Here is a 105,219-nt window from a genome sequence, read left to right as displayed (position 1 = left end):
CCCTGCCCCTCCACGATAATTTCTTTTTTAAGCATTCAATAGTGATCTTAAAAGCAACACCTCAGAGCTTGTTGTATACATCATGGTTCTCTCTAGCCCTGACCTCAGCTGCGTCACTTCCTGCTGCAGGATTTGGGAGACGGGTGCAGAGGTCTTTCCCTGCCTTTCTTCTCTCCTCCCTTCACCTCCCTCATGCCAAGCATGGAGGAACTTGGAAGACATGCTAGAAGTATAAAATACGGGCCTTCTCGAGATCTACTGAGCTAGAACCCGCACTGAGTGAGGAGAGACCACAGTGACCCCTCCTCTCGACAGCTGGACCCTCAGTGGTGATGGGTGTGCGTGGTGGGAGAGACCACGACCAGTGACCCCTCCTCTCAGCAGTTAGAGTCTCAGAGAAAGAATTGAAGAGGGTTGGATGGAGGTCGGCAAAGGTGTGGGCTGAGAGAAGAAGCGAAGGCTGGTAGGGAGCTGGCAGGGAAGTCAGTGACCACGTTAGCAACTGGCTGGGATGGTGTGTGCAAACAGAGGCCGTTAGCACCAGTGTCGTCTCCTTGGACTCTGTGACCCTCAAGCCACAGGTGAGTGTCTCTTCATCCACTCTGAGCAGCAACCGCTAGAAACAAGCACCTCGTGCACGCTCAGACAGAGAGAGACCTACCTTCCCCCCTGCTGGACCAGTCGCCATGGCGATCAAACAGGCTCACCTCCCCGCCTGAAATGGAGGCTATCTTGTGTGCCAGGACTCCCATGAGATCCAGCCACCCCTTGTCAAACTGAGAACATACCCTTGCTCCACGCCTCCTGTTATCCACGCACACCCTCCTCTTGGAAGCACCTGCCCACATGCTTCAGGAATCCAGATGTAGGACTTTGATTGACACTCAAACATTCCAGGACACAAAGCAAACAAACAAATACAAGAACTGTCATAACAGTAGTCATTTCTTACATTGTCAGATCATAGGGGAATAAAACTAGAAAACAACAGCAAAAGAAAGTACCCAAACGCACAGGAATTCAACCGCTCACTTGAGTGATTAACAGGTCACTGAAGAAAGCATATAAACGGGGTGGAAATGATAGCAAAAGCTCGAGTTTTTGTTACAGCAAAGAAGAAAGTTTACAACTAGGAATGCTTCGGTTTAAAAAAATCAGGGCTGGGGCTGGAGAAACAGTGCACAGTGGTTAAGGACACTTGTTCTTGAAGAGTCAGGTTGATTCCCAGCACCAAATGGTGGCTCACAGCTCTCTGTAACTCCCTTCCAAGGAACGGGATGCTGTCTTCTGGCCTCCAAGAGCAACAGACAATACATGGCTCACAGACATACCTGCTTGCAGTACACACCCCCATAAAATAGATAAACCATTTTTTAAAAAAAACCTTTTTAGCAGGGCTAGAGAAAGAGCTTAGTGGTTAAGGGCATTAGCTGCTCTTTCAGAGAACATAGGTACAGTTCCCAGTATCCAAGACAGCTCACAATCACCTGTAACTCCAGCTCCAGGAAACCCAACACCCTCTTGTGGCCTCCTCAGGCACATCCCCCCCTCCACATAAATAAAAGCAAAAGAATATTTTCTTTCAAAAATCAAAGAAGTCCCAAATAACTTAGTGAACGCACCTCAATATTTTTTCGTGAATGAGCCCAACTCCAAATCAGTAGATGAACATAATAAAGATCAGGGCAGAAGCCAGCGAGACTGAGACTGAAGGAGCAATACAAAGAGCCAAAGAGTTGGTTATTTCCAAACATAAAGGAGTTGCGCAAATCCTAAGCAAAAGCAGTCAGAGGAGAGAGGAATCCCAAGTTAATAAAGTTAAGAGGTGGAAAGAGGAAGGCCACAGTAAAGTCAGCCGGACACGGGATTGTCATGGAACACTTTGGAAATCTGCCTTCCGAAGTGCTGAGGAACCGAGTATCCTGAACGGCTAGGACGACAGACATACACAGCTATTTGACTGTCTTTGACCTGATAAAACTTTTTTTTTTTTAATTATGTATGAGTGTGCTGGCTAGTTTTATGTCAATTTGATACAAGCTAGGGTCATCAGAGAGGAGAGAGCTTCAGTTGAGAAAATGTCTCTATAACATTGGGCTGTAGGAAAGCCCGTACAGCATTTTCTTAATTAGTGATTGAGAGGGCAGGGCCTGCTCTATTGTGGATGGTGCCATCCCTGGCTAGAAGGTCCTGGGTTCTGTAAGAAAGCAGGCCGAGCAAGCTGTGGGAGCAAGCCAGAAAGCAGTATTCCGCTCTCGCCTTTGTTATCAACTGCCTCCAGGCTCCTGCCCTGTTTGAGTTCCTGTCCTGAATGTACATGGCCAAACAAAGTTCAATAGAAATGGTATAAACAATACATGTCTATATTGAACAAGGAAGGCAAAGGGGTAATAAAGTGTCTCCCGGTAAAGGAAACCCAGGACCAGACAGATTCACCACTGAATTCTATCAGCTCTTTAAAAAGAGACTAAGATAGCCAGGTGTGGTGGTACACACCTTTAATCACAGCACTCAGGAGGCAGAGGCAGGGGGATCTCTGTGAGCTCAGAGGTCAGCCTGGTCTACAGAGCAAGTTTCAGGACAGCCAAAGCTACACAGAGAAAACCTTTAGAGAAAGAGAGGGGGGGCTAAATAAATATTCCTCAAACTGTTGCATGACATAGAAACTGAAGGAACACTGGCCAAACTCTATGAGACCAGTAATATGATGATAACAATAAATTATCAGCAAAATATTTGCAAACTGAATTCAACAACCCAATTTTTTAAAGTATGTACCATTTTCAATTCAGCCTCATTCCAAGGCTGCTGGCACACTCTGACCACATAGATGAATAACATGCAATGAAGCACAAGCAGAGGCTCCACACAGACCAGGGAGGAGCTTAGAATTCCTGGGCGCCTTCCTTATTGTTGTTTTTGTTTGTAGGTCTGTTTGTTTTAGTTGGGCTTTTGGTTTGTTTGGTTCTAAGATAAGTAAGGTCTAGCCACTAACCCAAGGCTAACTCAAACTGCAACCTTCCTGCTTTGGCCTTCCAGTGTGTTCCAATTATGGCCATGTACCACCATGCCAAATGTCCCTTATTTGAGGATTGGCTAATTCCTTATTCCTTCTGCTCACTCCTTTTTATTTCTGTCCCCTCCCCGTCTTTTAGTGATATGCATGAAGCGGTTGCCATTGGAACTCACATCCAAAATGCTCTGGGTCCTTGTTTGAAATAGACTGCAATTATTTTTCCTTTTAGGACCCTTTGGAAGTCTTCCCAGAGAGAGGAAGGGGCTTCTCCCACCTCCCCCAGTGCTAGCCAGTCCAGGACTCTAGAAGCCAACTTGACCTCTGGGAGAGCCAGGGGTTCTGCTGGGAGGACTCTGCTTGGAAGGAGAATGTCAGAAATCTCATGGTCTTGAGAGAACAGAGTTCATTGCAGTAGTGTCCTGGAATGACTGGGTGTGCCTAGTCCTAAGCCCAGGGGATGGAGGAGAAACAGTAGGAAATAACCAAAATAAAAAATAAAGTAGCTTTAAAAAAAAAAAAAAAAAAAAACTTCTTTCCCCAACTATTTTCCAAATTCTAATTTCCTCCAAGACAGAGACTGAACAAACCACCTAACTCAAGGGGTAGGCAAGGGCCAGAAATAACAGTTTGGGCAGTTGCTCACCAGCTTTGTCAGACATGAAACTCTATTCTGCATTCACTAGCCATATTTACTAATCCCTTTCCTTTGTGTGTGTGCAGATATAGGTCAACTGTCAAGCACTGCGTTTTTGACGCAGGGTCTTTCCCTGGGACCTGTGCAGGCAGGCTGGCAAACAAATCCCACAGGAGTCCCTGTTTCTACTTCCCCAGAACTGGGATTACAACTGCACACCACTACAGCTGTTGGTTGCCACACACACACTGCTGGCAACCGAACTCAGGCCCTTATGCTTGCTTGGCAAGCACTGTGCCGACTGAACCCTCTCCCCAACCCTCCCTTTGTTGTTTTTTTGTCTCCAAGATACAACCCTGCTATCTAGCCCAGGCTGGCCTAGAACTCACGATGCTGGTCTTGAACTCCTGATCCTCCTTTGCTCAGGCTCCTGTTTGCAGGCATGACCCACCACAACTTGTAAACCGAGGTACTGATATTTTGCGTACCAGCTCCAAAAAGGTACCGAACCAAAGCTACAAAGAACCCAAGCCAGGAAACTTGGTGGTGGATGGGCTGAGGAGCTAAGACAGAGGGATTTTTCAGAAGCACTCGGACAACGTTGCTGCCCTGGCTGGGGTCTGAGTGGGTCAGCCCGTGCAAACCTGAGCTGCACCCCCCCCTCGTCTGTTCCTGCAGGAGCAGTGCTACGAAGACAGACATGGGGTCCGGTGCTGCCCCTGGCTGCAGTCAGGAAGCCTTTTGACTGAGGCTCCCTTACCGTTCCCCGCCCCCAGCCCCGCACACACAGTTTCTATTCTCCACACTAGGTCATTCAAGTCTGGAGTCACCAGAAAAAAAGAGGTCGCTGTTTGGGGGGATGGCAGATGATCAAGAGCTCAGACAGCTGCGATGAACGATTAGCTGTGGTCCCTTCTCACAGCCTCTCTACAGACTGCGTTGCCATCCCGTGTTCAAACACTATTAAAGGAGAATGTTTTCTCTGGCACCCAGCCATCTTCTCCCCACAGTTTAAGTATTGAATCTTTTTTTTTTTTTTAACCGAAGTAGCTTTGGTTTGCAGCTCACATTTAAAACTTAAAAAAAAAAAAAAAAAAAAAGTTATTTCCATAAAAGTTGGCAGAAAGCAGCCACTGTTTATTCCCCCAGTGGCTATAATAAACCTTTGCCCACTGACAACCTAACAGATCTTTTTCTGTTTGCCACTGGGTTGGGTTCAATAAAATTTTTGTGCTTAAAATTCCCTTAATAAGGGTTCCTAAGAGCAACGGTTTCCTTCCTAAGGCAGCCTTTGTGGGTAATGTTCCCAGCAGCAATCCTGGATCCCGAAGGTGAGTGGAACCCAGCTAGTGGCCATCAGAGTGCCTTTAACTCAGGAAGGTACTCGGGTACTGAACTTAGGGGTCTGCGCTGGGACATAGCTCACTGGTGGAGTGTTTGCCTAACATGCACAGGGCCCTACCTTCAATCCCCGTCACTGCAGCTCACCACAACCCCACCTGTCTTACCACCCCAGAGGTCCTTTTACTCCAAGGATGATGGCTCATACCTGTAAGCCCAGCACTTGGGAGGGCAGTCAGGAGGATCAGGAGTTCAAGGTCCTCTTCAGCTAACTAAGCTTTCTGAGGTTTGCCTGGGATACATAAAGAAGAAGGAGGAGGAGGAGGTGGAGGAGAAATAGTCTGGCATGTTGGCTCCCACCTTTAATCCCAGCACTCAGGAGGCACAGACAGGTGACTTTGGGGCCAGCCTGGTCTATATGATAAATTTTAGGCTAGGTAGGGTTGTGTAGTGAGACCCTGTCTCAACAAGAAGTAAGTTTGGCTCTGGTAGGCTGCTGGTCATCCTCACATACCTGTGTGTACACTCACTCTTCACGACACTTCTCCTCTCTGGAAGTCAAGTCTCACACTGGTTATGGGACTTATGCCCGTCATCCCAACGCTTGGCGGGGCTGGAAGAGGAGGGTTGTCTTGAGTTCGAGACCAGCCTGGGCTATAAAGCCAGGCTCTAGGTCTTAAAAACCAGCATCAGATTACACGATGACCGCAGTGATAGCACTCAGACTGCTGGAGTCCCTAGACTTGGACAGATGTCCCACTGTGATGGGGGTCACTCCGGGATGGTCATCGCTCCAAGCTGATGGGTAGAGGATAAATAGGGCATCTCAGAGGAGGCACGGAAACCCCCATAAACTTACATTGCATGCCTTACAGGAAAACTTTTTCCCCCCAAAGGCTAGAGCAAGCTGATGCTGACCCCATGGAATGCAGAGACTGTCTAGGCGCTTCCAAGAATCAGAGGCAGGAGGAAGGCGTTAGCTGAAGCCACTGAGCAATGGCATGGTAGATAAGAAGGAACAGGTTCACTTTATTTATTTATTTTTTTAAGAGAGAAGATTTGGTTTCCTTTGAAATAAAATCACTGAATCTGGTTGTGCCTGCCTGTCATCCCCCACGGTCAGAATGCTGAGGCGAGAAGACTGTAACTTTCCAGACCAGCCAGAGCTGTGCAGCAAGTTCCAAGCCAGCCCGAGTTACATGGTGATACCAGGCCTCAAATAAACAAGCCAAAGTTAGCAATTCAACTCACAGCATTGCCAGCCTCAATCATATATTGTCACCCGTAAGGGGGATGAGAAACCTACCTGTAAAGGTCGCAGACAAGGACCAGGTGGCTGCTTTTAGGGCCACAGAGACAGGTGAGCGCCCATAGATGTCACCTGTATCTCAGGGCTGGTAAGAAGGCTATAGCCTCAAGGCAAATTCGGCAACCACCAGGTCCTCCGGAGGCAGCATCTAGCCTGTGCCCTGCAGTATCTCCTTCCTGCCTCGAGACCCTAATCCCAGTTCTCTGAACAAAGCTTCTCTGGTGGAATAAGGTGTGGGGCTCTGCCGGATAAGGTTAAATTCAGGAGTCTCTGAATTTAGCTATTTATCCAGGCTGGGTCAGCAGGGTGCTAACAGTCTCCCCGGATCTGGGTAATACCAGGTCTAGTAAGGAGTATCACATAGCCCTGAGGGAAGGCCAGGCCCTTCCCTGATAAGGAAACTGCTCTAGCAAGCATCTAGGAATTCTTAGAAATGACCCACCCTGAAAAGCATCCTCATCCAGGAATGACCTTCAATTGTACCAGGAGATCCTCCCCCCATCCCCCCATAGGATAATTAAGTATTGTATTTTCCTTCTTGTGATAGGATCATTAGGTATCCCTGACCCCAGCGAATCAAACACGTTCACCCTCAAAATCCCTCCCTCCACCCCCTGTTCATATTGCTCTTGATTTCACACAAATAAAGGTAAGTGCTTTCTCACTTCAAGACTGTGTGAGATTTGTCATTTATCCTCTACCTGGCCCTAACTCAGGGGGCGTGCCCTCTGCCCACTGGGCCTGGGCCTCACCAGGCCTGTGTCTTGGCTGCAAGCCTACTAGGCCTAGGCTTTGGCCCACACCTTTGCCCTGCTGGGCACAGCAGCTTAACCAAGAGCTTCAACACTTTGGTATCGCCACAGGCTTTGGAACACTCGAGCTTCCATTGCCACCAGCGACCTCATGCTTTAACACTCTGGGAAACCTCGGAATCATGCCCCCCTTCTCTGTCTGGAGGCTGAGCTCCAGGCCCCCACCGACCAGAGGAGGACAGCAAGGCCAGGAAGGAGACCCCACCCTTCTGTGGTGCTCCAGTTTCCTTTCCCTTGCTGCAATAAAACACTTGGATCAAGCAAAACTTAACAGGAAGAAAAGGTTATTCCAACTTACAGGTTATGGCCCGTCCTTGATGGCAGTCAGGGCAGGAACCCTGAAGGCAGGACTCACTGAGGAATGCGGCTTCCAGCTCACCCTCCAGCTCAGGCTTTCTTATCCAGCCCGGGAAACGGCTCCACCCAGAGTGGACTGGGCCCCTCTACACCAATTAAAATAATCAAGGCAATCCTTCAGGACACGAGAGATGGCTCAGCAGTCAAGAGCACTGGCTGCTGGTCCTGAGGACCCAAGTTCTGGTCCCAGTCACCCATGTGGTGGCTCACAACTGTCCGTAACTCCAGATCCAGGGGACCTTCTGGCCTCCTCAGGTACTAGATAGCACACTACACACAGACATACAAATAAACCCTAAAAAAAACCAACCAACCAAACAAACAAACAAGAGGCCATTCTTCACAGCCTTCCCAGGTGATGCTGTCTGCGTCAGCCCGGCAGCTAACACCAACTAGGACCCCTCTGCCCTACCGGGAGTCACTGCTCACTGGGGAAGAGGGGACTGAATGGCAAGGATGCTGGGGTCACCTGTATCTCAGAGTGACACCTACCCCTTGCCCAGAGAGTCCCCTTGGGGTACAAACACCGCCTCCATGGGGTAGCTCAGCCTAAGAGGGAGGGGCGGGAGACTGGGCTGGGGTATGTACCCTTGATGAGAGCCCACTGTGGGGACCAACGCACAGGTGAAAGAAGGCAAGGGGACGGGGTGAGGATCCCTGACGTTACACCCTTGATGATGCAGCAGAGACTGGATGTTCTCCAGTCTCCAAGAAAAGGTGTCCTGGGGCATAAAAGAGAAGCCTGGAAAAACGTGTGTGTGTGTGTGTGTGTACGCACATGGGTAGACCAAAGGACAACCTCATGTGACATTCCTCAGTTCCTATTTAATTTGTTTTTTTGAGGGCCACAGAGATGGCTCAGAGGTTAAGAGCACTTGGCTGTTCTTCCAAAGGTCCTAAGTTCAATTCCCAGCAATGAGATCTGGTGCCCTCTTTTGGCCTGCAGGTGTACATGCAGACAGAACACTGTATACATTTGGTGCATTTGTTTAATCCCAGCTCTCAGGGGCCAGAGGCAGGCGGGCTTCTCTAAGTTTAAAGCCAGTCTGGCCTGCATAGCAAGTTCCGGGCCAGCCAGGGCCTCTGTGGTGAGATTCTGCCTCTGAAACAACAACAAAAATTCTGTTTTGAGAAAGGATCTCTCATTGGCCTAAAAGTCATCAAGTAGGCGAGACTGGCTTGCTTCAAGCCCACTACCATGCTCCGCTTCTGTCTTGAACATCTTTAGTGTGTGTGTGTGTGTGTGTGTGTGTGTGTGTGTGGTCAGGTCGTCAGGCTTAGTGGCAGCCGCTGGCAGCTATCTTGCCGGCTGCTGCTGCTGTTTTAAGATGGGCTCTGGGGGCTGAGAGTCAGGTCTCCACGCTTCTAAGGCAAGCACCTGAGCTACCCTGGCCACCCGATCACCGTGATACCAAGACCTTTTCGTGTGTGCTCAGTCAGCAATGGGACGTCATCTCCCAAATACTGTGCCTGCTTCTACTCCTACAAGGTCCCAACTAGACAAATAGCTCCAACTTAGAATAAAGAAGGCTCAAGTTCCCGGACCCCACACCCTCCTGGCCTTCTCCGGCCCAGGCCTAGCTCCCCCGGGCTTTTCTCATTTCTTAGAGAGCCCTGCGTTCTGTCCTTGGCTCCCCATGGCCGCCTGTCATTACACACATCTGTGTCACCCGATGGCTTGGCCTGCTGGACGCTCAGTCAGTGGATCTCCCAATCCCTCACAGGACCACAGAACCCCAGGCATGCTGGCTACGGCAAGCCTGTGGCTTCTCTTCAGGAGAGTGGTCCTCTGCAGGAGTCACTAGCTCTTCCAGGTGGTCAGCAAGCGCCTGAGAGAGGCAGTCCCAGAGGTCCTTGAGGGTCCCCCATAAGAAACCATCAGTGGGGCTAGCGGGCAGTGGGTAAAGAATTTGCCTCCTAACATGAGGAGCTGAGTTCAAAACCAAAGTCACCGGCTGATCGATGGTGGCGCACACCTTTAATCTTGGCACTACGGAAGGCAGTGGCAGGTGGATCTTTGTGAGTTCGAGACCAACCTGGTCTACAGAGTGAGTCCAGGACAGCCAAGGCTATACAGAGAAACCCTGTCTCAACACCCCCCCCCCGAAAAAAACCCTAGAGTCCCGTCTGTAAGCCTGACACTCCTACAGTGAAAAAGGCGGCAGAGGCAGAACAAGCCTGGGCCAGCAAGCCTGGACGACGTAGCAGTGAACAAGGTGGCCATTGAGGACGGCACCCAAGGTGGCCCTTTGACCTTCACTCGCTTGTGTGCGCACCCAAGTCCGAACAGACTAAGAAGAAAAACTATGTGTGCCTGGAACCCTGCCTCAGGCTCTGCCCTCTGAAGATTCCAATTTTATGTGCAGCCCAACTCCTCAGACCGACCTCAGGCCACCAGCTCTGAGACAGATCCCTCCCCCGCCCACTGGTGCCATTAGTCACTTCCCTGTGGCTGTGACCAAACACCTGACAGGAAGCAAGTTAGGAGAGGACCGGTTTGTTCCAGCTTACAGTTCGGGAGACACATCCCACTGTGGGAAAACGTCACGGCCGCTGGTCACTTCAGCCATCTCAGGAAGCAGGGAGACGAATGATGGTGCCCGGCACACTTTCTCCTCTTCGGGCCAGGACCCCGGCCAAGGAGAATGGCTGTGGGGTCGGCGTGGGTCTTTCTACCTCAGTTTACCCACAGAAACTGCCTCACAGGCATAACTGGAGGCTTGTCCCCTAGTCCATTCGAAATCCTGTTGAGTTGTCAACATTAGAATCTCAGCATCTCACCGATGGCAGAGTGTCGTCCTTCCCAAAGTTCAGGTCCAATTCCTTGAGCTCTCTCCTCTCACATCACACACACACACACACACACACACACACACACCCTATTGTCAACTCCCAGAGCTGTGCTTTCAAATTCCATCTAGAATCTGCCACTTCCGGGTATTGCCCTGTTACAGGCCCTGCGGCAGCTGAGCTCCCAGCACTGTGAAGCCAGCAGACACTCCTCTATGTAGCCTGCCATGTCCCCACCCTTCAGCACAAGCCGAAGGCCTGACTGTCAGGACCCGGGCCATCGTGTCAGTCCACACGCCTGCCAGGCCATCCCAGGCCCTGCCTCTCTGCAGCAACCCAAACTACACCAACTGCGTGCCCTTCCTTACGGGCACTCTGCCCCAGTTCCTTCTTGGATCCGGAAAGCTACACCCTGAGACCCGACTCCCCAAGGTCAGGGTTACCTTCTCAGTCAGCCTGATCTCACTTCACACTCATCCCAACTCCTGCTCTTCCCTGCTGTTTTTCTCCAGTCAGCAGCCTACACCTAGCCTACACCTATAAACCACAAGCACCTCTCTTCCTGCCGATTCTAAGCTGTGAGGGCAGTGCAGTGGTCCACATCTAAGAACTTGCCAGGGCCCAGAATCCCCCAAGACATAAGCTTCTGGGCCAGAGAGAGATCGAGAGCGAGGTCCTAGATTACCTTATCTGAGGCGGGAAAGCCACCCTAATGCAGCATCCAAAGGAGAAAATGAGCTGAGCATTCTTCTACTTCCTAACTACAACCCTGACAGGACCAACTATCAAGTTCCTGCCACCATTACTTCCATCCACCCTCAGCTGTGAGCCCAATTAAGCCCTTCCTTAAGCTGTCGGGCATGGTCACAGCTACCGACCAGGAACTAACACGAGGAGGTATTTCTTTTCCTTTGCTCATTCTGCTCCGGACCTCCACTGCCAGCCGATTGCTAACGCGGAACAGGAACTCAGCAACACTTAGGCCCCTGCCCCGGCCTGCATCCACTTCCAGCTGAGACCTATAGCTGGGTATCCTCCTCAGGTGAGGCTGTTCCCTCTTACGGGCTGACAGGTGTGGGTGCTCTGCGCAGCTAATTTGTTTCTCAGCGGTGCAGGGCGTGGCTCAGGTCAAGCCAAGGGAAGACTATGCTGAGGCCAGACCAGCCTTTGTCTTCCATCACCCTTCTCCCGTTAATGAGTCAACTAAAGAAGACAAGAGGCTGGAAGGGCAGAGAGCCCCAAGGAGTTCTTCAAATATATTTATTATCTTTTAGTGTTTTCCTTTCTTAAGAAATAATACTGATTTCCTTCGGGGATTAAAAAATAAAATAAAAATAACAGGCCACAGAGACTGTCTTTTTGAACATGAGGGAGACACATGGGGTCTGAGGGAGGACAGACGGGGTGACGGGAAGGCAGGTGTGAACAAGAGGAAGCGGGATTGAAGACATGCGACCATGGAGACAAGTGTGAATACAGAGAAGCAGGTGGGAAGGCGGGTAGACGGGCGTGAGCACAGGGAAGGCAGGCTTGCCCCTGGTCCCGTGTAGTGGAGAGACGGCGGCTTCCCTTTCTCCTTAGGAAGGGGAGGCTTTGAGGTATCAAGAACCCAGGCCCTTGAAGGAGGCACACGAAGAGAAGGCTTTCTCGTTGCGGTGGACTAGCCAGACTCCTCTATCTCCAACAGGTCATCCACGTACTCCACAACCTCTCCCTGGAAGGCGGCGGACACCTCAGTTAGGCAGGCCACAGGACAGGAAAGCCATCAGAGTCTTCGAGAGGCCACCACTGGCTGTCTGCTCGGGCTGAAGCACGCTCCCCAGCTAGCCTGGCACCCAGATGACCTGATTTCTCTCTCCGTAGGAGCAAAGCCTCATCTTCTGCCCCATGGGACCTCAGCGTCGAGCAACCCGCCACCCCACAGACGCCCTGTGCCATGTAGGTGGCCTAGCCACCTCCCTGAAGGCCTCACATGGTTCCCTGCTCTGGGCATCCCTCCCTCTCCTGATCCCTCAGTGCTGCCTCAGAAACACATCCCTCTGGTACTTTCTACCTTGACCTCTACCTTGACCACTACAGCTATGTAGATATGTCGGTGTGCTAGGGACCAGCCCTAACTGCGTCCCTGGGACCCTCTTCAATGAGACCCAACCCAGGGTGCAGGCCTGACCATCACTTACTTATTGGTTTATTTGGCAGCCCTGGGGACCGAACCCAGGGCTTTTTGCATGGCAGGTAAGTGCTATCCCACTGAGCTATACCCCCAGCCCCCGCTTCCTCACTTGCGCAGCACTTTCATACCCGACTCTCACAGCTTATGGTCACTGCTATTTCCTAAGAGGCTGATGCTTTCTCCCTCAGTGGGGGTGACACACCATTCGAATCAGCATGCTGAAACCTCCCCGACCAAGTCTTACTCAGAGGTGCTTCTTCCAGAACCGGGTGGTAGGAAGAGTGGGTTGGGGAGGGGTGGCTTCGCACCTCTGGGTCTGCCTGGGCATCTCTGGGGACTTCCCACCCTCCAGGCTCCCCAGGCTGTGACCAAGCTCCCACATCCCTTCCGGCTCCACACACAGCAAGCCCCCAGCTCCCTTACAAACACATCTCTCTAAACAAGTGACAAGGGTGTCTACTGATGGCTTCCCCGTGGCCTGGCTGCCCCTCCACAGAATGACCATTCCGCTCCCGGTCACGACGAGGTCCGGAAATACCTACCGTACAGACGATAGAGCTCATGTCCGGCATGTGCCAAGCCTTAAGCTGATACCCAGTATCCGACTAAACTGGCTGTGGTGGGGCATTTCCCTAATGCCAGCGCTTGAGACAGCCCAGCGGGAGAATCGTTACAGGCTGGAGGGCAGCCTGAGCTACATGAGACATTGTCTCAAAAGACCAAAACACCCCAACACACAAACAAAAAAAAAGGGGGGGAAGGGTTGGCTAAGGGAGATCTAGTCAGGAAAGTGGATCCAGAAAAGGAGGAGCTGCTGGAAGCAAGGACATAATTTGTACCCATAAAATTATAATAACCTGGTATGAAAATGGGGTGGGATTCCTAAGTGTCTCCAGAGGGCAGAACTCCAAACACATCCCCTCACCCCGCCCTACAGGAGAAGTATGGGTCCAGCCTGGGCTTCCTAGAAAGCTGCTTTTTCCACACCGGAGCCCTGGCTTTCATTAAACCCTCCACAGCAGCAGCTGTCTCCTCAAGGGCCGTCTGTTTCTTATTTGAGGGAGGAGCCGGCCTCCAAGTGACTGGAGCGGAGACATGAGTCAGGCTTTCTCTCGGGCAGACGTGTGCCGAGCACGGAGGCTTACCTCATCGTCGTCCATTAGGTGTTCCCGAGCGAAGTCGTACAGTTCTTTCTGGAGCGTGGTCACGTTGAAGAACTGAACGGCTTCCTGCTCACACAGAGAGAACAGTCGGGCGGGCAGACCGAGCCGGCCGCAGGCTGGCACGGCGTACCCCGTTTCATTCAAGGGATGGAGGCGTTTCCAAGGGTACAGTGGGTTGCCCAACTGTGGCGTACCCCGCAGCCACTCCGCTGCGCAGATACGAGGGTGAATCGCAGATATGCGAACCAGCCCACGGTTCTTAAAGGAGAGGGAGGGATTCTGGGCTATGGCTGTGGCTATCACAAGCCACAGGGACGCTTCCCAAACACAGCATTAAGCCAAGCGTGGCGGTGTGATCCTGGACTTTGGAAGGCGGAGGCAGGAGAAGCTCAAGGTCATCCTTCATAGCAAGTTCAAGGCCAGCCTGGGCTACATGAGACCCTGTCTCAAGCAAAACAAAAACCCACTGGGAGTGCGGCTTGGTGGAGGAGCACTTGACCGGCCGCATGCAGTCCTGGGGTCTATCCTTACAACAACAACAACAAAAAGGTAGCAACTAAGTAAATGTGTGCATGGAATTGAGAGATGGAAGACTTATTTATAAAAAACCTTGGACAGCATACAAAAATTCTAAAGAAAACACCAAAAAACAAAACAAAACAAAAAAACTGGGTTTCTGTTTTATTGGGACAGGGTGTTGCTTTGTAGCCCAGGCTAGCCTCAAGCTTCATGATCATCCTCTTGGGTCTGCTTCCAGAGGGCCAGAATGACAGCCATAGGCCACTGTGTCCAACAGTAGCGAAAAGTTTTTGAAAGTCACACATAATTAACTCCTGACAATAGGCACAAAGCCTCCCATTTATCTGTCAAAGGAAGTAAGTGATGTTTCATTCATAAAAGTCTATGGCTTGGGAGTCAGAGTCAGGAGGATGACAAACTTAAGATCAGCCTGGGCGGGATCGCAAAGCCCTATCTCTCAGGGGCTGAAGGTCGCTCAGGTGGAGCACCTGCCTCGGGTGTGAGAGTGCCTGGCTTCTCATGCCATGAAACGGGGAGGGGACACAAAGTAAGTTACAAAAACAGCATGTGAAACACAACCCTATTTTTGTAAAAATAAATGCTGGCTGTGTGCATAAGTAAATACAATCATTCGATGAAGGAATTAAAAGGCTGTGGGATGGGGGTGGGGGTGGGGGTGGGGGCGGGGGCGGGGATGGCTTAGTGGCTAAAGGTGCTTGCCACCAAGCCCGACCACTTGAGCTCAATCTCTGGTACCCACAGAGAAGGAGAGAACTGACTCTCACAAGTTGTTCTCTGACCCCCACGTGCATGCTATCGTATGTGCAGGAGGAGGAACACACACACACACACCACACACACACAGTAAATAAGCAAAAACATAAGGAAAAAAATTAAGCAGCGTGTGATGGCATACGCCTATGGTCCCAGCATTCAGGAGGCAGAGCAAAGCCGGGTAGCTTTGAGTTCAAGGCCAGCCTGGTCTACACAGTGACTTCAGGGTCAACAGGGGCCACAGAGTCAGGGCCTGATTCAACAGGGGCAAGAGGAGCCAACAGGAACCAGAAACAGTGGCACTCCTCCGCGCCAGAATCGACTCTCTCTGAAGGGCGAAGCAACCTCCGGAAGGCGGGGAGAGAGGAGGGCCCAGGGAGGGGAGCCGGGCGGGACACTCACCGGCCTGGGCTGGAAGTGCTCATCTGACAGGCCCCACTTGTCCCTGTGGTACTGATAGTAGACCAGGTTCTGCTGCATGACCTTGTCGTTCTGGTCGAAGAGCAGGTAGCTGACGGCACAGGGGGCCGCGTTCTTGAGATCATTCACTGGAACCAGAGGGAAGAGGCCAGGCAGGTGAGTAAGCCAGGTCCCGAGGCTGCCCGACAGCCACGCCAGGAAGCTCCGAGCTTGACCTTCCTTCAGGAAAAGACCATGCCTAAGGCTTTTCCTCCAGCCCCTCCTCTAGAAAGCCCTTTGACCTCAGAAAGTGGCCAAGGCACTGTCTAGGTCCCATGGCAGCCTAAAGGATGGCAGAAGCCACGGACCACCCGAAGCCAGGACCACCCTCCGGCTGCGGTGAATCAGCTGGCTTCAGACAATCAGAGGCGGTCAGAGGAGGTGGCAGGTCTCAATAAATAACGTAACACAAATGAGGACTCCACACGACAGGAACCAACAAGATAAATCATGGTGGGCCTCAGGATTAGAAGTGTTAAAGGTTACCTTGTCCTGCCATCTTGTGGGGTCAGGGGTCCCCTGCTCCAGCCTCTCTTTTTAGAACTGTACCCCCCCCACACACACACAGACATCACCATCAACACAGGGATTCTGCATTTGTCATGGGAGGCAGGGGAGGCAGGCAAAGAAAAAAAATGAGGCACAAGCCCCAAGGCATTTAGTCTGGTACCGTCCACAGCTGCTTCTAAAAGCAGACACTTGTATTATGTAACAAAACGCCCCTTGGCAGGAATGACCCAGCGGAAGGTTATTCAATTCTGCCATCTAGTGGCTGTTTCCTAGAATGGCGACTTTAAAATTCTTCCTGCGCAGTTTGTGCAGCTCCTGTGAAGGTGCTAGGTTTCACTTACACTATTTATCTACATCCTGGGAAAGCAAAAATCTCCCAGGGAGCAGCAGGCAAAACCCAGTTTCAAGCTCAGCAGTGTAGCTCAGGGTCTCTGCTTGAATCAAGAGGCCCCGAGGCCTGTCCATGCACAGCATGTATGTGGCCTGGTGGCCTTCTCAGCCGTCGTAGGAAAGCAGGGAAGTCCTGGGACCTCATCCAACGCCCTGAGGGTTACTTACACTTGTAGTAAGCAAACTGCAAATAGTGGTACATGATGGCCACAAACTTCTCCACAGGAAAGCCTCCGATGACCGGAGTGAGGCTCTCCTCACACCAGACCTTGCACTCCAGAACCTCTATATAATGATCTGAAAAACAGAGATGAATTCTCAGAACAGTCTCTCTGGGAGAAAATCTCGCAGGCGGAGGATCTCTGTGAGTTCAAGGCCAGCCTGTCTACAGAGTGAGTTCCGGCCAGGACTACACAGAGAAACCCTATCTGGAAAACAAACAAACAAACAAACAAACAAATAAATGGGCTACCATCTTACCATCTTTAATATTCAAACTGGCTTAAGAAAACGGCAAACATCTATCAAAAAAATGGCCAAAGGGGCTGTTAAGACGGCCCAGCATGTAAAAAAGCCTGCCAACCCAAGTTCAATGCTCAGGACCCACACAGTGGGCGGAGAAGACCGACAGCCACAAGCTGTCCTCTGACCACACGTGAGAATGGCACAGCTTTCCTCCCTCATGCATACACAGAATAAATAAAAAAATAATTTAAAACGTTTTAATGGCCAAAGAACGTTAATATAAATTGATATGAAGAGCAATCTTGCAGGGTCGAGATGCTATACCTCTCCTGCAGTGTAACAGCATCGCTTTCCCAACAGTTCAAACTGGAGGTTGGGAGCTGAGCTCAATGGCAGATGGCCTGTCTGACACACATGTGGCCCTGGGTTTGGTCTCCGGCACCACAATGACAATAACACAACAAATTAGTTATCAGGTTGGTAGGAAGAAAAAATCCGACAGGGTCTCACGTAGCCCAGGCAGGCTTCAAACCCCTAGGTACCCGAGGATGACCTTGATCTCCTGATCTTCCTGGCTCTACCTTGTGATTCCCAAGTGCTGGGAAAACAGGCGAGGACTACCTGCTAATGCAGATGACACAGAGCTGGACACTGAACCCACGGCCTTGTGCAAGCTAGGTAAGTCCTATGGATGAATTTGAATTTGGATATGCAAAATGGAAGAAAACCAAATCCAGGAGAGAATGTAACACATGATGCCTCTTTCATCAGAAACAAGCACACAAAACATGGGGGAAAAAACTTACGCAGGAGTAACTTTTAGAGAAAACAAGGATAGCGGCAAGAATTCTCAAGGGGTGAAGCTGAGACTAAGAAGCGTGGGGGGGGGACATGAAGTCCCTAGCGTCTTGCTGTTAACATATAACCAGTCAGGAGACCTGTCAGCCCTGTCCCCAAGCAGTTAAAGTTAAACACTTTAACTAAATGCTTAAAAATTAACAGCACCGGGCTAGGGAAGGGGCGTAGGGATTAAACATTTATGGGGCCCTAGGTTCAATCCCCAGCATTGTAACAAAAAATAAAACAAGATAAAATAACAGCACCTTCTACAAGAAAATCACAGACATCACACATGTCTAGATGTGATACCCTGAAGCCACTTCTAGTTGATTCAGCCCAAAATGGACACTCTGTGACTGTCCGAAACCAAATAAGAAAATCTCATCTGTTTTTGTTGTTCTTGATAAAAGGTCTCACACGTTGCTCTGGTTGTCCTGGAAGTCACAGGGATCCTCCTGCCTCTGCCTCCCTACTGCTGGGATTAAAAGTGAGTGGCCCTGTGCCCAGGCCAAATGAGAAATACTTACAAAGTGGCTTACATGTCTTAAAGTGCTGGAGGTGGCACCAATGGTGTTAGGGCATGGAAGCTGCTGGAGGTGGCAGCCTCCAGAGACGCAGATGGCAGCGGGGAGCCTTTCTTTTAAAACTGTGCTTTCGGGTTAGCAAGACAGTTCACTGGATAAAGGCGCACTTGCTGAAAGCCCGACACTCTGAGTGTGATCCCTGGGACCCACGTGGCAAAGGACAGGACTGGTTCCATGAATTGTCCTCTGACCTCTACATGTACATGATGGCACATGTGTGCAAGCATGTACACACACAAAGAAACAAACAAACAAATCAGACATAAAAGCCAGCAAACTAGCTCAACACTGGTAAAGGCACCTGCAGCCGGACCTGGCCACCTGAGTTTGATGCCCAGGCCCACAAGGCAGGGGGAAAAAAAAACCGAGTCCCACAAAGCCTCCTCTGACCTCCACATATGTGTCATGACAGATAGGCACACACACACACACACACACACACACTAATAGATAAATGGGAAAGCGTCGTAGAATTTTGTTTAACAGACTTTTGAGAAAAAGTCTGGAACAGGTGCAATGAAACAGGCACTTGAATTTCTCCTGTGTGTGCAGTAATGGAGAGTGAGTCCTCGGGTGCAGGATGCCCTCTGAGAAGAGCCCCAAGTGCAACTAGAGAGGGCAGAACACAAAGAACACGGGAAAGCAAGGCTGGCCTGAAGCCTCCAATTGACCCTGAAGCCTCCAATTGACCCCGATCCTCAACTGCCGAGTCCCAAGCTAACGGAATGGTTACAACACTGAACAAAAAATTCAGACATCTCCTAGAAATGAGCAGTGACTGAAGAGACAAGTGGGTGAATGGGGCAAGGAAATCAGTTCAGGATGTTGATAAGAAAGTTGGCAAGCTGGGTAGTGGTAGTGCATGCCTTTCATCCCAGTGCTTGGAGGCAGAGGCAGATGATCTCTGAGTTCAAGGCCAGCCTGGTCTACAGGGGGAGTCAGGACAGTCAGGGCTACACAGAGAAAGGAAGGAAGGAAGGAAGGAAGGAAGGAAGGAAGGAAGGAAGGAAGGAAGGAATTTAGGAAGAAAGGCAGCAGCATAGATGAGAAATTCACAAGGAAAGAGAGATGGCAGAAATGCTAGAAATAAAAAACTGAATGAATTACAAACACAATGAAGTCATCACCAATAGACTAGATCAAGCAGAAGATAAAACACTGGGGACAGAAAGCAAGATTGAGGAAATACTCCCTGAAGATACCAATGGGAGCAAAAAAAAAAAAAAAAAAAAAGCACAAACCCCACTTCTAAGAACTCCACCAGAATCAAAACCAAATCTAAATTGGGTGTTCTGGTGCACACCTTCAATCTCAGCACTCACGAGGCAGAGGCAGAAAGATTTCTGTGAGTTTGAGACCTACTTGGTCTACACAACCAGGCCGGCCTGGGCTATACAGTGAGAACCTGTCAAAAAGAGAAAGCAAATTCCTTTCCCATCTGAAATAAAAGCGTTCCTCAGATGCCAGTCAAGGCACCTGGAGCACCGGCTCCACCCACAACCAACCTGCTACAGACAGGTAGAAGTCCTTGAAGTCCTTGATCTCCCTGGAGCCCTCGCAGGCAGCCAGGCATTCGTAAAAGGCCTTGAAGAAGTCAGGAAGGGCCAGCTCCATGTCCGTAATGGATGTCCTCCAGTTCTCCCCATTGTAGGCCCTCACGGCACGGACAAACAGGCTCTGCAAGGCAAGGGGACGAGGTGACGCTCCATCTGGAGACATGCCTGTTCCCCACGGGAGAACCGTGACCCTGACTAAGCCGTGCTTCTTAGTCCCAGGTGGCCCTTGCCTACTTCTCAGTCCCGGGTGGCCCTTGCCTAGACGCAACCCGAGCACGGCCGCGTGTGGGTCTAGGTTTACCTCCGATGTTCACACAGGTACATTTATTTTAAAAAGACGGAGTCTCGGCAGCCCAAGCTGATTACAAATTCCCCATGTAGCTGAGGATGACCCCTTTTGAAAATTTTATTTTTACAGGCTGGAGAGATGGCTCTGCGGTTAAGAGCTCACATCTGTCTGTCATTGTGGATATAAACATGGTTTTGTTTTGTTCCCAGGTGTGGGATGTGGGACTGACTCAGTCGCACACGGAGGCAGAACAGCACATTTAAAAAATTAGTTTTACATTCTCTTTATTTACTGTGTGGGGCACACTTGCAGAGGTCAGATGACAACTCAGGACTCAGTTCTCTCTTACCACCCTGGGAGTCCTGGGAGTCAAACTGAGGCCAATCCCCAGGCTTGGCAGCAACTACCTCTACGCCCTGAGCTGTCCTGGCAGCCCGACCCTGATCTCCTGAGTGCTGGACTCACGGGCGTGCACCACTGTGCAACCCAGTTTTACACAGCGCTGGGGACTGGACCCAGGGCCTTGTGCCTCCCTCCACACACATACTCTACCACTGAGCTGTACCCCTGACCCAAGGACTGTTTTCCTTCTCTAGTTCAACTAAACATATAGCAAGTACTTGACAATAAAATCAAATTCAGATCAAGGAAAAAGTGAAAGAAATCTTATTCCCAGAGTCAGGGACGGGGGTGGCAGCCTGACTGCAAAGGGGCAGGAGGGGACGTGTCAGGCTGGGTGATAAAAAGGCCTCGCCATGGTCCTTGTAGCTGTCAGGGAACTTGCCACAGATCACTGAATTATTGTAAAGCCACCATGCACAATTTGCTGATTTTCCTTCTTCAAGAAGGTACCCACCACCAAGCCTGACAGCCTGAGTTCAATCCTCCAGGCCCACAGGGTCAAAACAGAACTGCAAACTGTCCCCTGACCTCTATACAAGTGCTGTCACTCCTACACACTAAGGAGGGTGTAATTGTTTAAAAAAGACGTCAGTTGTTCCCAGAGATATGCTTCCTTAACAAATCCCCTTGCACAGGGGCAGGGTGAAGCCAGGGTACCTCGTACGACTTGGTTTCCAGGTCTTTAATGTGGTCCTCGGCTCCAGGCAAGCTCTTGTAATACGCCATGTTTCTCTTCATCATCTCATCGTCAGGATGCTTCAGAAGATAGGTGTGAGCCGCAGCGATGGCCTTCGGGAGGTCGTTGGCCTAAGTACAGTGGGAGGCAGAGGCAGCAGATCGCTGTGAGGCTAGCCTGGTCTACCAAGCTAGTCCAGGACAAACAAGGCTACACAGAGAAACCCTGTCTTAAGAAAACAGAGAGAGAGAGAGAGAGAGAGAAGCCAGACTTTGATGGTGAATGCCTTTAATCCCAGCACTTGGGAGGCAGAGCAGGTAAATCTCTGAGTTCAAGGCCAGCCCGGTCTACAGCGCAAGTTCCAGGACAGACAGCCAGGGCTGCACAGTTCTCTGTCTCAAAAAAAAACAAAACAAAAACCACACATACACACACAAAAACCCTAGACGCTATAAATAAATAAACAAACAAACAAATAAATAAATAAGCAAGTGAGCAGAGAATGTGAGCTAAGCAGCAGCCTCCATCTCTCCACGTCCTGACTGGGTACAATGTGACCAGGGCCCTCCTGCTCCTGCCCTCACTTCCCCTCCATGATGGACTGTGCCCTCAAACTGTGAGCCAAAATAAGCCCTCCTTCCTCCAGCTGGCTCGGGTGGGTGCTTTGTCACAGTTCCTAGAAAAGTAGCCAACACAGGCAGGCACATGGTGACACACCAGCCTCCCTGTGGGGACTCACGCCAACAACCTGAGGCCCCCACGGTGACAGAACCTGCACAATCCGGCAGAGAAGGGTCTCCACCACGCAAGCGTCTAAGGCCTCCTTCAGCCTTCCCAGAGGGACACTCTGAGGGAAGGATGGCGCTTAGGTTTAAAGAGAAAGAGAGAGACAGAACATACGAGACACGTCAAGTTGCGTTATATATAATAATGCGTTACGGGGGGGGGGGGACATCCAGCTGTACCAGAATGCCCCTAAATTTGAGGCAAGTCATCTGGAGACAGTGGTGGTTTCCATGTGGAGAAGGGGTGGGTGGAGAGGGGCCAGGCTCCCAGGCCTCAAGGCTAGAGAATGACAGTAGGTGGCCTGTGGTTGGCAGGACTGAGGGGAAGGCCTGGCTGGCAGCTAGAGAGAAGGGAAGGCTGTGAATGCAGCCAAGGACCTAAGGAAGAGCATCAGGAAGAGGCGTCCAAGGCCAGCAAGATGGCCCAGCGGGTAAAGGCGTTTGCCACCAAGGCGGATGACTAAGTTTGATGCCTGGAAGCCACATGCTAGGAAAGCAGACTCCCACAAGCCGTCCTGTGACCTTCACACATGCAGTGTGTGCACCCCCCCACAAACTGAACAATGAATAAAAGAAAGAAAAATAAATAAATAAAACAAGTCTTAACCAGAAAAACTAGAAACGGAGTTTTGAGAACTCTCTCTCTGCCAAGGCCTGTGAAGGCCCAATAGGCTGATGACCTTGCTGTCTAGCAACAGAACCAGGACTTAGGGGGCAGGCAACTGCAATTTGTGGCTATTTTTAGCGAGCAATTGCAGCCATAAAGAAGAGGCAGTGAAGTATGCGTGTTAAATTCCTGATGACAGGGCAGAGATGAGCCCAGTGAATCACGGTGCCCACTTCCCTGAACAGAGAGGACTCTGCCCACAAAGAGAGGCCACGTCTCGGAAGCCCTCTTTCCAGTCCCCGGTTCACTGCTGGGGGCCATCCTGGGCATGTTTGCTATCTCAGCACAGGTTGCAACAGTTTTCACAGGAGCTGGGAGGGGTGGAGCACACGGGAGAGACGCAGGCAGGAGGAGAATGAATTCACCATCGGCCTCAGCTGCAGCTTGCGCAACACGTCTGAAGCCAGCCCAGGTTGCATGCGACCATGTCTCAAAAAAGGAAAAAGAATTTTCACGCTTAAGATGAAGGGGGAAGGGCAGGATTTGGAGAGCTTTGGCAGAGCTGTGTGGCAGAACCTGGGTGAAGGGGACTAGAGCCGTAGGAAGGCACTTCCTGTTCTGCCTGAGGCCCCAAGGACCTTTCCATTAGCGCCTCTAATTCCGGCTCCGGGGGATCTTCTGCCCTCTTCTGGCCTCCAAGGCATTCACACACTATGGCATGGTATACACACGCAGACACCCACATACAAGTACACACGCGTGCCCCCACGCACACACACAAAAATATAACTGAAAGAAAAAATTCAAAGGATAAATGAATGATACCAAAGGTTGAGGGGCAGGGCTGGTCCTTGGGCCTGGTGGGGCTAGCGCTAGAGGCCCAGTATGGGGGGCTGTTAGTGGGTGCCTGAGGGAGGGTGATGTTGGGGGGGAGTAGGGGGTAAGGGGTAGAATGTGTAGGCCCCGTCGGGGGACCGGGAGCTCTGATGGGCGGAGTTTGGGCACAGGCGGCAGCTGGGCGTGGCCGCGGGGCGTGGCTCCGCGCTCGGGAGGGCGGGGCTCGGGCGCGGCGAGCGCACCTACCTTGAAGTAGGCGAACTGCAGGAACTTGTAGGGCTCCCGCTGCTCAAAGTCGGCCAGCACGGCGCGGCTGGGCTGCGACTGGCGGAAGGCGGGCAGGCCCTGCTTGCAGCGCTTGAGGCACTGCGCGCGGCGCAGCACGCTGCCAAAGAGGCGCAGCTCGGCGTGGCTGGCGGGGCCGGCGGGAGCCGGGGCGGGCGTGGCCGTGCTGCAGTTGCGGTGGCAGAAGGCCTCGCTGTCGCGCAGCAGACGGTGCAGCCGCAGGCTCACCTCCAGGTAGCCCACGCTCTCGGCCCAGTGCTCGCCGCTGTACTGGTCGAGCGCGTGGCGGTAGGCCGACTCGAGCGGCATCAGCTCGTCCCGCGGGAAGCTGCGGAAGCTGTAGCGCTCGAACTGCGCGCGCCCCGGGGGCAGCGCGCCCCCGGCGCACAGCAGCACCAGCAACGCGGCCGCGGGGCTGCGGGGCCCCATCGCGCGTGGCCCGATGGCTCGAGGCCCGAGCGGAGGACGCGCGACGCGGCAGGCCCGGGAGCGGAGGAGGGGACGCCGGCCTTGGCCCGCCCCGTCCGGCAGACCTCCCCGCCCGGGGACCGAGATGGGCGTGCCTGGGGGAGGCGCTCAGCTCTTCCGTCTGCGACGAATTCCAGGCCGGCCTGGGGTGCATGGGACCCCATCTCTGAGAGGAAAGAAAGCTTATAATCAGTTGAAGGATTATGAATGGGCCTCGCTCTCCCACTTTCTAGTTCAGCACATCCCGGTTGGGGTGCATTTTCTCGCCCTCCCCCACCTGGTCTTGGCTGTAGCCCAGGCTAGCCTTAAACTCACTGTATTGACTTCAAATTTGTGGCAGTTCTCCAGCCTCTCCACTGCAGGGAGTCACAGACATTTGCCATCAAACCTGCCGTAAACAACTGAGGCCGCGTGTTTACAGACCACATTGGAACAACAATGCTATTGACGTAGGTTTTAGAGGATTTTGCACACACCGTTGATCCCAGCAGGTGGATCGCTGTGAGTTGGAGGCGAGCCTGGTCTACAAAGCGAGTCCAGACAGCCAAAGCTACGCAGCGAAACCTTGTCTCAGATAGATAGATAGATAGATAGATAGATAGATAAGATAGATAGATAGATAAAGTTAGTAAGAACGCCAGTAGCTCTTTGTAAATCCCGTGACTTCTCAAGTCAAGGATGCATTGCGCCTTAGGACGGAGCATGCTGGAGATATTCATGAGCAATGATGAAAACAAGATTTTTTTTTTTTAATCTTTACACTTCTGAAATAACTTACAGCAAAGTTGTAGGAAAGTGCCTACATATGCCCCTTCATGAAAACTTACAAGTATACTGACACCTTTGATCCCAGCACTTAGGAAGCATCTGTGTGACTCTGAGTTCCAGGGCTCACAGTGTAGCCCAGGCTACAAAATGAGACCTTGTCTAAAGCAAACAAAAACAAAAATGTAGTTAGATCTTCCAGATTAGTGGCCGAGGGCACTCGTTACCGAGCCCGAAGACCTGAGTTCAATCCGGGGACACACGTTGGGAAACAATGGGCTCCTCCAGCTCATCCTTTAACCTCCACTCACGTGATGAGCGTGTGGTTCTGAGTCAGTGGGGCCAGAAAAAAACCTTCTTCCCGAGAGTCCTGTAAAAGACTGATTATGACAAAAATTCCTCATTCCTTCTCGATTCCATATTCACTATGCTATTGGATAGACAGATGGCCTGTGTTTGGGATTAAGATTAGATGGCTATTCGATTAGAATCGGAGGGGTCAGAAATCTGACTACGTCGGTCACAATCCTGGGTGAATGCTACCAACCCAGTTTGCCACACCCTATCTCAAATACTAATTAACAGCGGCAACAATGAAGAGGCCGCCCAGAGGGCTCAGCGTTAAGAACTGGCTTGCCTTTCAGCCATACTAGGCTTGAGTCTCAGCTCTCACCTGGCGGCTCACAAGCTTCTGGAACTCTGTCCCCAGGGCATCGGATTTCCTCTCCAGGCCTCTGTGGCCATCGGGCACATGCACTTATGCGCTAGGTGCACCATACAAGCAACACATCCATACACATAAACTTAAAAAGAAACCACTAGACAGGGGTGTCACACACCTTTGATTCCAGCACTCGGGAGGAGGCAGGCAGATCTCTGAGTTCATGGCCAGCCTGATTTACAGGGTGAGTTCCAGGGCAGCCGGGTCTACACAACAAAACTCTGCCTCAAAAAAACAAACGAAAACAATACAAGAAATAAATTTTAAAAAGTGTTCAGTGGTTGAGGGCTTACCTAAAATGAGGTCCTAGGTTTAGTTCTCAGAGCTAAGGGGGGAAGGTCTTTTTCTTACTTAGTTTACGTTGCTGTGTTAAAGCATCATGACCAAAAGCAACTTGGAAATAAAAGTTTATTTGGCTTGAAGGTCACAGTTCCTCGTCAAAAGCCAAGGCCGGAACTTGGCGGCAGGAGCTGAAGCACAGCCATAGATGAATGCTGCTTACTCGCTTGCTCGGCAGGACTTTCTCAGCCTGTTTTTTTATACTACCCAGGACCACATACTCAGGTGGCACTGCCCACAGTGGGCTCAGACCTCCCTCATCAATCGTTAGTCAAGAAAATGCCCCCACAGGCTTGCCAAACAGGCCAATCTGGTCTCTCTTCCCAGATGACTGGTTTTATCACGGCTGTGATAAAACACTGGACAAAAGCAACTTAGAGAGGAAAGTGTGTGTTTGGCCTTGACTTCCCGGTCATGACCATCATTGAGGGAAGTCAGGGCAGGAACTCCAGGCAGGAACGATGGAAGAATACTGCTTTTCTGCTCCTCACTCAAGCTCATGCTTAGCTGGCATTCTTTTACTTTTAAATATGTTTATTTTTGTTTTGTTTTATTTTTAGAAAAGGTATTACTCTATCGCCCTGGCTAGCCTGGAACTCACTCTGGAGACCAGGCTGCCTAAAGCTCACAGAGATCCACCTGCCTCTCCCAGGTGGGCTAAAAGGCGAGGGCCACCATGCCCGGCTTAGCTAGTTTTCTCATACAGCTCAGGACCCCCAAGGAATGGTGCTGCTCACAGTAGGCCAGATCCTCCTGTATCCATTAATAAGCAATACACTGCCTCACAGCCGTGCACACAGGCCAGCCTGGTCTAGACAGTTCTTCAGCTGATCGCTCAGATCACTCTAGGCTGTGTCAAGTGGACAAACCTAACCAGGACACGGCCTCCCAGAACTTAATGTCTGACATGCTGTTACTCCCCGGGTCTTTGGGCCTGGTGTGGCCAGACCTTCTGATCTTTTAAAGAGAACTAGAAACACATTACGGCACCCTCTGGTTGTGTCGACAACTATCGAAACTAAACTTGAGACGCTAGTGGGCTAACAAGTCACATGCTGATTAATAGCTCTTTGGGCCACATCTGGTTATAACGTTTGATCTATGTAGGAAACCACTGCGATGATTCAGAGACTGATTAATACTACCGCTGCAGATGTGGCTAGGGTAAACCTAGGGCACCTCCCGGAAGAAGAAACAGCAGGACATGGAGACGGAACAAATGTACCAGAACCTTAAAGACTCAGCCGGATGGTACCAGGAAGCACATCCTCCCTGCAGACTAGAAGATAGAAAGAAACCTGGGAAGAAGACTAATTGCAGTAATCGGTTGTTTTTGTTTTTGTGTGTTGTCCATCCGCTGGGACTCCGGAAAGGACAAACGTGGATGAAGATCTCCCAGAAGCCCTAGCTGCCGAATGCACAAACTGATTCCTGACACACAGCCATCAACTTTTTTGTGTGCTGCTTATTTCACAATTTCATCTTTCCGTTGCTTTATAACTAAGCAGCTTGTTTGGATGCACAACTTAACCACAACATGTGGAGTTCAGGACTTTCTGTGTCAGAAGTGAGAAAGAACTGCCTTCACCTCTGAGCCGTCTCTCCTGCCCTGTGTACGCTTGTTTTCAACACCTCATTTTACAGTTGGGGCCGGCCTTAAACTTGCAGGCAGTCCCCTCACTGCAGCCCTCCAAGCCCTGGGAGTGCAGGTGTGAATCACCGTGCTTGGCTTGGTTATGTTTACCTTTTAAGTAACTTTTAATGTTAATGTTGTGTATGTGTGCCTCTGTGTGTGTGTGTGTACTTATGTGTATCTGTTTGTGGAGTTCAGAAGTTGACATCGAGTGTCTTATTCAATCTCTCACCACCTTATTTGTTGTCTTTTGAACATGAAGCTCACTGATTTGCTAAGATTTTCTTGCCCAGGGGCCCTCTGGTGTCTTCCCCATGGCCTGGAATTATAAGAGTACTGCTCTACCCAACTGGTTTTTTTGTTTGTTTGTTTTTGTTTTTGTCATGATTTCTAAGCACTCAAATTCAGAAAGTCCTCATCATGCACTTTACTGACTTTCAGTTTTTCTATGAGTTCCAGGATATCTTGTGGGAGGCTGAAGCAGGATTGTCATGTAACTCCCTCTGTAGAGCAGGCTGGCCTTGAAAAGAGATCCACCTGCCTCTGCTTCCTAGTGCTGGGATTAAAGGCCTGCGCCACCATCACCCACCCGGAAAAAAATATATATTTTTTTTTAAAGACAAGATCTCATGTACCACAGACTGGCCTTGAATTCAACTGTAACCAAGCATGGTCCTTAACTTCTGGAGGGAAGGGAGAGGGAATCGGGGAGGGGGAGAGGGAGGGAGGGAGGAAGAGAGAGAGCACTGACTCTGAGGTATGGTGTTATCTAATCTATGAGTCTAATTCTGGCTGCACAGCCCTCCCTCCACACCTTGCACTTGGCAGCCTTCCAGACACCCATCCCTCCCGTGACTACCTTCATGACCTAGTGAGCTTCATGGTCTAACCTCTGTTTCACCAGTGTATGATCTGAGGCTTGGAGAGAGCTTCTGTCCTTGCCCAGACACAGAGTCAATGGCAGGGCCGGGAGCTCTGACCATGCCTGAGATTCAAGCTACTGCACTCTCTGACACACCGGTTGCATGCAGTCTTGAGGATGCTAGAGGACATAGGGAGTGAGGGGGGCTGGTCAGGAGCTGGGACCTGAGCGATGGAGCTTTTGTGGGTCGCCCACCATGTGGGAGTGGCTCTTTGTCATGGTGCGGCCGCTGATGAGTAACTCACTCATGCTTCTCCGTGTAACCCTAGTAAGCTCAGGTCAGCATGCACTTGGGTGGAATCATTTCTGTGTGCTGCCACCATGTCTGGGGTGAACTTGTCCACATCTCCTGCAGAGGAAATGAGACAATAAATCTGTACCCACAAAGCAACACAACAAAGAAACAAAGACAGGTCTGAGTGGAGCCATTTCATCATCCCTGCTACAGAGTGGCAACAAGGAAAGCAGAGCCCTCTGGAGGTGGAATGTCTGGGAGAGAAATCCTGACAAAGCCATCTGGTTGCACGTGGGGAGACAAGCAACCCAAGCCAAGGTTTCTACCCACAGGAAGATGCAAGGTGACGCCAGGCAGATGGGTGATCCTTGGCAGAGGTTCCAGAGGGGCCATCTTCCTCTGTGTGATGGAGGGTGGTGTATCTTCTTAATGAATTCTGGCCACCTAGTGAGGGAGCAAGACAGGGGCAAATGCAGGCCACTGTGAGGTTAGCTCCGAGACCTGGCAACTAAAATGACTGCCTTGTGGACTGCACTGGACCATTCCTTGGACTTCCTTAGACTGTCTCTTGGATTGTACAGACACACCCACCCACTCCCTTCCTCCCACCCCCCCCACCCTGTCCAACAAACTGGAAAAAAATCTGGCCATAAATGAGGAAGTAAAACCCAATAGGAATTCAACATGCATGTACACTAAAAAAAAAAAAAAAAAAAATATGTTGTCCCCAAGTGACCTTTGGACATCGAAAACCACTTAAGAAGTAATGTATATGGGATGCATTCATCATGTGACTATAACAGAGAGGATCATGGAATGGTGCATGTTGCCAGTCATCTATGTCAGTCAAAGAAAAGTCCATGTCTTCAGGGATCAGCCCCCCCTTCACTTTTGTAATTCAAAGCCTGTCAGCTTAAGCAAGAAAGTGAGGACAGAGCTGCCCCGCCCCCATATAGCTGGCAGATTAGATTGCACTCAGGTTCCAGATGTGGCTCATGTGCCACAGGATTGTAAGGCAGCCAGGCAGCAGTCACATGGCCAGCTACGATAATAGTCAGAGCCTATCAAGAAGAAAAGAGGAAGAGGAAGAAGAAGACCGGAAAGAGAGAGAGAGAAAGAAAGAAAGAAAGAAAGAAAGAAAGAAAGAAAGAAAAGAAAAAAGAAAAAAATGAGGGACTAGAGAAAAGCACTGGATCTGGGTTTGATTCCCAGCACCCTCCTGGTGGTTCACACCCACCTTTAACTCTAGTTCCAGAGGATCCAGCGTCCTCTGCTGGCCTCCACGGGCTCTGGGCACATCCAGGGTGCTGACTGAGCCCTCTCAGCCAGGTTTTGTGAACCAAGGGGAGGGAGTGAGGACTGAGAAAAGAAAGACAAGAGCTAGAGACCAGGAAGTTCACAGCAAATGCTGAAGTGAACTTTATGTTCTTCAGTTCTCTCTTTATACCCAACAGCCCTTGCATGAGCTTCTTGTAGGCATGTAATTAATACAATTAGTGAAGCCTAAGCAAGGTGAAAAGTGCGTAAGTGCATACAGAAAATTAACCAACTTTCTTATCGAGCTTCCCTGTGACCCATCTTAAAGTTCATGGGACGCTCACTCTACTTTCTCGGGCACCGAATAGGCCAAGAATCAATCTCCTCACACGTAGACACTGGCAGACATGCAAGCCATTAATCTCAGCCTTAGGCAACTCTCATATTGTTTAAACAGCTCCCAACATGGCACACACACACACACACCTAAATACATAAATAAAATAATAATAATAAAATTAGGGAAAAAAAGAAAGATGAAAGAGAGAGAGGGAAAAAGGAAGAAAGTGAATTCAACAGGGGTCTGGAGACGTATAGGTGAGCTTTGCCGAGACCCATCGTGGAGCCTCACATTTACTAGCTAAGAAAGGCTTTGGCAGATCTGAACGACTTGGACCAGCAAACACGTCCAGTTTATGAAACGGTGAAGCAATCAAAGCGAGGATAAGAGAAGGAAAGAGCAGATAAGGATCCTTCTTCTGGCCTCTGTAGGTACCAGACACACACAAGAGATACACAGACACACATGCAGGCAAAACACTGGTACACATAAAAGAAAACTGTCTGTAAAAAGTAAGGAAAGGTGCTCCCAGAAACCACAGAGATGGTAGGTGAAAACTCCGGTAACGGGAGGATTTCCTCCTTCTGAATTGCTGGCTACGAAGGTCTCCGAGGACCTGTATTAAATGCTCCTTGCCACTGAAGATGGCTGCACACCAGCACTGATGACTAATCTTCAAACACTACATTCTCTGGTTACAGGGCACAGAGACATCAAGCTGGGCAGAGCTGGAGGCCTCCCTCCTGACGGCTGGCATAAATCCTACCAGAAGGCACTGTGCAGGCTGCTGAAAAAGGATTGTTGTCGCCAGTCCTGTTCAGCTGGATCCCACTTGCCACATGACCAATACGTAGGCAAGATTGTCACTCAACTTGCACTAGCGCTGTGACAGTTAAGGGTACAACCAACTGCTCTTCTGATCGGATTTCAGGCCCCGCCCAGAAGTGGAAACTTAGGTTTGGTATCGCGCATCAGGGGAAAACCTTGCGGCTGGCACCGGCAGGACGGGATATGCAGAAGACTGCGGCTCTTCAGCTGAGGTCCAGGGTAGCTCTCTTCTGGTGTGGGTGGAGGTTACTTCGGAGATTCATAACCAGTCAAACTGGTGTGAAGAAGCAGCTGTGGTTTGGGTGTAGAGTTCCAGTATTAGAAAAGAACCCTATCTATACCGCCCCGTCAAAGGCTGAACGTGGCCGAAGAGGTGGTAGAAAGAATTTAAGCGCTGGAGGAAGGGGTGGGACATCGCGGTGTCGCCATTTCCTTTTCGAATGAGGACGCAGAAGTTGCTGAGGGGACCAGACAGTACTTGGGTCTTGCAGCCATAGAACAAAATCATTGAACTTTGCACAAAGCAGAGCATTGACAGCTAAGTGGAATAGTGAAAGTCACGTGTCTGGGGAGGGGGTTGGCCAGACCCTCACCTGGGATTCGTGCCACCACTCCTCCCTGAACCCTAACTGATCCCATGATCTCGGTCCTGGGGAATGCTGAGTGTGCAGGAAGTAGAAGGTTGACAGCGGGTCAAGACTGGGTGACACGTTCCTCATCCATGCGTGGGTGGTACGTGTCTCTAACAGCTATTTTTCAGGCAGTCACCCAGGCTCCTGTAATTAGCCCCCTTAAACGTGATGGTCTACCAAGCTGGACTTGGATGGAGCCATTTCTTTCTGTGGGTCATCAGGTTTTCACAGCAAGAGCTTTAACCTGATGCACCACCTCCCTGGCCCCAGGTAAAACTTTATTCTTGCACGTTAAATGTTGAAAGAAGGCTTGAAATAGGGGTTGACATCACTGCAGTAGAGAGTGATATAGCTGGGCTCTAAGCAGAGCATGCAGTTATAAGCCAGTGTGCAGAGTGAGAGGCTAGACATCAGGCCTAGGGATGTCTAGCTAAAGTGGCACGTAACCCAGGCTAGCCTCTTTTTTTTGTGGTGATCTTCCTGCTTCAGCCTCTGGCCTTTAGCAATTACAAGCTAGAGCCACCACATCAGCTCATAACCAACTGTAATGGCCAAACTGGAGCTCCAGGTGAGAAGATGAGAAGAGGCCTTTAAAGCCTGGCGAAGGAATGATTCTGCCAGTAACACAATTTAACTATCTTATCAAAATAGAATGGGGTGGACATGGCAGAACACACCTTTCACCTCAGCACTTTGGAGGCAGAGGCAGGCAGATCTCTGTGAGTTCAAGGCCAGGCTGTTCTACAGAGAGAGTTTCAGGACACAGCCAGAACAACACAACAGAGACCCTGTCTATAGAACCAAAACAATAACAGCAACAGACTATAATAAGTTGAGGGACAGTCGGTACTACTTGAGACCCGTTTTTATTTATTTATTTATTTAAAAAATAACAGCTTCATTTAGAATATTTGTTTCTTTGCCGCCCCCCCTCCCAGACAGGGTTTCTCTGTTTAGCCTTGGCTGTCCTGGAACTTACTCTGTAGACCAGGCTGGCCTCGAACTCAGAGCTCCACCTTCCTCTGCCTCCTGAGTGCTGGGATTAAAGGGGTTCACCAGCACCCCCCCGCATATTTGTTGCTTTGTATATTACATGCAGATAGCATACATTTGTGTGTAGATGTTCGTGTGTGTATTTGTGTGTGAGTGCCCACGTGTGTGCCATGGTGTGCATGCGGAGGACAGAGGACAACGTCAGGTGTCTGTCCTTGCTTCTGCCTTGTTTGAAGCAGTGTGTCTGCTGTTTCACCTGTGCTAAGCCAGGCTAACCGGCCACAGATTTCCAGGGATTCTTCCGTCTTCACCTCTCATCTCATTTTAGAAGTGCTTGGCTGTGTGGGTTCGGAGATTCTCCCACTACAGTGTGTGTGTGTGTGTCCCGTCCCATCCCCGTGCGTGGGTTACCAGCTCCCCACCCCACCCCACTTCCAAAGCCAGCCCCCCAGCCCAGCCTTCAGGCTAATTCTCTAGAGCGCTGCAGGCCAGCCACGGACACACAGTGAGACGCTGTCTCAAAAATAAATAAGTATGTAAATAAATAAGAGAAAAGTAAGAAAGAAATGAACAAAATTGGGATTTAAGGATATGGCCCAACGGTAGAGTACTTGCCTGGAATTAATGGGGACCCGTCACTCACCCACAGCAGTGCAAAAATAAAGAAAATAAACAGATAAACAAAACGAGACTAAAATAAATGAATTTTTTTACTGATTACAACTCGCTAAGGCTGGAAAAATCTTCTGTGTATTTAAATCAACCACACGTAACCCAGAGGCGGTGGCACGTGACTGTAATTCCGGCCCTCAGGAGGCAGTAGGCAGATGAGGAGTTGCCAGAAGGAAGCGGTACTGCTCTCCCCACTAAAATTCAGGGCAGCCTGAGGCTGGCAGTTCAAAATAACTTCGCCATAGCTGAGTCACACTCAGGAGTCCTCAGTCACCTAGCACAACGCTTCCCCAACTTTAGCTTGCACTAAAACTCGGAGCCGGGTCCTGTCCTAGTGCTCCAGGGCTTCTGGGCTGGGACCACAGTCTGTATTTTCCAGGTCTGAGTGGCCTGGCCTGTGGACCACAGCTTGTGAGTGTCAGACACTGCTAGGGAGGGTTTAAGGGGCTCGGCTTCTACTGCTAGGAGTACTGAGAACTAGCTCTTTCCCTCTTCCCTGCTCAGTTCCCTTGGGCAGCCGGGCCAGCCGGAAGGCCCCTGTGGATGGCCAGCCCCTGAGCTTTACCGAGGCTGATTCAGGGGCTCCGCCATTCCCCTTGCACACGCAGATGCTGGAAATGCTTAGAAGAAAGCTGCTGAGGGGTCACGTGGCCCGGAGAGGCTGTGTCTCCCCCCCCCCCTCCGAGCCCCGAACCGCGGGGCGGGGCGTAGCTGCGGGCGGGTCCTCCCGGGGCCGGTCCAGCCGGAGGGTCCTCAGTCCCTCTGGAGGTGGAGCGGCTGAGCAGAGCGCCCGCCGCCGAGCGGAGAGATCCCATCGGGGCGCCGTCATGCTCCGGGGCCCGCTGTGCTCGCTGCTCCTGCTGCTGGCGCCGCAGCTGCTGGACGCTGCGCACGGCGACCGTGTAAGTGTTCGGTGCCACCGCGCGGGGACGCTGCGCCGCTGGGAAGCGGGCGGAGGCCGAGGACAGGCGCTGCTCGGCCGGGCGGGGACCCGGGGGACCCCCGATCGCCCCTCGGAGGAGGCCGGCCGCCGAGGCGCAGGCAGCGGCGCGGCCTCCCGTAGTGGGCGGGCCGGCCGGGCGGGGCGCGCGTCCTTCCTGGTTGCCGGTTGCGTGTGTGTTCCGCTGCGGCGGTCCGGTGCGCGCGGACCTGCTTCCCGGTTTGTGCAACGCGGTCGGAGACTAGCCGAGGTGCGCCTGCATCTTTCCAGCTTCGGTTTCTGGGGAGAGGGACGCCAGGCTGCCCGGGGCTGCGAGAGGGCTCCCCGGGCTGCGGCGTGGGGCGCGATCCTTGCGGAATTTGGGCTTCACGGGGCGCTCCGGAAGCGGGGAAGAATGGGGTCAGAAGAAGCTCCTGCAGCGGGGTCACGGGAATATTTGCTTTCAGAGACAACTCCCTCTTAAAACCTACTGTTCGCTTCTCGCCAGCCACCTGCTGGCTCTTTTAGTTTGGGGTGTTCATCACCTTGCCAGGAGCCTTTCCTCTTTTAGGGTTTGGCGGTGCAGTGGAGGGTAGGGAGAGCCGGGCGAGGTCTGGGGGAGGGCAGGGGCTGAGGCGCGTTGGACGTGCTCCTGGAGGTCCGCTCCGAACCTGCGAAGGGGACAGGGGCGTGGTAGAACAATGGCTCCTGCTTCTTTGCACTTTGAGCGAATCAGCTTGGGGCCCTCCACTTGGACTGAGTCGGGGTAAGTTCAAGTAGATGTTCGTAGACTTTGAGCCTTACAACTTGTAAAAATTACGCTCTCGGTCAGAAGCACACGTTTACCTGAGGCCAGAGTTGAAACCTGTTTAAGTTTTTGGAAAACAGTGGCCGAAAATACTTTCATTTGAGGAAAAGGTTGTTGCAGATTGAGCGCCCGCCGCTCCGTGAGAGTTTGACATCCTTGAGAACCAGTGTGCAGAGGATCACGGGAACAGGTAGGGTGCAGGGCAGAAAGGCGCCTATAACGCCTTCAGAATGGCTATGGGCAAGAAGAGATAAGGATTTATGGAGGTCACCAGCCTGTAAGTGATTAGGTAATAGGTGCCAGATGCCCTGTGAGAGGCCCATGCAGAAGCTGCTATGCTATCTTCTTGGGACTTTTTTTTTTCTTCTTTCCCTGAGGCAGGATTTCTCTGTGTAGTAGCCCTGGCTGTCTTGGAATCAATTTGTAGACCAGGCTGGCCTCGAACTCACAGATATCTGCCTGCCCCTGCCCCCAAGTGTTGGGATTAGAGGCCTGGCTTCCTGGGGAGTTCTTAGGTGTGCGGATAGCCCTCTGGAGCATTTAGGTTAGAGCAGATGACTAGTTTTCTGTTGTTTTTCTGTTTGATTTGTAACATTAACTCTTAAACTTTCAGCCCTAGGTTAAACATTAAAATATATACTTTATTTTTTGTTTTTGTTTTTTCAAGACAGGGTTTTGCTTTGTAGCCCTGGCTGTCCTGGAACTCACTCTGTAGACCAGGTTGGCCTAGAACTCAGAGATCGGCGTACCTCTGCGAGTGCTGGGCTTAAAGGCGTGTATCATAAAATGTGTACTTTCTTAAGAAGCCACAAACCAGTTGCCCATGAACAAGCGATATACTTGTATGAAGAAATGTCTCACAGTTTTTGCATAGAGTTGTTTGTTTTGTTTTTAATGACAGGGTCTCATGAAGCCCAGGCTGGCCTCAAACTTGGCATGTAGTCAAACATAACTTTGAACTTCTGATAACTCCTGCCTTTACCTCCCAGATGCTGGGAGTCCAGGTGTGTGCCACCATGCCCTGTTTACCTGGGGCTGGAGGTGGAGCCGGAGCTTTGTTTGCGCTAGGCCCTCTACCATCTGAGCTCCGGAAGTCAGATGTCCGTGCTGACATTTGCAGTCTGCAGTCAACTCACGTTTCGGTGGTCTTTGAAGAACTCCGGTGTGTACTCACTGGAGGAGTGAGAATGGAAAGGCAATCTTTCCGTTGTTACGAAGATAATTTTGACTCAGTGAGAGATTTGGCCCCATGCTACACGCTGGCAACTGATAATTTAGAATAGTGTTTTTCCTATTATCAAAAAAAGAAAACAGATGCCGGGCGTGGTGGCACACATTTGTGATCCCAGCACTCTGGGAGGCAGAGGCGAGTGGATCTCTGTAAACTGGAGGCCAGTCTGGTCTACAGAGTGAGTTCTAGAACAGCCAGGGCTACACAGAAAAACCCTGTCAGAAAGAAAGAAAGAAAGAAAGAAAGAAAGAAAGAAAGAGAGAGAGAGAGAGAGAGTGAAGGAAGAGAGAGTGAAGGAAGAGAAAAGAACATTCATGCCCATTGTGGGGAACCTTTAGCCACATGAAACACCATTGAGACAATGGAAACTGAGGCTGGCCTTAGGATGCCTGCCTAGCTCGCATGAAGCCTTGGGTTCCAGAGACAGATAAAACAATTGCCATGGTTGAACATGCCTGTAATCTCAGCACCTGTTAGGTAGAGGCAGGAGGATTGGAAGTTCAGTCCTTGGGCACATTGTGAACTCAAGGCCAGTTTGGACCACATGAGACCTGTCACGAAAGGGGGAGAGAGAGAGAGAGACCTGCCCATCATGCCTCATGCCATGATTGCAGTGTGTTTTGATGATAAAGTCTGGCACCTAAGTGGTGTTTGTGTGGCTTGGATTTCCGGCAGGTTGGAGTTGTGTGCATGTTCTGTGGGTTTTGGCTGACTGGGGATGAAAATGCTCTCTAATGATCCCACAAAGCTGATGCCAGTTCCTGGTTGCAGGCGGAGCTGACCTGGAAGTCTCTCATTGGCTACTGTCCTTTATCAGGAAGTCACTTGCCTCCCAAAGTCCACCTGCACTGAGTTGGGGACTCTTCATGAGCTGAGAGAATGGCACTCTTCAGGCAGCTGTCCCTGGGTTCCAAGGCTGCCCTGGCTGCAGCCACTGTCTTCGTGTCCTTGATCCTCTCCCGCTCCTTTCTGGCTAAGACCCTTGAGCTCCAGGCCTGGCGCTGGCTGTTCCGCCTGCAGCTGGTCCTGTTTGTCAACTCGCTCATGCTCATTGGTTCCTTGTACATCTGGCGGAGCACAGTCAGCAGCCTCAGCCATTCCCCCGCTGTGGAATCTACCTGTTTCCGGCTCTGGAAGCTGGTTGTCGTGGCATTTCTGGCCCTGGCACATTCCAGTTTCTTCACCATGCTCTTCTTGGTGGCCGAGGAACCCCATGTGTTCTCCTTAGCAGCCTTCTCCTGCCTGGGTGCCTATATCCTCATGCTTTTCTTCCTCTGTATCTTGAATGCCATGGAGCAGGCCTACCAGTTCTTAGCCTGGCGCAGTGGTAGGGTGGCGGGCAGCGTCGACAAGACGAGGCACCTGGTGCTCAGGCCTGCCCTGGCCGTGGCGGTGACGGCTGTGCTCAGTACCGTTGGCCTTCTGAACGCTGCCCAGCCCCCAGTGGTGAAAACCGTGGAGGTGCCCATCCAGCGGCTGCCCCCCTCTCTGAATAACCTCAAGGTCGTGCTCCTGTCGGACATTCACCTGGGGCCCACCGTGGGCAGGACCAAGATGGAGATGTTTGTGAGGATGGTGAACACGCTGGCCCCAGACATCACCGTGATCGTGGGCGACCTCTCCGACTCCGAAGCCTCCGTCCTGCAGACGGCAGTCGCTCCTTTGGGGAGGCTCCATTCCCGTCTCGGCACCTACTTCGTCACAGGCAATCACGAGTACTACACATCGGACGTCAGCAACTGGTTCGCACTGCTGGAATCCTTGCACGTCCGGCCCCTGCATAATGAGAACGTGAAGATTTCTGCCCCCGGGGACCCGGACGGTGTGGGTAGTGATAAAGAATGGGTCTGCCTGGCGGGTGTGGACGACATAGAAGCAGACATCCTTCACTACTCTGGGCACGGCATGGACCTTGACAAGGCCCTGGAGGGCTGTGGCCCAGATGATGCCACCATCTTACTGGCTCATCAGCCTCTGGCTGCCAAGAGAGCCCTCCAGGCTCGGCCGGATATAAACTTGATCCTTTCCGGGCACACGCATGCAGGGCAGATCTTTCCCTGGAATGTCGGGGCCTATCTCCTCAACCCTTTCTTTGCTGGACTCTACCAAGTAGGCCAGGCTACGTTTGTGTACGTCAGCCCGGGTACAGCCTACTACGGGATCCCCATGAGGCTGGGGAGCAGGGCGGAAATCACAGAACTCATCCTGTGGCGGGCTCCCTAGGCCTGCCCTGGTGACCCCACCCCGCCCCGCCCTGCCCTGCCCTGTCCTTGCCCATCACTCTCGTCCATCTCCTGCTCTGGCCGAGCCCTGCCAGCACCCTTTGGCTGCAGCCTGCTGGGAATCAGTGATTTGCAGCTGGGCTGCTTGGCAAGTTCAGGCCGGTTTAACTCTTCGGAGAATCAATTGCTTTTTGATGATATACCTCTGGGTATCATCAGATTCACATTTGCTTTCCAGCTGCTGTAGAGAGGGGCCCTTTTGCAGAGGGTTGGGTGGCTGGAAAGGACAGGTCTTCTCAGATACAGGGAGGGGCAGGAGCATTGTCTCCTGTGGCTTTAACCCTGGTTAGGGCTTCTTTGGTGGGTTCTGGAATCACTTGATCTAGAGACAGTTGGTCTGGGCCTGGGCCTTGTTGAGAGGCCAAGCGAGATGGGCGCCTCCCTCTGCCTTTTCTCCTTGGTTCAGTCAAGGTCACCTTTATTAAGGACATCCACAAAGCCCACCATCGGGACATGGGCCCTTCCGGTCATGCTGATTACCTGGCTGGACAGGGATGGCTGGAGAAGAAAGCGTGGGCACTGTGGTATGTGATGACTGCCATCTCTTAAGGATCTTGGCAGCTCCGAATCCCCGGTTCTGTGAAGTCTTTGGGTGAGGTATTTAAGGACAGGCTGCTTCTATGTTTGGGGGTTAAGAAAAGGACACTGGACGGGATGAGGTGTGCTCGAAGGTACCGTGACAAATACTTGTCTAGGAGGTTCCCAGCTTTGGGTTCCAACTGAGCATGAGAAAACAAGAGTATATGTAAGGGAGAGAGAAAGAGAGGGTGAGAGACTGTCTTACCTGCTTGGGGACATTCTACTCCATCTACCTTGGCCTCTGGCCACAGAAGCATAGGATCGTTCATAGGGAAGACAAAACAATGCCTGCACGTTTCTTGGTTTAGTCTTTGCCAAGGGCGAGAGAGACTTTGCCCTTTGCAGGGCAGAAAACTGAGCACTGAGATGTGTTCAGGACCATCCGGGTAGCTTTGACTCTGAGAGTCCTCTGGAAGGACATGCAGATGCTCTCTCTTTGGAGAGGGACGTCCTGCTGCTGATGAGAGAAGGTTGCTGTCCCCCTAGGTTCCCGGAGATGGCTGTGATTCTTACATCTACCTCAAGGCTGCTTTGCTGGGAGAAAGCTGAGCCTGTATCCCACACTCAGCATGTCGTGTAACGTTAGTGTGCTAATCAGTGCGTTGAAACCTGCAAAGGGACGCTGCCAGGCCCGGGAGCCTAGAGACTGACCTGGGGACCGTCGGCGGGTAGCATGCTGCCCTGCCAACAGAGCCCAGGCATCCACGTGACGCCAGCCAAGAGCCACCTTCCTGTTGCATGCCTGAATTTCCTATGCACCTTCTGCTTCATAGGTGGCGCTTCTTCATCGTCTTGTCCTTCCTTTGCGGTGGCGTCCAGGGGTGCAGGAGATTACACTCATTCGTTGTCTCCCTGCCAGGTAGTAGCAGTTGGCCAAACAGCCCCGGATAAATAATAAATAAAAAGTAATTTCAAAATGCACGCCTGTACCTCCCAGCGCTCAGTAGGTAGACATAGGAAAACTAGGAGTTCAAAGCTACTGGTGAGTTTGAGGCCATCCTGGGCTACATGAGACCCTGTCTTGGAAAGAAAAGAGAAAGAGAGAGAGAAATAGCTTTGCCTTGATGCTGTGGCGGTGCCGCTCCCTCCCACCCTGCACAAGGTTTCAGTGCCCTGGGAGAGATTTTGTGAAGAGCTGTGATTTGGTGGTGGGATTTAGGAGAGGCCAAGGCCTCAGCACCTAGCTCTCTAAGACCCTTCTGGGCACCGTCCCCACCTGCCACCCCTCCAGCCTCTCAGGAGGCCACTTTCCGCAGTGTTCTCCCCCCTGGTGATTTCACCCCTTTTGGGGTCACCACTGCCCTTTCTTAGCTTTGGATTTCACCAGACAGTTGATACCTTTTCACTCCAACCTCCCGGGGAGCTCTCCCGTCCAGCTTCTGTTATTTTTACTAGTTCCTTGATTGCTGGATGCCGGGCCTGTGTCACCACAGCGGGCTCCTTCGTCCGCCACGAAGCTCTGCTTCACCAAAGGCTTTTCTGTTAGCAGGAAGGTGTTGGGTTGCCGCCCACGGGGAGAGAACTTGCCTTGCAAGTGTGAGGCCCGGGTTCAATGTCAGGGCTGGGCAGTGAAGCGGCTCAGTGGCCGGCACTCACTCCTACCAGCTTCCGTCCCGGGAAACCACAGTGGAAGGAGAATGCTGACTCCACAGTTATCCTCTGACCTCCACATACGTGCTGCCACGTGTGTGCCCACACTTAGACACAGGCCACAGAGTGCACACACAATAATATAGATAAAATCATTTTCTAAAGAGATGAGCCTGCCTGCTCTCCTGAAAGTCTTTTATTATTCTTTTTTTTGCTTTTGGTTTTTTGGTTTTTCTTTTCCAGAAAGGGTTCCTCTGTGTAGCCTTGGCTGTCCTGGATTCACTTTGTAGACCAGGCTGGGCCTCAAACTCACAGAAATCCTCCTGCCTCTGCGTCCCTGAGTGCTGGGAATACAGGCGTGCGCCACTGCTTCCGGCTAATGTCTTGTATTCTAATAAAAAGGAAATGGTGATTCTGTGTTCCATTAGCTTTCTCTCTCCTCCTGAGAGAGACTGTTTCTTCACGCCTTCCGGGCCATCCAGCACATTGGCACCTGGGTGTTCCTGAAATTCCCTTCTTCCTCCCGTTTTGACGGGGTATCCCTAAGGTCGGCCAGCTGCTCTGGGATGCAAGCTCTTCTGCTCTCAAACCCCGAGCTCTTGGGGCCCCAGGTGTGTGCCACTGCGCGCATCCCTGCAGTCAGCTTCGTTTCTGTGGCTCTGGTTGTAACCGTGCCCACCGTCCTTTCCGAAGTCAGTTGTTGGGGTGTAGCCAGAGGTTTGGCAGCTGGGTTGTCGCCAAATATCTGTTTTGCTTATTCTTTGTGCAATTTTTTTTTTCTGGTCCCAATTTTATTGATCTCTGCTCTTTCTGTTGGTTGGTTTCGTTTGTTTTTGGGGGGACAGCGTCTCAGTATGTAACCCTGGCTGGCCTGGAACTCACCAAGTAGACCAGGCTGGCCTAAAACTCTGAGAGATCTGTCTACCTCTGCCTTCCCAGTTCTTTTTCTAATTTCTTGAGGAATTTTCTTTTTGTTTAAGTCAAAGTCTGAAAAGGTTCTACATAGTGTGTGTGTTCTACGTCTCTTTTAAGTCTGTTATATTCCTCTTACACATGCATAAAAAAACAAAGAAAAATAATCGAGGACATCTTTATTTATTTATTTATTTGTTTTTTTGGCTGTCCTGGACTCATGGAGATCCACCTGCCTCTGTCTCACTGAGTACTAGGACTATAGGCCTGTGCCACCACGTCCAGCTTTAATGTATATTTTAAAATTAGTTTGTACATGTGTGTTCCTCATGTGTCTTCCTTGCGTGCGTGTATGTGTGTGTGCACGTGTGTGTGTGTGTACATGTGTATATATAGTCCTAATATGGGGGTCAGGAGCTGGTTCTTCTCTCCCTGTGGGTCTCTGGGATCAAAGTCATATAGTGCTGATCGCTGCCAAGTGCCTTTATTCAGCTTTTTCTTTTTAGATTTATTTTTATTTTTAATCTTGTAGGTCTGTGTGCCTTCATGGGGGTGTGTACAGACGAGTGCAGATGTCTGGCGAAGCCAAAGGCTTGGAGCTGGATTACCTGATGGGGGCCACTGATCCATCAAGCTTCCTCTTCTTCCTTCTCCAGCTTCCTTTTGTTTTGTTTTTTCCCTTTTAGATTTTTTTGAGACAGGGTTTGTCTGAGAAACAGCGCTGGCTATCCTGGAACTCTCTCTCTAGACCAACCAGGCTGGCCTTGAGTTCACAGAGCTCCGCCTATCTCTGTGTATCCCGAGTGCTGGGATACTTTTTTTTTTTTTCTTTTTCCTGAAATAAAGGGACAGGGTTAAGCTGATCACTGGCCAGGAGTGCAGGAGGATTAGGAAACAGACCTAAAGTGCTCATCACTCTCTTCGTTCTCTGCTTTGCTATCCTCTGCCTCTCCCGTGGCAGCGTCCGCTTTCTAGCCAGTCTTACAAGACACATAGACATGAGCAAGATTAATAAGCACGGGTGTGGGCTAGAGCAGGTATCCACAAATCTTCCCTAGGGGTATTGATTGCTTCCGTGGACCTCAGTTACTTTGCTTCGCAGGCCTATGGAAGGGAGGTCCTGGCCACAGCAGCCACTGGGCATCCTTCTGGTCATCTGAAATCACTCTTGGCTTTCGCTTTGCTGTGTGACCTTAAGGGACTACAGAGGCCTTAGGTGTGTGAAGGCCTCCCGCTTTCCCCTCCCCTCACCGCCATAGCCCTGGTTTGCTAGTAGAACAGGCTGGGCTTCACCCTGGAGCTAAGGTGCCCCAGCCAGGAGCTCCACAGAGCCCTGCAGTCAAGTGACAGGTCTCAGTGAGTGTGAGTGGAGACCCGATGGATTGGAACCTCCAGTTTCCTCCCAAGAGACCTGGAGGCCAAGGTCCTGATCACTTTGTTCATAATGACCCTTAACCTGTGATGTCACCAAGCTGCTTTTACTCTTTGTTCAAGTCCAGGAACGTGCACAAGGGATGCAGATATATTTATTTTTAGCACTGAGGACTAGAACTCTTGGGCAGATGTTCAAGTGACCCATTGATGGCTGTACTGTGTTATGGTTAATGCTTTGTTTTATTTTTTTAAGATGCTTATAACTGAAAAAAAAAAAAAATCACACCAGTCAGTGTTAGACTCCTGAAGAGTACACTCAGTCTAAGGGTGTTTTTTGTGTGCACTGCCTTTTTTTTTTTTTTAAACCTCCAGTATTTTATGCGTTATGTATATAGTGGGGGTGGGGACTACAGGGGCCTGAACCTCCCATAGGGCTTTGCTTGAAATTGCGTTTTGTTTTGTGTTCCTGTGGCTGTACACTTTGTAACCACTGATGCTACCACAACCTGCAAGTGTGAAATAAAGATTTATCTCTTCAGGATGCCGTTTCCGTGTCCATTCACTCAGATGGGGTTGACCGCACACTGGGCAAATTTGAGGGATTTTTTTTTAATTGCTAGAAGCTAATTTCTCCTTTTCCTCTTTTGCTTTTTGAAACCTCCCTCCTCTTCTTTTCCTTTTCTCTTCTCTCCTTTTTCCTTCTGCCTCCTCTTTTAGAGGAGTTTATTACTATTATTTATTAATTTATTTGCGTGTGTGTGTGTGTGTGTGTGTGTGTGTGTGTGTGTGTGCTATGTGAGTTTACGTACACTGTGTGTGTGCAAAAGGTCCTCCAGAGCTGGAGTTCCAGGCAGTTGTGAGCTGGGAACTGAACTGGGGCCTCTGAATGAGCCACTGAATGTTCTCTTTACCCCTGAGCCACCCCCACCCTCCTTCTCTGCCTCCTGCCTCGAATGTTCTGATAACCTTGTATGTGCCACAGCTCAGGAAGTCCAGAGGGAGTTGGACGCTTTGGTTGGGTCTTCTTGGGTCCTCCAGCAGTGAGAGCGACTGCTTTGGAGCCATGAGGTGGGTTTTCCCTGTTCACCTTCGCAGTGAAGGTTAGGAGTGACCATCTGTCCTCTGTATTTTCCACCTCCACTGCTGGCCTCGCTGTTCTTTGAGAATCACTCCTTTCCCCTGGTTCATATACCATGTTGTTGTTCGTGTATTGGGTGAGCAGGGCAGTCAGTGGATGTCCTGTGAGCTACTTTTCTGATTGCTATGACAGAATGGCTGACAGAGCTCACTTTTTCAAAATTATTACATTTATCTGTGTGCGTATGTATGTATGTGCATGTGTGTACACATGCTACAGAGCACATGGGGAGATGACAGGGCAACTTTTGGAAGTCAGTTCTTTCCACCACATGAGCCCTGGGGATCAAGCTCACGTTGCCAGGCTTGGTGGCAAGTGTGTTTACCTTCTGTGCCATCTCCCCACCGGCCCTATTTTGGTTCACAGTCGAAAGAGAGGCAGTCCTGGTGGTGGTGGGGAGCATGATGAGGTACGGTCATGCTGAGTAAGCAATCAGGAAGCAGAGAGGAAACAGGAAGTAGAACTGACCTATAAATCCTCAAGAGCTGCCCGTCAGTGACATGGCCCCTAGCAAGGGTCCACCTGCTAAATGTTCCCCAACCTTCCCAAACAGCGTCATCACCTGGGGACCAGGGGTTTGGAGATTAATTAAGTTCTGAAACTTTCACTGGATCCACAAAAGGCCTCGTACGTGGTGAGGGTCCTGCTGGCTGTTGGGGAAACCCGGCAAACTAATGGTAGGTGTACTCTCTACTTCTGGGATCCACTGTGTGGAGGGCTTGGGCTTCCTGAGAGTGACAAGGGAGAGCAGTGGCCTGCAGCCTTTCGTAGTGTAAGTGGCTTCGGCTTCACGACAGTATTCCTAAGTCCCGCTGTCGAGGGCCTGCTGTGCTAGCGGTCGCACTGTAGGTCCTTCCTTCAGGGGCTCCACTCACCCCTCCCTTGAACCGGTGTGTCAGGAAACTGGCTCAAAGCTGGGAACTGGAAAAAGGCATCTCATCTTCCCAGTGGCAGACATCAGCCCTCCTGTCTCACTGCGTGGGGACGCTGCCATTTCCAGGCCTAGGCTCACTACTGAGGATTGTGCCCTTCCGCTTTTGATGTTTGCAGCGGGCCCCGTTGACGGTGACAGGATCTCCTCGCCATGTCCCCACGGGGCCCAGTGTCATGACCACCTTGTCGCTCACCTCCTGAGGACACAGCCCACTGTGAGGCGTCTGAGGTTACCAAAGCCCTCCCCGCTGAGGCATTCCTTACTGAAGGTACATCCTCAGGGCCTGCTGGAGCATGGTTTATGTGGTCAGACAGTGGGTTCTCTCGTGTCCATCTTTACATTGCTCCCTCCCTGAACATAGGCACGCCTGCCATCTTCCCTCCCTTCCTGCAGGCTAGTGTCATGCTTGTGTCCAAGAAACCATTCCATGAGCTTAGGGATTAGAGCCCAGACCAAGGTATGAGTCAGGGTAGGAAGCCCACACCAGTGTCCTCTCCCAGGATACCGTGCCCTTTGCCCCCTCTAGATTCATTCCCAGTGACCCACCATGGTCAAACCCTCAACCTTGCTTTTCTGGTAGGAGATGAGGGTTTCTGCAGACACCATCACAGACACTCATGCCACTCAAAAGAATGGCCCGGGTGGCTTGAACCTGGCAGGCCCTCGCTTCAGAGCTATCAAATGTGCTAAACCAAGCCAGCCAGCCCCGCAGGCTGTCTAATTCCTGGAGACCCAAACGAGTGAAGTCAGTGCCAATTCCTGCATGAGGAGGGTCCTCAACAGGTAGAGCGCTTCCTGTGCAAGCCGGATGACCTGAGTTCAATCCCAGAACCCACAGATCGGAGGAGAGAGAGAACCAACTTCACTCTGTCCTCTGGTCTCCGCATGTGTGCTATGGCACACACATACACACACACACACACACACACACACTCATACACCCACACACTTAAATACATACACACAGACACTTATATACACACACTAAAGTTTTAAAAAATAAACATGCCAGGCCAGAGAGATGGCTCAGAGGTTAAGAACACTGGCTGCTCTTCCAGAGGTCCCAAGTTCAATTCCCAGCCACCACAGGGTGGCTCACAACCATCTATAATGAGATCTGGTGCCCTCTTCTGGCATGCAGGTGTACATGCAGGCAGAACGTTGTATACATAATAATAATAATAATAATAATCTTAATAAAAATTAGCATGCCAAGTCTTGCCCCCCTTTAAGCTGGACTTCTTCTCTATCTGGCATTGGTGAGGGGCATGGCATGCATTTTAGGTGTCCCTGATAACCCATTAAACCCTAGCTGTAGGGTCTGGGTTGCTGGTCTACATCTCTGAAAACTCCAGATGCTGACCCATAACCCATCTGGAGATATCTTTGTTATATCTCTCAATGGCTGACAGAAGAAACGTAAGGGTTTGGTTTTGGGGTCGTGGTGCGAGGGTGCATTCCATGATGATGGGTGAGGCACGACGGCAGGAGTGTGAAACGGCTGGTTTCCCACAGTGGAAAGAAAAGAGTGAAGGCTGGTACTCAGCAGGCCCCCAGCCCGTGGCATCGTGCCACCCACCCCCAGAGTGGGTCTCCCACCCCCAAGCTAAGCTTCCCCGCCATCTCCGTCACAGACGCTGTCTTAGTCACCGTTCTGCTGTGAAGAGACACCATGACCAAGAATGCATTTAAGTGTGAGTCTTGCTTATGGTTTCAGAGGGTGAATCTGTGAGTGGGCAGGGAGCATGGCCTCAGGCAGGCAGACGAGGAGCTGGAGCCATAGCTGAGCGCTCGCACTTATCCACAAGCACGAGGCAGAGGGAGCTAACTAGGAACAGTGTGGGCTTTAGAAACTCCAAAAGCCACTCCTCGTGACACACCTGCTCCAGCAAGGCCACGCCTCCTAATCCTTCTAAACAGTTTCACCAACTGGGGACCAAGCATTCAAATACGTAAGGCCCTGGGGACCATTCTCGTTCAGCCACCACACTTGTTCAGGGGCCTCTGTTTGGGGTGACAGTCAAGGCTGCTTAGCCTTCACGTTAGGCCGTTCCTGGTACCACTTCTCTTACTTTAGGTAACTCTGGAAACAGAACCTATAAGTGGGGTTTGGGGCCAGGTAGCTTGAGAATCCAAACAAGAGCACGGGGATGAAAGGCAAGGGAGGAAGGGAAATCCTTATTTTCTAGCCTAAATTGTGGAGATCGGCCAGTCTCTCTGCTGCTTAGGACCACGCCTGTGGAAGTCCTCTGTAAACTGTGCTCCCCAGCCCTGGGTCTGTGTGCCTCTTTCTTCAGCCTCATGGCACTGTCCACCAGAGATGCGTGTTTCCAGAACAGCCCCCTCTCTGGGCCCACCTAGAAAATGGCCCTGTGTCATCACTGATTTGCCCTTAGTGATACCACAAAGGAGCAGGGAGCCAGACCTGAGATGGGGACATTCCGAAAGTCCGGCAGCCTGACAGACAAATGGCGCTGTCACCACCCCAGGTGGATATGAGGTCAGGTGTGATCCAGGACTCAGCGCTCCCACAGTTTTCCCAGATGGCTTCCAAAGCTACCATGGGCCGTGGTGCCGGTGAATCCTGGCGTTGTGTTCTTTGGAAACTTAAAGGTGCCTGTGGCAAGTCCTCAGTGCTTAGGGGATGGCGTCCTGTACCCCTGGCCTGGTGGGTGCCTGTTGCCTGTTGCTACCTGTCTTTGTCCACCAGGGTGCACTGTTCCTCCCTGCCTAACAGCTCTGAACCCCAAACTGGGTTCCTGGGAACTCTGGCTCTTTTAGTTCACGTTTCAGCCAGTGGGGGTGTCGGTGGGACTCCACACTGGGTGACAGGTGGAGTTCTGTGCTGTGTGCAAGCATGAAAGGCGCTCATGTGCCCCTCACACCCCCTTTCAGGTCAACTCACAAACTGTTCCCTGCAGCGTCAAAACGACTGCTCTAAGTTCCTTTCCTCTGAGGCCCCGTAGTTACGGATGAAATGTGGAGTGGGGAGGATGCTTGCCCGGGTCGCTCTGAGACATGGGCCAGCAACCAGGATGGGGCTCCCTGGATCTGTTGCTTTGTTTGACACAGGGCCTCGTGTAGCCCAGGCTGGCCTCAGATTCTGTATGTAGCAAGGTTCATCTTGGATTCCCGATCCCCTGGCCTCCGCTTCTCGGCCGCTGCATCCCTGGCACCCGATCCATTGCTTTCTGCCCTGTGTTTCATACTTAGACATTTCCGAACGGGTCTTGGTGAGCCCAGCGACATTGCTGTTGAGCTGGTGTGTGTGCCTCCCTCCCCCCAACCCCCTGCCTCACAAACAGTCTCTGCTCCTGAACATCTGTTGGCTCCAGATGTGGAGAGCAGAGCCGTAGTAGGAGATAGGCCCATCAGTGACTCCCTTAGCTTGGTGCTGTGTGCTGGGCCGAGCAGGGGCTTGTTTGATACCCCAGAAACTGATTAAGTCTCCCATTGTGTAAGATAAGTGGACAGAAAATCACCTGCCCCACCCACGGTCCACGTCTGGAAAAGGTGTGTATTCTCATGGGGTCCCTTCCTTGCCCTGCAGAATGTCTCCCGGAGGACGTTTGAGCTCGACTACAGCCAGGACCGCTTCCTCAAGGATGGGATGCCATTCCGCTACATCTCAGGGAGCATTCACTACTTCCGGATACCCCGCTTCTACTGGAAGGACCGGCTGCTGAAGATGAAGATGGCTGGGCTGAACGCGGCCCAGATGTAAGGAAGGGCACCCAGCTGAGACACCCCGCCCTCTCACCCCCAGCTTCATTTCTCCCACATCAGCTATTGTATTGCTCAGAAGTAGGAGAGAGCCCTGTGTGGACCCCTGAGGGGTCCTTAGGGGCTTGACTGGCCTTTCCTCAGACAGCCAACCGCTCCTCACGTGAGCTTTGCCAGGAGAGATCACGAGCTAGAAATCGGCTTGAGGAGGCAAAGGGGAAGGCCAGGGATCGGCTCAGAAGGTGCAGGGGTCTGCTGCTGAGCTTGACAGGCTGAGTTCAATCCTGGGGGCCCCAACGGTGGAAGAGAAGAACAGGAGGCCTGCAGGGTATCGTCGGATCTAGTGTGCGTGTGTGCGCATGTGTGGAGATGTAGGCAGGTTATGAGGAACTTCTGGAGAATGCAGAGCACTTTTGGAAGAGTGGGTCTGTTGGAGGCAAACGTCATATTCCTTTAGCTCATAAAACCTAAGTTTCTGCCAAGGTCATGCCTTCGGTCAGAGGTCCAGTGAGGGAGTCTGGAGGCAGCCGTGGCTGCTTTGGGTGTGGAGGGAGTGGGCCTTGTGCTTCAGGGTTTTGGAACCTGGCCCGGCTTACCAGCTGATACTTTGAGCCAGGCTGCAGGGCCACATCAACAGGCGTGTCCGCCGTCTCCTCTGATGCTGGGAGCTGACTGACTGGGAGGAGAGGCAGGCTTTGCAGAGCTGGTGTAGATTGTTGATAACATCTTAAAAGATAAAGGGTGAGAAAGCCTGAGTCGGTTTGGTAGAGACCGAGGGGATGTCCCACTTATTACTCTGTTTCTATGGCCCCTGGGAGAGAGGATGCCAGTTCACTTAAGTAGCTGACACGCCAGATTCAAGGAGGCTCTGGCTGACAGTGCCAGGGAATCCTGGAACCACGGGGCCTGGGAAAGAGGGCACGGGCAGAGCTCCTCAGCAGGACTGTGGTGCTGAGAACGGTGGCTCGGGTGCAGGTGTGTTTCTCGACCAGGTTGAGTTTGAGTCATTCTCTTCCTGACAAAAATCTTGTGTCTTGGAGTGGTTGGAGATTTTCTTGTGGTTTCGTTTTCAGAGCTGAGAGCCAAATTCAGGCTTTTTGCACATGCTGGGCAAGAACTATATGACGGGGCTACCGAGGTCTTTAGGCTGGGTAGGGATTTTTGTTTATTTATTTTTTTCTTGTTATAGATGTTTTGTATACCTGTATGTCTGTACACCATGTGCATGCAGTACCTTTGGAGGCCAGAGGAGGGGGCTGGAGTCTCTGGAACTGTAGTTACGAAAGATTGAGCGGCCACGTGGGTGGGGACCAAACCTCGCTCCTCTGAAAGAACAGCAAGTGCTCTGAACCACTGAGCCACCTCACACACGCTCTCTCTCTCACACCACGTAAAGATTGTCTCTCTCTATGTCTCACAGTCCTGCCTCAGCCTCCTGAGTGCTAAGCACCACACACCAGGCCTGGCTTTTATTAAAGTGTTTGTTTGTATATGAGACGGGTTCCTCTGTGTAGCTCTGGCTGTCCTGGAACTCTTATGTAGACCAGGCTGGCCTTGAATTCACAGAGATCCACCTGCCTGTGCCTGCAGGGTGCTGGGATTAAAGGTGAATAATGCTATGCCAGCTATTTCTTTGTCTGTTTGTTTATTTTTCAAGTAGAGTCTTATGTAGCCCAGGCTACTCTCACATTTAGTGTGTAGCCCAGGCTGGCCTTTAACACCTTATTCTTCTGCCTCTGCTTCCCAAGTGCCGCTGTACTCTGCTTCACCTTTATTTTTTGAATACACATATCTCGTATTACTTTAATTAGGGTCTATGCTTTTTTTTTCTTGTTAAAGTTTCCAGTGTGCTGGAATGTATTTTATTCTTTCTGTCGCAGTTTCTGTAGAGTGTTGGCATAGAGGGCTGGGTTGGGACTCCGTGTTACGGCCTGTGCCTGGCATTCAAGGGCTGTGCTCCATTCTCACTGTGACAAACTAGCCAGGTAGAAAGTGAGGCCAAAGAGGAACCCGAGGAAGAGAGGTGGACAGGGTTGGCCAAGAAACCCCCTGAAATAAATCCATCCGGGCGGATAAAGCTGGTAGAGCGGCTGCCTTTGTATGAAGATGGTTTGTAATCCTGCCAGCCGCAAACAAAAACAAACACAACTACACACGAATCTCTATTTTCACGATCTTCCCCGGACACCAGTCAGTAAGCAAAAGAGAACAAAAGAGGCAGGAGTGGCCGGCTGGACGGTCTCCAGGGTGCCTAGAGGGAGTGCACTGGCCTCTGCCTCCAGGCAAAGTTAGGTGTCTCCCACCCAAGTACTAATCTGACCCGGCTCTGCCCAGCTCCCGAGACCACCTGCCACTACCAGCGTTGTCGTGGCCATGCCTGGGTGTTCTCAGCAATACTCCCACTCCTTTGTACAGTTTTTTTTCTTTATTACACTGTATTTACTGTGTGTGTGTGTGTGTGTGTGTGTGTGTGTGTGCAAGTGTGTGTGTGTGCAAGTGTGTGCCCCAACAAGTGTAGGGAGGACAGAGGACAACATATAGAAGCTGTCACTCTTGGGGGCTCAGGGATTGAACTCCTGGGGTCAGGCTTGGTGGCAGTGCCTTTACCCACTGAGCCTTCGCGCTGGGCCACACTTACACCTGTGTTGGCGTATGGTCTTAGAGCCTGGGCTCCCTTCTCTTCCCTCCCGCTGCTCCTCTACCGCCTGGGAGGAGTTCAGCCCTGTGTGTCCTCACAGGTACGTGCCCTGGAACTTCCACGAACCCCGGCCGGGACAGTACGAGTTTTCTGGCGACCGTGACGTGGAGCACTTCATTCAGCTGGCTCACGAGCTGGGCCTCCTGGTGATCCTGAGGCCCGGGCCCTACATCTGTGCAGAGTGGGACATGGTAGGTGTATTGGGCAGGGTGAGTGTGGCGGGAGTGTCCGATGGGGCTGGGCATGGGTGTCTGGGCAAAGTGGATTAAAGCAGTCTAAGACTGGAAGTGGAGTTGTGGTTATTCCTCCAGGGAGCTGCCAGGCGGAGAGGAGCGGGCTGGAGCCAGAACATGGGGGGCTTCCTCTTGGCCATTTCTGTGAGCTGGGTTTCTCGGTCAGAGTCGCGGAGTGGGGTCTGCTTTGTCTGCCTCATGGAGTAGTGATGAAATTAAGAGAAGCTGTGCACATAAAAAGAGCTTTGGAGCCGAGCGTGGTGGTGCACGCCTGTAATTCCATCACTTGGGGAGGAAGAGGCAGGAGGATCTCTGGGAGTTCCAGGACAGCCAGGGCTACACAGAGAAACCCTGTTTAAAAAAAAAAAAAAAAAAAAAAAAAAAAAAGAGGAGGAGGAGGAGGAAGAGGAGAAACAGCAGCAGCAGCAGCAGCTTTAGGCTGTAGCTCAATGGCAGGATACTTGCTAGTCTGTACAAAGCATAGGTCAGTCCCCAGTGGTACAAAACCACACAACAGCAAGAAAAAGAAAATAGAAGGGAAAAGGGGAGGGGAAAAAATAAAGAAAGAAAAAGAGGCTGGAGAGATGGCTTAGCAGTTAGGAGCACTGACTGCTCTTGCAAGGAACCTGGGTTTGATTTCCAGCACCTGTGTGGTGGTTCACACAGGTGAGTTACAGCCGTCTGTAATTCCAGCTGAAGGGGCTCTAGTGCCCTCTTCTGGCCTCTGAAGACATTGCATGCACATGGTGCATAAACACACATGCAGGCAAAACACTCACACACAAAAAGTGAAAAAGCAGAACAAATTTTTAAAGAAGAGGAGAAGGGAGAATTTTGCTGGGTGTGCCTGTGATCCAAGCACTTGGGAGGCAGAGGCAGGAGGATCAAAACTCTGAGGCCAGCCTGTGCCCTTTAGGAGGTTTAGCGACACGGTGAGACTCTGTCTCAAAACAAAGGGGGGGGGGTCGTGATTCTCAGAACACAGTAGAGTGCTACTAGTTTTCCTGTATTCCAGATTCCCAGAAGGCCAGGTCATCTCCCCCTCCGTCTCTTTCCTCCCTGCTGACAGCAGTCTCCCAGCCGTGTTCATAAAGCGGGGCAATCTAATGTTTTTCTGTCTCGTAGGGCGGCTTACCTGCTTGGCTGCTAGAGAAAGAATCTATTGTCCTCCGATCTTCTGACCCAGGTGAGTTACTGTTTGCTCCTTAAAAGGATGATAAGAGATTGGACAGTTTATAGCAAAGGAGTGAGGGTGCAGGGGAAGAGGGAGGAAGAGAGGGCCCACAGCCGGGATACAAAGTGATTAAATTGTAATAAATGATAAATTAAACATAAAAAAAAGAGTGAGGTTTTTGAAAATGGGGCTCCTTCTGTATAGACACTGTTCAGTGGGGTGTAGGTTGCAGGACAGTGAGCTTGGGGGAGACACACCGTTTCCTTTGTAGGCCGGAACAGATCTCGCTGATAAATGGGTCAGTCTTTGAATTCGCAACCTGGCTGGCGGTTAACCAACTGGGTTCAATGCGTGCTTTCTCTTCCTACACACTTAGTGAATTACAAAGCCAGCTAGTCAAAATGTCAGGGTTGTTTCTGGGGTGATGTCACTAGGTTTCTTGATAGCCATGTGTCTTTTATTCCTTTGCCTTTTCAGAGTGGTTTGTAAATGACAGCTTTTTTTTTGTCTTATTCTACCAAGCCATGACAGATTATCTTAGCTGTAAGCAGTCCTACAGTTGCATCTGTTTTCATGCCTGTGTGTGTGTTAGAGTCTGTGTTTTCCTCATGCTTCTGTTTTATACTCTTACTGGATATTGTTGTTGTTTTTACATGTGTTGCCTCATGAATCTTCCTAAAATTTTTTTTTTAATTCATTTATTTTTATGTGCATTGGGTATGTTTTGCCTGCATTTATGTCTGTGTGAGGGTGCCAGATCCCCTGGAACTGGAGTTAACTGGAGTCACAGACAGTTGTGAGCTGTCACATGGGCCCTGGGAATTGAACTCAGGTCCTCAGCCAGTGCTCTTAACCACTGAGCCATCTCTCCAGCCTCCCACAACTCTATGAAGCACCTGCCTTTGTCTGTCTCTTTTGAGTTTGTAAGTTTATGGTTTATTAGATGTTAATTTTGTCTGGGTCTGGAGGCACAGGCACCTGCAATCTTTTTTTTTTTTTTTTTCAAGACAGGGTTTCTCTGTGTACCCTTGGCTGTCCTGGACTCGCTTTGTAGACCAGGCTGGCCTTGAGCTTACAGAGATCCCCCTGCTTCTGCCTCCCGAGTGTTGACACACTTTTTAAAAAACTCTTATTTACGTTTCTTATCTTTTCCTCCCTACTCCACTTAAATCCCTTCCAATATCCCAACACCAGGCAGGAGAGAGAAAGGGTTAGTGGGAGAGGGGCACAGTTCTCTTAGCTGCTTCCTGCTGGTTAGGGTTGGTGGGTTCCTTGGAACCAGTCCAATCCTCGTTTCAGGAGATCTCCACCCTTGTCTCACTGCATCAACAGCAACCAGGAGCAGCAAGGGGGAAGCAGCAGCCTTGTTCATTCTCCTCTCCCCACTCTCTGGCCTCTGGCCTTTACTCTCTCTGGAGTCCTCAGAGCTCTTCTCAGAGCCTGCACAAGGCAAATAGTCTGCTGCTGTGGACCATCTGAACCAGTCCCACATCCCACACCCGGAATTAAAACAAAACCATTTTCATATCCACAACATTCAAGTGCTGGGATAAAGGGGTACCCCACTGCACCTGGCTCCCCACCTGTAATCTTAGCTTGGAAACTGGAGGCAGGCAGATCAGGATCTCAAGGTCTTCCTTACCTGTGTTTGCGTCTAGCCTGCACAAGACGGTGTTGGATGCCCTGGCAGTGGAGTTAAAGACAGTACCAGGCACCGTGTGGGTGCTTGGAATTCGGCCTAACACGCTCTACCTGTAGACGTGATGTTCCGAGCCTCCTGCCTCCACAGGTGCTGGGATTACAGGCATGTGCGTCCATGTCCAGTGCTAGGGACGAAAAGCCGGGGCCTGGGGCATGTCGGCTCCCACCCTCCCCTCAATGAACCTAATTTTAGAAGAGAAACGCTCCTTCTGTGTTTAAGAGGAGTACTCAGTATCTGTGCTGCTCTGTACCCGTCACACAGTGCCTGGTCACCCGTGCTTCCGGCTCTGAGCCCCCTGGCAGGGTAAGCTGCCTGGCGAACTACGACCTCAGGACTGCCAGCTTGCAGGACCATGTGCAGCGGGCGGTGGCTGCCTCCTTGCAGAAGAGTCGGGAGGGCAGTGTGTCCTGGGCCAGGCTGCACTGGAGTCCCCTGGCTTTGAAAGGATGGGGCTGCCACAGTAGCCTAGACGGCTTGGGTTTGATCCCTGAAGCCCACTGTGGGACTTGTCCTCCTGCGCGCACACACTCACACACACACTCACACACACACACACACACACACACGAAAGCACAGGAGACCGCACATGCGCACCCTCACAAGCACGTGAACACACAAGCGTGCAGACACTGTTCTAGCTAGCTAACACAGGTGAGTGACCGCTGCCTCGCGGTCTTGTCTTGCAGACTACCTGGCGGCTGTGGATAAGTGGCTGGCAGTCCTTCTGCCCAAGATGAAGCCTCTGCTCTACCAGAACGGAGGGCCCATCATAACCGTGCAGGTACTGGAGCCGAGCCGGGCATGATGGGGGAGGGGGGAGGCAGCCGTCCATCAGCATGTGTAACTGACAGCAGGGACGCCAGGATGCAGCACTGAAAATGACACTTACTGAAACTGATTTGGGGGAAGTAGAAACCGGTCTCTTCTCTTCTCTTCCCTCTGTCTCTGTTTCTCTCTGTCTTTGACTCTGTCATCTCTCTGTCTCTCTCTAACTCATCTCTCTCTGTCTTTGTCTCTCTGTCCCTCTTTCTATTCCTCTCTGATTCTGTGGCACTCTCTCTCTTTCTCTCTCTCTCTCACTCACACTGTCAGACAGGGTCTCATGTATCTAAAGCTGATTTCAAACTCTCTGTACCGGAGGATGACCTTGAACTTCTGATCCTCCTGCCAAACATCTAGAGTGCCGACCTTACGGGCATGCACCACCACCCCGGCTTTCTGTGGTGCTGGGGACTAAACCGAAGGCCTTGAGCAGGCGAGGCTCCACAGGTGAGCCGCACCCACAGCCCAGGCTCTACCTCCAGAATCACACACATTCTATGTACTTAGTCACACCAAGCCAAAACAATTCCAGGACAGAACTGCAGTCAGAAAAACAAGCAGTTTTGTTTTTCGTTTTTATTTCATTTTGCTTTATTTAAAAAATTTGGATTACTTACTTTCATTTTGTGAGTATGAGTGTTCTGCCTGCATGTATGTGTGTGCCTGGTGTCTGTGGAGGTCGGAAGAGGGCGTTTGGTACCCTGGAGCTGGTGTGATCAATACCTGTCAGTTGCCCTGTGGTTGCTGGGGACTGAACCCGGTCCTCTGCAAAAGCAACAGGTGCGCTGAACCACTGAGACATCTCTCTAGCCACCACTTTTGAAAATCTTACGTGCACTTGTGTGAGTTTCTGGGTAGTGCATGCCTTTAGGAACTGGCAGTCCAGGAGGAGGTATTATATCATATCCTGGGACATGATACAGATGGCCGAGAGCCGCTGTGTGGGTACTGTGAATCGAACCCGGGGCCTCTGGAAGAGCAGCCAGTGTTCCTGACCACTGAGCCATCTCTCTGGCTCCTTATGCTGCCCTTTTTTTTTGGTCCTCAAGGCACAGTCTCCCTGCATGGCTCCCTTTCTGCTTTCTGTCCTGGAACACCAGGACTCACCACGTAGATAGGCCAGCCTGGCTTCATCAGACTCACAGAAATCCGCCTGCCTCTGCCTCCCAAGCGATGGAATCAAAGGTGCATGCCACCACGCCCAGCTCTATCAGTGCCCGTGAGTATCTGCCTCTGTCCCGAGTGTCCTGCCAGTGCTACTCCGGTCTTCCAGGCACCACCTTATAAATGAAGAAGTTCAAAGAGGGGGTCTGGAGAGATGACTCAGCAGTTAAGAGCTCTGAGTGCTCTTGCAGAGGACCTGGGTTTGAGTTTCAGCACCCACTCGGCATCTCACAGCCATCTGTAACTTCAGCTCCAGGGGATCTGATGCCCTCTTCTGGCTCCTGTGGGTACTGCACACTCATGGTGCACATCCACACTTGATGCGAACACCCATACACATAAAATAATAATAAAAAAGTTCAGAGAGGCTCAGTGACCTGGCCAGGTTGCCTAGCTGGCAGGAGGCAGCACTGCAAGCGCCTGCTTCTCCTCTTGCTCTCGTAGTGGGTCTTCCTTAGGCAGTAAGCTTGGGCTGTAACTGACGGAAAGGCTTCCTCACCAGGCAAGTGCAGGGACTGGGATGGGTTTTCTCCCACTTCCTGTCGCGATCTTCTTCCGTGTGCTCTAGGCCCTGCAAAGGTGCGTAGCTCTGGGTGCACAGTACACACCTGACTCGCAGCAGCTTTCAGTGTAAGAGATTGCCTAGGTGAAACTTGAAGCCTGGTTCAGCGGCCACTGGCCCAGCAAGTCTGCTGACGTGAACAAAGCTGTGGGGAACGGCCTGGGTCCTGGACGCCAGGGGAATGAGGTGTAGCCCTCTCTGGGGACTGTGGTTCAGATTCCAGTTTATGGCGTGCTATAGGGATGACCCCTGAGGGAGTGGGAGGGAGCGCAGCCTGTGTGGGTGACGTGAGGTGACGAGGTGGCTGAGTGGGTCAGGGGTTCATTACCAGGGGCCAGGTGGCTGCTCATTGAAAAATATAACTCCTGACCCCTGGGTGCTCCTTATCTCTTTATTCAGTTAGAGTCTGCACCAAGAGGCCACAGCTTCCTGTGTGAAGACAGTGAGTCTGAAACCTGGGCATATGTTTGATCGGTGCAACTGGATCGTGTGTGTGTGTCTGTGTCTGTGTGTCTGTCTGTGTGTGTGTGTGTGTGTGTGTGTGTGTGTGCATGCATGCACACACTCACACAGGCTTGTCTGTGGAGGCCAAAGGAAGATATGGGGTGTCCTGCGCCATCACTCTTTACCTGATTCCTGAGACAGGGTTCTCAGCGAACCTGAGCTGGTCTGCAGCCGGGAAGCTCCAGAGCCCCTGCTGTCTCACTACCCTGCCCTAGCACCGAGGTTACATGTGCACGTGGACTTGCCTGGCTTTTCACATGGGTCCTGAGGGTTTGAACTCCTGTCCTCATGGCTGGGCGGTAAGCAGTCTTACCCACCAAGCCATCTCCCAGCCCCGTGGAGCGTCCTCCTCTGACCTGGTCTTGGGTGAGACCCACCCGTGAGCTTCCTTATTTCAGTCCTCACTACATCCTGAGTCACTTTCAATTTCCGCTCACAACTTTCTGGTATTTTTTGGTTAGAGAAACTTCATAAATCTAAATGATCCAATACGGGACTTGGTGACACTCACTTAAATCCCAGCACTGGGGAGGTAAGAGACAGGGGATCTGGATTTTGAGGCCAGCCTCAGCTGCCTATGAGTCCTTGGCCACCGTGAGCTGCCTGAGACCTTGTCTCAGAAGCCAAACCGAAGGCTTTTTCCAGTCAGTTGCTATGAATGTAGCATTGTTTTAAGCAGGATTCCTGAGAGGTGTGAGCTAGCCTGGTCTACATAGGGAGTTCTAGGGGTACATAGTTCGGGGTCCTTGCTGCACAAAGAAAGAACGGAGGGTGCAGTGAGATAGCTCAGAGGTAAAGGCGCTTGCTGCACGGGTCCGGCAGCCTGAGTTCCCTCCCAGAGCTCATGTGAAAGCAGGAGAGAACTGACTGCACAGAATGAGCCTCTGACCTCCGCAGGCATCCCATGGTACTCTTGCTCCCCCAGCATATGCGAACACACACACACAAACACTATAAATCAGTGTTTTTACAACCAAGAAATAACACCTTCCCTCCCCCCCATTTTAACGTTGCAGAAGACAGTAAACCTGCATAGTTAGGGGGAGTTTCTTGTCCTGTCCATCTTGCCAGGACCTTGTCCTGGTCCCTCTCTTTGCCGCCCTCCCCCCCCCATTCACTGAGTTAACAAGCAGAGAAAACTACACTAAAGCAAAACCCCTGTGCCTGTCACCCTGACCTCAGGAGCCAGAAGCAAAGCACGCCATACTTCAGGCGTTTGCTTGAAGACATTTCTGTCTCCCCCTTTCTCTTCCTTTCTGGAGCTTATAGGATGTGACCTGTTTCCTGTGTGGTATTTTCACTTCGTTCACACGTCAAAGGCCTTTTTTTCACACCTGCAGTTCTTTGTACACAATTGGCTGTTTCCAGACTTGTATTTCTGTTTATTTTATTTTTTTAAGGCATAGTTACCCTGTGTGGTCCAGACTGTTGTCAAACCCGGCGATCCTCCTGCCTCCGCATCCCTGGTACTAGAATTATAATTGTGGTTCACCATGCCAGGTCCCACCAGCCTCTAACTCAGGACTTAGCTGAGGTTGACCTTGAACTCCTGGCTCTCCCCCCTCAATCGCTAGTTAGAAGAATGCCTCACAGGCCTGCCTGCCTACAGCCTGATCCAATTGGGGCATTTTTTCAATTGAGAACCCCCTCTCTCTGGTGACTGCGGACCAGACAGTCTTCTTTTGGGGGGGAAGCTGGGAGCCCAGAGGAGGAGCTGGTCACTATGGTGTGTGTGTGTGTGTGTGTGTGTGTGTGTGTGTGCCACCGCACATATGTGGAGGTCAGAGAACAAGGCGCTCAGGATTGGATTCATTGCATACTCCAGGCTAGGGTCAGTCTCCTGTCTCTGCTCACCCCCTAACCCCCTCCCAGCCTGTACCCCCTCCCTCCCCCACCCCATCCTGCCCTGGGAGAGCTGAGATTATAGATGTGGACCAGCCACCCCGTCCTGCTTTTTATGCGTATCTCAGCCTGTGTACCTAGCTCCTTTACCAAGCCCTCTCCCGACCTGTTTTGATGGGCCGACATGAGACATGCAGGCTTTTCTCTGCTGTGGATATCCTTTCCCACAATGCATCTGGTTTTGATCATGTGTGCATCCAGCTCTGTGTATGTGTAAGGTTGCACACAGGGGGCTTTCCCTTGAAAGCTCACTCGGAGGACTCGGCTTACATTATTGCGCACGTCCCCCCAACCGGTTCCGGCTGGATCTGGGGTACGTCCTCCCAACCAGTCCGGGCCGGATCTGGGGTATGTTCTGGATGTGTGAATGTGAACCAGGAGTTTCCAGGGGCTGCTAAGGCTGCCGTGGCAGCTGCTGATTTCTCATTCTTCGTTCTGAACACACAGGTTGAAAATGAGTATGGCTCCTACTTCGCCTGCGATTACAACTACCTGCGTTTCCTGGCACACCGCTTCCGCTTCCATCTGGGCGATGACGTCCTCCTCTTCACCACCGACGGGGCGAATGTAAAGTCACTGAAGTGTGGGACCCTGCAGGGCCTCTATGCCACAGTGGATTTCGGAACAGGTCAGTGTTGGTGGCAACTAGAAAATGCCGCTGATCATTGGGTTTTCACTCAGTCACCCTCAGCGCAGCTGTTGCTTAAGTGGCCTGAGCAGCTAGAATGAGATGGGGGGGGAGGGTTCCTAGTTAGCTAGTCAGCTTTGCATTACTGTAGCAAAATGCCGGAGGCAAGCAACGTATAAAGAGGGAAGGTTTTGGTTTAGTTCACAGTTGTGGAAGTTTCATCCCACAGTCTGTCTGTCCTGTAGTAAGAAGAGAATGCCTCTGGGAGAATATGATAAAGGAGACCCGTTTACCTCATGGCCTGAAGTCTCAAGAGAAACAGTAAGAGATGGGGCGGCCACCGTCTCTTTCAGGACATGTCCCCAGTAACCTAAAACCTCTTTTTTTTTGAGACAGTTTTTCATCGCTTAGACTGGCTTCTTACTCATGGTATAGCCAAGGATGGCCCTGAACTCCTGATCCCCTTACTTGCAAGTGCTGGGGGGGGGTTCTAGTTGTGTACCACCCCTACCCTCAGCGCCTTTACACTGTTCTTCCACCACTATACAAGACCCAGGTGATGGGCCAGAAGGCGGCTCAGTGGGTGAGGGTGATTTTGTAAAGTCTGATGACCAGAGGTTGACTCCTGGGACCCACACGGTAGGAGGAGAAGCTGACGCCTACAGGGCGTCCTCTGAGCACCAAGAGCATTCCTTAGCGTGTGCTCACTCATACGAGTGTGCTCCCACGCATGTGCACACAGGCACACACACACACACAGAGTAACCAAATAAAAATGCGAGGAAAAAAACAGGCGTCAGCTGGTGCACACCTTTAATCCCAGCATTCGGGAGGCAGAGGCAGGCAGAGCTCTGTGAGTTTGAGACCAGCCTGGTCTACAGAGTGAGTTCCAAGACAGACAGGGCTACACAGAGAAACCTTGTCTCGAAAATCCAAAAAGAAAACAAAACAAAACAGAAATGACAGAACAGACTGGAAGCATTCTTAGTAGGTTAGAGCACTGGCTGCTCCCGCAGAGGACCCAGGTTTGGTTCCCAGCACTCACCTGGAGGCCCACAGGCATCCGTAATTCCAGTCCTAGGAGGTGCAACGCTGCCTTCTGACCTCCATGGGCAGCCACACAGATACACAAACACACACATAAATAAAAATAATTTTTTCAGTGAGAGTTCAAGGCTAGTTTTGGCTATATAGCAAGTTCAAGGCCAGTCTAAGAGATTGTGAATACAAATTTTTGTTGTTGTTGTTATTACTGTTTTTTAAGACAGGGTTTCTCTGTGTAGCTCTGGCTGTCCTGGAGCTAACTCTGAGCTCATAGAGATCTGCCTGGCTTTACCTCCCAAGTGCTGGATTAAAGGTGTGCATCACCATGCTCACTCTAAAAAAAGCTACTTTTTAGGGCATGGTGGTGCAGAACTGTAATCCTGATACTCTGGCCCCAGGGAGGCAGGAGGATTGCTTTGACTTAGAACTACAATAGACTACGTTATAAATTCTAGACTAGGAAGACTACATATTAACTACCCTGTTTCGAAAGATTCACACACAAGGGAGATAGAGAGATGGCTCAGAGGTTAAGAGCACTGGGTGCTCTTCAGAAGGCCCCAAGTTCAATTCCCAACAACCACTTGGTGGCTCACAACCATCTATAATGAAATCTGGGGCCCTTTTCTGGCCTGCAGGTGTACGTGCAGACAAAACATTGTATTCATAGTAAATAAATCTTTAAAAATTGAACAAAAAAAGAAAGAAAAAAATTTATAAAGAGGGTCCACAGCCCAAAATGAGAAGGGGGAGGGGAGCAAAGGGAGGTTGGAACCGTAGTCTGAATGGCTGAGGTGCACGGATTATCTTCACAATAGTATCTGTTCAGCAGCAAATTACAGCGGCCTTGTCTCCTTGTACCTGCTGATTAGCTGGTAGGTATCTGGACAGCGCCCTCTCGTGTGGACAGTGCTGTGGACAAGGACGGTGTCTAGAGAAGACCGGTCCTGGCAGGGAGCAGCTAGGTCAGCCACTGAAGACAGACATGGGGGACGGCGGGGACAGAGAGGGACAGCTTAGAGAAGGCACGACCTTTGAGCTCGCTGGGCAGGCAGGCAGCCAAAGCCACGGAGCCTGCTCAGGGAGACACAGTGCTGTGTGGTCCCCACACAGGCCCCACTTGGTTGGGGTGGGGCCCTCCTAGAGCCCGTTCACCCCATGGGTCTTTAGGCCTGTAGACCTCCTTTGGGTTAGGAAGATGTCTGTGCCTACGTCTAGAGATTACAAAAAGGGAAAGAAGCGGGTGGGGGAAGGCGGGAGACGGCCTCACTCTGTTCCAGCTGCTAATATTCCCATTGCTGTTGGCAGGGCTGTAGTCTAGGCTGCCCTCAACTCCCTTCAGAGGTGAGGAGAACCTTAAACTTCCATCCGACACTCTGGCCTCCTCCTCCCCAGCGCTGGGATTGCTCAGGCTTGCGCCATCACCCCAGTGAGTGTGTTCCAGCAAATTAACGGGCCACTCATGTGGGCACATACCCGAGCTCTTGGCACTCTGAAGGCTGAGCTCCCACAGGTGCCGTGTTGATGAGGCCTCTCCTGCAGTTCCGAGGATCAGTTTCTTGTTTAGGTCTTACATGACAGGGAGGGATGGCAGCCCTCCTCAATGATAAGGGATTAAATGACATTAATTCATAACAGGGGAAGGGAAGGGACTGGCTGAGTCACTTCCTGAAAACAATGTCCTTGAAAGAAATTTTCTCGTGTATTTCTTTTTATTGGGGGAGTGTGCTCAGCAGCCGTAGGCACGTGTAGAGGTTAGGGGATGATGGTGTGGGTCCTGGCGATTGAACTAGGGTCATCGGCATTGGCAAGCACCTCTGCCGTTTGAAGCCAGGTTGCGGGCCCTCCACTTCCTATACATTCATATCTAGGATCAGAGTCCAGCTTGTGAAATCCATACCAGGGACCTCAGCAGGCTGTTCAGCTTCTTATGCTTGTCTTTTCTTCCCCCTCTTGTAATTTCCAGGTAGCAATTTCACAAAAGCTTTCATGATCCAGAGGAAGATCCAACCCAAAGGACCTTTGGTAAGAACCGGGGGTTCGGTGTAAAGACCCGGACTATCAGGCTTGTACTGATGCATCACAGATCCTCCCAGGGGAGGAGGCGGGCTGCAGGAGAGGGTGTGTCCATCTTTGGGGTTTTCTTTTTTGTTTTTTGACTCTGGGAGCAACAGCTGATGGGACTTAGGGGTGATAGAGCCCATCTTACCTCGCACAGCATCCTCATTTGAAACTAAAGCTCTGCCCTGGAGATGCACTAATAACCGTGCCTGGCTGGGGTGGTCTTCAACTCAGTGTGTGGGGAGGCTTAAACTCCCGAGCCTCCCGCCTCCCACCTCTTCCCCTCAGGCACGGGGAATAATCATGCACTGCCATGCCCAGCTTTATGTGGCAAATTGAACCCAAGGCTTCATGCATACGAAGCTGGTGCTCCCCTGACTGAGCCTGTCTAGCTGAGAGTCTTGACTCTTAAAACTCTCCGGAGCTTCTGGTGGATATTTGGGATTCGTTCTGCTGGGCCTGGATGAACCTGATGGCCTGTTTCCCTCAGAGCAGCCAGGAAGCAGCAAAGTTGCAGTCCTGTTGGGAGAAGAGACAGGCAGGGGCCTCCACCTGGCCTGCTTTCTCAGCTCTTCCCTCTTGGCTGCTGCAGCCGCCAGTGTCCTTAATACACTGAGCGCAACAAGCCTTGTCTGCAAGACAGCTCAGGCAGGCGGAGCTGTTTCATGGAAATGGAACCTCTCCGGGTTGCCTTTTTCTATTCTGATGTTGAGCTAAGTTGCTTATGAACAGATGGGCTTCATATTAGCTGGTGGGCCTCAATATCAGTATTCACAAAAACAGTGAATCGTGTGTAAAGGATGAATTTGGGGCTTTTTTTTTTTAATAGTATAAGGGGAGCCCACCAGAGGTACCCATGAGACAAAGTTTATACCCATAAACTTTGAAAGTCTTTATTATAGCTAGCTAGGACTACACTCAGATATTGGGGACCTAAAGTATAGCCCCACACATTTAGACCAAGGAAAAACCAAACCCATTCTCTTGCTCAGCAGCTGCAGGGGTAGGTTTGCTCAAGCAAGCAGTTTTACAGAAGCCAAGATGAGTTATCTGGGACATCTTGGCCTCAGAGCCTAGAATAGAGCTGGGTAATTTTCCACTGGATTCTTCATTGAAGAGATCAGATTCTAGTTAAACCTAAAATGGCCTCAGCAAGAATACAAGATTGGCCAGGTGGTGGTGGTGGCACACCGGAGGCAGAGGCAGGTGGATCTCTGTAAACTCAAGGCCAGCCTGGTCTATAGAGTGAGTTCCAGGACAATCAGTGCTACACAAAGAAACCCTGCCCGGAAAAACAAAAACAGAAAAACAAGATGGAGGAACCTCTGTCTGGCCGTGTCACACAGGGATTGAATATAGAGCTCACACATGCCAGGCAATTTCTCTACCACTGAGCTGTATCCCCAGCCCTTGGGTGTTTGTGCTTCATTTCCAGGGTAGCCTTGCTAGGTAGCCTCCAGTTGGCTTCAGATTAATTATGTAGCCCAGGATGACTTCTCCTGCCTCAGCTTCCCAAGTGCTTGGCTTATGCCATGCCCACCCCAACTGGAGGTATTAATTATTCATGAAAATGCCTTGCCTGACTAAATGTTTTGGTGTTGTGAGGAGGGGGCAGAGAAAGTGGAAGCAGTTGACAAAACCAATGTAGCTAAAAACCTTTTAGGAGTCAGTGACGGATAGGGAAATCTGTATATGTTCAGTACTGATGCAAAGTTTCCCCCCCCAAAAAAATTCTTTTTGTGAGGGGGTGTAGAGAGAGAGGAAGGGACTGGGAGGGGAGGAGGGAAGGGGCTGCAAGGATATAAAGTGAATAAAATAAATAAATGAGGAAAGAAAACTTAAAATATATATATATAAGCTTTCATGTAGCCCAGGCTGGCCTCCAGCTCACCATATAGCTAAAAATCACCTTGAATGTGTGATCCTCCTGCCTCCACCACCTGAGTACTGGGTTATGGTGGGCACCACAACACTCATTTTTCGCAGTGCTGGGGATGGAACCCAGGGCTTTATTTATGCTAGGCAAGCATGCTGCCAGCTGAACCACGGTCCCGGATGTTTCCCACTGGCGGTGGGTTGGATCTGCTATGCAGAACACACACATTTGGAGGGTCGGCTATACTTTGTATTGTGTAAGGTGAGAGGTCACAATTGGTTAGCGCACAGAGGCCCAGTATAAATGCTGTTGGAGTTGGAGGTCCTCATGGGACCCTCTCACCTCTGGATTAAGTGTGTGTATCAAGCTCTCTTACCGCCCATTCACTGGAGAGGTAGACGGCATTACAGGGACACCTCAGCTTCATTTGAAGGTCGTAAGTGTCTCCTAAGCACCACCTCCGTTTTCCCTTTTCAGATCAACTCTGAATTCTACACTGGCTGGCTCGACCACTGGGGTGAAAGGCATTCCACGGTGGAGGCTAAAATAGTGGCCGCCTCCCTCCACGATCTGCTCGCCCTTGGAGCCAGCGTAAACATGTGAGTAGGCAGCTGGGGGAGAGGGAGCCCTGCAGCTCCGGCTCACAGTGAAGGCGTGTGTTCTCTTATTTCTCTGTAGGTACATGTTTATAGGTGGGACCAATTTTGCCTATTGGAATGGTAAGATCCACTTAACAGCCACTGGTAAAAGCTTATTCTGTTTCTCTGGTGTGATGTGGGAGGTGGTGTCTATGGCCAATTTTCATTTTCTGTTTTTGTTTGTCTTCTAAATTTTCTGACATGTAAGAATCTCCAGCCCAGGGGTGTTGTCACACACCTGTAATCCCAGTACTTGGGAGGCAGAGGCAGGCAGATCTCTGTGAGTTCGAGGCCAATCTGGTCTATAGAGCGAGTCCAGGACAGCCAAGGCTACACAAAGAAACCCTGTCTCGAAAAACAAACAAACAAAAAAAATCACCTATATAGGGGCTGGAGAGATGGCTCAGAGGTTAAGAGCACTGGCTGTTCTTCCAAAGGTCCTGAGTTCAAATTCCTAATGCCCACATGGTGGCTCACAACCATCTACAGTGAGATCTGGTGTGCAGGTGTACATGCAGGCAGAATTACTGTGGGTGTGCACACATGTGGAGGCCAGGCACCACCTTCCTGGTCAGTCCTCAGGCATCTGCTGTCTTTCTTATTTTGTAGACAAGCTCTCTCACTGACCTGGAACACGTACCAAGTGGACTAAGCTGGCCACTGAGCCAAGGGATTCTCCCGTCTCCCCATCTCTCTCTCTCTCCCTCCCTCTCTCTCTCCAATTACTGTATGTATTTATTGATGTGTATGTGGGGGTCAAAGACCAGCTCATGGGAGTTGGTTCTCTTCTTCCAGCCTGTGGATCCTGGGGACCCAACATGATAATCAGGCCTGGGGAAACATAGTTACCCCCGAGCCATCTCCCTACTCCCATTTTGTTTTTAAAAACCTAAAACTGACAATTTTTTGTTGTTGTTGTTGTTATTGTTTTGTTTTTCTTAGCCCTGGCTGCCCTGGACTCGCTTTGTAGACCAGGCTGGCATCGAACTCACAGAGATCCGTCTGCCTCTGCCTCCCCGAGTGCTGGGATTATAGGGGTGCGCCACCACACCCGGCAAGCTGGTGATTTTAAGTCACTATTTTAAATGTTCTCAAAGTAGTAAGGCTCTTGCCCTCTGCTTCCGGAACATTCTCCCACCCGCTTGAAAGAAACTCCACGCTCATTCGCACTCACTACCTGCTCCTCCCCACAGCCCCTGGAGGTCACTAAGCTCCTTCCCAGGGACTCCCCTACTCTAGATACTTCGTATAAACAGAACCGTATGCTGCACAGGTTTTAATCTGATTCCTTTCCCTTGGCCTAATAGCTTCAAGGCTCACCCATGTTCTGTCATGTATTTAACACTTTATTTTTGTCACTAAATGGTATTCTAGGGTTGGTGATATAGATCCGTTGCTAGGGTGCTTGCCTGGCGTCTCACATCTGCACCCCGGGCACAGGCCCCACACAGTGGTACACGTTTTTAATCCCAGCCCTTGGGAGGAGGAGGCAGGAGAATTGCCACAAGTTTGAGGCTAGCTTGGTCTACGTAGTGAGTCCTAGGCCAGCCAGGGTTACATAGTGAGACTCTGTCTCAAAACAAAACAATAAATACATTAAAGAATATAATAATTTAAAAAAAGGTAAAATCTGCCCTTTGCCCTCCGGTCCCTGCCCCAGCTATGTCAATAGGAATCTGTCTCCTGCCTGTCTTTTTGTTTAGTTTTCTTATCAGGATCATTCAGACGGGTGATTACTGACATCAGTTTACAGATAAGGATATGTGGGCTTCCGATCACCCCAGCACTTCCTGTTCTGCTGGCAAAGGGCAGAGCCTGCGTTTGAACCCAGGCCTTAGCCCAAAGCCACTGCCTTCAGACAATCCCCTGCACCCTGTAGGCCCAGGGCGAACCCCAGACCAGCAGGCTTTGCTCTCCAGGCCTCTCTGAAGCTGCTTTTGGCCAGGCTGGCCTGACCTTAACAGCTCTGTTTCAGAGCTGCTTCCCAAAGGAGGGACCTGTCCGATCAACCGTGAGGAAGGTGCATCTGTGTAGTGCTCATCCCTAACTCTGTGTCCACATCTGTGCAATGATGGCTCTGCGAACTCGGGGAACACAGGGACCTGAGTTCGACCCTAGAGCCCACATGTAAAAGTCCAGGAAAGCAGGATGTGGTGGCACACCTTTAATCCAAGAGCACTTAGTTTGTTGTTTGTTTGGGGTTGTTTGTTTGTTTTTTCTGTATAGCACTGGCTGTCCTGGACTCACTTTGTAGACCAGGCTGGCCTTGAACTCAGAGGGATACACCTGCCTCTGCCTCCCTGAGTGCTGGGACTGAAGGTGTGTGCCACCACGCCAGGCTTGGCAGAGTACTTCTTTAGATCTGGTCTATAGAGCAAGTCCCAGGACTACTAGAGCTCCACAAAGAAACCCTGTCTCAAAAACAAACCACACAGAGAGAGAAAGAGAGAGAGAGAAAGGACAGAAGGAAGGAAAATAAAAGAAAAACTAGGTACTAGGCCTGGTGAGGTGAACCCTTGAGCTAGAAAGAGGAGGCAGGCAGGTTTCTGTGCTTGCTGGCCACCTGGGGTGGCTATAGCTGATGAGATGCCCTGTCTCCCAAACCAAACTGAGGGCCAGCCAGATGGTGGAGTTGCTAACAGTTCTTGCTGCCCAGCCTTAAGACCTGAGTTTGAGCCTCAGGACCTATATGGTGGAAGGAAGAAAAAACAACAACAAAACAGACTCCTGAAACTGCTCTCCATGTGTAGCATATATACAAACAAAATCAATTTACTCATTTCTCCATCCATTCAAAACAAGATGGCTCCTGGCTTTCACATGCATATGAACACATATGTGTGCCTACCTGCACATACGTGTGTACCTGCATGCAAATGTGCATGCATGCACTCACACACACATACAGAACTAGAAAAAATTCTCAGTCTCCAGGAGACCCATTCAAGTCCTGTTCATTTCACCCAGACTGTTGCATTTGTGTCTGAAAGTTACTTTTTTTTTTTTTAGTTTTTGGCTTTTTGAGACAGGCTTTCTCTGTATAATAGATTCTTGGCTGTCCTGAACTCACTTTGCAGACCAGGCTGGCCTCGAACTTACAGAGATCTGCCTGCCTCTGCCTCGCCGAGTGCTGGAATCACAAGTGTGCGTGCGCCACGGCACCTGGCATGCAAGTGACATTTGTCAGATTCCGTTGCACACTACACACTGACCGTGTCCCATCCCCCTGCCAGGCTCAGGCAATGCTGCGCATTACCAGGCCTGAGGGTCAGCATGGGTTGGTCTGTGAGGAGTAAGAAGCATAGTGCAGATCTAGTCAAATAAGAAAATCCCCTCAGAAGGCAGGTTTGAGGCCAGCCTGGTCTACAAATCGAGTCCAGGACAGCCAAGGCTACACAGAGAAAACAACAACAACAACAACAAAAAGAGCCATCACGAATCGCTTCATTCTCACCTGTGTTCATGGCAGAGCGCAGTTGAGCTAGAAGGGCAGGGCCCAAACCTTGCTAATTGTAACCGCAGTAGCACAGTTAGAATTCCATCCCAGCACTTCAGTCTTGGTCTCTTAAGCTTGGATTAATTTTTAGAGGGCTGGCCCCGCCTGCAGGGAGTCTAACGGAGCACCATCGTTGACAAGCTTGGGCGTCTAGACCCTGCACATCAAACAATAATCGCAAGGGAATGCTTTCTCTGGTCATTTTGTGTATCCAGCCCTGACCCTGTCCTTGTCACAGGTTGAGTTCTGGGGAAGTTGCACTGGTTATACGTCCCATAGCAGTGACAAAACACCGGACAAAAGCAAACATAAGGAAGTGTTCAGGAGCTCCAGGCGGTTGGCCACATCACGTCCGCAGCCAAGAAGCAGCCAGAGATGGGTGCCGGTGCTCAGCCGGCTTCAGTGTGGGACAGCAGCTCCGAGGGTGGTAGCGTATTCCGTATCTAGGAAGACCCCTCACCTCAGTCAGCTCACTGAGTCAGTAATGTCAGCCATGGAAGGAGCAGGGCCCCAAGACAGCCAGACAGGACGCTCCTCCACTGTGTCCTCAGGGCAGCGCCTGTCACTCAGAGGAAGGACAGGGTGTAGAAGGCGGGGTGATTTAGCTCAGAGCGAGAGTGGGGAGGGGATGTGTGATGTGGCTGTGAGCAGCTTCAGCCAGTCCTAAGGAAATCTGGGGCAGGGGAGGCAAGGGAAGGAGGTTGTTATGTCCCCAGATGGCGGTTAGACAGAGGCTTTCCCTCAGGGATGTGAACTGGAGAAGCAGCGGATCAGAGCACTGGCTGCTCTTCCGGAGGATTCCCCATTCTGCTGCCAGCTCCCATGTGACTCACAACCATCTAACCCTCCCGTCCTAGGAGACCTGACACCCTCTTCTGACCTGTGTGCTCACACAAGGTGCACAGGCGTGTGTGCTGGCAAAACGCAAATACACACAAAATAAAGTTAAAATGAAAAAGAGCGAATGGCCTTGAACTTCTAATCTTCCTGTTCCTCCTCCCAGACTTGGTTACAGGCATCAGCTGTCTGCAGTGCTGGGGATGTGAAGACTGCATCCCAGCTCTCGTGATTTAATGGTCTTTCATTTCTCCTGACCCAGGCCTTCGGTAGTGGCCAGTGACATTTTCTTCCGTCTTCTAGGTGCCAACACGCCCTACTCAGCACAGCCCACCAGCTATGACTACGATGCCCCACTGAGCGAGGCAGGGGACCTCACTGAGAAGTATTTTGCCCTTCGAAATGTCATTCAGAAGGTGAGTCCCTCGAACTGAGCCAGACTGGTGGCGAGCCTGCCATGAACTCCTCAGAGCTCTGTAGCCGGCTTCCTGCCTGGAACCTTAGTGATGGAGTGGGTGGATGGGGGCATGGACTGTGGTACAGCCGTGCTGAGGAAGACCTCATGGGTCTATCAGCAAGGCTCCAGGATGTACCCTTCTCCTGTGAGACCCAGCTTGGGGAACCTAGTCTGAGGAGGGGAGAGCTAAGGAGTGGTTTAGTGACCTAGCATGTACAGCAAGTAGAAGCCAGAAAATGTGTCCTTGTGGTAGCTCAAGTGTGTAGGGAGGAAAATTGGTAAGACAGCACTGTGCAGGGCCGATGCGAGCCATTCGGAGAGGGGTGGGGCAGGGCAGGGCTGTGTTCTTTTTGGGCCAAGTGACTGCTGTTTCCGCTATCTGCCTCTGGAACCTCTCCATCCTGCCAGCAGCCAGCCTTTGAAACACCTAAAGTTTTCAGGTGGGGTTTCCTGTCTCTGTGGTGAAAAAAAAAAAAAATGCCCACAATTTTTTTGCTCAGTCACCTGAGTTTTGAAGTTAAAAAAAAAAAAGGTTTTCTGCCTGTAAGTGGTAAAAGTTAAGTGTCGTATAATGCCAGTTTTAAGCGTGTCTCGAGATTTGTGTTCGGAAATCTTTTCTTTTGTTTTTGTGGGGTTTCTGTTTGTGTTTTGAGACAGGGTCTCTCTTCGTAAATGAGGTCGGTACTTTGAACCCACAGAGATCTGCCTGCCTCTGCCCCTGGAGAGCAGTGCACCACCACACCTGGCATGGAAAAAAACGTGACATGAACCTTGTGTGGTACACGTGTGCCGTCTCCCTTCTGGAGGCAGAGCAAGAGGATCAGGAGTTAAGTCATCCTTGGGTATAGGGTTCAAGGCCAGCCCCGGCTGCCCAAGACAGAGTCTCAAAAAAAAGAGATGTTACCATACTTTCTAAAACTATTTGATTCACGTTTCTTATGTGAAGGGTGTTTCTCCCTTCCTCACCCCAGTACCTTCCAGCTCTAGGTAGGAGAAAAAGAAGGTTAGTGAGGAGAGGGGGTGGAGTTCTCTTTAGCTACTTCCTGCTGGTTAGGGTCTTTGGGTTCCTTGGGGCAAGTCCAATCTCCAACTTCTCACCAAACTGCAACAACAGCAACCTGGAGTAACAGAGCAAAACCCCAACAGCCTCCTTTCTCATTACTCCCCAACACACTCTGTCTGGGCTCTGGCATTTACTCTCTCTCCAGAGTCCTCATATTTAAACTATCTGCAGCTGGCAAAGAGCTCCTCTCAGAGCCGGCATGAGGCAAATAGTCTGCTGCTGTGGACCATTTGTCCCACATCCCACACCTGAAACATAACTGAGGTGGGGGTTTTCTGTTTGTTTTTGGTTTGGTTTGGCTTGGTTTGGTTTGGTTTTTTGTTTTTTGAGGCAGGGTTTCTCTGTGTAATAGCCCTGACTGTCCTGGACTTGCTTTGTAGAGCAGGCTAGCCTCGGTCTCATGAAGATCCACCTCTCTCTGCCTCCCAAGTGCTGGGATCAAAGGCATGTGCCACCACCACCTGGCTTACAACTGAGGTTTGTTTTTTGTTTTTGTTTTAAGATTTATTATTTACTCTGTATACATTGTTTTGCCTGTATGTGTGCCTGCAGGCCAGAAACGGACACCAGATCTCATTATAGATGGTTATGAGCCACCATGTGGTTGGTGGGAATTGAACTCAGGAACTCTAGAAGAGCAGCCAGGGCTCTTAACCTCTGAACCATCTCTCCAGCCCACAAATGAGTTTTTTAAAGATACCAAAACTTTCCACTACAAAAAGAAAGAAAAAATATATATTCACACCTAAAATTTCTCTTCGCTTAAAAACTTTTTGAAAGGTGTGTGTGTGTGTGTTTACATGTATGTAGTAGGTACCTTCGGATGGCAGAAAAGGGCTTTAAATCCACTGGAGCTGGAGTGACAGGATTGAGGACTACCCTGTGTGGGTTGGTACTGCAAACTGAAAGAGCAGCAAGTACCCTTATCTGCTGGACGGCATGTCCAGCCCAAGTCATCTTCACTCTTGATACAGATAGATTGGTTTCTACTTGGTATGTGTGTGTATATGCTTGTAAGTAGGTGTGTGTGTCTTCCTCAATCACTCCCCACCTTATTTTGAGGCAGAGTCTCTCACTGACCCTGGGGTTCACTGGCCAGGACTCTGCCCATCTCTGGGATCACAGGCATGTGCCCTCCCTACCCCCTGCCTTGGTTTTTGTGGGGCTGGGGACTGAACTCAGCTCCTCTTGCTTGCATGGCGAGTGTCTGAGCCCTGTGCACAGATTAATTTCAGCTATTTTTTTTTATGTAATTTCTTTGTCTTCCCCCTTTTCTTGTTTCTCTTCTCTTTATTACTTTCTCTTTGCTTTGTTTGAGGATGTTTCTGTTTTCCTGTTTCCTCCCTTTTGGGGTTGGGAAGTTTTTCTTTCTCTGTGTTTTTGTTTTCTTACCCTGTCAAGTGTGTTATCTATGCCCTTAGAAGAACGGGGCCCCCAAGGCGACTGTATATGCAAAATGAGCAGAATACGGCAACCAACACCCAGTGGGAGCCTCCCTGATGCCTTTTGATCACCCTCAGCATCCACCTACCTCTCCTGAGCTAACTGCTGCCCCAACTTCTGTTGCCATCTATTAAAACCACTTGTTTTGAACTTGATATAAATGGATTCATGTACACCTTAACTCAAGGAGGCAGAAGCAGGAGGATCTCTGTGAGTTCGAGGCCAACCTGGTCTACAGACCAAGTTCCAGGACAGCCAATACTACATAGAAAAATCCTGTCTCAAAAATCCAGAGAGAGATTCAGAGTTACCCTTGGCTACATAGTAAATTTGGGGCTATCCTGGACTACATGAGACCCTACCTGAAAAAAATAATTTTAAAATGTAATAGGGAGCTGGTGAGATGGCTCAGCAGGTAAAGGCCCTTGTTGTCAACTCAAGTTCAGCCCCCCAGTACCCACAAAACCTAAGCTGGGCATGATGGTAAACACATGTAATCCCACTTGGGAGGCAGAAGCAAGATCGGGAGTTCAAGGTTATCCTCAGCTACCTTGAGAATTCTCTACTTGGAGTCCTGTTTTAATTAACTCCTTAATTAGTGCCATAGTGGCTGCAGATAATGTTTTAACCCATAGAGCAGGTTCCTATGTTTCACAGGTTGTTTGTCCTAGCTGGTCTTAGCTGCTTGGTACACATAGGCCTCCTGTTGAAGGTAAAGTCTGGACAAAGATTTACAGGCAGAGATGAGAGAGCAGCATGCTTGACGGCCAGGGCTGGAGAACTGTCAGAACTCAGGCAGCGTGAGGAAGGGGTCCTGCTTCTAGAATGCCTGGGAAGGAGCCCAACCCCTGAAGTGTGGGGAGATGGATGAAGCCAGAGTCAAGTAGAGACGTCTTGCGTTCATGTCCTGGGCCAGTGTGACTGACTTGGGGAAGTGAGGGCCGCCGGGAGGGTTGAGCAGAACAGCCGAAGGCTTATGCAGGCTGCAGGAAGAGAGCTCCGGTGACAGTGACACAGGAAGACCAGTTAGGTGCTGTGGTGATGATGGCATGTGTGCACACGCCACCAGTCAGATTCAGACCACAGTATGAAAGTGGAAAGCCGCACGCCGTGGCTCACACGTGTAATCTCCGCGCTTGGGAGACTGAGGGTTACCATGAGGTTGAGATAGTGAGTTCTAGGCCAACCTAAGCTTACAGCAGTATGAACTGCTGTTTCCAGGAGGGGCTGGGTGAGGGGAAAGGAAGGCAAGGGAGGGTGCAGCCACTGGTGGTTTTCTGTGGCAAGTGCGAGGGCAAGAATCAGATGCAAGGCGGCTCAGTGAGTAAAGCATTTTGTGGTCAAGGCTGAGGGCCTGAGTTCGGTTCCCAGCATTCCCAGACAGCTGTTCCCTGAGCTTCTAGAACTCTGCTTTCTCCATCTCACCAGAGGAGTGTGTGTGTGTTATACAAGCACGCTGCTGCCTCCCCCTTTCCAAGGATCCCAGTTCAGCACACAGCAACCCTCCGTAGTGGGGTTAAAGGTGTGTACCCGCCCCCCCCCCCCACGCAGGGATGGCTTATTTTAAAACTGTCTGTTTCCCCCAGTGCTGGGTCTCGATCCCAGGGCCTTGCACATCCAGGCAAGCACCCTCCCACTGAGCAGCGTCCCTGGCTGCACATGGTCTTTCTCATGGAACTTGTAGACATGTAAGCAACCGAGGAGGGGAAGCATCCAAGGAGACGCTCCATGCAGACTTCACCTGACCCTTCCCTCCTCCAGAGTCTCTCCCCAGAGACAGTGTCAAGGGCACCCAGAGTGAAGGGGGACCGGCTCTCCTCTGCTTGGACTCTGGGAAGAAAGGCTTCCCTGGAGGCTGCCTGAGCCCAGGCTCGCCGAGCAAGGTCACGTGGGAGTCTTCAAGGCTTGACAGAACTCCTGACATTTGCATTTCTCTAAGGCATTGTCTTTGGTGTGGGTAAACCTGAACCAGCCCCGGTTAACACTTTGACCATAAAACTGCAGTCTCCTCTCTCCCGCGTCCCGATGACACAGGCATGGCTTTATTTTTAGGAGCTCTTGAGTGAATCGGTGACCTGTTTAAGCAGTTCTGTCCTAACCTTGTGTATATCTGTGTGTGTAAAAGAGGGTGTGTGTGTGTGTGTATGTATGTGTGTATATGTCTGTGTGTGAGAGTGTGTGTGTGTGTATCTGTGTGTGTGTGTGTTATCTGTATGAGAGTGTGTGTGTGTGTGTGTGTATCTGTGTGTGTGAGAGTGTGTGTGTGTGTGTGTGTATCTGTGTGTGTGAGAGTGTGTGTGTGTGTATCTGTGTGTGTGTGTTATCTGTGTGTGTGTGTGTATGTGTGTATATGTCTGTGTGTGAGAGTGTGTGTGTGTATCTGTGTGTGTGTGTTATCTGTGTGAGAGTGTGTGTGTGTGTATCTGTGTGTGTGTGTTATCTGTGTGTGTGTGTGTGTATGTGTGTATATGTCTGTGTGTGAGAGTGTGTGTGTGTATCTGTGTGTGTGTGTTATCTGTGTGAGAGTGTGTGTGTGTATCTGTGTGTGTGAGAGCGTGTGTGTGTGTGTATCTGTGTGTGTGTATCTGTGTGTGTGTATCTGTGTGTGTGTGTATCTGTGTGTGTGTGTGTTATCTGTGTGAGAGTGTGTGTGTGTGTATCTGTGTGTGTGAGAGTGTGTGTGTGTGTGTGTGTATCTGTGTGTGTGAGAGCGTGTGTGTGTGTGTGTATCTGTGTGTGTGAGAGCGTGTGTGTGTGTGTGTGTATCTGTGTGTGTGAGAGCGTGTGTGTGTGTATATCTGTGTGTGTGTGTTATCTGTGTGAGAGTGTGTGTGTGTGTGTATCTGTGTGTGTGTGTGTATCTGTGTGTGTGAGCGTGTGTGTGTGTGTGTATCTGTGTGTGTGAGCGTGTGTGTGTGTTATCTGTGTGAGAGTGTGTGTGTGTGTGTGCATCTGTGTGTGTGAGAGCGTGTGTATCTGTGTGTATCTGTGTGTGTGAGAGCGTGTGTGTGTGTGTGTATCTGTGTGTGTGTGTTATCTGTGTGAGAGTGTGTGTGTGTGTGTATCTGTGTGTGTGTATCTGTGTGTATCTGTGTGTGTGAGAGCGTGTGTGTGTGTATCTGTGTGTGAGAGTGTGTGTGTGTGTGTATCTGTGTGTGAGAGTGTGTGTGTGTATCTGTGTGTGTGTGTGTATCTGTGTGTGAGAGTGTGTGTGTGTGTGTATCTGTGTGTGTGTGTGTATCTGTGTGTGAGAGTGTGTGTGTGTGTGTATCTGTGTGTGTGAGAGCGTGTGTGTGTGTGTGTATCTGTGTGTGTGTGTGTGTATCTGTGTGTGTGTGTGTGTATCTGTGTGTGTGTGTGTGTGTGTATCTGTGTGTGTGTGTGTGTATCTGTGTGTGTGTATCTGTGTGTGTGTGTATCTGTGTGTGTGAGAGCGTGTGTATCTGTGTGTGTATCTGTGTGTGTGTGTGTGTATCTGTGTGTGTGTGTGTGTGTATCTGTGTGTGTGTATCTGTGTGTATCTGTGTGTGTGTGTATCTGTGTGTGTGAGAGCGTGTGTATCTGTGTGTGTATCTGTGTGTGTGTATCTGTGTGTGAGAGCGTGTGTGTGTGTAGATGTGAGTACATTCGCACATGCATTCACACTTGTGAGAGATGGTGGAAGTCAGAAGCGCTGGGCCTCAGCTTCACCTCGTCTGTGGAGGATCTTTTGCTGTGTGCCCTGTGCAGCAGGCCAGCTGTTCCCTGAGAACATCCGGGGACTCTCCCTCTCACTGCAGGAGCGCAGGTGTTACACACGCTTGCTGCTGCTTCCACCCGTGCATGGGTCCCGGGATTCCCGATTCAGATCTGCGCATGTCCACAGCCGTCACTTTACCAGCGCGCTCCTCCCACCTCTCCCTTTGAGGGGAGAGTCCGGTGGGGTTTGGAGGTGGCTGACGGGTAGAGATTACACATGCGTGGTTGAAGCAAAGGACCCTGGAGATTCCAAAGGGTGGGCCTGGGGCTAGGGAGACAGCACTTTGGGGGTGAGGCAGGGCTGTGAGAGGAGCACTCAGCCTTATCCCCCAGCACGCCCCTTATGTCTAACACCGGACCCCCCCAGGCGGACCGAACCACCCGCAGACGCATGCTGAGCGGGGCACGGCCCCTGGTGCCCTGAGCCTGCTCCCCACCCGGGAAATGAGTGCACACCTCAGAAGCTGACTGACTCTGGGAAGTTATTTGCATTTTCTTTTAATTTCCCTTTCTTTGTTGTTGGTGCTATGTGTTTGTTTGATACAGTCTCCCTGTGTAGCCCTGGCTGGCCTAGAATGCACTGGGTAGACCAGGCTAGCCTCAAACTCCCAAAACTGCCTGCCCTCTGTTTCCCAAGTGTTGGGACTGAAGTCATCTGCTACCATGCCTGGCCTGAGTGTGTGTGTGTGTGTCTGTGTGTGTGTGTGCGCGTGTGTGTGCGCGTGCGCGTGTTTATACACTAGCCCACGTGCAAGGCCTGTAAGTTTGTCGTGCATGCATGTGCAAAGGACGGGGGCCAACTTCTGGCACCTTCCCCGACCTCCCTCTGGTTTACTGTTGGAGATAGGGTCCCTCACTGCACCGTGAGCTTCCTGCATCCGCTTGGATGGCTGCCCAGCCACCGGCCTTTCCCTCCTCTCTGGGCAAAGTCACTCATGCAGCTTTCTGGATCTTTAATGCGTGACTTAATACAAGGTTACCACAGCCTGCCGTGGACTGTTCAAGGCCTGAACAAGGACTGTTCGTGTCTACAGCTCATCCCAACACCAAGTGCTTTCTACATAGAATCCATTAGATGGATAGACGGAGACAGGAGACTAGCGCAGGAAAATCAGTTTCCATGGAATCCGCCAGGTTCCCTGGGGAGAGAGAACGGCTCTCTGGGTACCTGAGTATGCGTAACCAAATGGCACAAAGGAGGCTTCGACGGCCAGTCTCAAAGCCATGTCTCAGGCATAGGTCATGATGGAGAAGCAAAGGATAGGCAGTGAGGTGTTTGTGACACTTGCTTATTTCTGAAACATTCGTTACCTGGATAGAACATTAGGATTCTGCTCGTACCAATAAAAAATTATTAAACAGAGTCACGCGTAGTGGTGCACAATTTTAATCCTAGCCCTTGGGAGGCAGAGGCAGGATCTCTGAATTTGAGGCCAGCCAGGTCTACAGAGTGAGTTCCGGGTCAGCCGGAGTTACACAGAGAAACCCTGTCTTGAAAAAAGAAAAAAGAAAAAAATTACAGATGGGTGTCTAAAGGTTAACAGTTTTTTGTGTTTTTTTTTTTTTCCTCTCCTCTCTTCCCCACTGTGCCTTATAGTTTATAGATATACCGGAAGGCCTTATCCCTCCATCTACACCCAAGTACGCATATGGAAAAGTTGCTCTGAGAAAGGTAAGACAGGGCACAGGTTGGGAGTGTGGCTCAGTGAGTAGAGCGCTTGCCTGGCGTGAGTGGAGCCCTGGGGCATGTCTCCAACACTGTGTAAACCAGTGTGCTGGCACACACCCGTAACCCTGGCATTCAGGAGCTGGAGGCAGGAGGATCAGGCGTTCGAGGTCATTGTTGGCTACAGAGTGAGTTAGAAGCTAGCCTGGGCTGCGTAAAACCCTATCTCAAAAAGAAAACAAAAACAAGTCTGATCCTCACTGAGAGTCAGATGGGGAGACACAGTGAGTGGTGTTGTCTCTGGCCGAGGGCTGCCGTTTTCTGTGACTTTGTTTTCTGAGAGCCGGGCGGAGCGGTTGGCGTTTCTGCGGGAACGGGGGGATGGAAGATGAGAAGATGTGGATGCAGGCTGACCGGCTGCACAGCGAGGCACAGGAGGAAGAGGGGGTCTTGGTCCGCTGTGGCTTAGTTCTCGACTCTCAAAGGCAGTGCTGTGGGTGGCTGTGGAGGTGACATCCTGCTTCATATTCTGCCCAGTGACGCTTTGTCCCATCATTTGCCCCTTTCACTTTTTTTTTTTTTTCTTTATTTCATTTATTTCTTGGGTTGGGAGACGTGCATACCATGGTAACTAGATGGAGGCCAGCGAACAACATGAGGGAGTCTGGGGAATCGAACTCAGGTCTTCAGACACGGCGACAAGTGCCCTTCTCTGTGGACCCCCTTACAAGTCTTACCCACCCTTTTTTAAATGAGTTCCCCCAGGCCACAGCAATTTTGACATCTCTGCTCTTAAATTAGATCCAAAAATCATATCCCAGTGACTTTTGGAATGCTGGGGCATCACGGGGGGAAAAGCTAGAAATTAATCATTAGTAAGAGTTAAGGTGATTTCTTCTGGGGGGAAAAGGGGGAGTTACCTAATGGTCGGAAGGAGGGTTGAAACAAAATCGGCTTGTTTTGACTCTCTGGGTCTTCAGGTTTTCCCCTTACCCCATCCCTAACTCCTATATGCATTCATTCATCAGAAAAGAAGAAAACACGAACAGTCACTTACTTCTTAAGAATCTTGAAATTCTAAAATAGCAACCTAAGTTTTTATCTTTAAGCCAAACGCCAAACAGCGTGGTACTTTTTTCCACTCGAAGCCTCTCTCCGGCGTCTGGTTGGCTGGCTGGGCTGCTGTAAGAGTTTCCACTGAGTGAGATCCTGTGCTGCGCTCTACAAAGAGTGTGCTCTCTGATAGGAATCTCTTGTTAGACCTGCCACACTTGAGTCACACTGGGAAAGGGCACTTCCTCACCTCTGTAGCTACTCAAGAAAACAGTAAGAACTTCTGCTACATGCTATCAAATAAAATATTAAAGCAACAATACCAAAATTGAAAAAAACATAAAGAAATACAGCTTAGTGCCACGAAGGAAATCAGCAGATTGGGCGTGGTGGCTCATGCCTGTAATCCTAGCACTATTGGGGCTGAGGCAGGAGGATTGCTGTGAAGTTCAAGATCAGCCTGTGCTACATAGTGAATCTGAGGCTAGCCTGGGCTATCGAGAAAGATGCTATATCCAAAAAACAGGGAGATGGGGTGAGGGTGGAGAGAAACAGATGTGGCTGTAAATCCCAGCACTGGGAAGTGGGAGGCACGAGGATCAGATGTTCAGGACCATCCTTTTGTCTACGTAGAGAGTTCCAGCCTGGGCTACGAGAGACACTAATAAACTCAAAATAAAACACAGAAACCTAGGAGGGAAGGACTCAACATACAACCTTTTTCAATTCACCTCGAGGCCTTTCTTAGCTCTGAGCTGTGCTTCAGAATAGGTGCGCTTGAAGCTCTCTTTAAGACCACCATCATTTACATTTTCATGAGTTAGGATCAGGGCCTGGCTCAGCAGTTTAGAACACTGGCTGCTCTCTTTTTCTTAGTTTAGTTCTGTTTTGTTTGACACCCAGGCAGTCCTGGGCGTCCTGGATCTTGATATGTAGACCAGGCTGGCCCAAAGTCACAGACATGCCTGCCTTCCAAGTGCTGAGATTAAAGGTGGGTGCCACCATGCCTGGCTTTGATCTTCTAGAGGGTCCAGGTTTGACTTCTGATTCCTAGTGCCTACATGGCAGCTCCCAACCTCTGTGACCCCAGTTCCAGGTTCTGACAGCCTCTTCTAATCTCCTTGGGCACCGCACACACATGTACACACAGATGCACACAGACACACACGCGGGCCAGACACCCAAACACATAAGATTAAAAAGGAAGTAGGAGTAGGAGGGCATGGTTGCACACACCTTTAATCCAAGCATTTGGGGACAGGTTAGTCAGATCTCTGTGAGTTCAAGGCCAGCCAGGTCTATGTGGCTAGACCCAGGCCACCCAAATAAACTAAAATGAAAAGTTGAGAGCCAGGCCTGGAGCTGCAGCTCAGTGGTAGAGAACTGATGTAGTTTGTGCGACCCCCGAGTTCGTAGCTGGGGTTGTGTCTTTAATTCCAACACCTGGGAGGCAGAAGCAGGCAGAGCTTTGTGAAGTCAAGACCAGCGGGTCTGCAGCGTGAGTTCCAGGCCTCAGGAGGGCCTGCTTGGCGTGCAGAAAGCCCTGAGTTTGAACCCCAGCAGGACCTAAGGCAGGTGTGGCCGCACACTCACAGTGCCCCAGCACTTGGAGAGTCAGAAGAGCAAGGCCATCCTTGGCCATGTAGCACCCTAGGCCCTAGGCCCTAGGCCCTAGGCCTGCCTGAGACACATGAGGCCTTGTTTCAGAAAGCAAGGGAGCGAGTGAGAGAAGAGAGGGAGTGGGCGAATAAAATCAAAGGTGATTGAGAAGCCAGTGAAACTAGGACAGTTGAGGCGTACCTCAATGTCTTTGATAAGCCCAACTCCCCCCGCCCCCCCCAACACACACCGGGGACAGGACACTGAGTGAGTTTTTGCTTCTTTTCAGTTCAAGACAGTGGCCGAAGCTCTGGGCATCCTGTGTCCCAATGGACCTGTGAAAAGCCTTTATCCCTTGACTTTCGTCCAGGTAAAGCAGGTAGGTCTCCACAGGCAACTCTGCCTTTCTTCCGCTGGCAATGTACATGCTTCCTTACTGTCTCCTGGGCGTCGTGATTTTAGTGCTGAGAAATGGAAGTTTAGGGCTGGGATAGGGCTCAGTTGTTACGGCGCTGTGGCTCTGCTGCTGTGAGCAAAGCTCTGGGTTCCGATCTCCAGCACCTCATAAACCAGGCATGGTGGCACGCCTCTAGTTCCAGCACTTGGGAGATGGAGGTTGGAGGACCAAAAGCTCAAGGTTGCTATCAGCTCCGTGGTATTCGAAGCCAACCTGGGCTCTGTAAGGTCTTTTTCCTGCTTTGGAAAGAACTTCCGCGTGCTTGCGTGCGCTTCATTTCCTGGCACCCCCATGCCTCTGTAGAAATTTCTCTCAACTTTTTCCCTTACAGGATTTTACCCTATCCGCTTTTCATCTGACTCATCGCTTAGCAATTGCTTTTCCTGCTTTGTGTGTGTGTGTGTAGTGGACTGCTTTTCCCTTTGTAAGCCTCTGTCTGTCTATCTGTGTGTGTGCATGTGTCTGTCTGTCTGTTTGTCTATCTCTGTGTGTGTATCTATCTGTGTATGTGTGTGTGTGTCTGTCTATCTGTCTGTGTCTCTCTCTGTTTGTCTCTCTCTGTGTGTGTATCTTTGTATGTGTGCATGTGTCTGTCTGTCTGTCTGTGTGTGTCTCTGTCTGTCTATGATGACTGGTTCCTCAGAGGCTGAAGACACCACTGACCTGAGCTTCCAGGAGGAGAGGGAAAACTAATGCTCTCTGCAGACTTGGTTGAGGCTGCCCCTTGCAGGCGACCTGTGTGTGACTGGCCCCCTCGCCTGCAGCCCGTGCACACCACAGTTAAACTGCACAAAAGTGTTATGTGGGCTTCTCCCAGACCCCAAACCGGAAAGCTTAGGTGCCCCACCCAGTTCCAGGTCTGAGGACAGTGTCTGCCAGGCGGACTGCAGAATGGCCCCTGGACGTTATTGGCAAGATCAGCAGAGTGTGGGGCTCAGCTCTCCAGGAACCAACTGTGAGATGGTTGCTGAAACAAAATAGTGTAAAAATAGCAACTGGCAGCAAATACCACGCTAAGATTAGACTGAAGTACTGTCACCTTCTCCAGACTCCACCGGAAGCCAGGAAGGGGGACTCAGTGACCTAACACCTCAGGAAACAGGGCTGAGATGCCAACTAAATGATCCAGTGTGACAAAGGGGCCAAGTGACCTGTGGCATCATCCCTGGGCCCATCCTAGGAGGATGTGTCTTCTTGTCTGTGTCCACAGAAAAGGCATTTTACTGACTCCCGTGAGGGAGAAATGGTCTAGGAACAATCTGAACTTTTCGGAATTTGTTGCTGTAAGCCCAGCTGTGATGCCCTCATGAGTGTGTGGGAGGCAGAGGTGAGACGCTAGAGAGCTGGAGGCCAGCCTGAGCTACATAGTAAATTCTAGCCTGGCCTGTGAAACAGTGCTACCTCGTCTCCAAAAAAAGAAAAGAAAAAGAAAAAAAACAGAAAATCTAGCACAACAACAAAACCCCAGTGAGATCATATAGACTAGATTTTAAAAGAGTTGAGGTGGCTGGAGATGGGTCAGCAGTTAAGACCACTGGCTGCTTTTCTGGAGGACCTGGGTTCCGTTCCCAGCACCCACACGGCAGCTCACAACTGTAACTCTAGCCCCAGGCATCCAAAACCTCTGGCCTCTGGTCACCTTCATTCGTGCATGCGCGTGCACACACACACACACACACACACACACACACACACACACACACCACATCACATATTATCAGCCGTGGTTATGTGTAATCCCAGCACTTGGGGGAGGATGGAGGCAGGAGAATAAGAAGGTCTAGATTGTCCCTGGCTTATGTAGTAAACTTGAGGTCAGCCCGGGCTACCTGAGTCCTCATCTCAGCAATAAGTAAATATTACTCCTGATTTGGTAGCAAAATCCACCCACCCCCAACTCTCTCTCCACTTTAAATGGTTTCAGGTTGAGTCTTGTTTTGTACCTTAGGGCAGATTTAGCCCAGGGACCTGGAGAATGTTTTCCTGAGCAGAAGTTGGGTTTGTCTTGCATTTGGGGCTTTGTCTGGCTTTAGAAAAAAGGCGTGCATGCATTGCCGCTTGCCCGTCTGAGCACTGCCGGCACGCCTGGTTCCCGCCGACGCCTAAAGGAAGCTTCCGAGCCCCTGGAATGGAGTTACAGACTCTCCGAACCCGGGTGCTCTTAACCGCATCTCTCTCGGCCCCTTTAAAAACAAAAACCTCTTATTGCCTTTATTTATTTGCTTTGCTGGTGTGTGTATGTGTGTGTGCCGCAGCACACCTATGAAGGTGAGAGGCCAGCTCGTGGGAATGGGCTCTCTCCTTCCATCATGTGGGTCCTGGGGATTGAACTCAGGTCATCAGGCTACATGGTGGCCAGTACCTTGACCCACTGAGCCGCCTCACCAGCTCTTGATTTCTTTTTGTCTTGAGTTACTGTGATTACCCGGGTCACTCCAGGCCGTAACCTCACTCTTGTTTTCCCCGTGGAGCAGAGGGTTCCTCTGTTTTTGAATAGCTCCGCCAGGATCTAAAAACGTCACCTGGCTGTGGGTGGAGGAAGCTTTTCCTTCCCTACGGTTTCCAGAAAGTTGCTTTCATCCAGATCAAGGGCAACGGAGTTCTCAGTAGCCGAACTCTGAGTAATGCGTTTCTCTCATCTCCTTTCCTCACCAGTATTTTGGGTTTGTGCTTTACCGAACAACGCTCCCTCAAGATTGCAGTAACTCAACGCCCATTTCCCTCCGTGGGGTCCACGACCGGGCCTATGTCTCTGTGGACGGGGTAAGCATTCTCTTTGAACTCCACATCTAAGCCTTGACGGGGGTGTGCGGAGGGCCTTGTAACCCGGCATTTGAGCTCTCCAGCCTGTCGTCCTTGGCAGTGCCCTTGCTTGCCACTGTGGTCACATGCTGTAGACTCCGAGCTGTTTCCCAGCACTCACACTCTAGGAGAGCCTGAGGCCAAGGCCAGCCCTTCCCTCACTGAGCTCAGCACGTCACCCAGGCCTCCTCTGCTCGTAAGGGGCAGCTTGGTACCTGTCAACACACAAAATGTGCTGACCCTGGAGACTCCCTCCAAAGTGAGGCATTGCAGTCTGAAGGGATGGATGCTCTTGGCAGTTTTTACTAAGGTCCACCAAGGACTCCATTTCCCAGCAGGATGCAGGTGGATCTTTAAACACCCTTTCCAGCATCGAGTGTGCTGGCACACACCTGCAATCCCAGCTGTCAGAAGGCTGAGGCAGGAGAACTGCAAGATCCAGATTCATCCACCTACGTGATGAAACCCAGGGCCTACAGAACAAAAAGGAAGAAATGAGGAGCCCTGGCCTGTGAGCTGGCTCGGCAGGTAACGGCGCTCGCTGCTGACTCCTGCAAGCTGTGCTCTGATATCCACGCCTGTGCCTTGGCACCTGAGTGTGCGCAGGGACGGTAATGAATAAGCGATACTAAAAAAGGTATCTGCAGCCGTTCGCTCCTCGTCAAAACAGTTACGGGAAAATCTCATGGGACGATTTTCCTAGCCAAGGAAAGTTTTTTCAGAAAATTTTTAGAGTTTGGAGGTTTGGGTGGTAGTTGATTTTTTGTTTGTTTGTTTGTTTGTTTTTCAAGACAGGATTAAAAATAAAAAAGACGGGATTTTTTTGTGTAGCCTTGGCTGTCCTGGACTTGCTCTGTAGACTAGGCTGGCCTTGAACTCACAGAGATCTGCCTGCGTCTGCCTCCCTGAGTGCTGGGATTATAGGTGTGCACCATCGCCCAGCTTTGGTAATTTTTTTTTTTGAAGAGGTTCTCATGCCACCCAGGCTGGCCTCAGACTTGCTTTGTATCTAGTGCCAGCCTTGAACTCCTGATCTTCCTGCCTCTGCCCCCCAAATGCTGGGATTAGAGGTGTGCATAACTCCAGAAGAGTTTAAAATTAAAATATTTTCACTCTAGGCTGAGAAGATAGTGCAAGCATGAGTTCAGATCCCCAGCACCCATGTAAAGAACAAAGGAGCAAGGGCTGGAGAGGTGGCCCAGTGGTTAAGGGCATCTGATGCTCTTCCGGAGGACCTGATTTTGACTTCCAGCACATGGCAGTGCACATTTATCTGTAGCTCTAGTTCCAAAAGATCTGTACACTCTTCTGGCCTCTGTGGACACCAGGCACAGGCGTAGTACACAGTCACACATGCAGGCCAAACACTCACCCACATACATGAAATAAGAAGAAGAAAGAAATCCAGCTGTGGCAGCATGCAGCTGTAATCTCAGTGCTGGGGACCTGGGGACAGGAGGGTTCTCTGGGAGCCCAGCCAGCCTCGCCTCCTCTGCAGGGTCCGGGTGAGCAGGAGACCTTATCTCAAAGAGGAAGATGGGCTGTTTCTGAGGAATGACAGCTGAAGCTGCCCACTGGCCTCTGAGCACACACACAATGTCGGGAGCGGGGAGGGCTTTCTCTTCTAACCAACAGATTTCATCCCCGGCAAGCCCCTGAGGCGTGACACTGCCCTTGCCATTGCCTGGCCTCTCGTTAGTTGTGTCCTGGTGACTTATGGTCAGTGTAGCCATAAGTTGTTTGTTTGTTTGTTTTTCAGTAACCTTTTTAAAAAGTCAGGAATGGGGTTGGGGATTTAGCTCAGTAGTAGAGCCCTGGATTCATGGTGGGGAGTGGGAGTGGAGCGAATGAATGACGGAGGGATGGAGGGAGGGAGGGAGGGAGGGAGGGAGGGAGGGAGGGAGGGAGGGAGGGAGGGAGGGATGGAGGGATGGAGGGAGGGAGGGAGGGAGGGAGGGAGGGAGGGAGGGAGGGATGGAGGGAGGGAGGGATGGAGGGAGGGAGGGATGGAGGGAGGGAGGGATGGAGGGAGGGATGGAGGGAGGGAGGGAGGGAGGGAGGGAGGGATGGAGGGATGGAGGGATGGAGGGATGGAGGGATGGAGGGATGGAGGGAGGGATGGATGAAGCATAGGAATGCACTGTTGATAAGATACCTGCTGTTTTCCCTCACCTGGTTACATAACGTCTGTGGCTAGTGTACCCTAGCAAGTGAGGGGAGCTGACTCCACCTAACTCTGATTTTATCTGTTAGCTGATTTTATCAGCTCTCTGCACACGTGTGAGGGCCTCTCTCTGTGCCTGACCTGAGCTGTGAGAAGGGGCAGTGACCCTTCTCATACGAGCACCCCCCTGGACCGTCTTGCCTATCTCATTCCTTTAAAAATAAGCTCGGCGTGTGGGAGGTGAGGCAGGAGAGTCACAGGTTCCAGGGAGGCCCACAGGATGGACGGAAAGAACTGACCTCCACATACACACCATGGCACACATGTATGCACACACCTGTGGGCGCACATACACACCCACAAATAACTAAATGTAAAATATACAGCAGGAAAATGCCTGGGCCAAGCATGGTGGTCCACACCTGAAACCCCAGCATTTATGAGGTGGAGTCAGAAAGGTCTCAAATTCAAGGCCATCCTGGGCTATATCAAATGACCTTGTTCCAAATAGGAAGGAGTCCCCGCTATAGGCATTCCCAGGCAGAGGAGTGTACCCTGAGCTTGTGCAGCCTCCTTCTTGTTTGGGAAGACAGGGATTATGGGAACCTGAGCACATCTGGACTCTCCCTGTAAATCTGATGACACCTCGGGGCTGGAAAAGTGATGTAATGCCAGGTTCACAGGACCCTCAGAGACCACCAGGAGACGACTCGATGCAATTGCAAGAGAGCTTTATTACGAGAGCGATCAAACTCAGGACCCAAGTCTCACTGACGCAGCAGTAGAGAAGTGGACCCCAAGCTCTGAGTGAACAGGATTTTTTAAAGGGAAAGTCTGTGAGCAGGGGGTTTCCATGGCAGCAAGCAGGGGGGCACAAACCTTGGCATTACAGAATTGGGTGAAGTTTAGCAGGGCAGGGTGACCTTTTCTGAGGCTCACAATCACAATGGCTAAGGATATAATCACAATGGCTATTTTTCTAAACCACATCTGAAACACCCGATTTCCAACTGATTCCCATTGATTATTGCCAGGGAGTTTGTCTCTATTTTCTATGAAGCATTTATTCTGTATTATTTCCTGGAGGCTGTGGCTAGGAGAGTTCACTTTGTTCTCTGACAGGTGTACATTCTGTGATGTTTCCTGGTACCTGAATTCAGCTCTCAGTCAAGATGGCTCTTTATTTTAAAATGGAGTTATACTCAGGCTAACTATACCCAGGCTAACTTAAACTCTCCAGTGACAGATGAACTGTCCACACTGCTCTTCCGCTCTGGTCTTACCCTCCGTTCAGCCTTTGGCTTTAACTCACAGGTGCCCCAAGGAATCCTCTCGAGAGACCATGTGACCACTCTGAGCGTACAGGGCAAAGCTGGGGCCTCTCTGGACATTCTGGTGGAGAACATGGGGCGCGTGAACTATGGCCCAAACATCAGAGACTTTAAGGTAGGACCCCTACGGGGTAAGCTGTGCCTGATACAGCAGTGACACTGTACAGGATTGGTCCGAGTCTTACATGTCAGTGACTCTCAGGCGGGACGCTGTATGGGGGAAGCCTGTGCCTGAGAGGCTGAAAGAAATTCTGTTCTTGCATTCAATCTCAATGCAAGCATTTTTGCGTTCTGCTTCCATTTATACAGAAACACATTTGAATGCTTCTATTTCTGTTTAAGGAATACAGTTTAATATTTCCTTTTTTTTTTTTTTTTTTTGGAGACACGATCTCTCTGTGTAGCCCTGGCCATCTTGGAACTCCCTATACAGACCAGGCTGGCCTCAGACTCAGGGATCTACCTGCCTCTGTCAAGTGCTGGGACTAAAGGTGTGCGCCACCACATTCAGTCTACACCTTAACGTCTGAACTTTTTAAACATTTTGTTTATTCTCATTCTCTCTTTCTCTCTCTCTCTCTCTCTCTCTCTCTCTCTCTCTCTCTCTTCCTCCCTCCCTGTCTTTTTTAGGGGCACACTCTCAAGTAGTTCAGGCTAGCCGTGAACTCACTGTGACTATGACTTTTTTATCTTCCTGCTTCCACCTCCCAAGTGCTGGGCTCACAACCATGTGCCCCCATCCTGTTTATGCAATGCTGGGCTTGAATTCAGAGCCTCTTACACGCTAGGCAAGCACTCTGCCAGCTGAGCTACATTCCCTAGCCCTTAAAGCATTGAGATACAGTACATACATACAGATGTGTATGCGTGTATGCATATACACATGTGTATACATATACACACATATATGTATGTATGCATATATGGATGCACTCATTCTGAGGGATCTCCACAAACCGGCTGTCACAGAGCCTGCAGACTTCACTGAGCCTAGAAGATGCATTTCTTTGAAGGGCCCTTTTCCTCCACAGACCATGAGAACCTTGAGCTCTGCAAGCAGAACCCTCCCCTCGTGTCTGAGCTCAGTCATCTTGTGGAGAGAAACGGAAGCCACTCCACCGTGCTCTTCCTCTGCTTTGAAAACCCACCCAGCTCACCAGAGCGTTCCTACCTATCTGAGTCAGGGTGGCATCTGGTGGGCTCTGCTTGGATGGGTGGCCTGCAGCAAACTCGAGCTGTAGAAGGCCCCTTCGCTGCTGCCCCGCCGCTGCTTGTTCTCTGTCCAGGCACAATGTGGTGTTCTAACCAGTATTTCTAGATAATCAAGTAACTTTCTATGACCCGGTGTGGCAGGGCACTCCTGTAATCCCAGCACTCAGGGAGGCAGAGGCAGGCCCATCTCTGTGAGTTCAAGGCCAGCCTGGTCTACAAATGCAAGGCCAGGACAGCCAGGACTACACAGAGAAACCCTGTCTCAAAAGAAACCCAAACAAACCAAAAACAACTTTATTTTAATCTGGGTTTTTGTTTTGTTTAATTTGTTTAAGAAAAAGTCTCTCAGGCCAGGCTGGGCTGAAACTCACTATGTAGGCAGGGATGTCCTTGCACTCCTGAGCCTCCTGCCTGGATCTCACAAGTGCTGGGTCTGTGGGCATGTTCCAACACACCCGTTTATGCAGCAGAGTCAGAACATGAGCTAGATCCCACAGACTTCCACACTAATGGTCCTCTCAGCTGGGCAGGTGCCTGGCCGCTCTGATGGGGTAAGGGGCAGAGGCCACCCCTGCTGTCTGCATTGGGGTGAATATTCCTAGATTTCCCTCTTTACTCATTTGTCCCCCATTCTAGCAATTTCTGAAGACAGGGGGATTTGGGCTCCCGTGTTCCCTCAGAGGCCTGTAACAGACAGTAGGATGACATTGTCATGACGCTAGAGTGAGCACAGGGCCACACCTCTCTCTGTCCAAAGAGTTGCTCTTACCAGAGTAGTGAGGGGCAGAGCCTGAGCTCCAGCTGCCTGAAAAGCAGCAATCCAGATCCAGACAAGGGACAGTGAAAAGCAGAAAGATTTATGCAGTGTCACCACTTTGGGAAAAGAAAGAAGTCCAGTGACATCCCCAAACCACTCCACTCCAACCCCAGTCCATCCTTGGGTTCAGGTTTAAACAGAAGGCTAGAGATCCTCCAGCAGTCCCCCCCATCACTGACCCCTCCCTGCCTCAGCTCCAGTCTCTCCAGCGGGCGCTCCAGTACATGGTCAGACCTGGTGACCTGGTGACGTCACTTCCTGGGAGACAAGCTCCGCCTCCAGCTGAGACTAGGCCTTGGCCTTTCTCTCCCAGCATGACATTTCTGGGACATTCCAATTTCTTGTGTTCCCTCATCTCAATAGCCTGCCAGCCAAGCGGAGGGGCGGAGATGTCTCTTTAGGACATCTTTGTGCTGGGCTGGAGGGGTGGCTCAAGGGTTACGAGGACACACGTTTGTACCAGAGGACCCACATTGGGCAGCTGGCAACTGCCTGTAACTCCAGCTCCAGGGGATCCAATGCAAGAAGATGCCCTCTTTTGGCATGGTACCACATGCGTGTGTATACACACGCACACACACACATCACATGCCACAAATAAAAATAAATTTTTTAAACTAAAAAAAAAAAAAAAAAAAGCCAGCCAGGCATGATGGCACACTCCTTTAATACCAGCACTCTAGGAGGTAGAGAGAGGCAGGCAGATCTCTGTGAGTTCGAGGCCAGCCTGGTCTACATACTGAATTCTAGGACAGCCAGGGCTACACAGAGAAACCTTGTCTTGAAAAACCAAAATGAAAAAAACTTTTTTTTTTTTTTAAAAGAATATCTTCGTTCCTACCAGGACAGTCAGGACAGTGGGTTAGACTGAGCCCCTGGCCTGAGCGATGTCTCCTGGCTGTACACACAGCTGAGTCATTTCTGCTTCTTCTCCCAGGGATTCAGGGACATCCGTGACTCCCTTCAGTCGCTGCTGTCTCATGGGCTTGTGTTTTCCTTTCACAGGGTTTGGTGTCTAACGTGACCCTCAACGGCACCATCCTCACCAACTGGACAATCTTCCCACTGGACACCGAGGCTGCGGCACGAAGCCACCTTGCAGCCTGGGAAGCCTGTGGTGAGGGCCGCTATGACGAAGGCCCCCTGCTTTCAAATTACACACTCCCCACCTTTTACGTGGGCAACTTCTCCATTCCCTCAGGCATCCCAGACCTGCCCCAGGACACTTTCATCCAGTTCCCTGGATGGGTCAAGGTATGCATCTTCATGGGTTCAGGCCTCAAGTGTTTGCCTCTTAGTATCCTAGAGGGAATCAAAAGGCTGCTAAAGGGCTGCTCTGTGGTGGGGAGAGGGTATCCTACCAGGTCACACTCGGGAGCAGAACCGTGGTAGATGTCAGGGCCCATCATCCAGCTTGGAGGTGTCTGTGTCTGTCCTGTTTTCTTTGACTGACAACTTTCTTCAGTTGAACAACAGGAAGAACTAGGGCATATTTATTTTTATTGCATTGACTGGTTGTGTCCATTGGCATGCGTGTTTGAATGTGCCTGCCAAGGCATACATGTGGAGGCGAGAGCCGTGGGAGTCATCTTTCTCCCTCCACCGTGTGGCTCCTATGGATTGAACTCTGGTCACTAGGCATGTTAGCAAGCACCCTCAGCCAGAGTCATCTCCGCCATCCCCAGGGCCTCTTCAGATGCTGCTGATGAAGGGAACAATTTTTTTTGTCTGCAAAAGGTCTCATGTCACCCAGGTTAGCCTTGAATTTGCTATGTAGCCAAGAAGGACCTTGAAATCCTGCTGCTCCTGTCTCTGCTTCAGCTATATACCTTCATAGCTGACTTTTCAAAAGACATCAGCTCACGGTCCCAAAGAAAACAGTGTTCACATCCTATAGTTAACAAAGGACCTCAGTCTAGATTGTATATGCTTATGCTTACCACTAAGTTAGAGGGAAAAAACCCCAAAAGTTAGGGGAGCTGAAGAGATGGCAGAGGAGCAAAGTGTGGTTGCCAGTATCCACGTGGTAGATCTTAACTGTCTGTGCACATACATATATGTACATAGCATAAATTATACACACACATATATATATATGTAGGCAACACACCCATACAACAGCAAAAAAAGATCTTGTGAAAACTGGATAAAGAAATGGAACAGCTACTGCGCAGAGAAAGTAAGCAGATGGGCAATAAATACATTAAATGTTCTAAGTGCCAAGGGGGTGGGAGGGTGGGAGGGGCAGAGTGCCAAATAAATTGACCATTGAAAAAAAAAATGCAGGTTAAATCAGTATAACATAAGGCCAGGTGTGGTGACACACACTGGCACGAGCAGTCTTTGAGAGGTTGAAGACAGGAGAATCAGAAATTCAAAGTCATCCTCCAGTGCAACATAGTGTTGGAAAGCAGATGATAACAAGTTTAGGAGACTAGCGACGACAAGGCAGGGTTTCATATACAGTTGTACAGAAAGAGACGCAAGTGCGGAGAAAAACGCAAAAACATCCGGGTGCTAATTCATCCCTGGGTCATGAGAAATCCCTGTCCTCTCTTCCCGTAGGCCAGGACGGCCCTTTTCCTTAACTCCCCACCACGTTGTTTGTGCACAAAGCTTTATCTAACGAACACTTTGAGGCTCACAGCTGCCTGCTTCCCTGATCTTGGGCTCAGTCAGTAGCCGACTCCAGTAACTTCTGGTTCTCGGTGTTCTGGGATAGCCAGTGCTAACTGCCAGCTGCAGGAGACAGGGCCTGAGCGAGCGCCTCCTGCTTGTTTGGGACTCTGGTGAGCTCTAAGCTCACCTCGTACCATAACAAGTTATTTGTTTTGTTTTTGTTTCTTCGAGACAGGGAACGGTTCCTTAACAGTAGCAAGTTTTCGACCAGCCTGGGCTGCATGAGAAACTGTCCCAAAACAAACAAAAATCCAAGAGTCATTGGCGCATTTGACGAGTGCTGCCCATTTCTCCCCATCCCCCCAGCCCCCACCTCCCTGGAAGTGATCCACCGTTGGCCTCTCGGCTGAGCCATCATATACCAATCACAGTGAGGCTTCTGGTGTGGCTTCTGGTCACTGCCATATTCTCCTCAGTCTAAGCTCTGCCTGCCTAGAAAGCCTGGTCCTTCTCTGCCCTGTCCCTGACAGGGTCTCATCCTCCCTGACAGGTGTCACTGCTGTTTCCTGAACTTCCTGTCAGACCCCCTCTACCCTCACTTCCTGCCCTGTGGTCTCTAGAAGGAAGGTTCAGTTCTGCCTGCCTTCTTCCCGGAAGCCAAAACCCCTTCTCACTTTCTCTGCCCGTGATTCACCAGCCTTTTCTTTTCCCCTAAGGCAAAGAAGCTGTATCTGGGGGCTCTAGGGCCTAGGAACAGGAGGTACAGCCCTGTCCCCAGAGGTGCTTCCCCTTCAGCTAGCGGGGACTCTCTGCCCCACAAGCCACCCTTGGTTTCTCCCCTGCCGAGTAGAACCTAAAGTGAGAAAGGAAACCGGGAAGGATGCTTTGGCCATCAGAGGTGGCTTGTTTTGCTTGTGTGGGCCACCAAGCCAGGCCTTGCGCACTTTGCCAGTCCTCTCCCAGCTGTCATGCAGCAGGATGTCCTCTCGTTAGCACAAAATCTCTGGCTTTGGCAGCTCAGCCTAGCAGGGTGTCCACACACGGCACTGTGACGGTTAAAAAGACAAAGAGCCGGGTATAGCTTGGTGGAGCGCTTGCTTAGTGTACATGGGCGCAGTCCTCAGCACCACACAAAACTAGGCGAGGTGGTGCCGAGCAGCCCCAGAAGGTGGAAGGAGGATCAGAAGCTCGAGGTCATCTTCAGCCACATAGCAAGTTCAAGGCCAGCCTGGACTACAAGGACCCTTGGGTTGACTCCTGGGCTGCATGTGTGTGCACACTTCAGGAGCCGTCCACCTTGTTTCTGTTTTGCTTGCTTGATTTTTATTTCACTTTGCTTATTATCACTGTCCGTGTGTGGGTGAGGTGTGTGTGTGTGTGGTGTGTGTGTGAGTGTGGATATGGCAGCCACAGGCGACTTTCTAGCACTGGTTCCCTTCTTCCACTTTAGATTCCAGGGATCACACCCAGCTCTCCAGGCTTTCACAGCAGGCCCCTTTGCTTATGAGTCAGCCTGCCTGCCCACCCCCCGGGACCTGGGGCTTTCATCAGGTCCCGCTAGGCTGGCTGGATCCCCTGGGTCCCCTCGTCTCCACCTCCCCACGCTGGCATTTTAAGCATGTCCCAAAACACCAGGCTTCTTATGTGGGTTCTGGGGATTGAACTCAGGACCTCGTAATTGGGGGATAAATGCTTTATGGACCAAGATACATCGCCAGCCTCAAGCATTTGGTATGCCCCAAGGCCCCACAAAAAGGTAGGCAGCTGGGGGTTGAGGGAGAGGGGATCCAAGAAGGAGTAACAAGTGCAGGTTTCTAGACAGTCACAGTTAGGTTACTATACAATGTTGTCTTGGGTTTTTTATTGCTGTGATAAAACCTCCCCGCCAAAGGCAACATGGAGAGGAAAGGGTTTATTTTACTTTATGCTTCCCTGTCCCTGAGAGAAGTCAGGGTGGGAGCCTGGAGGCTGGAGCTGATGCAGAGGCCGTGGAGGGGTGCTGCTTACTGGCTTGCCCCTCATGGCTTGCTCAGCCTGCTTTCTTATAGAGGCCAGGACTGCCAGCCCAGAGATGGCTCCACCCACACTGAGCTAGGCCCTTCCCCTCGGCTCTGGGCCATTCCGAGGAAGCGAGGCGTTCGCTCAGTTGAGCTTCCCCCTTCCCAGATAACCCTGGCTTGTATGAGGTTTACAGAACATCTAACCAGCAGCAGTTAGCCCTTAAGGGGGGCGGGGCAGCAGCCTTCCACAGAGCACCAAAGGCCACAGACAGCTTGTGTCTTCCCCTAGGCCTGGCCCCAGGTCTGCACTCCACACGGCCAGTCTCACTCACACTTGGCATTTCCGTGCCTGGAAAGATCACTCTCACAATACCCCCAAGTGTGTGAGCAGAGGTCTGCAATGGTGTCATCCATGATTATCGACAGGAGGCCCAAAGTGCATCTGATGACACTTCGGTCATCCGTGCAGTGAGACCATCTGGCCATAAAAAAAGAAAGTAATAAAATGTGATACATGTTACAACACGGGAACCTTCAACCTCACGCTAGCCTGGCATGCCAGCTCACCCTGGCACTCAGGAGGCGGCACAAACAGAGACAGGCGGATCCTGGGGGTTTTCTGGACAGTCAGCACAGCAGCTTCAGGGTCTGTGGAGAGGCTGCTCCAGAAAATAGGTGAAGAGTGATGGAGAGGGCTGGGGAGGTGGCCCAGTGGTTAAGAGCTCTCGCTCCTGCAGAGGACCCAAGTTCTGTTCCCAGCACCCACGTGGTGGCTCACAACCATCTGCAGCTCTAGTTCCAGGAAATCTGATGCCCGCTTCTGAGCTCTAGGGGCATCAGGCAGGACGTGGAGCACAGACGTGGATTCAGGCAAAAGAAATGACATGAAGTAATAGTAATAAAATAGCCGAGGAAAGCGCCCACACTTCTGGTCTCCACATCACAAACAGGCAAACGCCTCCATGCACCCCTCCATAAACACAAACAAGCACCCCTCTTCCAGGCCTCACCCTGTGCTGAGGGAGGGACACTTCCTCGGATGGCGTGGGGGAAGAGGAAGGGTCTGACCACGTGACGCTGAGGCCTGAGCAGGTCTCACAGTAGGTTGTGCTCACTGGCCCTCTGTCTTCCTCCTCCACCGAGGGCCACTTGGCTTCCTTCTCCATTTGTTACAAAGGAACTAACTTGATTTAGCGAATGAGCTCGCTGATGAATGCGATTCGTGAGATAAAAGCAGCACTTCTGATTACTCTGGCTTTTCTGGGGTTGGATGTGGCTTTCTGGTTAAGCGAGTGAGCTGGGCGGATTCCGGTGGTGAGGGGTCAGGCGTGCCTGCTCCGTCCACACAGGTCAGCACCCAGTGTGCACCATGCCCTAGCTGACTGACTGGAGACTCCCTCATAGAGATGTGTTCTCCCGGGCTTTGGTGATGGGTCAGAATGTGTGAGTCATGCCATGAAGCATCCTGTTGTGCTGAGACAGTGGCGTCTGTTCTGCTCATCTCCGATTGAAATAAGTTGGGTATTGTTCCATTACAATATTATGTCAAGCTGTGCGGGGTGCAATCCCAACAGAGGCAGGCAGAGCTCTGTGGGTTCAAAGCCAGCCTGGTCTACCTGGCAGGTTCTAACACAGCTAGGAGTATATAGAGAAATCCTGTCTCAAAAACAACAGCAATAACAACAATGATACATACATTATGCCATGGGCCAGGTGTGGTAATGTATGCTCTTGATCCCAGCTTTCAGGAAGCAGAGAGATTTCTATGAGTTTGAGGCCAGCCTGGTCTTCATAATGAGTTCCAGGCCAGCCAAGGTTATACAGTGAGACCTTGTTTCAATGTATATATTATAGCTAGAAATAGTTCAGTGGTAGATCACTTGCCTAGTATGCATAAGGTCTTGGGTTCAATTCCCTGCACCATAAAAGAAATAAAAATAAAAATACTATTCAGTCTTCTCTTGATTCTACCCTTTTTTAGCAAGTGTGTGAGAGAACAGGATGGAAAGGGCGAGAAAGGCCTGCTATGGCCACCAAAGCTGTGCTTTGAAGAACTAAGACTCCAAATGAAATACTTTTTAAACGGAACGGGAGGGAGCTGGGAGCTGAGCGCAGAGCTCCCTGCACGGCAGGAAAGCACTGTCCCGAGCCTGCACTTTAAGTTCATCTGTTCTGGGGGGAGGGGTATGGGTGTAGTAGAAGTTAGAGGACAACTTGTGAGCCCTCTCCTCCCACCACGTGGATCTCAGGGGTCAAGTCACCAGGCTTGGTGGCAAGTGCCTTTACCCGCTGAGCCGTCACACCAGCCTCAAATGTTTCTTTATGAAAAAGAAGTAATCTTGCATTCAAGGTATTTAGTAAAGGGAGGGAGCGCCTAGGGGCTGTGCCACATAAACTGAGCATGCTGGCTGGCACATACTTGTAATCCCAGCGAGTAGACTGCGTAATGGTGGCACACGCCTTTAATCCCGGTGCTTTGGAGGCAGAGAGAGGCTGAGCGCTGAGTTCAAGACCAGCCTGGTGTATAAAGTGAGTTCTAAGGCAGCCAGGGCCACACGGAGAAACAGCCTCACAGTTGTGTAACTCCAGTTCCAGGGGATCTGGCACCCTTCTCTGGCCTCCCTGGGCTCCTGAGTATAGACGGTATACATAAACACACACACATCGATAAATAAATCTTGTTCGTATTAATTATTTTGGTTTTGTGAGGCAGGCTCTCACTAGGTAGCCTCGGCAGGCTTGGAACTCATAACGATCTTCCTGCCTCTGTGCTGGGGTTCTAGGCATGTGCTACCCCATCCAGCCAGATAAATATTTATGGTAAGGTTAAGGAGCTGGCTCGCTGGTAAAAGCGCTTGCTGTGCGTGACAAGGATGTACCTTCAAGCCCTAGCACAGGTTCGGAAAAAAAAAAAAGCTGCGAAAGGTGCTTGCTTGTAACCTGAGCTCTGGAGAAGTGGAGAGGGCCAGACCCCTGGAACTTGCTGGCCCGTTAGCCCATCCTAACTGAAAAGCCTAGCTACCAGTGAGCTGTCCTGTTTTGAACGTGGTGAAGAGCCCTTGACGTCACTCACAGTGTCGAGTACTGGCAGACTGTCGTTTCTGCTGCTGGTCTCGCCCAGGCATGGCTGGCTGTTGGCTGGCTTTTTGTTGGAGACCTGTCATCCTACAGGCCGTCCCTATGGTGCCTGGCAAGGGTCAAAGAAAGCTAGACTCTGGCTGCAGGTGAGGCTGTTGCACAGCGCCTCGGCCGTTTGTCTGTGTCAGTGCCTCCAGAGCCTCTGTCCATCCACCTGAAATGGTACCTGCTTTTGAAACTCACTGCCTTTGCCTGACCTGCAACTGTGCTAACCCTACGAGGTCATTCTTTAAATCGAACTCGTGGTTTCCACTCCCAAACCTTGTGAACCTGGAAACTAGGTAATTGGGCTTCTCCTAGCAAGCATGCTAACTCCAGGTGAAGTGGCTGGACTGTCATTCTTAGCACACAGACTTTATTTTACACTGTGTGTGTGAGAGAGGGGTGGAGGGAGAGAGAGGGAGAGAATATGATAGTTCACGTGTTTGTGTGTGCCTATGCCCTCACCATAGGCCGCTGTGGGGTCCTGTTCCTGATCTTTTATGCTCTCTTTCACTTCTTGGTCCTCAGGTAAGTCATTGTGCTCAGCCATTCATGCCTTTTAAAAATGTCTGTGTGTGAGTGTTTGTCTGCATGTATGTGTATTCACCACACACATACGTAGCCTGTGGAGGCCAGAAGAGGGTGTTGGAGCCTTTGGAGTTGCAGGCAGTTGTGAGCTGCCATGTGGGTACTGGGAACAAAGCCAAGATGCTCCCCAAGAACAGGAATGCTGCTCTGTCTACATTAGCCCTGGCCATTCTGGAACTCCTCACAGAAATCCACTTCGCCTCCCACGTTCTGGGACTAAAGGTGTGTGCCACCACTAGCCTTTTAACCTTTAACCTTAAGAACTGACCTCTGTGTTTCTCCATTTGAGCCCTCCAAGCACCCAGATTTCCTTTTAGTGTGATGTGTTTGCCCTCTTGTTGTTTTTGGTTGTTTTTTGGACAGGGCCTCACTACGCTGCCTGGCTGTGTGGGAACTCGGTCTGTTCCCACCAGGATGATCTTGAACTCAGAGATCCATCTGTCTCTACTTCCCAAACACCAAGACTGAAAATGTGCAACACCTGATGAGCCTATTTTCACTTTTACAGGAACCTCTGAAAATCTTAAAACAGTATTGAGGGCTGGGCATGGTGACGCACGCCTCTCATCCCAGGCTCAGGAGGCAGAAGCAGGCAAATCTCTTGAGTTCCAGGCCAGCCTGGTCTACAGATTGAGATCCTCTCTCAAAAAACAAACAAACAAACAAACAAAAAAAAAAAGCAAAAGACAGTATTGTGAGTTTCACTCTAGGGTCTGTAGAGATGGTACAGAGGTTAAGAGCGTTGGCTGCTCTTCCAGAGGACCCAAGTTCAATTCCCAGCAACCCCATGGTAGCTCGCAACTGTGTGTAACTCTAGTACCGGGGGATCTGACTCTGTAGCACAGACAGACATGCAGGCAAAAGACCAGTGCACATGAAATAAAAATAAATTAATTAAAAAAGAAAGAACGCTTAACTCTAGATTCTCCTGAGAAGATTGACCTTATCCAGGTAAGATAGACAGACATGCACTCGCGTGTGCAGATCTATATGATCAGCTGAGAAGTAGGTCAGGCACTTCCAGGAACTTCAGCTGGCACCTTAGTGTTAAGAGCAGAGGGCAGGAGTGTGGGCCGGGGTCAAGATGGTCAGAGATAGTCGGGTTCTGCCGTGGACTGTAGGTGGGGCTGCCATGGGACACCCCCAGCCCCCTGAAATCACCTCATTAACAGAAACCTTTGGGTTTACCAAGAATAATTTCAGCATTTATTTTTTTTTTCTTTTTGGTCTTTAGTAGCAGGATTTCACACTGTTGCGTAGACCAGCCAAGCATGCTAAGCAAAAGTCCTTCTCCTGAGCTATAATTCTCAGCTCTTTGAACATAAATTTTATTTCTTTTTTATTTTAGACAGGATTTCTTTGTAGTATGACAGCCAGGGCTATGTAGAGAAGCCCTGTCTCAACAAATAAATGAATAATGAGTCAATTTGTAAAACTAACCATAAATAAAGCCTTTAAAACTTTAAGGGGGGCCTGGAGAGATGGCTCAGTGGTTAAGAGCACTGTCTGCTCTTCCAAAGGTCATGAGTTCAATTCCCAGCAACCACAGGGTGGCTCACAACCATCTATAATGTGAACTGATTCCCTCTTCTGGCAGGTGTATAAAACTTTTAAGTGGAAGCCTAGCATGGTGGCCCATACCTATAACCCCAGCTCTGTGGAGGCAGAGGCAGGAGGACCGCAAATTCAGGCAAATTCAAGGCCAGCCTGTCTATACATCAAGTTCAAGTAAATAAGTCTTAGGCAAAAACTCTCAATTGAAGAGTGGAAGGCCCTGAGGAAACCCACTTAGTGGGGCTCTGTGTCACCTCCTCGCTGGATCTTTTTCTTTGTTTTTTCGATTTTTAAAGCTTTCCTTGTTGTATATGAGTGTTTGGTCTTTATGTGTGTGCACCACATGTGTACCTGGTTCCCACGGAGGTCAGGAGACGAGGGGATCCCCCAGATCTAAAGTTACTGATAACTGTGAGCTATCGGGCGGATGCTGGGAGCCGAACCAAGCTCTCTTTCAGGGAACAAGGTGCCCTTAACTGCTGAGCCGTCTCTCCAGCGCCTCCTCACAGTATCCTGTCTCAGCCAGAATTATCAGCAAATATCATATAGATATTGAATTTTTTATGTAATATGTAAGTAGTGTAGGCACTTTGTACAATAATGTGTGTGTGCCTGTGTATTTGTGTTTTTTTCCTGGGGTGAGCGCAGGATTACGTCCAAACAGCACGAGCAGGGCCTTTCTTTTGTAGGGGGCCTATGCTGTGCCCCCAAGTGATTGACAGACCAGTCATCAAACAAATGACAGCACTGGGGGAGGCAGAAGCAGGCGGATCTCTGTGAGTTCCATGCCTTGAGGTGGGTGAGTGTGGTCTGGTGAGATCGCAGGCTTTTCACTGACCTCAGTCCTGTCTTCAGTCAGTGAGCCCTTTACGTTTAAATCTGGTTCAAAATGAAAATTGGGCCCACGAGATGGCTCAGTGGGTTAGGTGGTTGCCACCAAGCATGGGGACCTCTGCGACCCACGTGGTAGAAGGAATGAACTGACCCCTACAGGTTGTCCTCTGGCCACAATTTGTGCTATCACACACACACACACACACACACACACACACACACACACACATGATAACTTTTTAAAAGAGGTAGACACTATTTTAAAAGCTGAAAAACATTCTCCTCTGCACTCCTGTTCCACCTGCTGTGACCTTGCCGTTCTGTTCTGCCATAAGAAAGGTGAGCGTTTGTGACTCTAACTCAGGCACAGAACAAACGTGCTGGGCTGGGGCCGGGGCTCCATTGGCGAGTGTTTATGTAACATTCATGAAGCCCTGGGTTCACTCTCCAGCACTCCCTGAGCCAGGTGTTTGGTGGTCCATGGTGTAACCCCAGCACTCTGGAGGTGAAGGCCGGAGGATCACGTTCAAGGTCAACCTCAACTATATAGTGAATTTGAGGCCATTCTGGGCTACCTGAAACTGAGCCTGTCTCAGAAAAAAAGTTCCTGGCAGTGGTGGCACACACCTTTAATCCCAGCACTCAAGAGGCAGAGACAGGTGGATGTCTAAGTTGGAAACCAGCCTGGTCTACAGAGCAAGTTCCAGGACAGCCAGGGCTATACAGAGAAACCTTGTCTTGGGGAAAAAAAATAAAATAAAAAAAGTCAAAACAATCATGTTGACAGTACTACTGTTAGCAGCCCCCAAACCGGAAACACCGAAGTACCCATTTTCAGCAGCAAAGGTGTAAATAGCCATCAGCATATTCGGGTTGGGAATGTAGCTTCATGGTAGCATGCACAGGCTCTGCTTTATTCCCTAACATTGAAGAAAAAGTCAGGATTGATATATTAGTCAGGTTCGGTGGCACATGCCTGTAATCCCAGCATACAAGAAGCCAAAGTAGAAAGATCATGAACTTGAGGATATCCTGGGCTACATTAAACACACACACACACACACACAATACCCTGTCCCAGAAAATAATTGGAATATTCATGTCATTGACTGCTATGCGATGTTTAAAATGGTCCTGTTTGTATGTGTGTATGTGTGAATGTGTGAGGTATGCGCACACACGTGTGCGCCGTGCTCCTGTATACAGACATGGAGGAGTGTAGGGGTGCTGCTCTTGATGTCCACCTTACTCCCTAACACAGGGTCTCTCCCCGAACCAGAGCTGGGCTGGAGGCCGTCAAGCCCCAGTGATCCAGTCTCTGCCCCCACAGCACCAGCGTTGCCGGTTTCATGTGGCTGCTGGGGATTTGAACTTGGATCCTCATGCATGCCCAGCATAGTTCTCACCACCTATGCCATGTTCCCAGCCTGTCTGTGTACACTTACGTGTAATTAAAAATGAGTCAAACCGATGCATGGCAAATGAAATCGGGAGCTGGGCTCTAAGACCGGGAAAACGGGGCTCTGGCCGCGATGGAGCTGATAAAGCCCGGTGAAACTGTTGCGGTTTATGCCTTTTAGGACAGAGGGAGATAGCAGATCCCATGGTTAAAAACGAGCAAAGCGGTTCTGAGAACTCCGAAACTGCCACCCTTTCTAAATGACTTCATCCACAGACAGGCAGTTTTGAGTCGCTGACCTCCTTCTGTGGGCCGCAAAGGGTCGAGCGAGCGTTTGTTTGAGGGCTGTGAGGGGCGTTCGCAGCCACTGGAGCACAGTTGCCCTAACCCTTGCCAGGCACGGGCTGACCACCAGAAACGTGCTGTAGTCCGGAAGCTGGCCTCAAATTCACAACCAGCCCCCTGCTGTCGCCTCCCGAGGGCTGAAATGGCAGCACCCACCCCGTGCACCCTCCCTCCCAGCCTGGGTTGCTTTGGGGACCATTTTCACTCTATAGACTCTGAGTTTTCATTGACTCTGGGATGTGAAAACCCACCTGAGCTCTGATGGCTAGCAAGTGGACTGGAATAAAGCCGAGGGAAGGTTTATTACCTCTGTAATCTTAGCCCTTCTGAGGCGGAGGCAGGAGGATTATCTGGACTATATAGTGAGTTCAGGCCAGTCTTTGCTACACAGAAATATTATGCAAATATTAATCAATAGTTAGTTTTAAAATGAGCAGGAGGGGTCACCTTGAGCACGAATTTCTTTCCTTCTGTCCATTCTCCTCTCTGCCTTCTGTCTCTGTTCCTTCCCTCCTCTTGCAGACTTTGTGTTTGTTTATCTCTGCCATGTGTGACCCCCACACGCACGCCATCCCCAACTTTTCACCAGAAAGTTCCATCTATTCTGGCACCCTTTGGGCCCTGTTTGGTTTGTTTGGGAAGCAGCTGCCCTGCTCACAGGGATTGTCTCCACGGCTATGAGATTTCCCCTCGTCCTTCAAGTAAACTGTCCGTTCTCTCTACGTGCCCGGGAAGAAAGCTGTGAGCATCACAAACCCAGCAGTAAGATAGACACTCTGCCGGGTAGGCCCCTGCCCCCATTCTCATCTTCCCCCCTCCTTTGGCTTAAGCTTACCGTGTTGCCCAGGCTGGCTTCACACTCAGACCAATCCTCCTGCCGCAGCACCTGTCCCACACACCTTCACACTCCTCTTGGGTTGTTTGGGAAACAGTCCTGGGGCCGTGTGAGGGCTTTTATGCCCATCAGACAGCACAGCCAAACCCTGCCTCTGTGGGGCAGACAGAGCGGAGAGACTCGCCTGCTGGAGGCTGTGGGCAGCAGCGGTGGAGAGGTCTGACGTACACACAGGCAGCAGCTGGGGGACCAGGCTGGGTCACAGAATGTGGTGAGGTGTGCCCCAAGATGGAAGTCCGAAGCTTCCGGGGTCTGAGGCTCCAAATCCATTCCTCCTGCAGCAGGGGTTGGCACTGGGGGGAAGCTCTGTCCTTTTTCCCACCCAGCGTGAGACAGTGGGATGCTGAACCAACGGGGACCCTGTCAGTCCTACTCTGCGGGTCATCTCTGGCCTCTCTGCTACCAGTGTATCCTTGGCTGATGGTCTCTCTTTCTCTCTCCAGGGCCAAGTGTGGATCAACGGCTTTAACCTTGGCCGATACTGGCCCATAATGGGCCCACAGATGACCTTGTTTGTGCCCAGGAACATTCTGACCACTGAAGCCCCAAACAACATCACGGTGCTGGAGTTGGAGTCTGCGCCCTGCAGTTGCGGGACCCCAGAGCCGTGTGTGGTGGAGTTTGTTGACAGGCCAGTTTTTGTCTGACCACCAGTGGCCGTTTCCCAGGCCAAGTCTGGTCAAGGCTCAGGGCTGAACCGCCCATGAGGACTGCTCTGGCCACACAGCACGGCTCACCCTCCTCATTCAAGAATGGAAGGCACGATGAAGGTGGCGTCTCTACAGCCCTGCCTTGCCCGACCCTTACCCTTATGGCCGCCAAGAATGCTGGAGGGAGTGGACGTGGCGGAATCCACAGCCAATGTGCAGAGTTGGAACAAAACCTGAAGAATCATGTCTCGTATTTTGATTTGAAATAATCATGTCTTTCTCCTGAATAAAATGTGTACTCGGGCGGTGGTAGTCCTGTCATTAATAGCAGCAGGTGTTCACCTCCATCGTCTGACTTAAATCTCAACTAGACTTGAGTGGGCTGGGTGAAGCCACTTCAGTAGCTTGACGTTCGAAGTGGGTAGAGACAGTCCTGGTGTGGGCTAGCCAAGGGCTGCTTTTCTGATCCTGATTTGACTGGTTCCGAATCACTGTGGTGTCTGCTAGGTAAGAAACCTCCAGTTACACAAGCTGTGAAAGATTAACAGTTGCTCCAAGTAGGTGGGATGGCCCCTCTACACAACTGAGTAGGATTTTGTGTGTGCATGTTCATGCATGCATACAGATGCATTTGCGTTCACGTCTGTGTGCATGTCAGAGGCCCATCCGGAGTGCCTTAGTGTCTAAGCACATATAGGATTTATAAAATGTAATTCTGCTGTGTTGGGGGCTGGGCCGTAGCTAAGCTGGTAAATATATGTTCACCGTGCAGGAGGCACCAGGTTCTGTCCCTAGCACTACCTAAAACCAGGCCCTGAGGGTGCACACCTGTAAATAGCACTCAAGGAGTGAGACAAGAAGATCAAAGTTTAGGGGTACCCTCAGCTGCATAGTGGGGTCAGGCCTTGGGCTATATGTGACCCTGTGAAAGATTAGTATGGTCATATCTGCATGGTAACTGTTTGGGTAGTTGGTACAGGCTTGCACATACCAGCATGCATGCACAGACATTGCTGTGCCGTAGCATGGACGTGCTGCTGGTCCTTGACTTCCTGCTTGTTTGAAACAGGGTCTCTTGTTGGCCACGGCTTCAGGGCCTCCTCCTGTCTTGCTCTCCCATCTCTGTGCAGGAACACTGGGATCATAGACTCCTGCATCCAGCTTCTGCCTGGGTTCCAGGGGTCCAAACAAGTCCTCACCTTTA

The 105,219-nt window shown here is 50.8% G+C and overlaps 3 protein-coding genes across 4 annotated transcripts; 2 read left to right on the top strand and 1 right to left on the bottom strand.

Moving 5' to 3' along the window:
- Nucleotides 1-11,505: 11,505 nt before the first annotated feature.
- On the bottom strand, nucleotides 11,506-24,090 carry Crtap (cartilage associated protein). The gene is made up of 7 exons (XM_021635778.2): nucleotides 23,535-24,090; nucleotides 21,041-21,190; nucleotides 19,642-19,813; nucleotides 16,416-16,544; nucleotides 15,291-15,436; nucleotides 13,578-13,661; nucleotides 11,506-11,973 (listed from the first exon to the last, which is right to left on the bottom strand). Exons 1-7 carry the CDS (start codon nucleotides 24,000-24,002, stop codon nucleotides 11,920-11,922), a joined length of 1,203 nt encoding a protein of 400 aa, XP_021491453.2. The 5' UTR covers nucleotides 24,003-24,090; the 3' UTR covers nucleotides 11,506-11,919.
- Nucleotides 24,091-34,078: 9,988 nt separating this feature from the next.
- On the top strand, nucleotides 34,079-104,319 carry Glb1 (galactosidase beta 1). Its single transcript, XM_021635764.2, has 16 exons — nucleotides 34,079-34,280; nucleotides 48,696-48,865; nucleotides 51,607-51,757; nucleotides 52,925-52,985; nucleotides 55,362-55,456; nucleotides 60,077-60,257; nucleotides 63,268-63,326; nucleotides 65,716-65,837; nucleotides 65,917-65,957; nucleotides 70,513-70,625; nucleotides 78,508-78,582; nucleotides 81,518-81,607; nucleotides 84,341-84,448; nucleotides 87,966-88,097; nucleotides 91,017-91,265; nucleotides 103,809-104,319. Exons 1-16 carry the CDS (start codon nucleotides 34,206-34,208, stop codon nucleotides 104,010-104,012), a joined length of 1,926 nt encoding a protein of 641 aa, XP_021491439.2. The 5' UTR covers nucleotides 34,079-34,205; the 3' UTR covers nucleotides 104,013-104,319.
- Nucleotides 34,418-43,614, top strand: Tmppe (transmembrane protein with metallophosphoesterase domain). 2 transcript variants are annotated; one of them, XM_021635765.2, is made up of 2 exons: nucleotides 34,418-34,568; nucleotides 37,108-43,614. In XM_021635765.2, the coding sequence occupies exon 2, from the start codon at nucleotides 37,216-37,218 to the stop codon at nucleotides 38,557-38,559; it is 1,344 nt and encodes a 447-aa protein (XP_021491440.1). In that variant the 5' UTR covers nucleotides 34,418-34,568; nucleotides 37,108-37,215; the 3' UTR covers nucleotides 38,560-43,614. The 2 variants fall into 2 exon arrangements, with proteins under 2 accessions (XP_021491440.1, XP_060241097.1); XM_060385114.1 differs by lacking the exon at nucleotides 34,418-34,568 and adding an exon at nucleotides 34,592-35,063.
- Nucleotides 104,320-105,219: the final 900 nt, after the last annotated feature.

Source organism: Meriones unguiculatus, chromosome 6 (genome assembly GCF_030254825.1).
Source record: "Meriones unguiculatus strain TT.TT164.6M chromosome 6, Bangor_MerUng_6.1, whole genome shotgun sequence".
Classification (NCBI taxonomy): Eukaryota; Metazoa; Chordata; class Mammalia; order Rodentia; family Muridae; genus Meriones; species Meriones unguiculatus.
The sequence above is the reverse complement of the archived record's forward strand: the minus strand, read 5'-3'. Positions and strand labels throughout refer to the sequence as shown.

Excerpts from the sequence above, each read along its gene's own strand:
- Crtap (XM_021635778.2), bottom strand. The coding sequence starts at position 24,002 with ATGGGGCCCCGCAGCCCCGCGGCCGCGTTGCTGGTGCTGCTGTGCGCC. Across the intron at positions 21,191-23,534 it reads TGCAGTTCGCCTACTTCAAG|GCCAACGACCTCCCGAAGGC; the intron begins GTAGGTGCGCTC and ends CACTGTACTTAG. Across the intron at positions 15,437-16,415 it reads GCAGTTTGCTTACTACAAGT|TGAATGATCTCAAGAACGCG; the intron begins GTAAGTAACCCT and ends CTCTGGTTCCAG.
- Glb1 (XM_021635764.2), top strand. The coding sequence starts at position 34,206 with ATGCTCCGGGGCCCGCTGTGCTCGCTGCTCCTGCTGCTGGCGCCGCAG. Across the intron at positions 34,281-48,695 it reads ACGCTGCGCACGGCGACCGT|AATGTCTCCCGGAGGACGTT; the intron begins GTAAGTGTTCGG and ends CTTGCCCTGCAG. Across the intron at positions 81,608-84,340 it reads CTTTCGTCCAGGTAAAGCAG|TATTTTGGGTTTGTGCTTTA; the intron begins GTAGGTCTCCAC and ends TTTCCTCACCAG.
- Tmppe (XM_021635765.2), top strand. The coding sequence starts at position 37,216 with ATGGCACTCTTCAGGCAGCTGTCCCTGGGTTCCAAGGCTGCCCTGGCT.